The sequence below is a fragment of the Scatophagus argus genome, chromosome 2, assembly GCF_020382885.2.
Source record: "Scatophagus argus isolate fScaArg1 chromosome 2, fScaArg1.pri, whole genome shotgun sequence".
NCBI classification, from domain to species: domain Eukaryota; kingdom Metazoa; phylum Chordata; class Actinopteri; family Scatophagidae; genus Scatophagus; species Scatophagus argus.
The window spans coordinates 24,723,803-24,843,639 of record NC_058494.1 but is presented as its reverse complement, the minus strand read 5'-3'; the positions used below and the strand labels follow the sequence as shown (position 1 = coordinate 24,843,639).

At 42.9% G+C, this 119,837-nt stretch overlaps 3 protein-coding genes across 9 annotated transcripts; 2 read left to right on the top strand and 1 right to left on the bottom strand.

Annotated features, from left to right (window-relative positions):
• The first annotated feature begins 2,138 nt into the window (after nucleotides 1-2,138).
• Nucleotides 2,139-17,137, top strand: tab1 (TGF-beta activated kinase 1/MAP3K7 binding protein 1). Of its 2 annotated transcripts, none has more exons than XM_046373334.1 (11): nucleotides 2,139-2,295; nucleotides 3,471-3,601; nucleotides 5,051-5,204; nucleotides 6,318-6,413; nucleotides 7,181-7,319; nucleotides 9,844-9,960; nucleotides 12,069-12,180; nucleotides 13,317-13,461; nucleotides 13,821-14,034; nucleotides 14,882-15,035; nucleotides 16,324-17,137. In XM_046373334.1, the coding sequence occupies exons 1-11, from the start codon at nucleotides 2,242-2,244 to the stop codon at nucleotides 16,544-16,546; spliced, it is 1,539 nt and encodes a 512-aa protein (XP_046229290.1). In that variant the 5' UTR covers nucleotides 2,139-2,241; the 3' UTR covers nucleotides 16,547-17,137. The 2 variants fall into 2 exon arrangements, with proteins under 2 accessions (XP_046229290.1, XP_046229282.1); XM_046373326.1 differs by having other exon boundaries at nucleotides 16,321-17,137.
• A 4,130-nt stretch (nucleotides 17,138-21,267) lies between these two features.
• mgat3b (beta-1,4-mannosyl-glycoprotein 4-beta-N-acetylglucosaminyltransferase b) lies at nucleotides 21,268-79,986 on the top strand. 4 transcript variants are annotated; one of them, XM_046373299.1, is made up of 6 exons: nucleotides 21,268-22,122; nucleotides 68,418-68,578; nucleotides 72,125-72,581; nucleotides 74,627-75,285; nucleotides 76,621-76,903; nucleotides 77,044-79,986. In XM_046373299.1, exons 2-6 carry the CDS (start codon nucleotides 68,502-68,504, stop codon nucleotides 77,539-77,541), a joined length of 1,974 nt encoding a protein of 657 aa, XP_046229255.1. In that variant the 5' UTR covers nucleotides 21,268-22,122; nucleotides 68,418-68,501; the 3' UTR covers nucleotides 77,542-79,986. The 4 variants fall into 4 exon arrangements, with proteins under 4 accessions (XP_046229255.1, XP_046229263.1, XP_046229246.1 ...); XM_046373290.1 differs by lacking the exon at nucleotides 21,268-22,122 and adding an exon at nucleotides 27,671-28,567; XM_046373307.1 differs by lacking the exon at nucleotides 68,418-68,578.
• A 21,393-nt stretch (nucleotides 79,987-101,379) lies between these two features.
• On the bottom strand, nucleotides 101,380-114,016 carry c1qtnf6b (C1q and TNF related 6b). Of its 3 annotated transcripts, none has more exons than XM_046373262.1 (3): nucleotides 113,855-114,016; nucleotides 110,141-110,336; nucleotides 101,380-103,245 (listed from the first exon to the last, which is right to left on the bottom strand). In XM_046373262.1, the coding sequence occupies exons 2-3, from the start codon at nucleotides 110,322-110,324 to the stop codon at nucleotides 102,698-102,700; spliced, it is 732 nt and encodes a 243-aa protein (XP_046229218.1). In that variant the 5' UTR covers nucleotides 110,325-110,336; nucleotides 113,855-114,016; the 3' UTR covers nucleotides 101,380-102,697. The 3 variants fall into 3 exon arrangements, with proteins under 3 accessions (XP_046229218.1, XP_046229235.1, XP_046229227.1); XM_046373279.1 differs by lacking the exon at nucleotides 113,855-114,016 and adding an exon at nucleotides 113,590-113,813; XM_046373271.1 differs by lacking the exon at nucleotides 113,855-114,016 and adding an exon at nucleotides 110,487-110,621.
• Between the last annotated feature and the right edge of the window lie 5,821 nt (nucleotides 114,017-119,837).

Below are 119,837 nucleotides of genomic sequence, written 5' to 3'. Positions count from 1 at the left end.
AGAGTTTAAGGGCAAAAAAAACAGGAGGGTGGGAAGAATTTGGCGGTCAGGCTTTTGCAGAAACGGTCAGTCACCCTGTGGCAGAGCGATGCTCGTGACCACATTGCCTTCATCTTCTTCTGAGGTCTGCTGTCAGTCAGCAAAATGACTGCGATCAGTGTTATTTGAAACACACACGACAAACACACGCGAACACACTTTCACTGGGAATTGATTTGGGGCAGACCACACGGGTTTCTGCTGGCAAAACTCCTGAGAGGTGCATTACAGGATCTCATGGACAAACAAGCAACACGAGCACATCTGGCAACTAATCCCCTCAACTGTAACGCAGGAGTGTTTTCGTGTGTGTGTTCAAAGGTCTCTTTTGGGTTCTGATGATGTGTAGAAGTGGGACGGTGTGCGTTTTCTCCTTTCCCCGACGAACCCGCTTCTTCCTTTCCTCGATTGTTGCCTTAGTGCTGACTGCCAAGCAAAATCCGTCGAAACACGGGACAGCGTATACCTTACGAGCTCAGTATCGCAGGTCTCGTTCAGCCTCCTCAGAGCGAAAGCATAGCTAATCAAGTTTGTCTTCTTTTTTTGTCCTTAAGCACGTAACAACCGAGAACAAAACGAGCATTTGTCATCATTATAGAGCAGCCACAATGACACAGAAAGCATCACATCAGCAGGCCCACACGCAGCTTCACCACAACGAAGAACTTATTTATCTGTTGTGTTTTCCACTTTATCTTTACAAATGAGACAACGATGAACATCCTGAGTGTTTATGGACATGCATCGCTCCATTTTCTTAAAGAGTATCTGTCTCTCTATACATATATGTAAATCTATAATTCAATATATTAGAGTGTTTCAAAAATGAATATGCTTTATTTTAAGGCATTCTGTTAGTTATGTATGAAAAAAAAAGAAAAGACAAAAGAAAGAAGATCTATGTTCTGTTGAGTGTTGTTGTGATTAAGATATGTGGTGGGGTCATCCATGCCTCATCTTTTATGTTGCTTTCAGGGTTAAGGAGATGTTTTTATTTTGGGATAATAATACTAACTATAAAAATACAGCAACAAAAAAAAATGTGACCAAATTATCAAAGTATATATGCACATATATACTTTATACTGTACAACCATTTAGACATAGATATGTGTGCTGTTCCTTTGTGAAATCTGTTAAAAAGCAAAATGAGATTTAAGACAATGATTGTGTACAAATGTATGTTTTGGATGTGTTTGATTTTAACCAATAAAGATAAATAAAATACTGATGAAGATATGAATGTCTGGTTGGGGATTTTTGGATTTTTAGTTGAAATTTTCATTGTCATCCTCTGCTCTTCTAATTTTTAGGAACCTGCTAACATGAAGTGAAAGCGTTTTAAAATGTGCCATCTGTAAATCTGTTTAACTTTTCAGGCCTTATAGGCTCAGCCACTGTGGGGGATGCAATACATCTACCATGTCGTCTTCAATATTCAAACAACATAGAGGTGTCTGCGTTGTTTGTACAGGAAATGTGCATGAATGTCCTTCCAAATGTTTCTCACACTTGCAAAGTTACAAAATATTGCAAATATGAACTCATTTTAACTTTTCAGTCCAGCACGTGATGCTGAGCAGCTACACTGAGACACATGCATAAATTTTACCTATGGTTTGATTTTGCAACGACAGCTACTGATTATGGCCAAATGATAAAGCATTAGTCACTCCTTTAGCTCCTTTGACTCACCCCGCCGATGAAACAGCGGTTTGCATGATCCTGAAGCTGCATCATCAATATATAGGCCTCCACTAACTGCGAACTTAAATACATTTTAGTATTTATGGTTGGGGTAAGAAAAAGTTTTAAAAGTACTTAGTTGTCTTGTTTGTTTTGAATAAACTTAGAACGTCACGAAGAAAAATTTATTTCAACAATGACGCCCAAAATGGCCAAATATTAGAAACACACTTACAGTTTATTGTTGTAGTTCATAATAAACCCACACGGTGGCAATGTTTTCAAAGAAATCCGGCATAGCAACAAAACGGAAGTGGTGTTTGTTAGACTTTTACTTTGTTTTAAATAAAACGAACTAAATTTAAAATTATAATGTAAATGTTTGGGGACAGCAGCAAAAATGTGGTTTTAGAAGGTTTCCATTTCATTTTATTAATAACTATATCCCACTAAAGTCAACGGGAGATGGGTTTATCACCTCGACACTTGGTATTTTGATTTTACGCTGCACCCTGAATGCAACGCGCACCGTCCAACATGGCGGCCCAGCGCAGGAATTTGATGCAGAGCGTGAGTGAAAGCTAAGATATTTATCTCTCACACAAGCCTGTAATGTTACTGTTGCACTATTTTTGAAGACTGCTGTGATCTTAATTATGTCCCCCATTGGTTGTCTTTGTATGTTTGTTCCTATCGGTGCTGTTTCGTGTCGTTCACTGATGCCAGTGCTAGCTAGCTCCTATAGTTGAGCTTTTGAAGTGGTTTGCTAGCAGTTAGCTAGCTAACTTACCCCAGCTTTAATGTAAAAATAATGCGATTTATCTGTGTCTAATCAGCTTGGGTAATCGAGATGACTAAAGGTAGGAGGAGGAAACTATTCGACTGGCTGTAATTTAACGTCTTTCACACACTTCAGAACTGGTCAAGTAGCTGTTAGCTGTTTGTAGTGACGGTCGCTTGAAGAAATCCGTTGCTTTTTGCGTTTGTTATTGTTGTGTAAGTGTGAACAATACAAGTCGTGTAACGATATAAATTGAATGGATGGTCGTTACGTGCAATTTGCGCATGTATTTGTATACACAGCATGCTAGATTTAAATCTTAATGTTCGTTTAGGTACATGTATTAATACATGTTGTTACCCCATAACAGATGGTTGCAAATGAACGCTTTTGCTTCCGCTGCTGCTTCATTTGTAGCCGAGTACTTTCAACCTGTTACACACAATAACATAGAGCATGTTGGTCAATAACATAGAGCTCATGTATGGCTTTTAGATAGAACCATACATGTGCCAAACAGAAAAACACCACCACACAAAAAAACTGTAGGAAAACCAAGAAAATGTTCAGTTTTTTTCTTCGATGTGAAAACTGATTATGAATTAAATTTGTTGCCACTACTACTACTGTAGTTGTATTACTGTAATGTAGGAGGCGAGTTCATTGGTATTTGCATAGAAAAAAAATGAATGACTGCCTTGTTGTTTCAAACTGTTTATCAAAATATTTGTGAAGATATTTAAATACATTTAAGTGTATACTATCACTATCTCAGATTCCACGGTGAACTAATCAATAGAAATGTGATGGAGCTCCCACGTGGATTTAAGCAAACATTACTTACATATAGTAATTAACCTGCAATGTATAATCTTTATAGATTAATACTGATGCTCTAATGTATAGGGGCTGAACTTTTTTTTTTTTTTTTTCCTTATTTCTTTTTCTTTATTTAACTTGACAGCATCAGAGCTGGACAGATGACCTGCCGCTGTGCCAGATGTGTGGGGTTGGCACTTCACCCAACTGTATGTACGGCCCTGATGGTAAAGGGACTCAGACCCACACCAATGAGGATGGACACCTCAGATTTAGGTGAGACAATCCATAAACACAAAAGGAGTTGAAAAGAACACAGCATGAGAAAAACACTCGGCATTAAAAGGAATAATGTCGTGCCTGGAGTTAGTAAGTGCTTACTTTTGGTGTTCACCATTTGGTAAGTACCACTGTGATTGTCAAATGGTAAATAAATTCCTGTTAGATGCCACATTAGCCAACTGATAGCCTCATGATATTGGTGGTGCCCATTCTGAAAGAGGCCTCGGAAGGGCGTATGGTCTTGCTCACGGACAGTTCAACGGTCGAGACTTGTCAGCACAGGGTAAAGGTCTTCATGGCTTGACCCAAGACCTATAGCAGTTCAAATCCACATTTTACATGGTCAAGGGTTATGGGTTGTATCTTGTTCCGTTGTCACAGGTCCCTGGCTTGTTGAACATTATGTGTGATAACTTGGTGGATCTGAGAAGACCCAGCTGTGATCTTACAGACAAACCATGATGGAAGTATGTGTGTGTGTGTGTGTAGTGCATCTGTGGCCACAAGGTGGTACCAAACCTGCATGAGCCCCTGCTCAGGAGGTTAAGAGTCAGAGAGCAGAAGTCAGAATCGTCTCGGAGAGCACAGATGACAAGCAAATTAGCGCTAATGTCAGCAGCCGAAGCAACAAATGAGCACCAGTATTATAGATCGAAAGGGCAAGCGGTCGCAAAGTTTGTTTTGACAGCTTGTAAAATAACATTAGCTTGTTAATAGGAGTCGGTTGTAAAGTGGGTGTATATTGGGATTGTGTCTCTTGGCGAGGTTCAGGTCCATCGTCAGAGTCCCAGATTTTACTGAGGGCTTTCAAAACTCTAGTGTTTAGAAACTTGCTGTTTTAATATTGTATCAACTTTGGTATTTCTACACTTTATTATTGCTCAGTTATAGGGAACCATAAATGCAAACTATTTATCATATTTCAACATAATGTAATTTACAACATTACATCAACATCGAATCTTTTATTTCTATTTTATACTTATTTAATTTTTGTGGATGTGAAAGTTCATGACAAGCACGTTCAGAGAAATATGTTTCAACATGTTTCCTTGTGACTTCATGGCATCGCTTGCTTAGTCATGTGTGTCATGTTTATCCAGTCATGCATACAGTCCATCACACTGTTTGTTTGTTGACAAACTGAGCCGTGCCACCTGCACAAACCACACAAGGAAAAGTTTTATTGAGGCAGCTGCGCTTTACAGCAGTTACTTAACAGTCTGAAATGAGCTGCTTCAGTGCATCTATATGTGTTTCTGTGCTGTGTTCACATTTCGTTGTTTTTTTCAGTCATTACTTGCCTGTTTTTGGTAGCAGGGGCTAAGAGAATTTCACTGCACATTGTACTGTGTATGATTGTGTGTGTGATAAATAAAACTATCTCGAATCTTGAATTGTTTTTTTGTTTGTTTGTTTGTTTTTTTCCCCTCCACCAATTAGAGGCGAGGACGGCTGTTTCCTGTATGGAGTTTTTAACGGCTATGATGGCAGCCGAGTGGCCAGTTTTGCTTCCCAGTGTCTGACAGCTGAACTGCTGCTGGGACAGCTGAACTCCAGTCACACAGACAACGACATCCGCAGGATCCTCACACAGGTCTGCGAGTGTTTATATTACATGACTACATGACAGGACTGAAACAAGCATATAAAGTCTTTTCAGTTATGATCCAAGAAGAAACACTGAAAATGTTAATTTAACATTTCACATCCTTCAACCATGGGTGTGAGAGGTGTGTATGCTTAAGTTAATGTTAAAGAAAGAAGTTCAGACCTTGCTTATGCTCTCACCTGTTCAAACCCAGACTACAAGCTGCGTGAAGCTGGCACAAATGTTGGATTGTCTTTTTCAGAAGGTTACAGATGTTGTCAAACAATAAGCTCTACGTACTTAAACAAATCACAGAAAGCAGAAGGGGATTACTGTATATATTGTTTAAAGGGTTTTGAAAAACAAATTGAACATCCTGTTTGTGCCAAAGTCATTTAAAATTATCACACATCAAAAGGGATATGACATCTCACTGTATTGCAGCTTGCTACTTCCACGTCTGAGGCCTTGTAGCTCCCTCATTCTGCAGCCGCAGTCTGCCTCCAATATGACAGTCCTGTCAAGCCACACGGGAGAGACAAGCTGAACTGATAGACAGGCCAGCGAGACGACCTACTTTATTGTTTTGTTTTTGGTGGAAAGATTTCTTCTGAAAAATTCTTTTTTCTGTGTGCAGCTTCAGTAAATATGGCAGTATTGTCTGAGAAAGCATAAAAGCATTTTGAGGGTAAACAGAGGACGGAACATAAGCATCACTGTCTGAGGAGGACCTAAAGAAAGACTGAAACCTTCATGGTCGTTCTGAAACTCATCATACTGTGTACACAATCTACCTTTATGCTCAGCCAGATTCTGCGTAAAATCTTCTGCATTCGGCATGTGGCAGGATTTGATTTGTCATGCAGATTTCATTAATATTGTAGTGCAGAAATATGTTCTGAACCAGAGAGAGCTTTCAAAACCCTCATGGATCTGTCACAAATTAAATTAAAAAGGTCCCGACAAATTGGAAGCAGTTGGTTAGAAAATGTACATGGAATGCCCCTCAGAACAGTGACAGTGCAGTGACCTGGTAATATTCTCAGCATTATTTAGTGATGGACTTTGTAGTAGCCACACAACATTGTGTCATCCAGATGCATGTCCTTGTCGTCGCAGGCCTTCGATGTGGTGGAGAAGAGCTACTTTGAGACGATAGACGATGCTCTGGCAGAGAAAGCTCACCTGTCCAACTACGTCCTACCACACAATGAGGTACACACACACACACACTGCAAAGCATATTGACAGATTAAGCTGGAAATTGAGGAGAGGGGTTCTCTGTTGGTTTCCATAGCAACCCCAGATTTGGGCATTAGTGTGAGCTAATGCACAGCCATTGGAGACTGAGCTTGTTCTAATTGGGCTCATCAGCCTGTTTCATTAGATAAGCTGGTCTCAGATTTCCTTCTCTGGATCCAGCTCGCCCTACTCTTCTGCTCCCCCCTCACCCCAATCTTTTTCTCCTCCTGCCTTGTCTCCTCTTATTTTTGTAATCTCCTACATATGTGGGCGTTTTTGTAAGATGATGTTAGTTGCTTTCTGTTGCTTGAGGTGGTTCATTAAGAACGTGAAGTCATAATGTCCTTTCCTCCGTTCTCACACTTTGTCTTGTTTGCTTATCTGTCCCTTTCACGCTCACTATCTTCTGTGTTCTGACTCATCTCATATCCTTTTTCATCTCCCCTCCTGCCTTTTTGCATTTTTCCCTCCTCCACCATTCCTGCCTGTCCTCCCACCTCTCCTATCATGTCTCTTGCTCAATGCTCTTTTATTTCTCACCCCCTCTTTTATCATTTGTCTCATTTCCTCTTTTTCTTCTTTAACCCTACTCCTGCTGACCCTTTCTTCTTTTCTTTCTTCTCTTCTTCCTTTCCCTCCCTTCTTCTCCGACTACATTTTCTCAACCTTCCTTCCTCACTACTAACTACCCATTTCTCTTGTTCTTTCGCTGTCCTCCTCATCTCCTCCCGACTGGCCAGAATGTGTCGTTCAACCAGCTTTCCTCCCAGAGTCAGAAGGTGCAGGAGCGCCTGAAGGAGCTGGAGCAGGAGGTGTCAGGAGGAGCTACGGCTGTGGTGGCACTGATCCTCAACAACAAGCTATACATCGCCAATGTTGGTATGGACACACACACACACACGTTCACACAACATAACATTAGAAACCAAGTGTGAAACAAAGCAGGGAAGCCAGTGAGGAGGAGAACTCAAGCTTTATTTGCTACACTTTAATCAGAAACAAATAACCATCAAACACTCAGCAGATAGTGTGTCTGCCTCTCTGTTCCTTCTTTCTTGAATTCGTTACATCATTGGAATACAGCTCAATATCAAAGAGTCTGACAGCCGTAAACACAAACAAAACAGAATCAGAATCAGAATCATTCTGTGGTGGGATACTGTGTTCAGTCAGGATTTTTGCTGACGAGATTTGTTTGTCCCAATAGACTAAATTATTATTAAGAAGTAGCAACAGAAATGCACCCAGCTGTCTCCGAGGTGGTGGACACACACATAATGCCAGCTCAGCTGCTTCTGGACGAGATATTTGGCACTGAAAGTATCCTAACCCTTCAAATATTGGATTTTGTGTACCCATTTATTTTTCTGTCTCTCATGTTCTCCTTGCTTCTGTACCAAGAGGACGCAGGGACTATTTTTAGTAGCATGTAAGCTAATACAGGATGCACAGCATCAGCTGCAGGCAGAGCCTGGAACGGCTGGGTTTGGGTTGGGCAGGTTAGCCTCTTGCTTATTTCACATCCTGATGCATCAAGCGTCAGGTGTCCAGTTAAAGATTAATCTTACTTTATTTCATAACAATCTGAGGGTTTATATTGGAGGTGCTGTATAGTTGGTGGTCCTGTAAGTCGTCAGGAGCCGGTAATGGGCAGTGAGAGACCAAAGGCACAGTGTCTAAGCACCATGTGTTAGAAAATATTCACTGAAATTTTTTCATTGTCGTGTGCTCTCACTCATGCAAATTCCAACATATACATATAGATACAGATCCACACGAAGGGTTTCAAAAACAATAACCAGATTATTTTGATAGAAATTATCCAAAAAGTGCCATAACTTTAAAATACCTGAACGTAATGTAAACAAGATGAAATACCCTGGTAGTAAACGTGTGCTTCACACACTGTGCTGAAAGTTTATTTCTACAGAGAGCCAGCAGATTGTTCCCACGGGTTTTGTTTTCTGTGGCCTTCAGACAGATGTTGGAATCAGACTGACTATCCAAAACATATCTACAGTGTCAGTCGTTGTTTTTGAAGATGTGGTGCCAAATCAAGCTCCTGCAGACAACAGCTGCGGGGAAGTAGCATGATAGCTTGTGCTGTGTTGTGTGTGCAGACTCCCACATGATTCCTTAAGCTACAGAATAGAACAGAAGCATTTTTCATTCATATTTTATTGCACCCACCAATAGGCCATTTTAGATCCTTAATTGTAAGGAAATTCAAATTGTATTGTGGGAGACATTTACACACACAGCAACCCGAAGAAGCTATACACATTCTTTTCCTGTTCCATACAAGTCTTTTAGAGTTAATCACATGTACCCAACCCCAGCTGCTGTATATTCATGTATATTTCATGTAACTGCACTCTGTGGCTATTCTTACCTTGGTGTGATTAATCATGAATCTGGGTATGAATGTGACTATGTGTTTGGAGTGATAATAAAATCAGGTCATGAGGGTAAATCCCTCATAATACAAAATTTTAGATGTTCGTGTCTGTTTGCTTGCACCTCAGATCGTACAGCAGGCAAAGGAGAGGAGCCCCTCGGCCTCTCTGGGATTTCATTTCCTTTTGTCCTCAAGGACGTAGCACAGAGCAGAAAAGGGGGGGCTCGTAATTAGTTGCAAGTAGAAAGGAGGACTTTCTCCCCACATCGTCGTGTGAGGGTCAAGAGTTCAGAGTTGACAGAACATGAATCCCAGGGAGGTTTAAACATACCAGTCAGTGTGCTCTAAAAAGCACTTCCAGCTGTGTGTTGATGTGAAATATATTTGACAGTTAAGGTCATCTGACTAATTTGATATGCTGGGAGTGGGGGAGTGGGAATGGGTGGGGTACAGAGGGGAGGGTGCATTCAAGGGTAACATGCGTGTTACAACATACAACATACATGGTTGGCTATTCTTTTCTGATATTGCTCTTCTGCACATGAGGATTATCACCACCGTTCGTGACCAGCCGATGACACGAAATCAGCGTGTTCTGTCGTCACTGCGTGATTAACACACGGTGTTGCATTGTGGGACCCTGGGCTTCAGCCAGAGAGCACAGCTTAAACTTTGGGTGGGAGGTGGTGTTGCAGCATATTAAGGTCCTGCTCAGTGACCCAAAAATTTTATCATGAAAGCAAATTAATCATTGAACTTTCCCTGGTCAGCTTATGTGTCAGCAACCGTCTTCGTCATCCGGTGATTAATATTTAGCTTCGTAACGGTCCCGTGGTATCTTTACTTATTCACCCATGTAGGTTGGGGCCTGTGAGTCACCTCAGAGCAACATCGGTGCATTTTTGTCTCTGCATCATTAATGTGTGTGTGTGTGGGGGCACAAATGTCTCAATCCTCAAAAAGGACAAAGAAAATAGAATGTAATCCTTTTGTATGGGATTTCAGGTACCAACAGGGCCCTGCTGTGCAAGTCCAGCAGCGACGGCCAGAACCAGGTTCTCCAGATCGGCCGACCGCACAGCACTGACAATGAAGAAGAGCTGCAGAGACTGGCTGCACTGGGTGAGACACACAGACAGACAGACAGTTACATCCAACAGTGACAGGATACATGTGGAACATGTGTACAGAGAACATCTGGCCAGGGTCAGTTAGGTTAGTTTTTAAGTTTAGTTTTAATTCATTTTCTGTGCAGTTAACCAGGCATTTGGATTTATTCTTTCTGACTTATCGTAACTTCTTTTGTGTTAGACACAGATTTCGCTTAGAGCTCAGTTTGGGGAAACAAATTGATTGATGGAACTTTAAGTCATCCACGCCTCAGTGCCCACTGAGATGGATGTTTTACATAACCCAATAGACATCCTGTTTCACCAACATTATTAGCAGTTTTGCCTCCTTCCTCCCCGTTCTCTGCCGACTGCAGTGTTGTCTTTTTCTCGGAGTTAACCAGGCAAGAGTTAAAGGGCGACTCGATATGTGTTATTTTCTGGGTTCTTAAGAATCTAAACTCCCACTCAGCCGTTAGCGAAGAGCAGTAACACGGCTTACAGCTCTGATGCTCTCCCCTCCCTCTGCCCACACGCCATGAAGTTCAGCCGCGGTGTAAACGTGGAGGGTGACTCGAGGGTTACCGCGGAAGATTTGAGCTTGGAGCTAGAAGATGATTTTATCGCTATTAAATCTTCATTTCAGGATTTTCCTTGGCTCTTTGTTAAAACACTATTCAGCTCAACAAAGGAGATGGAGAGACAGCAGCAGTGGTAGTCTCGGGTCTTTATAGGAAAGCATCATCATCAGGTTAAATGTTTTAAAAAGTTTTGAGAAGGACTTGGAGGAGGATAGAATTTTAATGCACACTTGGACCAGTATTTGAGTGGTCGCGTTTGAATTCCTAAAGAGCAGCACTGGAAAGCTACACAACAATATTAAAACCCCCCAAATCCAAAAAATATCAGACCTGGCCTTTAATTACATTTTGTCAGTTTTGTCATGTTGTAATTTAGCGTCCGTTTGGTTTTAGCTGAGGAGAAAGCTTCTTTTTTAATTTCAGTTTTTGCCTATTTAAATAACTCTGGCTCTGGCAGATGAATAGGCAGCATCTTGGTCAGATTTGTGAAGAAAACCACATAATTAGCACAGCAGCATCTGTACATTCAGACATACATTACATTTGTTGCATGGCAGGATGTACAGGTGGGTTGGGATGCCCATTAGTGAGGACGGTCTGGCATAGAGAGACACGTGGAGCCATCTGTCCACAGCAGACAGCCGAGCTAATGGTCCTCTAATGAGAGTCGTGTGTGTTACAGTAAATACATACGTTGTGATTAGCTTTGCTGAAGACGCTTTATGTGAAGCCTGACACCTCTAATGAATATAAGGGCGAATTAGCGGCGTTGGTTCCCAGGCCCTTCACATCATTAGAAGAGGAGGCAAAGCTCTCTGTTTCTCTTTGTTCTCTCCAGTTGGGAGTCACATAATTACTCTGTTGTTCAGGCTTTTCTCTGAATGATTTCAATGGAATGGCAGTCTTTCCATTAACCCAGCTGAAGGTGACCTCTCCCCTCATATTTTCATCCACCCCTAAACACACAACCTCCTCCTCCTCCTCCTCCCACCCACATCTCCCACTGCTACTTATTGCTCATCTTATTGCTTTATCCTCTCCTTCCCCATACAAAATCTGCTGCTGTGCCCCCCCATACCCCCCCCCCCCACCCTCCCCCCCTGCATATCTTTGTGCAGCAGTCCTCAAACTGTCCTCACTTTCAGCCTCTCTTTAATGTTTTTCTGCTCTACTCCTTCCCTTTATACTTTCATTTACTACTTTCCTTCAAGTAAAGATCATTTTTGTTTTTGAGTAATCTGCCAATTATTATCACAATTAATGGGAAGAAAAACATGTGCTCAACATAATTTCCCAGAGTCCAAAGTAACGTCTTCACATGGCTTCTTTTTTGTCTAACAGTCCACAGACTGGTCATTTACTGTCACAAATGATAAAGTAAAGCAGCAAATTCTTACATTTACGACACTGGAACCAGTAAATGTTTGACATTTTTATTTGAAAGTGGCCGAAAGAATTTACCACTTGTCAAAATAGTTGTCGCTTAATTGTCTTTCGATGAACTAATTGATTAATGGTTGCGGCTGTCCTCCCGGCACAGGTGTGGATTCGGCTCGGGTCAGGCAGGCGGGGCAGATTGCCGGTCAGAGCAGCACGAGGAGGCTCGGAGACTACCGGGTCAAGTTCAACTACAATGAAATTGACTTGCTCAGGTGAATGTTCAGACACCGTGTACGCATGTTGTACACTTCCTTATTGTACACTTTTGAATCAGAAGGTGATGTGAACGGACACGGTTAACGTTCTGCAGCAACAAATGGGTTATTAAACAGACAAACTTTAAATGAAAAACATACAGAATATGTTTATTAATTATTGTAACTTTAATGGATCAGTTAAGTTTTGGGAAAACATGCTTTCTTTCTTGATGTTAGATGAGAAGATAAATACAACTCTCACATCTGTGTAATTAGTATGGAGCTGCAGCAAGAAGACAGTTAGCTTAGCTTAACAAAAAGACTGGAAGCAGGGGAAAGAAGATAGCCTGGTTTGTCCAAAGGCAACCAAATCTTTACACAAACAGAAATCTAAAACCAAGCTGTGGTTTCATTAGGAGTTTTTGGATTTCTTTCAATATACAGCTTAAAACAAACAAGATATATCGTGTTAGTTGGTAAAATTTGGAGTTATGTGCAGATTTGCACATAGCCTGGCTAGATGTTTTACTCCTGTTACAAGTCTTTAAGCTAAGCTAAGCTATTCGACTGCTAGCTTTGTATTTTGCATTCAGACAGGAGAAATCTTTTGTACCTCGCCGTTGTGTGTGTGTGCGAGTGCGCGTGTGTGCACTTTCTGGACAGTGGGAGACTCTGTGTCCATATTATTATCCTTATTATCAGATCTGACTCTGTTCCAGCTTCTCTTTTACCCCAGCTGAGCGTCTTGAAATTCCAGGATTCGGGGGGGCCCCCCACTCTCACCCTTCTCATTTCCTGTTCCTGTCTGCAGTCCAGGCCAAACAAATCAGGCTCAGATATCTACAAGTCATTCTAATTATGATCTCCAATAAAACGTACAATAGAATCTTTATAGTATTTCCTCCTTAGTGCCAGCAAAGAGAGTGCAGGAAATTTGATGTGGGCAAAGTCTAAGCGATTCTTTGGATTTGTGAGATTGACTTGGTTTATTGTGTTTAGGTCAGGTGCTCTTACGTCTCTCTCTGCTCTCAGTTCTCTCTCCTTCCAGTTCTTCTTCTCTCTCTGTCTCTCTTCCAGTTCCTGTCAATGCGGGATTGTCTCTTTCTCTCTCTTTATTATCTACTAACATATTTATCCTCTGCCACCATCAGTCCGGCCAAGACGAGGCCAGTCATCGCAGAGCCAGAGATCCACGGCAGCCACTCTTTGGACAATGTGACAGGCTTCCTGTTGCTGATGTCAGAAGGTCTCATCAACGCCCTCGAGTCCGCCCACGGCCCCGAACAGGCCAATCAGGTTAGCGGATTCATTCTGACATTTTCTCACTGTCACAATGAGTTTCCGTGTTAAAAGTGTGCTTTGATGTTACTCCTTCTTAAACCACACATTTCATATCTTTCCTCTTAAACTTTTCTGTCCTTCCTTATTTTCACTGATGTTTTCTGTTCACTTGTGAATTCTGTCACTATTGATTGTCCTGTTTTCTTGACCACTTTCGGCCTGAGTGACTCATTTGCTTCATTTCTTTATATTACTGGCCTCTTCTCCCATCTTCTCGCTGCCCAGTCTTTTTTTTCCATCCTCATCATGTTATGCATTTGTTCTATCAACAGTTTTTCTTTCTCTGACCCCATGACCTTCACTATCCATTTTAGGAAATCGTTGCCATGGTAGCAGCAGCGTTGGCCCAACAGACCAGTCTGGAGGCAGCAGCTCAGTCGGTGGTGGACCGCGTCAAGCGGCTGCATCATGATGTGTACGTGTCCGGCCAGCAGAGGGCGACCTACTGTTCCCGACATGAGGACATGACCCTGCTCATCCGCACGCTCAACTACCCGCTAGCTGACGGAGCTCTGACGCCCACACAGGGTTAGAAGAGGGCATTCTGGGTTTCTGGGACCTCCACACTAGTCACATCAATGTTCCTTTTTAAATGTTAAAAGTTTTAGAGGCATGTCGAAATTTTATGAGATGGATTTGTACAGAAGGTTCAGAAACAAAACACTTAATCAGTGGTCCTCAATACAACCCTTTAAAACAAGGTCAACTCACAGCCCCTATTTTTATGAGCTTTTAGCACTTAAAGCAATCATGCTTTTCAAGAAGTAGAATATTTTAAGATGCTTGAAGAGGTAAAACTATTCAGTATGTGGGACCATATTAGACTTTGGAATATAAAAATCATTAGAATTAGAAATGTCTTGATAGCTTTATAGTGTTCAACTTCATTGGGACATCCTTCATTTTAGGATGTCTTTCACTGTTTAAATTAAAAAATTAAAACGCCAAATACATTTAAATCATGGTGAATTTTTAGTCTTTTTTCCCAGGCAAGGATTAAAACTAGTCCCCCCAAGTGGAGAGTTACACTTCAAAAGAAATCTTGAAATAATACCAGGTTTATCCACGTCTGAGCCGCCAGCCCTTGCAAAAAGAAATCAAAGACGTTGTTAGGTGCAGCCAAGAAAACCACACGGAGCTGCAATAACAAAGTCCAGGCAGAAAAGAATTCAGTTTATTCCATTTTCACAATGAGTCCCTTTTATGTGCCCAAGTATGAGAAACAACACTGGTGCCCCACAGACGTTGTGATTTCAAGACAACTGAACGGCAGCCTTGTGGCTTGATGAACCCTCTAAGCGTCTCTGAGATGAACAGGACGCAGTAATTTAATGTGATCTTTAAGTGCATGTTGTCTGCCTGTTTTTTTTTTAAGGTGGACGTATCTACCCGGTGTCAGTGCCCTACTCCAACAGCCAGAGCACCAGTAAAACCAGTGTCACCCTCTCACTGGTCATGCCTTCCCAAAGTACCCTCACCAATGGAACCAACACCGCCTCCACCCTGGAGGAAGGCACCCCCACTCCTGGGTAAGCTTGGCTTGTCGCTTGTCCCTGCTTGTCTTGTGTCCCTCCTGCTCTTATGTTTGATTTTTATTCTATGGCATGTTTTCTTCTGCTGTGTGTGCTCTGAAGCTCTGAGCTTGGTGTTTTTTATTTTATTTTATTTGTCAAAGTGTTGTTGGGTTTTCGCTTCATCAGCTTGGTTTTCACTCTCGCGTCCCGCTGCTCTCGTGCTGACCCTGGATGAGCTTTATTGCTCCTCGGCTCTTCCCTCCACGCTGTCAAGTTTTCTCTGGGTTTGTTTTAGATTAGCAAAACGTTCAACTCCCTTGTCACTTGCTATATTTATTTTAGGTAAAGCGTCCCTCCGCTGCTTTATTTATTTAAGTGTAGGCATGGTTTTCACTTCTCCATTGTTCAGCCGCTGGGTGTTCTGCCCGTCATGAGATTGGGAGGGACATTTTTACTGTTTATACAGAAACAAATTACACAGGAACACTGCAATATCCAGGAAGTCCAGTTGAAATATCAGATTATTGTGATTAATGGCTTGACAGATGCTGAAACACTGCACAGTAATACTCACACAGGATTCAAGAGTGTAGACGGGTCTTAAAGAAAGCAGTTTACTTAACATATTAATTTAATTTAAATAGTTAATCTACCTTCATGTTTTACTTGAGTGTGTCAAATATTCCAAATTGTAGTTGACTGAATAACCTGTTTGAAATGACCTGCAGTGTGATATTGATGAGCGTGAACAGCGCTCACTTTAGATTTGCCACACGTGCGCACTTTCTTTGTCTGTTTCTGCCTTTTGCTCGCTCGTCCACAGGAATTGCTTTTCTGTCTGCCTCTCACTCACTGTCTGACTCACATCTGTGTTTCTCTTTCTTATTGGCCCTGGCTGGCCAATATCGATCCTGTGTCCTACGCTCTGTCCTTGCCTCTCCTTTTTCCGCTCCTTTAGCACGTTTCACCCTGCTACCTGTCAAACATCCGGCGACGTCCTGCAGCCCATAATTGAACTCCCTTTTTCCCCTCTTTACTCCCTCCCTCCTCTTCCTCCTCTCCCGTCCTCCACCTCCCTGTTATCTTTTTCCACGCTCAATCCTCCTCTTCCCCGTCCTCTCCCTCTCTCCACCTCTCTCCTTTGTCTCTCCACCCACAACACGGACCCTTTCCTCTCCCCTATTGCCCCCACCTCTTCCTCGTCTATTCCCACCCTCATACCTGTCTCCTTTTCTTCCTCCACCGTCCCCACCCACACACCTTTCTCCTCCTCCCTACTCGATTCCTCCACTCTCTTCAGCAGTCAGAGCCCCACAGCCACCCTCCAGTCCACCAACACCCAGACGCAGAGCTCCAGCTCCAGCTCGGGAGACGGAAGCCTGTTCCGCCAGAGAGGCAGCCAGGCGGCTCAGCCCGATGAGACGGGCAGGGTCCCGCCCTATGTGGACTTCAGTCAGTTTTACCGCCTGTGGGGAAGTGACCACAGCGATGGCCAGAGCACCCAGGGGGGACTGGGACCCCAGTGAGGAGGACAAGCAAGGGGTGCTGGGTGTCAGCTGGATGTTTTCTGGCAGCGAGGAGGCACATGGATTTAAAAGGGACAAAGGTTTTTAGAGGTGGTTTGGATCGACAGATAAAATGCAATTAATGTATCATAACTGAAAATAAGTGACCTAAAAATGCATGGAGGAAGGACTGAGGTTTTCAAGGTCTTAATATCCAACAGAAGGTGTAGCCAGTGGGCAAAGAATATCCCTGACACTGTTAGAGAGTGGTGTCACCACTCACCACAAAATAATGTTTGTTCTCATGTGATAGATGCTGGATACGAGTGATTGTGAATATATATACGTATATATATATATATATATATAACTAATCCAGATTGTAGCCATTGCTATCAGATGTAAAAACATGTATCTGAAACAGGAATCTCACAGACCTGAGGGTTTGTGGATTTTAGAATGAATGATTACATTACTGTAAGGCCTTAACATGGAATGAATGGATGCGTTTAAATGTACCTTTTTTATTTTTAATGAAAGTGTATCTCTAAATGAATCAATAGGCTCTCTGGGCTTCTCTTCAGATCAGCACTTAAAACGCTTTTGACCATCTCTTGCTTGAAACATTATAGTTTATTTGGCACGATTTTCACTGGAAGGTTGGCTGATTTGGTGAGCATGAGGACAGCTGCAGTGACGGGTGGTAACATATTTTTAATAATGCATATCCGAGAGTTTCATTCTAAACGACTGAGACATTTGACCCCATGGAGGGGCGGCAAAGCACCCTGCTAGTAATTCATGGGAATAGGAGGGACTCATTTGTGCAGTTTCATTTTGAAATAAACAGGAATGAGGATGATTAAGCTTCAGTCTTTCTCAGAGGACCAACCAGCCAACAAGTCGCCATCTCAACAAGGCTTACTCAACATCCAACAGGCATAATTTCCTGTGTGTGCATGGGTCATGTTCAATAGGACTAAATGGATACTAGTCAACTGCATTTAACAGGGAGTGCAATATAAATGGCAGCACCAAGTATGGTATTTTGAGTACAAATATTACATAACACATTTTTGCTATTTGGCACCCCTACAGTTTTGGATTACTGTTTGTTTATTTTCAGGAGTATCATAAATATGGGCAGCTGTACACTTTCGTTTGTTATGTTTGGCATCTGTCTTCCAGCTTTTCATTTTGCAACACTCGCCAACAACTCAGACAACCAGTCTGAGATTTTCTTTTGTCCCTTGTCTCGGTCAGTCTCCGTCTTTCTCATTTTAGCTTCCATCGTCAACATTCTCATAGGCCTCTTCACCTTTGTCATGATGTTCGTAGAGGCTTCTGAGCCCAGTTCAGTTTCCTGCTGGCCGGTTTCTGGTGCCCGGTGGCCCAAAGCACCTGTGCTAGCAGGGTAACCACCAAGAACACAGCGTTACTCTGAGTTCCAGCTCTGGTCTGGACAGAGTCGGGTAATAAAGGCTACAGGTAGCAGCAGTTAGCACTTACATTAGCAACAAGTAAGCCATCTTTCCATCAAGAGACGGTGAAAATCACAGAGTTAAAGCATGGGGGACATCAGAGGGAAAACCAGAAAACATTTTCTCTATAAAATATGGCCAACTTTTGGAGGTGTGTGACTTAGTGCCGTAAAGCTTTACACACTTTGAGATCATACTTTCAGCCAAGTCAGGCCTGTGGGTTGCAGTGTGGGAACGACAGTCTTCCTATCACAAGTTAGTGTAGGCTCAGTTGATGTCAGAGTCCTTGGGACATTGTGTAAGACGTGTATCATCCAAGAGCAATCATGTTCAATATATCCTTTTTAATACAATATAATTTCAAGGCCTCAACTTTAAATTTCTTTGTCAAGAAAAAAAACTTGAAGCTATACAAGCTACAGTCTGAGAGGAATGTGATGTGTGTCTTACTGGAAGCTGCTCTGAATCCGAGCGGAAGTGTACCATAGCTTCAGTGTTCGAGTCCTGAACTGTGAAGCCTGCTCTGCCCTTTCAACTTAATATGGAGGACTTTTCTGAAACCTCAGCGGGTTGACACTGATGGATGGGGTGTACCAGGAGATTCTGTCCACAACGCAATGAAGTAAAAATGTCATTGACCACCGATGGTTAAGAGTGGAGAGGTTTTATGAGAGGAGCTGAGTGATTGTTGGAACTAATGGAGCCATCTATCAGAGTCACTCTGGATTTTCTATCCTCTTTCTGAAATAATCAAAAGTTTTATGCCTACCAATTTAAATTTTCAACCCTCCCTCATTTATCTCCCACTATTGGATATCAGTTTTTCATATCTGTTGCACTTCAAAGGCTCCCCACACCTACAATTTCTGAAATGCACATTTGCTCATTTGTTTATTCGGGTGGGAACTGTCCCTTTAAGGCTTTCGCTTCCAAAACTACTTTCAGGCAGGAAGAAGAGGATTTTTCAGTTCAGAGAAATCAATTCACGTGCTCGCAATGGCAGGTGTACAAATAGACAAGCTGTGACTGGTGTGGTGAAGAAATCCGTATCCATCTTCTCTACCACGAAGTGCCGGCTGACATACCAGGAATGTCTCTGTTTTATGACGAGTCAAAGATTCAAAGAACAGCTTTCCAACTCTTAACAGCTGGATATCCGTCTCTTTATTTTTTATTTTATGTTCTTGCAATTGTAGGAAGCTGCACCACCAGCCAGCATCCAGTATTATTTCCACAACTGTTGAAAGTCAGGAATTAATCTCATTCCCTAAATTAACTTCACACTTTTATGAAACCATAATTGGCTTAATCGGGGAAGTGATTAAAAACACACACAAAAAAAGAAGTAAATGGGAGAAAAATGGTTTCCCATTAAACCCTCAAGTCACCAGGTTGGAGCTGTACTCTAACACAGTCAGTCAGTTGTTTAGTGTCCATGCAAACACAGGGCGTGTTACTGACAGCTCATGTTAGGGGTCGGTGGTGTTTTCCTCCTGCTCAGGTGGAAAACCTGATTATTGAAAAATGGGTTCAGTTCGCTTCCTTGATCCTTGTAGACATTGCAGGGAGGTTGAACAGAGTACTTTACTCGTCATCCCTTTACATAATGAAGTCTCCTGTATACACGCACTCGTAAAACGTGACTCCCTTTGGCTGTGATGAGTATTATGCCGTATGATATTAACCTGCTGCATGCTGGGAGATACATTTTACAGTAGTGCTTTGCTGAAGTATATTGTACTGGGGAAGCACAGTACATACATGCGTTATTGTGACTGAAGTCTCAGAGGGTGCTTGATGTAAGCACTGTAGACCTGGATCCCGTGCTCTGGTCCAGGCCTGAGACATTTCAGACCTCTTTTTTTTTTTTTTTTTTTTTTTTTTTTTTTTTTTACCTGAAGTGCAAAACCTCAATCTGCAGTTGCCAAAGATTATGTAAAGGAAAATCTCATGTCCATCATTTCACGAAGTACAGGCTTCAGGGCTCATACAGAACTACATAATTCAAACAGATTGAGTTGTTGTGATTTGAGTAGACTGATTTGTCGGGCCACCTGACAGAGCCTCAGTTCACATTTGGTTGATTAAGTGTCAAGATTCGCATTTGAATTTATTCATTTGGCACAAGCTAAGCTAAATACTACACTTTGACCTTTAAGTTTACTGAGTGAACAGTAAAGGACCATAAGCTTTCATGCAAATTTCCTCACCAAACAGGATTAAAGTTTGTTAAGGATTTTACAGTCTCAAGGAGTCTGTGTTTGTGTTCAGTAATTTTCTTTTAGAATGCACACACAGCAAAATGCAAACCAATGTGAGCTGATGATCTTGTGTGTGTAAAATACCCCAACCAAAGATCATTCTAAAGCTCTCTTTGTGATTAGAAAGAAGGAAATAGGACAGGGAAGAATAAATATCTTTCTCCGTGTTCTGGTTGTGCTGCAATAGAGCTGAGTCACTCAAAACATGTTCCTGCCAGTTAATATAGATATTCAGCGCTGGAGGAAATAGTTGCCTCTCCTGCTTCTCAAAGTAACCACACCTCAAAGTGTCTCCACTATGTACTTTATTTATTTTACTTAAGCAGGCAAATAGAAGCGTTAGCAGGCAAATTTACTTTAGAAGATAAAAGTAAAAGTAACCTTCTCATTAGGCGGCAGGCTGGCTCTTGTCTTACTGTAGCTGGGTAAATGTACTTTTAAGAAGTTTATGTACAGTACAGATGGGTAGTTTAATCTGTTACAATACATCATATTTTAAGCACCTGTTGCTGTCAAATGACAATGCAGTGAGAAGTACACTATATAGACAAAAGGACACATGACCATTACACCAGCTTTAATGACGTCTCATTCTAAACACACAGACAGCTTTGCAGCTCTAACAGCTTCCACTCTTCTGTGAAGGCTTTCCACAACATGTTGGAGTGTTTCTGTGGGAATTTGTGCCCATTCATGCAGCAGAGCATTTGTGAGGTCACACACTGATGTTGGACCAAAAGGCCTGGCTCACAATCTCCGTTCCAGTTCATCCCAAAGGTGTTGGATGGGGTTGAGGTCAGGACTCTGTGTGGGCCAGTCAAGTTCTTCCACACCAAACTCATCCATCATTTGTGCACTGGGGCACAGTCATGCTGGAATAGAAAAGGGCCTTCAACAAACTGTTGCCACAAAGTTGGAAGCATAGCATTGTCCAAAATGTCTTGGTGTGCTGAAGCATTAAGATTTCCCTTCACTGGAAGTCAGGGGCCGAGCCCAAACACTGAAAAACAGCCCCATACCACACCTGAATTCAGTAAGCAAAGTACTTGAGTAAATGTACTTACGGCTTCTATCATCGGTTGTCATGTGATCATGTTTTTGCGTAGTAACTCAAAAATCTTTTTTCTTTTTTATACACATTTTCCCCTCACATCAGACTAAAGAACTTAATGAAAACAGGACAAAATGAAGATGTGGTCTGCTTTTCATCTCTGCTTAATGCTGACAGAAAAACTGTCATGCTGAGCCCCCAGCTGCTTCCACTCCCACTTGTTTTGCTGTTTGTCTAAACCAGCCCATCAGGTGGCAATGTGGAGCCAGATATCCAGATCTGTCGCAGACCACGCTGACATCTTCAAATAGCAAACCTGTGCCTTCATGTTCAGATTTAGTTTGATCTGGGGCACCAGTGTGACTAATTTAACCACTCATACTGTAACCTTAAGGCTGCAGGCTTATTCACCATGACACCAAGCAATATGAAATACTGTGCAAGACGCCAAATGCATTCTTGATCCTATCCCTTCTGGTCTATTATTTAATCATTATTCAGTAGGTAGGAGTTAAACAGTTACCAGTAGAGATCGGACCTGCCCCTCTGTGGGTGTGTTGATGGTACAGACACAACCAATGGGCATGTTCTCTGTCGATTGGAGTGGGGATTGCTGTGTTTGTTCAGCCCACGCTCACCTGATTCTCACCTTTAATGGCAGAACCTGTTATTGTCATCTGGAGTGCAGGATACAGCAGGGCAGGGTGTGGTGAACCTTCGACCGGACTGTCAAGCACGGCTTCATTTTTATACACTGGACTGCAGAGGGAAAGAAATGATAGCAGGCAGAAGAATATGCCAGAGGTAAATAACACAAGGCTTTGTGGTTTATACTGTAATATCTGAGGGGTGAGGTGTGTGTGTGTGTTTGTGTGTAAACAGATGCAGGGGTGACAGCATGTCTGCCACTATTCGGGTAGTGAAGGAGAAATCCTGTGATCTTTATTCTGTCAAGTGTCGGTGTATTCTCACTGTGAGTGTCATGAAGTCTAACGCTTCGTCTCGGAGCGAAGACGCTACTGCTGAAGTTGAAGTTTTTTGACTTTAAATGCAGCTTGTGTGTTTTCTGCTTGCTTCAAAGTTAGTGATGGACATTAGCTTTTTTGTTTGCTTGTTTTTTATTTTTTTATTTTTATTTTTTCATTTTTTTTTTAGACAGAACCACAAGTTGCTCAAATGTTAGACAAGTAAACAAGATGATGTAAAGACAAATCAGTAACATCACTGACTGAATAAGCCAAAAAGTCTGCTGGTCATGGAAATTGTTTCATAAATCAGGTGATTCATTGTTTTTGTTAGAAGAGTAGTTGGACATTTTGGCAAATGTGTCGTTAGGCTTTAGATGAGAAGTTTGAACTTATGTTTTGAACGTGAAGCTGGAGTCGGCTTAGCTTAGCACGGAGTCTGGAAACAGGCCAGAAGTGGAAAAAAAGCCTCCTACCACTTCTGAAGATTACTAATAAGCACCTTTACATCTTTTTTAATCCATAAAAAAGCATAAAAGAAGCTGCTAAAATAACAAGTTGTGCTTTTACTGGTGTACAGAGCAGTGAATTTCAGCAGTCTTAACGTGTTGCAGTGGGTGTTTGGGCCGAAGTTTCCCTCTGTTTCCAGTCTTCATGCTAACTTAAGCCATCTGCCTCGTGGCTCTCGTCTTATATTTAGCGTATCTAACAGCCATCTTCTCATCTGACTCAGGGAAAATGTGTCATCAACTTTTAGCTTTATACACAATATATTACAGACATAGCACAGTATATGGACCTGTGTTGGCTCTCTTCACCTTTGGTCTCAGGGGAAAAAAACATAAATGATGTGCTGCTCCTCCTCCACACACCTTCAGGTCTCTCTAACCTCGTGTTGAGTTCAGTCAGATGGTCTGTCTGCAGCTCCAGATTTCAGTCTTGTCACTCTGGAATTTTATCTGAAGGAGGTTTGGTGGTCACAGGTGAAATCTGTTGCCAACAGTAATGTTCAGTTTGTCTGGACTCAGATGAAAGTCCTCCACAACCTTCATATCGTCAGTGTCATCTGAGAAGGCTGTTTTCAAGAATATTTTACATTCTGTATTTGAAGGTGTGTGTGTGTGTGTGTGTGCACACTCAGCTCCATGTTGAAAACCAGCAGAATTTTCCATTTTGCTTTTGAACAATTCACATTTCATGTGCTGGCACAGAGGCAGGCTGTTTCATGCCAGTCTTCAGTAACTGTTCTAAATTCAGCCTCCATGTTGTAAGCAATAAGGTTTCAGTTTCTCCCGTCAGTATACACTTACTGAGCTATGAGATGGTCAGATTCCCCGGTAGCATCGAGAAGACATTTTTATTTCCCGAACAAATTCTATACAACTACATCCTACTTTGTTTATTGAAGTCTTGGTAGTTATAGTTTGCAAATGTTTCTCTACTGCTCAGAAATCAAAGCATTAGCTGATTTTACAACAACATTTGCAAGAAATATTATGCAATTTAGCCCTGAATTTGCATACTTAGCACAGGAAGTTTATGAAAGCTGTAACTGAAATTTTTAGTATCATTCTTGAAATGGGCTTGTGTGACCTAAATGAGAAATTATTAGATTGCAAATGGACAGCTCACTGGGAATCAAAAGCATCAGCTGGACTTACTTCAACTTCATCAATGTTGCTGATGTAAATAAACATCATATGGCATAATAAACCTGCTGACTATGACTTGGCTGAGCAGGGACACAGCTGAAAGAATTCAGGTATATTTAGCATTTATACACTGAGCAGCTTAATACGTGTAGTTAAAAGGAGTCAGAAGAATGTTTTATTTTTTCCAGAGTGAGGTATCACAGCCATATCTAACATTTCTTTCTTACAGCCTGAAAGAAGCCAAATTTAAGCACCATGAGTAATAAAAAAATAATATGTTGTAATTGGCCTGTAAAATTCCCACTCTGCGTGTGTTTGTATGTGCACAATCTAAACATCTCCTGTATCGCTGAAATGCCTCCAATTGCCAGAAAAGATCCAGAGTGAAACCCGGAAGAGGTTCACTTCAGACCACGTTCCAGCTTTGATGGCTCCGCAGCCATTACTCACTAACTTCACGAGGTGGCTTTGCTCTGGACCTGCGTAGGCGGTGTCACTTATGCAAAACTTTAGTTTGGAACTCAGTAGACCTAAGTAAATAAGTAAACACAATTTATACTCATCAAAAAACTAAACAGTAACAATTCTAAGAAAGCAAAAATGCCCCCAACACCTGCTTTACACAGGGTGGGCTGACAGACTGATATCAAGATTTGATAGAAAGGAAGAATCAGCCTCACATGTGGGTCTCTAACTCTCTGGCTGGCGTCTGCTCAGTGGGACAACAAATGGAGGCAGTGAGGTTGAAGGTCTCAGGCTGACATGAGGGATGTCGCACCACTGGAGGCCGAACATCCAGCTGTATTTACTGGAGAACTAACAAGGCGAGGCGCTGACTTGCTGCACGAACGCAGACGCTCTTTAGAAAGCAAGTGGTCAAAGGCCATTGTAAGTCTGAACTGTATCACTGCTGCCAAATAATGAGCACCTGGACTTCCGTGTTCACAGGAGACAGCAGAGGAAAAGTGACCCAAGTGCAACCTGAGCCAGAAACGGTTAGTCACAAGAAAGATGAGAGCGATGTGTGTTAAAACTCTGACAAATCTGACCATCAGACAGCAGGGTTGTGTACCACGCGGTGTCAACGGGCAGCCCAGTCTCCAGAAGAAAATGTTGGCGTTGTAGGTTACTGCAAGTCACGGATACTTTAGATTTCTGCAGTTCGTATCCTTGTGCTCAGATTACGTGTGTTTGAGCTGACTTTCTTATCAGGAGGAGGGGACATCAGTGGTGTGAGACCCATCCTCGTATTTTTAATGAGTGTTTGTGCATTTGGACAGGTGACCAGGTGAGCCAAAATGTGATTTATTTTTATTCCTAACCCTTTACCAAGTGATTAATTCTGACCAAACCTTAACCATAGTAATGTCACAAAATAAAATTTTGCACTGCAACAGGCCAATCCCCTCATGAACATCAGTTATTATTCCACTGAAAGAAGATGAGCGTTGTTTTTTTGTTTTTTTTTCAAAAAGCGATTGCAGCTATGAACAATTTTTAATTTCTCCTCTCATGTATCTCTAATACTGCACCAAGAAGCCATAGTTCTGAAATGTTAACTGTTGTCCAAACACAAGCAATTGTCTGATCAGTAAATAATTAAGTTGAAAATGTGACCAGACAGTGAAGCTAGGTTTTGTTGCTTGACAGTTTTTGTTGAAGGACATATCTGTTGGGATTTAAAGGTATATAAAAATAAGTGAATGTAAATACCATGTCCCAGCGGTAACATACAAATAAAGTTCCACGTGTATCGAAGGGGAAAAAAGAAAAACAGGCAGTCAAAGCACATGTAAACATAAAGTTGCTGATGTGCAGATTCGAGGGTGTGCCCGTGCTTGTCCGTACAGCTCATTCAGAACATGTATTACAGTATTGGCTTTTATTCTGTATCACCTGCAGGTAAAAACTGTGTCGACAGTGTGAGCTCTGATACCTTATTTTAAAAAGAAGCCATTAGAAATTAAACTAACCATTGAGATAATCTAGAACATTTTGTCTTGTGAAAACAGGGCACTGAGTTGTAAGACAAGTTCAGCAGTAAAGTAGGTCTGCTTGTTTCAGACCAATACATCAACAGCGATTGCAACTGAATGGAGAAGTTCTTATCGTGTGTTTACTTTTATGACACGTATTACTGCCACAGCTTTTTGTAATGCGTGACTTTTATTAGATTAGATTAGATTAGATTAGATTCAACTTTATTGTCATTGCAAATGTACAAGTACAATGCAACGAAACGCAGTACAATGCAACGAAACGCAGTATTATTGTGGTAATCGTACTTACTTAATCAGTCTTGCATCAGTCTTACATTAGCTGAGAGTTAGGTCAAATGAAACATGTAAAATAATGTACTGTATGTTGATTCTCCACATGCAGCAAATCTCTCATTTTTGACAGCCCAGTTTGGTTTTGGGCCTGGACCCTGTGTTTTGGCTTCTTCCTCTCTCTATAATCATCTGCGTTGGAAGATGAGATCAACAAAACATTGTAGTATTATCCCCATTAACAGTGACAGACTTTCCTTTTCATTTCACATAGACTGCTATTACATTGTTTATTTTCTTTTTTTGTTGTTTGTTTTACTGACTCTGTAATTTAAGTTTAGGAAGGACCTGTACACGTGGCACAGTTGTCGCGGTGGCTTGGTTTTTGTAGTACAAGTACATGTAGCACGTTCAGGTTTTCTTAGAAGTGGGATATGTCTTTATCCAGGCACCAGAAACCAGTATAAATACAAGCAAAAACCATGTATCATATGTATAAATCAGCATACTCAAAAAACTGATCCAAACTGGACTCTGAACATGTAAATTCACTGTAGAGCTTCGAGCAAAGCCTTGGATTTCTCTCGTGACAGAGTGCAGCGTCAGAAGGTAAAGTGCAGCTATCTCAGAGCTCAGATTCGTAGCTGTAAATTTAACGACTTGAAATTACTGTGAGGTGTTGACAAGTTGGAAACTGGTTTATTGACCAAAAAAAAAAAAAAAAAAGACCATGAAACTGGAGCCAGCAGCCAGTTATCTTTACAGCTTAGCATAGCAACTGAAAACAGGTGGTAAAATCCGCCACCCATTAGCTCAACGTAAACATCTCAGGGCTAAATCTTGTTTAGGATTCTTACTTATGTGCAAAAGCATCATTTGTGGATTAGCCTTGGATACAAAATAAACAAGATGTTAGTATTAGACAAGCTAATTAGGCTAAGCTAATTAAGCTACGGTAACCAGCTGTTAGCTACAGCTTCACATTGACCAGGTGTATGAGAGGTTGATCTTCTCATCTAACTTTCAGTCAGGAAGCAAAGACTATATGCTCATTTCTCAAATATATTTTGACCTAAATATTCAATTTTAAGGCACATCATGGGCGTCCCTCTGGCGCCACCTTCAGGCCAAACTTCACACGCTTTAACCTAGTGATGGCAGTATGTGTCTCTTCCTATTTTGTCCATGCAACATTTCTTTTCTGGTTTGTAATGTGCATTGCGACCTCGCGGGGGCTCATGTTGAGGTCACAGACTTTTATCATGTTGTTCAGCACTGCACAGCTTGTATGGGGTCGGATGAAACTGAGATTATAGAAGACTCCTCGCACTATCACGAGGAGAAGCGGAAGCAATAATAATAACGGTGTTCTCGGCTTTAGGCTCTGCAGACGTTCACTCCCCTTTCACCCCTCCCTTCCATATTTCGTCCTTTATATCTCCCTCCTCCTGCATGATGGGCGCCCCCCTCGTCCTCCGCTGATGAGCAGCATAACGGGGAGGAGCTCCCTTGTCGCGGGGCTCCTCCTTCACTGCCAGCGTTTTCTTTCACTTGCCCCCACACTCACACGCTCGCGTCTCCACCTCCCGCTACTTCTTGCAGCCTGTCTGATCGAGGGGGAGAGAGGGAAGATGATGAAAAAGACGTAAAAGAGAGAAACGAGCGAGGGGGGAAAGGACAGGGGGGGGGCATCTCATATTCCTACGAGCGGAAAAGGCGTCACACCGGGCGCGCAGCGCAGCGCGGAGGACACGGAAGAGAGCGAGAGACGCATCACGAAGTGAGGGGTAGGAAAGACGGAGGGAGGAGGCGGCGGCAGCGGCTCGTAAACACGACAGAAAACGACGAATAGGACGGCAGACAGCGGCGATCACCCCCCGCCAGCCCCGCGTCCCTCCCCATCGCTTCATCTCCATCCCTTTTCTGTGCCGTTCGGCTCATCCCTTTGCGCACCAAAGCAGCTCGGTGCTTTCTATTTCCTCTCTTCGTTTTAATCTCCTCTGGACAAACCTCTGCTCGGTCGGTCGTATAATAAACAACCAGAGGCAAGCGAGGAGGCTTGTGCCATCACTGCGACCGACAGGATCCACTCTTAAGTCCTGCTCGGGACGATCGTTGGCGTAACCGATCGGCCAGATAAAACCGGAGCGGGGGGTAAACACTGCGAGATGACTGTAGAGTAGCCCGGCTACAGCAGAGAGAGAGACGTAGAGACCCCGGCCCCTGGTTATCACCGAGACTCCAGCATCACCTATGCAATGGCATAACGGCTTCTGCAGCAGAACTACAAGACTAGAATCAGATCAGCAGGGCTCGCATCCACCATGAACCTCTGAAAGACATCCGACACAGGCACAGATGGGTAAGAAGAGAAGCTCTGCCTTTTTTAAAAAACATGGGGAGTGGAGGGGAGCAGGAAGACCCCTGCTGCTGTGCATACGGTTATGACCTGTAATGTAGAGAGTTTCTGTGTGTGTGTGTGGCTGATGAAGTTGCTTCCAACGAGCAGATGGCCTTGCTACTGATCAGACTGGAGGTCAGGAGTACAGCTCACCTCTTAAGGTTCTGTTCTGTTTTGGGGTCCTGAATGTGTGAGATTTAGTTTTAATAGCACAAAGAGGAGCATATATCAGGGACCATGGATGGATTACTGAACAGGTCTGCTGGGCACAGGCACACAAGCCCGAGGGGTCAGAGGGCAAAGCGTCCCTGTAAGTGAGCCAGAATGGCAGCAAAGAGACCTAAAACTGCAAACTGCAAGGACACACAAAACTACGAATTGGCCACAAAGACGAGCACAAAGGGAGGAAAACAACCTCATAGAGACAACTTACACTTTCAATGTGGGTGTCTCGATCCAGTGTAGGAAGACTGAGGGCCCGTTATCTGACAATGCATCCATGACCTTACAGTACAGGACTTCAGGCTGAGCTCATTAACATTCAGAACAGTTTAGCCTTAAAGTTTGCGACCGTTGACATTCAGTGGCTCAGTTGGTTGACGTTGAAGCAGCGATTCAGGGTCTGAGTCCTGTCTTAGCTACTTTTAATCCAGCCATGTCCCACAGGCTGCCTCTTCATTTTCCCACTGTCACACATCACCCCAAAATACCCCTGAACACCTGAACCTGATGGTGATGTTCAGGCTTGTCTCTGCTTACAGCCCAGAGGAAATCCCTGCTACACGTCACCTCACCTCATCTGAATCACCCTGCCCTGGGCAGTTTTTCTCCCGCACGCAGCGACTGCAAGCCTCGCTGACAAAAAACATTTTCATCTCCCGTCTGGTCGAACCCGGCGGCATCACCTGCTGAATCCGTTTCTAATTTCCCACGAGAGCAGGACCAGCTCCCTGGTTGCTGTTTAGGGGTCATTTATTGATCCAGGGTCCCAGATGGTGCTGAGTATATGTGAGGGTTTGAGTAAACTGATCTCTGATAGGCAGTTGAGTGCAAATTTAGCAGAAATGAATGAGGGGGTGGTGGAAACCTGAAGGTTGGAGTGGAGAAGATGAAGATGGTGACTGTGGAGAAACTCTGGCTGCGAGTGTAAACATGAACCTTATTTCTTTTTCCCTTGACGTGTTTGCCTGTGAGCAAGGCAATTAATCAGCAGTAACTCCATTAGAGCGGCTCAGTGGTGCAACAGTAGCAGACTGCAGCCGTACCTGGCAGCTCACAGGTGTGAATGTGTGAAACAGTGCATCGCCGGTGAGCATGCTCAGTGCGTTCCCCCAAGGTGAACCCGAGGTTTTAAAAGATGCATGCTGGGTAGAAGTAATTGCGAGAGAATCGGCTCCGAGGCAGATCAGCCAGGAGACGAACTCTCTTCATTTGGTCCAACAGAACCAAGAAGCAGCTTTTAGCCCTGGTTTCTTTGAACATGTTTGGACAGCAGAAGTGATCCTGGATCTGAAATCTCCCAGGCGGTAAAGTAAGCAGAGCAGGAAAGAATTTGAGCCTGCAGAAAGCAGGAAGTATTGTGTGTGTGTGTGTGTGTTTGCACTAGCATGTGCAGAGGAAGAGACCTGCAACCTGCAACTGCCACTGCTGCTCTTCTTGTCTGTGTTTATCTCACCCGTGGCTTCAAATGGTTGACGGTGGCCCAGCCAACCTCTCAGATCTCCATGTTTCAAAACAACAACAACAACATCAGCAAAGACCAACATCTCGTGGGGATGCTGGTCTTTTCACTTCTCAGTGATGCTGATACTGAGGGACAGGGCAGTGGGGTGGTAGCAGGGGGATGTTTCGAAGCTTGTGGTTTTGGATGCCGCAGTTGGGGACTGAGCACCTGAACGTGTTTGTTGTGTGCATCAAAGTTGAGGTCAGAGTGGGGAGGTTAAAGGGGTGACGTCTAAAGCTTCAGAACGCGTGGATGTGTTGAAATAAAAATGGAACAGAGGGACTTGGTAAGCTGGAGGGAAGGATTGGAGTGTGGGGGGGCAATTCAATCGTGTGTGTGTGTGTGTGTGGACTCCAGAGATTCACCTGAGCCCCACAGCTGAAGCTCACTTGCCACATTTGATGAAGAACACACTCCTGTCATTCCTCACTCCCTCCCTCTCTTTTTTACACACATACACACACTCCATTTCACTTTGAATATGCTATTTTTGCGCGACATGTAAATACATGTGAGAAAGGGAAATGGAAAAAAAAAGAGAAAAATACTAGATCAAAGAAACAAGATAAAGATGAGAGTGTAAGTGTCACCACTATATTATATATGGCATTTAAAGGAATAAGCCAACATTGTAAACATGAAGCTGGAATCAGCAGCCGTTTAGCTTAGCAAAAAGACTGTAAACAAGGGGAGCACGGCCAAGCTGCCTGTGTGCAAAGGTAATGAATTCCACCTACCAGCACCTCCTGACCAACTGTGTTTTATTTGTTTAATCTGTACAAAACAAAAAAGAAGTCTAAAGATGTCAGTTGGTCGTTAAACGAGGTGTTACGTGCCGCACTGTTTTTCGTCCAGGAGCGGTAACTTCCTGGATTCTCAGCCAAGAGAAAGCCCAGTAACCTCCCCCTCGACAAACAGTTTCATGATGTGGTTTTTACACTCCGGTTTTTGTGTTTACTGTATCTGTGTGACAGCAGTATCAGTCTTCTCATCAAACTCTCAGCAAGTAAGAGAACTGCACTTTCCAAAATGTCGAAGTGCTCCTTTAAGGCAGTTAGACAGATGACAAATCGTCTGTCAGGCTGCATCTGCCTTACTGTGTGGCAGCAGGCAGCAGCTGCAGCTTCTGGCCCTGCAGTGTTTTTGTCTTCCCCGAAACCAAAAGAAAGGAAGCTTGGGTCATAATGTCCGCAATACTCGGCTCATGCATGTGTATTTTGGACGTGTGTGTGTGTGGGGGTGGGGGGTTGAGTTCTCGATAGCAGTGGTTCGTGTCTCGTTCTGTCACCTTTTCAAGCACGGCGAGTCGGCGGATTTCTTATGCACCAAGACTGTTGTCTAACGATGTGTAAAAATCAATGATGAGTGGTAAAATGGTGATTATGTTTCTCCGTGGCACACTTCTTGTCTCATTAAACGCTCATAGGCAGCTTACGTTCACGTTATCAACAACTCCTCTGTTCTTTCTTCCCTGCCTCCTCTCACAAGGCATTTCGCTTCCTCTTTTCTCTGACCGCTGCCGAAGTTGAGACAAAGCCTTGGCAGAGGTGATCTGTGTACTCTGCACTTCCACACCATCCTGTTTTGAAGACTTTATGTTTTAGTTTCAGCTTAGTTTTGGTTCCTAAGAAATCAAATGTTAGTTGTGAGGAGTCACAGTCAAAACTCTTGTAGTCATAGCCTCAAAGGCCTGCAATCAGATCAAGATGTTTATCATGTTTAAAAGTGTTACTCAGTAGACTGCAGAGTTTATTTTGGGGAGGTGAAAACAGTGCAGTTTCAAATCCAAATGGAGGCCCTTTTCCAAGCCAAACGTATTGTGTTTTGTAAGAAGTGAGAATATAAGTCTGCAGGAAATGACCACAAACCAGGCTTGTTGTTGTTGTTAGCAGATGGATGCAGACATCTGATATCCTGCAGTGTGTGAAGGACAGCGAAGAGCAGCGAAGACAGTTTTGCATAGCCAAAGCAAATTTCTTAAACCAAGGAAAGCACCTGTAAATAAATTATTTTTATGTACACACTTGAGTTTATTGGAAATGGGGCAGAGGAATGTAAATACGACAAATGCAAAAAAGTACATTTTACTTCACATGGATGGTTTAGCTTCAGTGTTCAGGTGTGTGTGTGTGTGCGTGTGTGCGCGCAGGGTTTGATGCCCTCAGCAGCTTAAGGAATGGAGTTTATCTGCACTTACTTATGTAAGATGTATGAGGGTGTTGCGACAGCGCAGTTAGTTTGGAAGACAGTCATGGTCCAGTGTGTAGCCAGTGTGATGTGGAAACTCCAAAACCTCCAGAGGACAGGCACTGGACTTCTCAAGGAAATATGAAACATCTGAGTCCAGCAGTTAAACTTTGGAAAGGACAAAAACTTTGACTCGACCTTGAGATTATTGCTCAGTTAATAGGAAAAAGTCTTGAATCTATGCCTGTGTGTCTAATCTAAGTATACTTGAACACACACCTGAGTAACCTCTTAAAAGTGTACTATTTTGATAGGCAGAAGAATCCAAAAACACACCAGAAGTATAATTTGTATTATATTTAAGCACATCTTCAATACAGCTTTCAACACTTTAAGTACAATTTCAGGAATTTAACATAGCTCGAGTGTACCCTCTCGATATTTAAGAGGTAATGTGATGTACGCTTTTTGTCTTGCTTGTTTAAAGAGAAAAACGTTAGTTAAAGGGCGTCAGGTTTGGCTGGTATTTAAATCGCACAAGCGTCTGATATTTTTCAGTGCAAAGATCGTATAGCAGTTGGCAGATGCGTGATGGGGACGATTATTGTTGAACTGACTCGAACTGGAACAGCAGCAGAAAAAGGTTGTAGCAAATGTGAAGTTTAGACGACTCCAGGCTATAATTATAATTTTTCATGGTGACCAACTCTCAGGAATTTTGTGAAAAGAGCACCTGACGTGCAGCGTTTCGCAGACGACTACCCCACTTTGTATCACACCTGGCAGGAGGAAAAAAAAATGTTGCTGAGTCAAGTTTGGAAACTTTCCTCCAAAAAAGCCTTCCAATCCAGGCTACGTCACCACCACCGCTTCGCTTTGACTTCAAAAGTGTGCGACTCAGTGAAATCTGTGTCCACCGCAGGTCGTTGATGCCAAAAGTAAAGTTGCTGTCCTCCAAAAAGATCCCACACACTGTAGTTCGTGCTGGTTTTATAAGCTTGTCTTGACCTTCTGTAAATCTTGAATATACAAAATGCATTAAAGTGGCATTGAAAAAAATTGAGAGAAGAAATAATTTCGTCCTTTTTTTGTTAGCATCATGTACAGCATTATCCAGAAGTATTCAGATTGGATTACTTTTATTTTTGTCATTTCAATGGATTATGTTACTAATTACAATAAAAAGCCATTTAATTTGTATTTAGTAACATCTCAGTTTTGTCTGGCTCAACCCTGGATGGCTCGCAGTTGCTGTAATTCCATATTAGCTGTGTCTCCACCTTAAAATGTGCTGGGTGGAGAAATGAGAGAAACGGCTGAGGGAAGCTGATTGATGCGGGAGGCCATATTTGTTCCCACAGCCAGTGTTACTTCCTGGCCTGGGGTGGTCTTTGGCATTAATATGCTCTTTATTGCACTGGAAGGCAGCAGGACAAAGGATTGTTTTCAGCACTGAGACACGGAGGCAAAAAACCCTGGTGAGCTCTAAAGTCATTACAAGACATGGCTCAGCGGACAGAGAAAGGAGAGGAAAAGGGAAAGATGCAACAACACGAGCCCTGACTGTTGTCTTTCTGTTGACCAGGATCATACAGAACCAGCCTGTGTGTGTGTGTGTGTGTGTGTGTGTGTGTGTGTGTGTGTGTGTGTGTGATCCGTGCGGTTCCGGTGGGGTCGTCCCAAACAACATCATGCTATCCCAACCAACAGGTTACGTACGAATGAGCACAGCCTGCTGCTGCTGCCGGGGGAATTAAGCTGTGTTTCACCTCTTATCTGGCATCTGTAGACACACACACACACACACACACACACACACACACACACCTACACACACTGCATGAGAAAGAGATGTCAAAAAAAAAAGAAAAGAGAAGTACTTCTGTGTGTCTTGATTCTCTCTCCAGGAATAGTCTGAGCACAGCCAGAAGTCTATACCACCGTGTGTGTGTGTGTGTGTGTGTGTGTGTGTGTGTGTGTGTGTGTGTGTGTGTGTGTGTGTGTGTGTGTGTGTATAAAATTGACTCTTGCAGTCAAGTTCATCATCTCTCTTTCTCTCTGCCTGCCTACTTTTTATTGATGTATACAGCATACATAAAGCTCAGTCTCCCCCGTTTTCCTGCATGCTGTAGATCCAGTGTTGTTTAAAGACAGAAAAGGAGGAAGGAGGGGGTGGACAGGAAAAGACACATTTCCTGTTCATGACACGTCCACTGCCTATCGCCTTTGGAGTCGGTGCTCAGAGCCCTCGTTAGTCAGCTGGAGAGAAAATTATACAAAGGACAACAATGATCCCGTCATTCTGTAGATGCTAATGTTATCTGGGAGTCCACAAAAGCCGCTTTAAGAGGATTAATTACTTCATATCTATCATTTAAAGAAACACAGAAAACTGATGCAAAGACAAGAACTTTAGGGAAATGGAAAGATCTACAGAGGCTAATTGGAGACAATTAACTGTATCCAGCGCTGAACTTAAATAAAAAAAAAAGAGAGCCACATCACACCAAAGCATTATGAATTTGGTAATAAACTGAGCAAATTAAAGAATGAGCAAGTGGGAAAGGTTATCAAAGCAATTTGTTGCAGAGACAATAACCCAACACCCAAAAGAGTTTAACCAGGCTTTTTATGAGTTTTACAATAAATTCTGTAAATCCCTGCATTACAACATTGAAAGCATCAAACACCGTTTTCTATATATTTCATATACAGTTAACTAAAACAGGTTAAAGCCCAGGACCAGACTGCTTTTTGGCAGTACAGTTGGGATATTTTGTTCTTTTGTTTTTGTAAGCTGTTTGTGTGTTTATATATTGTGACAAAACCTTTTGAAGCTTTTCCAAAGCTTTCACATCGCACACACATCACATTAATATTCTCACATTAATATAAGTCCAAGAATGAATCTTCTTGCTCAGAATTGTCTAGTTTTGTGCAGCCTTAATTCGCATGCGTTACAAAACTAAAACTCTCCGATCGTGTGGCTTCTGATTGCGTTCAATCTCATTGTCAGTCTGTCTTCGTATGTTTTGTAAAATTTCTTAGCCCTAAATCACAGGGTTGCACCAGCTAAAATGCTCTACAGTCCTTACATCCTAATTATTAATAATTGATAATTAGACTGTCATTAATAAGGTGTGACTTATTTGTTGGGTTTTCTTTGCTGAAGACGAGGTGGACGTCCGTCACCGTGTGTGTGCTTCACTCTGTTTAGCTGACTCTGCGTCTTAACTGTGACCTTGACTTTGTCATCTGCCTGCCTGTGCAGACTGGGTTCAGATGGCCGCAGAGCCCATCACGTCTGCTTTCCAACACTCAAATGATTGCTCAATGTGCTTGAGGAGAACAACAATATTGCAGTCGTACACAGTGAGGTAATTGGCCCTACTGTCGTATACATAAAACACAGGCTTACGGTGCAGTTAGTCCCGCTCAATAACCCCTCCGTAGTCTCTCGCACACATCCACAAACGCAGTCGGCCTCTCGGCCAGGGTGTTGGGAGGGCAGCGGCTATGATGATGAAGTATGGATTTCTGGTAAAACCCACTGTGGCTGGGCTTCATGTGGGGGTGGATGAAGTGAGCGCTCCTCACGTTGGCTGCCATTTGACCAGCATCGCAGGCGTTTCCTTCCCTTACCCGTTTCCCTCCCTCCCTTCTTGCTATTTGGAGGGTGCTCCCCCTTTGCTAAATAAGGCATTCTCTCCCTTCATGACCTGAGTACCTCTCCACACACACACACACACACACACACACACACACCGCGCCTCTGTGTCGCTCTCCTGTCAGACAGCCAAGTCGAGTTTACCACCGGGCCAAAATAGAAGTTGCCTGTCCTTGAGGATGACTCTCTCTCTCTCTCTCTCTCTCTCTCTCTCTCTCTCTCTCTCTCTCTCTCACACACACACACACACACACACACACACACACACACACTCTCTCTCTCTTTCTCCTTCGCCCTCGCCATCACCTCAGTGTCGCCTTACCGTCGCGTCCCGCCGTGGAGACCTCAGGAGACCCACCTAGCAGGGACAGAAATTGTTGGTGACCTGTGCTCGACCCGCCGTGTGTGTTTATCGAGCCTGCAGTGCTGGAGGGAACCGCTGCCAGTTGGAAACGAAGCACAAGTCACGCTCGGGTCAGAGATGAATATGCTGATACTTCGGTGTGTGTTAAGTCCGTGAGGGGCACCAAGTGGTTTGTGTTCGCAGTAAGATGCAGGGCAAAACTTTAAGAAGGGGAAAGTTGGAAGATCGAGTGTCTGTTAAGGTCAGTACAGCTCATATGCGGGTCGACAGACGATTGTACATCCAGCTTGTAAATGAGCTAAATTTGGCTTCACTTTACTGGCCACTTAACAGTGTTTCAGCAGCGTTTATGCAGGCGTCACAGACGTACCTCAGCTAGACTGTTTTCTGTACATTGATAACAGTTACTGTGACGTGTATGAAATGTGCGTTTAAGTTCAGGTATCGCCTCATATGGTAGCCTTTCCAAATTTTGGCTTAGTTGGTTTGAGCAAAATTTATTTTCAAATGCAGTTCAATCCAGATCTGATTATGCTTTTAAGAGAATTTATAGCCGAAACTATAAAAGAAGAGACAGTGACTGAGAATGTTATTTCCCTTTAATGTTTTTTATATATATTTTTTTAATGGGCACCGTTGTTGGCTTGAAGGTGGCCTCCACTCTGCACATTATTGCCTCCTGCAAACCTGCGGCGTATCCTTAAAATAACGATAGGCGACGCTTGTGCGGTTTCCACTGCACCGTTTTTTTGTTTTTTTTAACTTATCAAATCCAGCGAGTTGTTAAACGCAGTAAAACTTCTCTAGAAAGCACGAGCATTTATCAAATGCAAAACAAATATGAATCTGGAAAGATCGATGGAGACCGAGGTAGGAACTTCAGGTGGGAGACTGAAGGACAAGATGGAGGGGGGGGCTTATGATTCATTTTAAACAACAACTGAAGCAGACTGGCCTTTTCAAAAAATGACACACTCGTTGCGTTTCTTTTCTTTTCGTTGGGAGATACTAACGTCAGTGAGGAGTCTGTCACTTGTGGTGCGAGGGAGGTGAGACGTGAACACAAAGGAGAGGAAGAGTGAGGGCGGCCAGCCAACGGGTTTGTCTGTCTGCGGATGGTCGGCGGGACGGACAGATGGATGGAGAGAATGAGAGAGAGAGGAGAAGAGGAAAGACATTTTCATCAGGATTATCCTGCAGCAGAGAATCTCATCTGGGAAAGTGGCCCAGTGCTTACTGAACACACACACACACACACACACACAGCCTCAGGAGGTAGCAAAAACTAGAAGAGCTCTGCCTCACCTCAGTTTTCCCAGGAAAGCCCCTCGTTTAGGCTTCACACTACATGCTGTGGTCCCTGCAGAAAGACGCTGCTGTTGGATCTGAACATATAATTCTGTAAATTTGTGTATGTGTTTGTGTGTGTGTGTGTGTGTGTGTGTGGTCCATCCGTCCGTCCTCCTTGTTGAATCTCAGTGGAGTTCTTCCCACTTGATTACACTGTTTATTCGTTGTGCGTCCCCACACTCCTGCTCACCTGCCAGCAGGCTGCAGCCGTGAGAGAAGCCTCGGTACAGCAGCGAGGTACTTTGTATTCCAAGGGTGCACTTACGCATGGAGACGTCTGGCCAGATGCATAAAACTCTGAAGGTCCGAGGCTAACGCGGTGCACTTGGACAGAGTTGTGTGGGTGCCAGAACAATTAGTCCGTTTCTCAGATTGCTGATCAGACAACAAATGGGATGATTGATTCTTTGTCTGGCAAAAATGGTAAATGTTGACCAGCGGCAGCTTTGCAAATGTGAGCATTTGCTGCCTTTCTCTGTTTTGTATTAATGTAAATTGAATACTTTTGTGGTCTGGACTGTCAGTCTGATAAAACAAGCAATTTGAAGATGCCCTCTTGGGCTCTGGGCAATTGGCATTTTTCTCTTTTATCTGGCAATTGCGTAGTCTTTTTGGGGGTTATTTTTGTTTATATTGGACTCTGTAGAGTAGAGAACAGACAGAAAGACAGAGCTATCCCCAGTTGGTTAGGAACTGGGGATGTACTGTACACCATAGGCCATCATCAACTGTATGCATATGACTAAGCCCCTCAGTCCAGTTGTGTTCTCACATGTCCATCATGCACAGCTGATGCTCTGTTTAGAGCACCAGTAATGTCATTACTTAACCGCACATGCTGCCGTGAATTATTTCAATCATTATTAGACCTCAGAAAGGTAAGCGATCTCTCCTCTCAGCTGAGTGTGTGCGCACAGCCCATGATGAATGACTCACCTTTTTTTTTTATTTCAAATACTGAATCACAGCTTAGTTAAAGCAGGCCGGATACACTGAGTAACATTTTGTCCCGTCCCTAAGGAGGCTGAACGTTTTAATTGGATGCTGCTGACTGGGTGTTGTTTACCTCAGAGTCATCCTTCTGAATCCAGTATCCAACATCGCTGTTCGAGTGCATTTCAGTGTAAATAAAACAGCACGCAGCTTCAGTAACCGTGAGGCGTTAAGGGCCGGTTGGAAGTGGCATTAGAGGTTAACCCTATTACTTGAACTGTGTTAGTTGTAGACTAGAGATACAAACAGTGCAGAGATGGAGACTTGGTATTAACATCAAATCTCCAATCCCTGACTCGTATGTATCCGTTAATCTTTACAGCCGTGGTAATCAGAAGGTTTCAGCTGTGATTCTACCTTTTTTCTATTAGCAATACTACTCATGAGGATTTACCATCGGTAGCAGTGAGATGGAGCCATTGTGGAGGCGCAGTTAAGCTTAAACCCGCTGTTCTTGGGATTTCCCACACGTTAAAGCTCTTATTTCAAGTGACCTCTGACTGTGGGGTAGCTGGATGCTTAAATTCTTTAATCAGCAGACGTACGCGCAGATTTTTGGATGAGAGGCTAGCAAGCTAAGCTAGTGAAGCTAACTGCTGGTGTTATCGCTCACTCGAGGAGGACAGTATTAATGTTTGGGGGGGGTACATATATTGAGTTCAGAGTGGACTATCCCTTTAAAAACCCACTCAGGCTTTGGTTTTCATGCAACTGAGCATGAGTCGTCAAAGGCTACATGACGCTCTGCCTAAGATGAGTCAGTTGACATTGAACAAGTTTGAAAATATGTTTTGTGGTTTTTTTTTTTTGGTTTTTTTTTTGTAAAGGTTGGGTTTCAGTGCTGCATTCATCTGGAAGCTTTGTTAACACTTTAACACTTGGCATACTGGGAAGTGTTTGGCTGCACAAGATCAGGATCGAATGCGAGGACTGGAATTCAGACCTTATCCAAACCTCATCAATAGATTTATGATTTGTAAGAATGTTAATATGATTAAATGTCATATCTTAATCAGTGCAGGCTGGTTTCCGCTGCATAAATACGGTCAAGCTTGCTGAGAGAGAGTGAAACCCTGCAGTCCATGAAACATTATGATGCCTTTTTGCTGCTTGCTCCTATTAAAATGAAACATCTCTGAAAGGTTTAGAACTTCATTTAGTACTTGATCCATAAAGATTTTGCCCAAAACCGCGAATTGACTTTGTGATGTTTTACTGCCGTTTATTATTTCAAATGATCACCCAAGCTGTGAAAGTGTGAGATTGTAGTCCCCTCCTCCCACTTGCTGGAATCACCTGAGGCTTGGATTTGATTTAGTCTGTAAGCGCAGAGAAGCTGCTGTGTGTGTGTGAGAAAGAAAGGGAGAGAATGAATGATGTATTTTTAATGAAGATGGTGGGATGTGGGAATATTCATCATATCACACCTCGATGTCTCCTCATGGCATCATCTTGTTACCAGCATAGTTTCATATCATTAGTAGTTTGTTTGTTTGTGAATGTGCGTGAGTAACTTACACTGCTGTCAGGTGCCTTTGTTAACACACACACACACACACACACACACACACATACACATACACGTCCTGGTGTAGAGCAGCTGGGAGGCCTGGTGGTTTTAACACTCTGTCTCATAAGATCACAGGTTCACTGCCTCCTGCTGTTGATAAGATTAGACCTGCAGCAGGGAAGCAATTTGCAAAGGAGCGACTGACAGTCGGTGACCTTTGACCTCTTCTCGAACATGTGAATCTGCATCTCAGAGTGACACAAATTACTAATCTCACTTGGTAATTAAGATTGAAATTTTTCTCAGATTTGGGTCAGTGGTTGGTTTGTTCTTTGCATTTCACGCCAGCTTTTAAATTGCCAAATGTGAAATTGATTTGGTACGTGCTTATGTTTTGTTTTGGTTTTTTCTTTTGAAGTTTGAAAAGGTTTGGATCGATGTGATCCGATGCTTTGGGATCAAGACACGAATCCATTTATCCTCCAGTAAGTTACATTTTCCAACTCCTCATGGCTCATGTGGCGATCAGACCTACAGCTCAGTTTGCTGTCAGCTCCCTCACAAATACTTGAAAGCTTTCTATTTTTTCAACTTGTTTTCTTGAGAGAAAGTCAGATTCAGTAAAAACGTGCAGAACACCAGTTGGAGTCAATCTAAGAAGCACATGTTCAGCGCAAACACATTTCATAACCGCAGGCCTTTTTTTTTTATTACATCCCAAACATATAACCTGTAATTATCAGTGTGCGTATAAGTAAATCAATAACTAAAACCTACGTAAGTGTCACACCATCCTGCCTTTCCAGCCTCTCAGCCAAACACTAAACTCGACGTTTCGCTCCGCTGGCGTCGTATTGTGCTGTAAAGGTTGTGTAAGCGGACACCTCGCCCACCGGCGCTGTATCTCCGTCGCTGATACCCGGAAGACAGCCGAGAGCCTGAATGGGTGCGACTGAGCCGCGGCCATTATCAAGAAGCCGGACCGATTGTAAGGAAAGGCCATGTGAGCGATCAGGTGTGTGGGCTCTTTTGTGTGTTTCTGGAGCATCCAGGTCACACACACCAGCACAAGCCGGCTCACATTCACATTACAGCTGTGTGAGATAACAACAGTAACCCGAGGTGCTCTTTCAGGTCAGTGACTACTCAAACAATGTGCGCAGGTCATATGGTATATGCTTAAACAAGGACGCTGCTGCATGCGACTGTTGTCTGTCAAGTATTTAAGGCAGGTTATGTCGCACAGCACATGTAATGTGACAAATCTGTCACCTGGTCAGTGCTGAGACTTTCCTAAACACAACATTCATTGTGTTCAGGAAAACGAGTACACGAAAAATAGCAGCTTACGTGTACGAGAGCCCTTTCTGTTGTTATTGTTTTTGTCATTTCTTTGTATATTCGTTCTACGGTTCCTTCATGTTTTGATAATTTCCTAATATTTTCAAAAAAGTTTCCTGAATGAATGAAAAGCTTTGCTTAAACCCAAGTAGTTCATTAACAGCAAGATTCTTCACACTGGTTGAATTCTGTTTGCATGCCAGTATTTCATTTGAATTTCTCGGCTGGAAAAAATACAAACATTTCCTCCAGTTTTTTCAATTGGACACACTGGAATGAAAAATGAAATGAAAAATCGAAAAAGTTGAGGTCATGAACGTGTACAGAAAATTTCCTGTCATTCCATCCAGTAGTTTAGATTTTCCAGACCAACTTGGCATTAAAAGTAAAGTAAAAGCAAAAGTCTAAAGTAACATAAAATGATAAAGAGAAAAGAGATAAGATAAATACATCTGAAGTGTATTTACATATCATCCTCGAGTGAGTGAGCCTGGCGAGTGATACCCCCTCCTCCAAACCACCAGCACCACCACCACCACCACCATCATCACTGTATGACTGCACATAAACGCACCACAGCCTTCAGACTGCACTTTGATCTGCTTTTGCACACACAGTTTTTGAAAGGCAGAAATAAGCACAATAATAACAAGAAATCTAAGCGGGTGGGAGCAAATCTATTTGAGTGGGCTGCCAAAATAAAGTCAGTGTATGAGAAAACGCTGCCTGCGCTGACAAAGCGACTGCTGCTGTGGAAGACAAGCGCTTATTACTTCTTACAGCTTGATCTTGAAATAGATATGTTTTTGAAACTCCTCTCTCGTGCTTATCAGTCAAGTGTCGAGCGGCGTATCGACTTTTACCTTCTTCCTCATGCAAGATTTCTGCATGAAAAGCCTGACTCTGCCCTGACTCACAGTACCTCATAGTCATATTACACTTACAGAAAGTAATGTAGCCATAGATCATGTTGTCACAGGGGATCGTGGCTGTAACGCTGCAGCTGGATGCGTTATGTCTTTACTGTGTTTTTACTATATGAAAATGAGTGTGTATGTGTGCTTATCTATCACTGGCGAGCTTTAAGAGCCATTAGGTTGCCCTGTGTGAGTTTTAACATGCGACATGCACTGACATTACACGATATGAAGGTCGGCAGTTATTGCTGACACGCCATGCAGTCGTCACATTTGCTCATTGTGGTGTTACATCAACATAATGACAATTCAAAGATGGATTTATTGGGGATTATGCGAGTCTAAGCGTGTGTGTGTGTGTATGTGTGTTAGAATCTTACACATATACACACCCCCATTAGGAGCTGTGATACAGCACTATTCCAGACACAGGACTGGGCTACGGCGTTGAATAGACTTCATTGTATTCTAACAGCACTATCTTGGAGACGGAGTGGCGAGCCGGTGCGTGCACACACACACACACACACACAAAATATTCTGTGTCAAGGCCTATGCTTGACCCCACAATGCTCTCTCTCTCTCACACTCACATAATGAGAAGCACTGTACTGGAATCAACAGCCGTGTTGTTCTCTAATGAGCGTGCATATCCACACTGTTTGTCCATATGAGCTTCCACTCGTCTCTAAAACTCCACACAGATCCGACACAGTCTGGTGTTGTGTGGTTTGTAGCGGCCATATTGGAAGTTCTGGTGTACCAGATAAACGTTGTTCCCTTATTTGGTTCCCATAAGTTTTCAGAGACAATTCTCAGTTGTGCAAGAGGAGAAGTCATTTTAGTGATTTAGTGATTCACCAACGAGTGACCAGCTGTCAGAGCAGCACTGACGGGGTCACCAGGACTGCCTCGGCGTCAGCTTGCTGTGAGGATTTTTTTAGCCAGAACCCAAGGATTCTTACACTTAATTACGACATTATGTGGATGTAGACTGCAGCTTGACCGGCGCACGGGGTCAACAGTGAGACAGTAATTCTCGTTTCACATTAAAGGGGAAGTAATACTTTAAAAAGCTATGAATTTTCTGTGCTGTACACAAAGCTCACTTCAACGAACTGAAACTGATCTTAGTCCTCCACAGCTCAAACTTACGGGCGTGTTGAGGATTTTTTTTTTGTCAGAGCTGCACTGATGGCGATGGAGGAAGTTGAGATGTGATATAACACTCGCACGTGCACACACACACACACACACACTGTTGGCTGTGTCCTTTGTGCACATGCTGTTAGATCTGTCTTCTCTCACTCACTCCCTCACACACACACACACACATATGCTCTGACACTTCTATATCTGTGTCACACAAAAACACAAGCTCCCTCTTTGCTCTCCTTCTGCTCTCAAACTGTACGGCGCGATCAGTGGATAATATGACAGCCAGTAAAACGCAACCTGAATACGAATCAGCCAGCACGAGATAAAAGCCCGCAGACAAGTAGAAGCGATATGACTGCATCAACACATAATCATCCTGCACAACGCTGTGCTGCAGTTAGGATGTGGGGAAAACGCATGGAGGCAGGCGACACACATACGCACATGCAACACGCTTTTCTAAATGAAAATGTATGATGCTCAGTGGGCCACTTCCTGTAGGCCACATTCTCTCAAATCCTCCTCGCTGCAAGAACTAAAAGGGTCGATTTTAGTTTGCCTAAATTTAATTCATCTGTCAGGATATAGATGCTGCAGGGAAATCTTCTGACTAATCCAACATTCCTTTTGTGTCCTTTTCATCCAGAAGTCTGTTTTACAACTCTCAGTAGTGGGCTTGTATGTCTTGCAGGCAATAATTGGGAATTGTATTTCAAAAACATCACAGCAACGAGCCCTTGGCACCAAAGATGTCACGCTAAAAGGATATCACAGGATACAGCACAGCTCTTAAAACTTTCAAGGCCTCCCTCTCACTTTGGGGTTCAGCGAACACGCAAACGTCTGTCACGATGTTTTCATTTTTAAGCAAAAGCTTCCCAGGATGACCGCAGTCATCAGCTGGTGGACACTGAGCTGCGTCACTGGGGCTGTTGGGGTGTTAAGTGCGTTCGCTCGGGGGCAGTTTGACTCCACTTAGTGGGAGCGAAAACTGTTTTCCCCTCACGATGTTGTCAAGCGTGTGCTTATCATCTTATCATTGTGGTCACTTGTCTGCCCTGTAGTTTGTCTTTTGGAACACACACACACACACACACACTCTTATGTTCTCATTTCATGTCACCCCCCCTGCCTCTCGCTACATATTTTTGTCTCCTCCTCTTTCTCCCAGACTGACTCTGGTACTGTGTCACGCTGCCTCTCTGCAGGTCTCCTGCCATTACTGCCAATCTGCCATCGCAGTGTTTTTCATCACAGTGTCGGATTGTGATGGAAGGCTGTTGAAAGAAACTTCTATTATTATACCAGTGGATTTTTGAGGATAAGAAATGGGGCCCGTCAAGACTTTAGATGACTGTAGGTAATGATGACTCTGCTTTCATTGTGTTGAATAAGCCTCCAAAATCTGATGGGTTTTTTTGTTGTTTTTTTTATTTTAAATGGAACAAAAATTAATGACTATAATTAGATGGTTATATTTCAGAATCAAGAAGGATGAATATTAATGTTGTCCCTTTTTTCTCCTTATGGTTCCACAGCCAAACTAATAGAAGGAATCAGATATTTGTGACAGATTGCCTTTAAATGTACAGAATATATTCGCTCTGGTCAGGAGGGACTTCATTGGACCAGAGGACCAGTGCACCAGGATCCGGTCCTGTGATTGACAGTGTTTTTGTGTGGTTTAAAACCAACGCTGTTGTTTTGGTAGAAGGATTTAGAGAGATGTTTGCTGAGTTCTTGTTGGCTTTAGTGCTTTCGTTTTGGCTTAAAATGAACAGTTTTGCTGAGCTACATGTTGATACAGACTGTATGGCAAACTGCTCTGTCTGTTGAACAATGCTATTCCCATTTGTTTTCTTATGGCGAAGCAGGAAATGTGTGTTCATACTGATGTGTGCACATTTCAACCTCCATAATTTGCTTTTAAAGACTCACTGACGAGGCGTGAAGTTAGAGAAAAGCCCCCCGACTGTTCTGCGCCCCTCACTGTTTCGAGGACATAATGCAGCATTTTATCAGAAAATAGAGCGGCTGTTTGTGCGTCTAAACGATCCAATTTATTTGTTTGAGCATACAGCTGTGTTTCTGTTCAATTTGTACCACAGTTTAAGCAGAGGTCCTGCGTCGCCATTGTCGGCTTATTTCAGGAATTTGTTGATCTGTTTTGGCTCAGGACTTTCTTTGTCCTTAACAGGAAACCTAATTTACGGCAAATCAAAGAATACAATAGACACTCGCACAACAACGTACAGATGAATGGGACACGTTAAAATTATCAACACAGGCTGAGAGCTCGCCATGTTAACCTCACGTCACCCCACTGAAGCGCATCCTGTCTCCTACATCGTCATCCTCTGCTCTCGCTGATTGCTCTCATGAAAGAAATCTACCCTCTTCTTCTTCTTCTTCTTCTTCTCTCCTTACTTCCAAATCTACCCTCTTGTGTCTGCCACAATCCTTTTAAGGTCAGAGGAACTTTAGTTTTCTTTTCAGCCCCCACCTTCTTTTTTTTTTTAATAGTTGGTTGACTGAAACAGAAGTGATCCAGGAAATTAAGCGTGTTCTGCTGCCATAACAAAAAATATAAAAAGGTAATCAATGCAAAGAGCAGGAAATTGAATTTGCAGCGAAGTGCAGGGCTTTAGTGGTGAAACTTCTCCGCAGTTCACAGCCTGTCTTGGTCTCTTTGAACCGGTTTAGGTCGGTGAGCCCATAGCTGATCAATAAAAGAAGGATTCGCTGTCCTCAGATTGATCAACCCAAAGGAATTTAAAAGTCTGAAAAAGCAGAATCAATTATCTGACGTAGATCACAGCCCTTCAGATCATCTTTTGACTTGACAGGGTTCCCAGGTTAGGAATAGCCTCTGTTCAGGAGAAAAACCTCCAGGCATCAAAAGTAGCTTTGAAACAGATGGGATACAGATGGCAAAAGACTAAAAAAAAGTGGAGAAACAAATCTTAATATTAAAACGTCTGAGAACAGCTCTGGACTCCGAGGCAGGTGGTTGGCTCAGGGGGAAACGGTTCGCTTGAGCTGAGGGATGTTTTTTTAAAAGAAAAGAAAAAATCAAATCCTGGAGGGCACTTCACCTGAAACATTGGATTTTGGACCTTTTAATCCAAATTCCCCGTGCTGCTCGGTACATGTTAACTGTTAACGGTTTCTTTTCTCGTCGAGATGGATTCGCCTTTGAAGCAGCGTTCTTATAAAGGACCAATTAAAATCCACCAAAACCCAAGCTAACCGAACTACTCGCTTCAGGGTTAGCGGATTTTAATTGGCACCTTGACACTCTGAATGTGATCGACATGTAGTGGAAATAACAGATTTGTATTTCTTTTAACTCAATTATGCAATACAAAAACAGCTATCAGAACTTCTCAGTCCATTGCAGACAGTGTGAGTCCTCCAAGCTCCAGTCCCATGCAGCTGTAGCCCTGCAGCACCACCAAAACAGCACCACCCAGCAGGGAGGCTGACACATGAAACCTACAGCAGCCATTAGTCCTCTCATCCTGCCATCACGAGAAGGAAAGCTTAACATCACTAATAGGCCCTCTGTAATTGTGGTGTGTGTGTGTTAGTGTGTATGTGTGGCTGATTGAGTCAAGATGAGGAGGAGTTGACAGATGTTGCGTAAATTACCAGAAACTCAATTAGATCTTATCGCTTTACTGGAATCATACAGCGTTGTATACGTGTCCCCAAACATGTGGGCACATAAGGATGTGAGTTTTCTGGGGTCTAAAGAAAATACAGCAGTAAACTTTGTAGCATCTGTCTGTGTTTGTGTATATCTACGCGATACTTGCAAGTCGGGCCTTTCATCCAACACTAGAAAGCAAAGTCTTTAAGGCCCCTGTTGGTGTAAAGGCCAGGTGTCCCAATACTTTTGTCTATATGGGGTATGTTGCTTGTCTTCGTTTGCCCGTGTGTGTTTGTGCCTGCTCCTTTCTGTCATGCTGTAACATCTAATGGCAGGGCTGAGGTGCTAGCTGACTGTCACACTCGCCCACCGCTCACATCATTAACAGGTTGTCTTCCAGGGTTTAATGAGCTGCCATTCGTTTCTCCTTCCTCTAAAATTCTGCCTCTAGATTGAGCCAGAGCGGCCTGATTGGACAGGTGCTCATTTTCTAATTTTTCTGTTTTTGTGTTTGTGTGTGTGTGGGGGGGGGGTCTCTTATTTGTGTAGGTGCCAGTCAGGTTAATGTCCATGTGACTACTCACATGTATCAGGCGAGGCCTTTATTTACCTCAACCCAAAGGTGGCAGGTATTCATTAGAGACGGGTCATTATTCCCTCGAGCAGGCCTGCAGAGGCCCGTGTGGTTTAAATAGAATTTCTGACTCTTTATGTGACAACCTGGAGAGCACAAATGTTTAGACACACTTATTTTGTGTATGTAGATAACATGTACTGCTGCAACTGCTAACAATTCTTTATTACAGGGCAACTTGACTGAATGACACATAACCACTCATCTTTGTTTCTGTTCAAAGTCTGTTGAACAATGCAGGACGGTTGTTCAGTTCAAAAGTTCCCCGTTTTTGTTTTTTAACTTTGGTTGTTGCAGCTTTGAAGGTTACATTTCAGAAACCCCATACCAAAAAAATAAAAGTGTGAGAGCGCCATTTGTGTGTAACGACTTGCAGGTTTTGTTTCTACGACTGAGGCTGAGGCCTGTCTTCATGTTTCCCTGAGTCACTGCTATGTCACCACACGAGTGAAAGCACTGCAGGAGAGAAGAGTGCAGGGGTTCATTTCAAGCAGCCAAAGCACTTTGTCTCTAAGTGAGGTTGTGCACATTAGTGAATTGAACGGCTCTGTGATGCGTCTAATGACAACCTGCATATTTACGTGTTGCAGTGTCACAATGAAACTCTGTATTTTGCATGTGAACTATTAGAGAGAGAGAAGAGGATCGGCACGCTGTCACAAAAGAAAATAACCGTGAGTGTATCGATGTTTTCGTTCAGCCCTGGTCTCCCTCGGTAGCAGGATCCAGTTTGTAGATATCACTTTGTCTCTCCTCAAGTTACACTCAGAGAGAACGAGGTCTGAGAAGAGGAAGAGAGTCTGTGGTTTTTGTTCAAATATGCATCAGGTTTGATGCATCTTTGTGTCCCCCGCCCCTCCCCCAGTCACTCCATTGAAGCAGAAAAATGCACTGGAAATGATCATTATTTACATTTTTAGTTCTTCTTCTTCTTTTTTTAAACGATCCATTTGCCTCCAATCAGCCAAGCCTCAAGTGGCTCATCAAACTGCTGTGACCCATCTGCTCGGCTTTAATTTTGGAGAATCAACCAAAAAAAAAAAAATGCTGTCATTCTGGTGGTTGTGAAAGAAAGAGGCTCTGTAAAGAATTAAATGAGCAGAAAAGAAATCTGAAAAGACCTTGTGATAATGTGAGTGGTAACAGTTTCATTCATCTCTTCGTTTTTATTCTCTTGAGTTTCTGTCTGTGTTGTCAACTGCCGGTTTCGTCGACCTTTTGTTCACTTTGGGTTTTTTAAGCAGTTCCCCTGACCAGTCATCTCTCGTGGTCATGTGAATCAGGAGTGTCCTCTGTCAGTAATAATAGCAGAAACTGCTTCATGTTGATAGACAGCCACACACTCTTCAGGAAGGAGGTCAGGGTGGATTCTTGACCATAAAAAGCACGTCTCACATCGATTCTCCTGTCAGTGGTGGCTTCTGTCTTTAACCTTAACGACGTGGTTTCAGTGCCTAAACTTCACCATACTTTAACTAAGAATATGGATGATCAGAAACAGCTGTGAGTAGTTAGGAACAGTAATACGGCTGATTTTGGCAGATGCTGAGTTGATTTTTTGATCAGGCAATGTGATTGAAAGTCCCAGAAGAGCTACCAAATTTACATCTTGCTTTTCCAAGATGGAGAATAAACTTAAAAAAAACCTCAATGTTGAAGCTAAAATGGATGAAAAGGTGAACTCTGTGTTTTGACCGAGAGCCTGACTTGTGTTTAAAAGCAGTAGAATAGCTCTTAAACAGACTTATGTGTCAGATTGTTTTTCCCTTATAAACTTTTGCTGTTCAGGTGTGCAGGCACGTTGGTCCTCTGCACGCTGACCAACAGTTGGAGCTGATTTAGAAAAGCACCACAGAGTAACTTCAGTTTGTCTTTCTGTTTGGCACTTTTTACAGCCTGTTTGAACTCATACCATGAATAGCAGGGGCCTGGAGGCTGCGTGGCTGCATGTTCACACATGGGCTGAACTCAACAGTTGACGTGCAGCTTTACATTTGACAGAAATAAATTACCAGTGAAACCGCACTGCATTTATGCTTTCACACTTTGACTCTAGCAGAGTTTGTCTTCCTCTGATGCAGAGTCTGTGTTGTTTCTCCTTTACATTCAGGTACTTCCAGGTTCATTTAAAGGTCTTGTATAATTAGAGTAAAATTTATATATACAAAAAAAAGAAAGAAACAAATGGATCTCTGCAGGGACTGATTTATGACTGCAGCTTTGCTCATTTGACACAACAACACGATCTGTTGCATGGTGTCAAGTTCATTACTAAACTCTATGAATCAAATCTTCTTTCCTCCTTTAATCATTTTTCTGTGTTATCAGGGTCTGATACCAAACTGGGTAGGCCTACCAACTGAATTACTGAGAACTGACGGCTCTCCCAGCAAATATCTGTCATGCAAAATGCAAAGCAGTCCAGGGAGACCTGACGAACTGAAGGAATCACCTGGTCAAGCACAAAGTATATCTAAAAGCTGAAGAGTGTTTGGCCTGAAAGCCAAGTCCCCTGCAGCAGCTGCAGCACATTATCTGGTGCTGATGTTCCATCAGTTTGTTCATTTTAGTCCAAGCTGAGTACAGTACGCGGAGTGAGTCCTCTCGCTGCTGCCAGCTCCTCGTACAGCTTCGTCCTTCTTCCTGTTACTTCTCTGGTATAACTGAAATTCCATTTTTGTTATTACAGAGAGAATAAAGTACGTCTAATGAATAGTGCTTTGCGGTGATGTGCTGTGACGCTCTACAAGAAGCTCTCAGTATTTGACTACGCAGAAAGGCAGCACCTCATTACTGAGTACAATCAGCACCAGTGGGAGCAAACTTCCTCCCTTTCTCTGTAGGAAAAGAAAAAGCCCAGAGCAGAGAGGAAGATGGAGACAGACTGAAGGAGAGAAAGAGAATAAGAATGAGGTGTCCGTGAGGGGAAGAGCGGAAATGGTGTCAGTGGGTGCTGTTTGTGTGTGTGTGTCTGTGCGCACCTGGGTGTGCACGTGTAATGGGAAGATTAGCATGAGCCGCTAGCTGGAGAGGGAGCACAACAAACAGCCCAGGGATGTTTACCCAGCTCTCAGAGGGATCGAACATGCTAGCATGTCGCCTCTTCTCTCCAACACGCGTCCTGCTGACACGTAGCTCAGGGTGCCTGACATTTCCCTTCTCGTCCCTCCCTCCACTCCACTCTGTTTTCTTTTTCCTCCACGTTCCTCGACCTTTCCAGTTGCCGCCCCGAGTGCAGGTGAAGCTCGTGCTGTCGAAAGGGAACGGGGTTCGGCGGCACTTGAGATGCTGGTCAGTTAGCTGGGCTGCCAAACGGTCAAAGTGGACACCAAAAGGCAAAGAAACACGAGCTGAATGTGGAGCTACGGCCATTTGCTGTTGAAAAATCACCCAAACATGAGCACTGAATGAGTCACACATCTGTGCTGTACATTATGTGACTGCTGGGCTGTGAGATCTCACCACCTTCAGTGGTATCTTGCCATGCGGTTTGCTTCGGTTTTATTTGCACAGGTGTTTAGATGTTCAAATACAAGGAGGGTGGCAGCGAACTGTACTCATTTGTGGTGCTCACATAATAGCAACACAGGATGTGAAAACTGCTTTCAAACTCTTAGCAGTGAGGTTAGTGGATTATCCAGAGTTATCGGGATTTTGTTCTCTAAAAGATGTGCATGTGGCCTTTCAGTTTAATTATGGCTGCACCGATGGATACCAACAGAGGATCAAAAGACTGTGTGTAATGTGAAAGTGGTAACTCACAGTGACAAAACCAACAGAGTTATAATACGACTCCTCTAATGAGCATTTTAGCTTCTTTCTGGTTTTGTTTTTGGTTTTTTGGTCTCCAGTGTTAAAGTTTTGGTTCACTCTCACCCTGCTGTCATCCACCTTGTTTCCAGCAGTGTGATAAACCCCCTGCACAAATTTAGCCGTTAGTTGGTGAGCAAAGTGCAGCGTGAAGCGGCTAAGGGGGCAAATATTCCCCTCAAGAGTCTAAAGCAGTCGCCAAACAATCACTTAATGCAGCTTTAAATTTTCATTGAAATTTCCATTCACCTCTGGGTTGGCAGCAGACACCTTAAAGACAGATGCCTCAAAACATGGCCAAAAAATCACAATAGTACAAAATATTCATGGCTGGTTACCACTAAAAGCAGGAGGAAAAATGCTTTTCTTGGAACCAGCCCTTAGACATGAGAAATGGAGGAGGATCAGTAAGAGGTGAAGTCTCCCCGATAGTCTAATTGAAACACTTCCAGACTGCAGTCTCTGAGCTGGCAGCTGATACCCTTTAGAAGTTTCTTGGTCAGTCTGTCCCTTCCACTCTCCGTCAGTGGACTCACTGCTGTAATGTCACTATTTCAGACTGAAGGAGCTCTGACAGTGACTGGTGTTGACGCGGCACACTGCAGCCACTGCAGCCTCTCTGTCGGCCAAGAGAATAATAGACTTTCTCTGGTGTTGAGATGTGGAGCACTCTGCCTGCAGAGCACAGTGTATTATGTTTTTATTGACATGTCTTTGCCATACCACACTTTTTATATCTTTATATATTCTGTGTCATCTAGTCTTGTCTTACATACACTATATAGACAAAAGTACTGGGACAGTCCTCCTTATTATTGAATTCAGGTGTGGTATGGGGCTGTTTTTCTGGGTTGGGCTCAGGCCCTGACTTCCAGTGAAGGGAAATCTTAATGCTTCAGCACACCAAGACATTTTGGACAATGCTATGCTTCCAACTTTGTGGCAACAGTTTGTTGAAGGCCCTTTTCTATTCCAGCATGACTGTGCCCCAGTGCACAAAGCAAAGCTCCATAAAGACATGGTTGGATGAGTTTGGTGTGGAAGAACTTGACTGGCCCACACAGAGCCCTGACCTCAACCCCATCCAACACCTTTGGGATGAACTGGAACGGAGATTGTGAGCCAGGCCTTTTGGTCCAACATCAGTGTGTGACCTCACAAATGCTCTCCTGCATGAATGGGCACAAATTCCCACAGAAACACTCCAACATGTTGTGGAAAGCCTTCACAGAAGAGTGGAAGCTGTTAGAGCTGCAAAGCCGTCTGTGTGTTTAGAATGAGACGTCATTAAAGTCCCTGTTGGTATAAAGGTCGAGTGTTCCGATACTTTTGTATATATGGTGATTTTTGTCTTTAGCTCATTAATATTTTCAGCAGTAGAACGAGTATCACCAAACCAGAGACCAAACCAGACACCATTTTTTTAACACCAGTTTTATCTTCATACCTGAAGAGAAGACAACCCGTTTGATGCATGCACAATATATTCAGCTCATCAAGTAGTCTGAAACTGGGAACGTACAATTCAGTTACAGTAATTATCTGCCTTTCTCTGTCACACCCGTCCTCTCTCTGCAGCCTTTTGGGTTATTATATAACAGCACTGAGGTCAAGGACAGAAGCGTTCTCTTTTTCTTTTTTTTTTCCCAGCGCAATTTTGTAATTATAATTATGCAGTCACATCCAGCAGTTACTGTGAAACTGAGCGCAGCACGGCTCTTCACCAAGACCGTAAAAGACCGAAACCGAGTGAAAGCTGTGACGCTCAAATCTGCCCAAATAGAAAACTCGCGTACGTCACTGGCTGCTTCAAATGTGAGGCTTCTATGGCAACCCTGCGGGATTCTCATCTGAAGCGTCATCATAAGTGGCTCTTGAATTGCACCAGCACTGCCGTTGATGCTGCAAGATCCTTTTCAGTGTTTCACAAACTCTTTCTTCCTCCTGAAACTAGTTCACGAAGTGCCAAGGCGTATCTAAGCAGTCTGTTGTCAAACACAAACACTGCATTTCTGGGTGTTTTTAGATTTATTAGCATTTCCTCCACCTCCACATTTTGGTATCCTGAGAATCCATTTGCACGGGCTGATTAAAAACACTCAGGAAGTTTATTGGACTCAAAACAGGCCAGCGGTCAGTGCATGCACAGAAACCTGCCAAACCTTTTTAGACGCCTCATGGTGCGTCATGTTGCTGTTACAAGTAACAAAATAATTTATGTTCCCCTGCAGAGCCCTTAAAAATGACACTTCCTTTTTATTCTCACACGGGTCACTGAGAGGCTAAAAGAGGATTTGAAGCCACAGGGTTGTTATGGATCATGGAAAAGGGAGTGAAGCTCGGGTTTTATGCTTTTTCCTGGCATTTTTATTCTGGGACTGTACAACTTTATATGCAGGCTTGCTTTCCATTTGCTTCCCTTTTCTCTGCTTTTGCTAAAATTAACTTCCTAAATGTCAAGTCTGAGCATGAGAGAGGGTGTGGTGTGAAGGCTCAAGGTGTTATGGTGATAACAGTAACACACACACACACACACAGTTTGATTGAACAGACATGTGTTCACTCGAACATAAAGCCGTGTGCATTACTTTTTCTCTGTTCAAACACCAACACTTGCCACTTCACAAACGCACGCAGTCAGAGCCAGCAACTCTGAATTCCCAGCATGCACGGCGCCTCCTGAGCTGTGGCTGTGACCGATAAGCGAGCTGCGGAGTGCAGAGACGGGCCTTGTGATCGCACTTGGCAAGCGGACCCGCCACAAGCCCGGACAGCCGAACCCGATCGGACACCGCCTCTCTGACGCACGTGCGACAGCAACTGCTGATCAGTCTGTCGTGCTGCTTGAAAACGCTCAGACAGGAAAAAGAGCCGCGAGCAGCATGAGGGGCAGGAAACAGAGGACGTTTTTGTGAGGCTGTGAGTGTGTGTGAGTTACCGTGTGTCAGTAATGCAGGTCTGAGCATGTTTTTGGGGTTGGTGTGAGTTGAAGTACGTGTTTTGCGGTATGAGTCAACAAATGGGTCGTGGAGTCAGCTGGCACACTGCAGCCTGTACAGCATAAACGCAGCATTAAGAGCTGAATTTGCACTATTGTTCCAGTTCAAAGCAACTCATGTCTCATACTTCAGTCAAAAACTTAAAGGGAGCATCACAGGGAAATGGAACTTAACTTTAAAGTAATTAAATCACAGTTACAAAGGCAGTTTGTTAAGTTATTAAGCTTGTGTAGAAGAATGCTAATTGGCAGCATGTGTTAACTTTTTGAAGGGAGCTCTTTCATGAGTACTTTTATGTGAATTTTCAAAGCTGCATGAAATCACTACAAAGCTTTGAAGGAAATCAGCGCCTAAATTACAGGTGCCTGGAGGAGCCAAAAAGTTGAAAATCATGAGGAAAGTTTTGCTGAACGGTCCAGCATTTTAACTTAACCGCTCTGTGACATTGCAACACCTCTGTGGCAACAACAAACGCATGCTGAAGGCTTACAGATGCAGCATGCGCACACAGCTTGAACAAAATGGAAAAAATGTGATGATTTCATCCCTTTTCCTTCAGCTGCTTTAGCAAAGCCAAATACTTCTTAAACTGCTGCCACCTGTTTGACACATGATAGATGTGTCGTGGTTGGCTTGGCAATCTTATGACCAGCGCTGGCCACTAATTATTACTCTGCATGATCAGCAAGCAAGCAGCCTTTCACATGTTTGCAGACGCTGCTTCCCGTAGGCCAAGATAACGTTCTCATCAAACACGTGTTCCTGCGTCCGGGCCGTTAATTGGTTTGTTCTATCACTCAGCGTCAGGGAAGTTTTCAAGCACACAGTGAAGAGGTTTACTCTTCATCCCGCTCTGAACTGCAGCTAAGATTTGTTTGGCACAGATGAGTTTCGTTGCAGTTATTCGAGGATTGCTGAGGACGGGGATGGAGCTCATAAATAAAATGTACAGGCAGCGTGTGTACACGCAAGTGTGTACACACGCTGCCTGTACATTTTATGTACCATTCCTTCCTTTTATGTTGCGTTCCTTCCAGTCGACACACACAGCTCCATTTCTCACACACACTTCCTCTTCTGCAGAACTGATCAAACACACTTCGCAGTTTATCTGCCACTGAGACCCTGTCAACTGTAATTCACTAATTAAAAGAAATGAGCCTTAAAGAAGTCTTCAGAAGTAAAAATATGGAGAAACATTAACTGCACATGTTGGTCCACATGTTGTTGTTTTTTTTTTCTTTCCATAGGGGATGACCTTTGGTATTGTCAGGATTTCCAGTGAAGATGCTTCTGCATGAAGGATGTTGTGTTCATTAGACACCTGGCTTTATTTACATATACTTACAGGTGATGTGTTATGACATATTTCCCCAAATTTGGCCCTGAAGCTTAAAGCTAATTCTACAAATCTACATACAAATGTGACATTTTCATTAACATTTCTATCCTTTAGCGCTAAGCACTCAGTTTTGCTTTTTTTGGTCAATGAAGGTTGAGGTCTTAGTGCCCCTGCTGCTTCTGTTTACTCCAAACAAACCTCAGACGTAATCCCTAAGATTAAAGAACAGGTAAATCACTGCACTGTAAAAAGAAAGTAGCAAACAAGGTTTTTATTTACAGGAAAAAATTTCAGGTTTTCGTCCTCCGTGTCGCAGTATTTATCTCGCTCTTCTCGTACTCCAGATCTGGTGAAGCAAGCGGCTGGTGTGTTTGTGTGTGTGTGTGTCTGTGCCAAGTGCTTTCAGGCTTTTCGCTGGTCGCCTTGTCAGTAAGTGAGGAACAGATGACAGAGGAGCCAGGAAGAGCAGAGCTGATAGCAGCTTTTTCCTCCCAGCTCTGCTTTTTCCAGATCACACGGCTGATGGGAATCACCTGATTCTTTCATCTTCCCTCCGTTTTTTTTTTCTGCCGTCACTTTTCTAATGTGCCGCCCTGCCTCCGCCCTTCCTTCATCCTCCATCTTATTTTTCCTCTCTGTCCCTCTTTGTGTTTACATGAACTCTAATAATTTGATCAGAGCCAGTGGGCTAATATCACAACTGTCAGATAAACCCCTTTAGACTTATCTTACTCGCATTAAGGTTGTAATCGCAGAAGCAGAACTCGATTAACCCAGCTGGATTACTCAAATTCCTCTTGGCACCAGTTCAGCCTAGTGATTTCTCTCTATGAGGAAAAAACGTCATCACTGGCAGCCATGTCAAAGAAATAGCAGATTTTTTTTGGTGGGTGACAGCAAAACAGCTTTAATATTTGAGCCGAGTAAATTAGCTTGTGCTGATTTTTCATCCACAATAAAGAAAATATCCTCTCTGTTCCACTCCTCTCCTCTTGCACACATTGTGTATTAATGCATTATCAAACATGTTGCGTTACTAGGCTGATTTTACTTTAGAGACCTTGATATATTGGTATCTGTTTATAAGCCAGCCGGGACTCAAATAGCAACTGATTGGAGTTATATATTCGTTGGCAAAGATGAACTAGTAATTGGTGATGGGTGTGGCTGGAGCTAATGATTGTTTTCATTGTCTGTTTATCTGACAATCGCGATCTTGTCTGATCAAAAATTCCCATGACAAACTTCCTACAGTTTAAGTCGACGTCCTCAAATCTTTCGTGTGGCAAACTGGAAACTCCAAACTCCTAAATTTGATCTTAAAAGGCAGTGAATCCTCAAATTTGTTTGATATTTTGCTTAAAAACATGACTTTCACTCAACTAACTGTCTGATCGACTAATTGATTGACCCTCAAACTCTTCTTTTGTTATATGTGCCACAAAATACCTGAATTTTGTATATTTGACTCTTTTGTTTGTCGTCTTAACTTAACAACGCTTCAGTTTTAGCTGACAGGTTGCTCCAGTTATCCTCAATCTACGCATCCACGCAACTTGTTTGTGTTGTGCATGTAAACATCCCAAATACTTCATCTGTTTCTGTTGAACTTGCTGTTGTACATCTCCTCCCAATCCAGCGCTGTGATCTCGTCTACAGTCTTGATCTCGTGCACACACACACACTCACACACACACACACACACACACACACACACAGACAGACAGACATCTTCTAGCTCTTTCTTTATTCAGTGCTTCCACTGCATCCCTCCCCCACATCTCGCTCTCTGTCTGTTTCTGTTTCTTTCTCTCCCTCCCCTCGTCCTCCCCCTGCACCACTGCTCCTCTCATCTCACACTTCTGCTACCCCCCTTAAAGATTCCCCTTTCGCTCCCCTTTTCCTCCGTCAAGCTGTTTCTTTTTTGATTTTCGCCCGCTGTGTTCCTCTCTCTAATCACTGCCCCTTCACTCTCCTCTCTCTATCTCATCACGCTTTCTCCTCGAGCGCCTTCATCGACCTGTAATTAAAAACAGTTTCCGTGGCCAAACGAGCTGCGTGCTGGCGTAACCCCTGACTCCTGTCCGCCTCCCGTCGCCTCAGTGCAGAGTTTCTGCTGAACGTTTTTACATCACAAGCATCAAAACGCCTGCTTGCCTTGTCGCATGAGAGAAGGGAGAGTTAAACTGTGAGCAACAGCTCTGCAAGAATTGAATGTATGTATGACTGTGGGTTTGCCTGAAACCGATGTGGCCACTTCTCGGCATTGGGTATCCTGTTATGCATTACCCAGCAACAATACTGGACACAAAGGCGCCATTCTCTGGGTCCATCAGGCCTGAATCTGTACATTCAGCAATTATTGGTTGGACTGTAGTCTAATGCAAAGACCATGAGGCTTAACCAGAGCCAGAATGGAACCTTTCTAATGGCTTCCATCTTCCTGTTTCCATCATAACAATGGGAGCCACACAGACAATAGAAGCGTCAGTGGATACTTCAGCCAAATGTTTTTTGGGTGTTGACCTACTTAAGCTAATCCCAGGCCTATGTGTACGCCTGCATGGTGTTTAATCAGTCCCACTTTACACTATGACATAGGATGCACTGGTGTCTTGACCTTGCCACTAGACCACATTAACTACACTGCATCGTCCTGCCGTTCTACTTTCGGCTGGAGAAGACACGGCGAAGGAGGGGGGGTGTCGGCGGTCAGAGCAGATGAAAGGTTGCCGAGCAGGTGTGCTCCTCTCAAAACGCTGGCCGGTGCTGCGTTCACACGGGTAAGCAAAAACGTGCAGAGACGTGGCCGTAAAAACCGTCTTAGAACTGCTGCCTCTTCATTTTCTGTCACACAGATGGACAAAGTGAGTCTTGCTCAATGGGTAGAGCTCATACCTGCACGGATCCACCGGAGCGATCATCATCAGCCCACAAACACTCTCTTACACTCTTTGTCTCACACACACACACACACACAAGCAAAACTAATGACTTCGGTACTTCGGGCACAAATAGGAGCGGTAGTCCTTGCAGCAAACAATTCTCAGTTCAGCAGGCATCCGAGAGGAAGAGAGGAGGAAAGGAAGGTGGGAGAGGCACGGAAAGAGAGAGAGGCGGGGGAAAAAAGTGGTGTTTTCATCCTGTCTTGGAAATAATGACACACCTGGGGAAAGCATTGACACAAGGAGAGCGTGTTTGTTTGCTGTCGAGATGATCTGCAGAGCCCTGTCATTACCACCGATGTTATACAAACGTTAGCATGAGTCAGCTAAGCCTGCCATACAATCACAATGCAGAGTGGTAACGAGCTAGCCGAGGTGTAGCAGTTGGCCTTTTAGCTCCTAGTGGAGTCGAAGCGAGTGGGCAGGGCAAAAAAATATATATATATATGAGTACGGATGCTGCAAATGACTGGAGGAGTGAATCACTGCAGTGGAGATTGCTTTTTAAGAGAGCTGTGTTCATTAGCGGTGATGTACGATGGTGCAGTGGATTGTAGGAAACTGGGAAGATGAACGTTAAAGCCTTTGTAGTGGAGGGAAGTTTTCCCGTAGGCCACAGATGTATAATTGGCTTACCTTTTTAATTTGCCATTCAGTCAACAAGACTGCAGGCTGTGGCAGCTGAACTGAGATCAGGGGGCTGCAGGGAGTCTTATTAGCTTTCCAAGGCAATGACTATTCTGGAGATTGTGGTGTGGGAAACTGAACCCAGATCAGGGTTGGACGAGCTGAGAAGATGATGATGATGAGAGGATGGCAAATTGCATTTCACTGTATGGTGTAAGTCATTCTTTTTCAAGGCTTCATTTCTTTATTCCCTTTTGTGAAGCCTTTTGCTGACATCCATCATCCCTGGAAAATAATATCTCAGTATTTGGCTTTTCAATCACAGCCGGCTTCATCAAATATGTAACATTTCTTATGCAAGACAAGGCTGCACAAGTGAATTACTGTATGGGAAAGGCTGTATAATGTTACACTTCATTTCCAATTCATACCAGGAGCTGAGGCCGATTTGACTTCAAAATAAGATCGACAAGACTCGTTTTTAGATCTACTGTTTTTAAATTATTCAAGTTTTTAAGACTTTTGATCGTGAAACTTCCCTGTTGACTTTGGAGTTAGTAGCTTTACAAAATGAGTTTTTCTTCAAGGTTAAAGGTTGAGGCTAACTGAAGTTACAGCTGTGGAATGTTTGTGTAAATCTATGAGAAAATACGTTAAACTCATCTTTAAAAAATAAAATAAGACTTTTGTGGCTGGAATGAGATCCCGCACAGAAAGAAACGTTATGCACAGAGTGAAATCAACCAATTAGTCTCCACTCAAGGTCCTCTTACTTGCTGTTTGTCCGCCTTTCAACCTCATCACAGCCTCCTTCAGCAAAAAGTTTACTAATTTGTGACAGAACTGTAGATGTTCAGATTTCTAGGAATATTTTAGTTCCATATACAATTTTCTTCTAATATTATTACATAATTTCAATATAAAGGGTCACATTTAATGCAAAGATCACATTTAATCAGTCTTAAGTTAAGTATCTTAGACTGACTAAATGAAGTCAGTGCAAACCTACACATAAACCTAGTGTGTTTATGTGATTATTTTATGTAAAGTTCAGGGGAAGTGTTTCCAGTATTATTCATGAAGGGAATGCATTTCTCCTGTCATAAGTTACTCTCAAGTGATTTAATTAATGTGCACTGACTCAACTTGATTCTTCGAAAATTCTGCGTTAAATGTGACCCTTTACATTGGAGGTAATGAATAAAATTAGATGGAAATTCCATGTGTAATGAAATTATTAAAAGGTGTTACTGCTGCTAAAAATAACAGGCTCAATAGTCAAACAATTTGACAGCTTTTTGAGCAGACGGTCCAAGCATCGAAAGTGAAATCAGCAGGTGACATTTAAACTGAAGTGACTGAGGGAAAGGAGGAGGAGGAGGAGGAGGAGGAGGAGGCCACCTCTAAAATGAGACACTGCAGAGAGAGAGAGAGAGCAAAATAAAGAGAAATAAGGCAGATAACAGAGGAATGGTACCGTGCAGCTGAGGCAGGATAAGAATCTGAATACATCTTTGCTGCCTCTGTAAACCGCTGGTGTCAGACTATCAGAGAAATTTGAAAAAGAAGGAAGAAAGAGAAGAAAGAGAGCAGCTGAATAAGCCTTGATAGAAGAAAAGAGAGATTTATTGTCGCTCAGATGTGATGACTGCACAGCTTTTACAGTTCCAAGCAAAAATTATACAAGTACATCAAACCAAGACACAGACCACTGCTACTACTGCTGAAATACCATGTGTACTTCACTTGCTAATACTATTAATCGTGTAGTCATTCTGCTACGACTTGTGCTGTTACCACCAGGCACACAAAATGCATTTCTTGTACACAGTCACATACCAACACATAACAACCTTAGATTTTTTAATCATCTTATTTTAAACATGTGGTATCAATAAAGGTACTGAGGTATTGATTTTTTTGGTCAGCATTTGTGTGTACAAAAACTGCATTATAAAAGGGTGAATGAAAGCTCAGTCATTGTGGCAGAGCTTAATTATATAAGAGATTTTACACACAAATACGAGTACTTTCCGTAACGTGTCGAATGTTAAAATGAGACATACAGCTTCTTCTGAGATGATTAAAATACAAGTAAAAGTACAGACATGATGTAAAACTAAACAGCAGGTAGCTGACGATATAAACCGACGGAGGTTCGGTCTGAGACTGTGGAGAACATTTTTAAAGTGGTTCCAGGGTTGTGGTGAGCCTGATATCACCGTTTCTGAACACGTCCTGTGTGTTCAGAACATCTTCATTCAGTGAGATTCACTGGGCTGCTGCTCACAGCTGCTCCGGGCCCCTGGAGGGGTAGCGGTAGATGGGGATGGATAGATGGAGAGAGACGGTGAAATGTACCGTGGAACACTTGTCTCCACCTTCAGTGCAGAGAGTGAAGGTGGGGGTGGTGGGGTTCATGGACCGCTACGGTGCTGAATTATAGATGAGGTTGGAGCAATGGAGGTACTCCACTGGCTTTTCCCAGCCTCCCACCCCAATCCACACACACACACACCCCCACACTAAATCACACCCACCACACCCAAACAATATTCCTCACACGCACAAAGCCTCTCAGAGGCAGCACACATTCACACTGCAGCTCCAGCCCTCCACTTCCCCATATTCATGTCCACCTAAACTCTGCTTCTGTCTCAGCATACACGCAGTTTCACACTCTCCCAGACACACACACACACACATTTTCTGAGGCCCTCAGCGTGCCTGCATTATTGAAACCCACTTAGCACGCTGGCTTTCTCCTGACATCTGACTCACCAAACCAGTGACCCATAAGCCCAGAGAAGAAGAGCTGAATTCTTCAATTCTGCTGCAGAAGAGACAAGAGAGGAATACACACTCTGTTATTCTAGTGTTAGAGCAGGACAAGACAGGAAGGGTCGTCTCTGTTGCTGCATTTGTGTTTTGATTGTGTTCTTGGGTCATTAAAAGCAACAAAATGCCTAAATTCGTATTAAAATCAGAATGAAAATCAGTACAGAAAAGAAGAAGCTTTCAAACACTGAGTTCTCGTTGTGGGCAAAGTTAAAACCTCACAGACCAGAAAGAGTATCAGCATCAGCTCTAAACATCACACACACAAAGTGCATTTGAAAACAACTTGAACCAATACAAGAGTAGCTCAAAAGCCGCCAAGTAAGGATATGGCAGTTGGCTAAGTGGATCCAAAAGAAGACTCTAATGCGCCGGCATTATGAGTGTGAAAGCAGGATGTGATAGAAACATTTTTTTAAGCTTGGTTTTTAGATTCGCTTTCGTTGACATGCTCCAGCTTCTTTATTTGAATACCTTGTTCTGTTGAATGCACCCATGGGAGCTATAGCCGCACCTTCACAAAGTGTGCTCAGAAATGGTAAAGTCAAGTGTGGTTGTGATTGTTTGTGGGTGTTGGTATTGAACAAGTCAGCCATGGCGGGAAATAAGGATCTGACAAGCCTGTAGCTTGTGTGTAAGCCTTTGGTCATATGATGCACTCGGCTCTAAAACGCTCTGTGGCACTCGTCCAAAAGCAACAGCTCAAAGCATCGCATATATCCAGACACAGCTTAACACCATTACAAGCAATTGCTCCAATATGACTCAAAAAAGCCGCATTTCAAGCGTGGCAATTGGTCAAATCGATCCAGGAAGAGACTCCGGTGAACATGCATTAATGGCACAGAAGGCAAACAAAACCTTTTCAAGCACGCAGTACACAATGGGTGGACATCCATCACTGGCCATGTTTGGATGCCGTATCCAGTGGTAAACACATCTATGGGAGTTACAATAGTCTCAGTTTTGAAAAGGTGAAAAGTGTGTGTTTTAAGTCATCGATTTTGAAATTACCAGAAACTTTCCAGACCAGCAATTTGATTAACATCTGTCAGTGCACGGCTACGAATCATTTCCTGTTTGCAAAGCGAATTCATTTCTTGAGTAACTTCCATCATGGTGCAGTGGTTGTGAACTGTGGTCAGCATGCAAAGTTCAGCTAACTTTAGCTTTAACTTTGGTTAAAACTACCAGAGAGCGCCAGTGTCACATGAAGCCCATCAGAAGGGCCGGCGAGTGTTGCTGTACAGGCTGAAGAGTGTTTCTCGTTGATTTGATGAAATGTAACCTCATTGACAGACAGATCAAAACCAAAACTTCAGGCGAGTTTCATACGTAGCTCATCAAGCTGTGTGTGGGTCCACTCACGTGGCACATTTTGGGGAAGAAAGGGCAAAATGTAAATGAGGAAATGTAATTTTGCGAGGCTTCATTTTTTCACAGTCTTTCCAGTGGAACATGAGCTTGTTTGCTCATGGAGGGAACCAATTCAAAGAAAGTAAGCTGAGCAGGAAGAGAAGGAACAACACTGGTAACGTCAGTCAGCTGTCGATGGGGATATATTCACTCCTGTGCTCTGGCAGTGGAAGGATCAGGCCAGCAAAACTTTATGGCTGAAGCATTTTACTCTGAAACTCATCCATCTTGGGAGGGAGTTGCTGCCTGATGCTCAAGATTTTATAGAAAAAAAAAGTAAGGGTTTTTTTTTTTTTTCATATTCAGTTTGTTTCAATTTCATGCTGGTGCTTGTTTTTCGGATTAGGAATTGATACTTTTTAAATGGAGTTTGGAACAAAACCCTTGAAGAAAACAAAGTCTGTCTGAAAGTTTTAATGGGTTTTTTGGTTTTAGCGCATGTTAAATTAAACATATGGCTGCTTGATTATGGTTTGGATTACATCGTTATTTATTAATTAGTCATTCTTTGGATTAGTCATTTTGTCTTTTAAGGAGTCACAAATAATGCCAAATGTACTGTTTTGACTGACTAATAGTCACAAAATCTCAAAGATATTCACTTTGAAAATTGAGGACAGCATGTTAAGCTCTCGATGAGATCAAGAGTGATTAATCCTGTCTGACTGACATTAGATAAGCATACGGTGAGATGCCTTCACGATAGCCACCGCATTATGCATCGGTGCATTATCTGCTTCTGTAGTATTATTAATTTTGTGTGCTTTTATTTGACGTTACCTGTGCTTCGTCCTGAGATGGGGTTCAGAGTGTGTTACATTGTGACCGCATCTGCTGCAACCCAACACCTTTTATGTAACGTCAGTTTTCGATTACAGAGCAGGCTGTTCTGTTTCTGACCTCCACAGTGTAAAAAGATATGACATCATGAGCTATAGGTGTGAATGTATATGCCCCTTTTGTGTTTGTGTATCATCCCTCAAGCTCCCATCTGATGCTGATACTCTTCTTTTGTCCTTTTTGACAATAAAACCGGACAACAGGACTTTCTTCTGAAATATTCCCCCGGACTTCCCCTGCCTTTCTGGCAGCCTGGTGAAGTTTATGGCTCATTTTCGGTTGGAGTGGTCTTGTAGCACACACAGCACGACTACGAGTTTGTTTCTTTTGTTTCTTTGCCTGAACGAGGGATACTTTGATTGGGCCAAACCGGTGATTGTCTGGTCGGTCTGCTGAACCCAAGGTGCTTTGTTTTGTTTCGCCATCCCTCCCCTGGGTGCTTGTTAGGTGAGGTCAACAGACTGGTCCGAGACTGTGGGTGGTGCTGAATAAGCCGAGAGATGCTTTGTAGTTCAGACAAGACTTTACCAAAGCCTGGGAAGATGTTGTGAGTTTTTTTTTTCTGTTTTGTGTGTGTGTGTGTGTGTGTGTGTGTGTGTGAGCTCAAATTAAAGAAAAGGGATTTAGTCAAGTCAGATCGCTTCTCATAGAGCATCGCTACACACAAACACACACTGAGCACTGCTTTACTGCCTTGAGTTCTTATAAAACAAAGGCCTTCAGGCTCTTCGCAGAGGCTGCGCATCATTTGTCATTGCACCAGTGAAACCGTTTAGCTGACGTGGCAACATTTTAAAAGCCACCAACCACCAAGTGTGAGATTCTGTGTGTGTGTGTGTGTGTCTGCACATTTTGTGGTTGTGCACTTTCAGGTCATGTGGGTCCAGGGCTGAATATTGAATTCTGTTTGCCTACTGACACAGTTGTGTTTGTGGAACAGGATCTGGATTGTGTGTCCACCGGCCACACACCCAGTCATGCAGGTTTAGTGGCCCCAGCCTCAGCTAAATTTGCAGAGACATTCCCGAGGTGGCTCCACACAGATATAGCATTGTGACTTACTCAAATGTCACTTAACAAATAAACATTATACACTTCAGCAACCAAACTAACCAGCCTATGAGCAAGTCATTTGATTTTTAAAGTGTGCCGAGTCTGAGGCGGCTGTGGTGAGCCGACTGCATGACTGTTTGTGACCAAACAATAGATGGCAGCGCAGAAATAGACACAGGCCTCCCACCCGTCACTCCTCCACCCAACACGACACGGAGCCCAAAGGTTTTTTAACTGGCTGGTTTCAATTGTGTGTGGCTCGAGTCACATCTGTAACACTATATGTAGTACCGAAACCAGATGTTTACTCAAAATTCATTCATAGGGGTCAAGGTTTTGTAACTTTGAATTGGAACAAGCAGGTTTTTTTGACTCAGAGTCTTTTTCAGATCTAGAAATTTTACCATATTTTTTGGAGAAGAGACTGATCACAGCATTTTACAGTAAATGAGATCCTTATTTGACACTGACAGCTCAGAACATGTGGGGGGTGAGAAAAGGGATGCAGAGATGCAAATGAGATGCTAATTACGTATTGAATTTGTACTACACAGAGTGTTTTCCCACCAAGTCTTTTGCTCTAATTTTTAAGATTTTGACATTCTTTTGTTTCATTTAAATAATCATACAGTGATTATTAATAAACATCCACTCTGGATATTCTTTCTTTTTTTAGCTTTTCTTTATTAAAAGACAAAAGCCAGTGATGTGATTTGCTGCTCGTTAAGAAATGGCCCACTCGATCCCACTCTGTAGTCATGACAACAGCCAGCCAGACACACACACCCACCCCCTCACCCCCACCCCCTTGTCTCCCGGCCCCAGATTTAAGGACCAACCAAGTTCAAGTTCAATGGAAAATTGGTTCAACAGGTCAGCAGTACACACAGTGATGAAATTAGGAGCAGTTAACTGGGAGGACTCCTCCTCCCGGCACGTACTCCCCCTCTCTAAATCTCCTTCCCTCTCTCTCTGCGGTTGTTTATCACTCTGATTGGCCTCCGTGACTCCAAACCAAATGTTTGGGCAGCGTTCGTCAAAACCAGCTGTCTGGGTTTTTCTGAACTCTCCAGGGGCGTGTGCGCAATCCCAAAACTTTTTAAGAAAAATTCCCACAGAAGCAGAGATGGGAGGGTGAAGAAAGAAAGAAAGAAAGAAAGAAAGAAAGAGTGGAGTTTTTGTCTGGGAGGAGGAGAGGAGCGAAATGAAATCTGCAAGTTAGACCACACTAATATGATCAACAGAGTTGTAGCTGCTCTCCGCCTCCTCTGATATCACACCGTCCTCAAATAAAAGCTTTCAGATGTATAAACACAGGAACTCAGGCCGGCCTGAATCAAAACACACAAGAAGTATTTTTCAAAAAAAGTTTCCTCTTCCCTCAATACAATGCATTCCAGACCTGATGATACGCCCAGTTTTGACTGGCGCACTTATCGCCTTGGATACGGGTGTGAGGTGTTGCCCTGGTCATTTGGCAGGCCTCAACAGCTCTTGACACACCGGTTTGTCCTGAATCCGTTTTACAGCTGAGAGGAATGTAAGTTTAGATGTAGAAGATAGAATGGAAAGAGTTTGTAAGCTGTGAGGCCTGGGCGGGCATTTCTCTTTGTTTTCTTGTAGTATTTTTGTTCGCTCTTATCAGCACTGGCATTCAGCCGTGAGCTTATAATAGTGGAGTAACCTGCCAGAGTGCCATACTAATATAATTTAAAAAAAAACAATGCTAAGTCATTATTAATAATCATGAAAAGACAAGACAAAACATTGAGTTTAAAATATATGAAAATGAAACAAGAGAGTTAAGATGAAATGATCACGAGATTAAGGAAATCAATTAACAAGTGCTTTGTTAATCATTTAAGAAAATTGCTAAAATGTAACTGGTAACATTCAGTTAATTGAGTAAGTGATACGTTGTAATTATCCTTGAAATTAGGAAAGCAGAATGCAGATTTGATAGATCATATCTAACAGCCACAGCTTTAGAGAGGAAAAGCAAAGTGCATCAAAGTTTATCTGAAGAAGTAGAAAAAGTAAAAACAGAAATACAAATGTATGGTTGTTAGCACGACTTCCAGAGCTCTCAACAAACAAAGATTTTACCATATGTCTCTTTTGTCAATCTCCATTTTCACTTAAAAGATTTTGTTTGTTTTAGATGACTACATGTGATTTATAACTGCAGTCCTGTTCCTCGAAGCAGGTTTACTGACTCATTTGGAAAACTTTTCAGAGCAGAACAAGACATTTTATTTATTCCAGTAAAAATCTTCCAGTAAATAAATAAATACATTTCTTCTCATTTTTTTTTGCTTGAAAAGATGTTAACTGCTCACTTGACTTCACACAGAAAGTTCAGCTTTACTTGTCTACTCATTTTGTGAAGGCATCACGAAAGCAGACGTATTTTTTTAAAACTCCATCCTGTGCATTATCTGACAGGCAGCATCGCAGGGGAGACCAAGGTTGCAACAGTAGGCTCGCAACGACAAGTGACATGACCGCAGTGGAATAATTTCTACAATCATGTCTTGGCTTAGAGGTACCTGGGCGTCCTCGATTCTACAGAAAACACCCACACGATGCCTGCGGTTACTCTGTTTGTAAGTGCATTTGTATATGGATTGGTGTTGGGGACTGGGAATTGGTGATGGGTTAAAGAAGTTTGGTAGCATTAGGGCTCAGTTTTCCTGCTTTTGCCTTTTCTGCCATTCATCTCAAACTTCTAGACTTTAATCTGTTTGTGTGTGTTTAAAGGTAGCCTAACTGGTAGTTTGTCACTTCCTGACTGTTTTGTTTTTCTTCCTCTTCCAGTTGACTCCACGTGGCTCTTAAATACAGTAAAACCAGCAGCAACTAAATTTTCCAGTCATGTTTTAACTCTCAAAGCAGGAACACGTCTTTCAAATATTGACTCTGTTGGCTTATGTCCCAATTTAGCTGTCAACCATTCTGAATTCCCCAGTTGCTGTATATACTATAAATTCTCTTCTTTAGATCACAGTAAGTCATTTAATAGTCACATGTTCTGTATACAATCATGTATGTCAGTGGCCTGTGGCTTGGTGTTTTGGATACTCTAACTTTCTGCACTTCTACCTGCTGCTCTGCAGGTTCGCAGCTGCTAACTGCTTAGCATCTCGGGGCAATTTTGGGAGAAATCTCTCTGTGTTCAGCCTTTCATGTTGATGATGTTGTGTGACTAAGAGGCTGTCTGTGTCCAGCTAGCACAGGTTGGTTACAACATGTCTCACGAGCAGAGCAAAACTACCATATTTATGTATTAAAATAAATGGTTTAAAACCTTAATGAGGCTGAGGACATTTGAAGTTTGAATGTGGTGTATAGTTGACAGGAAATGTCTGCAGTTTCTCATCTTGATGGATAGCAGAATAATATCAGTTTGATATTTTGGTAAATAAATAGGTTTATTTATTTTTATTTTTTTAAGTCTTCTGAGAGGATCTGTACTAATCTCTCTAGAGCCAGGAGACAATTAGCTTAGTGTTAGCCAAAAGTGACCAGGAGGAAACATGTAGCCTTGTTCTGCCTGCTCACTACTTTAAAGCTCAGAAATCAAAATATCACATCTGTGCACTTTTACACAGTGTAAAACTGAGCTGTGTTTTACGAGAAGTTTTCTTTTTCTTCCGGTAAGCTAAACTCCTGGCTTTAGCTTCATGTTGATCATACAAGGTGGTATCGCTTTTCACATTGAACTCAAGTATCTCAAGCACATTTTTTCAACTTGCCAAACTATTCCTTTAATGTTGGCCTCCTGAGTTTCTCTTCTTGGGTATCAAAAAATCTGCTAGATGTACTAAACATGTTATTCTGCTATCAGGAAAGCAAAAGCCTTGATAGCATTGCTGGCACTGTCGGCACTGTTTATCATTCACACATGAAGCAGATTGAATCAATTTGAATTCCACTTGAGATTTTTTGGCCCCGGTGGGCTGTAATCCCTCCTGGAGTTGGAGATCCACCGTCCTAAATCTTTGCGCCACAACGTTTGTCTGTAGGAGATGTTAAAAGATTGCGGCTTTGTGCAGTTTGCTTTTTAGTTTGTGCTTTTATCTGTTACTCTTCATCAAGTAAACCCCCAAATCTGACATGCAGCATCTGGGGATTTTTGGTGAAGAAGAAAGTAAAACCCTTTTTGCTTCCCTCTATGTCACTGTTTCTTTCAATTTCACTGTGTATTGATGGAGAAAGAGAGATGAGTCCTTTATTCACCCCTCGTTTCCGCCTCTTTGTCTTTTATGGTGAGCCATGCGGGGAGACAGGGAAGGGTGGAGTGAAGGAGGGAGCGAATGTGAGGGGGAATTGAAGATGACAGATAATAGTGGGGGATTGAAAGAGTTGCAGAGAGGATGTGGCAGTAGAAGATGAGGTGGCGCAGTGCTTCGGTAACACACCAAACACCACCAGCTTCCGCCTCGTCTCTTCTTTACGTCCGACTTCTTCCTCTTTTCTCTGTTCTGCTCCCATCAACTCTTCTCTATCCTTTCCTCTCTTCTCTTTGGCTTCGTATCAGCTCAGGTATTATGCATGCTTCATTTACATTTTGAAAAGGCAGCACAGCATCCCGGAGAGGAGATGGAGAAGTTACACAACACAACACATCTCTGTCTGGAGATGGTTGCATATTTCTGCCAGAACTGCAGCATTAGGGCTTGCTGAGTGAAGAAACGGGGAGCGTGAGACAGATTTCCTTCCCACAACATGATCTGAAAACAGCATCAGCAGCTCATTTAAGAATGCTTATGTTTTTGTCCCTATAGTTTTTGGGAAAAACAAAATCTGGAGAAAAAGTGACGCTGAGGATAACTGATTTCCACTAAGCCAAAGATAACCTTGGCCCATGGTTGATCTGTTTATACCACCAGCTCCACTCTTTGTCCTCCCCCAGTCCTCAGCTGGACATCATTCCTCCCCTGCCCTTTTTCACACCCGTCTTCCCTCTTCTATTCTCATTTCATATCCAGCAGACAAGACCCTCAGGGGGGCCGTGCTGAACAAGCTACTTCAGATTCATGCGATGCATTGCTGGGAGGTCACTGACACAGTTGCCCCCCCCCCAACCTCTTTGTTTTGTATTTCAGTTCCCCTGCACATTGTATGCTTAATATGTTCACATGTCCAACATGTTTTGAAGATGGATTAGAGTGCAATAATAAATCTTGCTGTGTAAGCACTGAGTGTCCCTGTTCCTCGACCGTTATGCCTGGCTTAAAAGGAAATCCCAATCAAAAGCCCAGAAAGAGGTCTGTTAGTCTGTTTATTCATTGTTAACGCAGAGAAAGTGTAGGTGAAATGGATCAGACAGATGTGTACAAACAGGATTTGATAAGAGTTATTTAAAATTGGTCTGTGGAGTACGTTCTCATTCATCTCCTTATCTCTTATCTAATCCACATGTAGCAAGTCCTCCACGAGAAGCTAAAGATGGTACACTGTAAATAATGATGCAGTGACAATTTGATTTTTCTCCTCATTCACTTCAGACTTTTTTCTCTCCCCTTCATCTTTCTTAATAAAAAGCTACAGGATGGATATTAAATCAGATCATTTAATTAGCGTGATGAGCAGCATAAATTATGTGCACACACTGGACAGAGCCAGCACTGCCACAAGCAGGCCTTTGGTTCTTAATGTGGTCAGTTATGCTGGTAGGAATTTTAGATTAAAGAAACATTTCTAAATGAGCAGCATTGTTATATTATCACTCTTTGAGGTCAACATCTTGAATCAGTTTATTTCCATATCCAGGAGATACAGAGCAAAAATGACATTTATGTTGATTTGAGTCCAGTTTTCACTCTAGTTTTAGTTCTGATGGCTGAAACTCTGATAGGCACACTGATGAGAAACAAAATAGTGACGGTACAGGCTGTAAAAGCAGAATAATTAGATGAAAGAGGCTAGAAAATATATTTGTTATGTGGACTGTCGCTGTAATCAAAGTGATGGGTTGGTGACACATGTTTTTCCTGTCTTATTTAACAACCCTGGGGCCATTTTCTTTAAATTAATTGTGATTCTCTTGCAGACGTGCAGTTGGGAATAAAGAGATTATCCCAAAACGGAAATTGTTTTCTGATGTTATTAGTCAGACTTTCTTCATTTACTCGTTCCTGTCTTTCCAGGATGAAAATGCGGCGGCACAGGGTGTTCTTGCTGTGCACGGTGGGCCTGTGCGTCATCTCCTTCCTGCACTACTACAAGGCCCTCCACTACGTCTCCCTGCTGCGTGAGCTCTCTGCCCCGTACCCCAACATCAAGTCCTTCATTATGGTCACCGGCTTCTTCTGGAGGGAGAAAGGTGTGGCCACTACACCCCTCAGCCCTGCCTCCCCTGAAGAGGCTCCTCCCCTACCAGTTCTCCGTCAGGGGGACAGCAAAGCTATGATTGGTCCTGTGGGAGGTGGAGGAGAGGGAGGAGGAGGAGGAGGGATGGACAGTCTGGGAATTGGGGGGGTCATGGTTGGAGGTGCTGGAATTGTTGGCAGCGCAGGGCTTGAGATGAGGTTGAGGGAAGAGCCGGCGCCCCCTCATCCTTGGGAGAAACCAGAGGAGAACCAGCGGGGAGACACTCCGAATGAGGTAAGAATAATAAACTTCATTATGCATATTAAGTGACCAGTAAAAGTGCAATACAAAAGCCCTGCAAAAAAATACTTATTTTAGTTGTTAGTGAGTAAAACTGTGGCGTTGCTGTACTGGATTTTTAAACATCTCTTTTCCCACATTAAAATGTCTCTCCACACTTAACTTTCTCTTAAAAGCCAGTTTGGGCTCAAAACAATGTGATTTTTTTTCCCCACAGTGTAATAAAAAAGCAATTTTACATGCAGCCTTCACCAGTGTTGGGATTCCGCTTTGGGAGGCAGAATTGGCTTCAACACCTCAGTTCATTTTGCACACTCGTGTTGTATTTTTCACTGCTTAAACAGTGCAAAATATTATGCACATCGTACAGCATGCTGTTTTAATAAAGCTACTCTCGGGATGATAAACTTTAGATTGACAAAAGATTACCATTCAACACATCAAAGGATACAGTGTCAGTACCACCTCAGACTAATGTGTTTCACAAAGTTAATGAGTTAGTAAGACAGTTTCATTGTGTTGGGTTGCAGTTTATGCAGGGGATCTTTTACTCAGTCTATTCATTCTCCTGAAAGAGCTCGGACTTCTTGTACTAGAATGAAGTGGTTTCTGTCTCCAAGATCGAGTTTCAGTTGTACAGGGTGATATAAATTTTTTTTAGAAAACCAACACAAAAAACAGCTTATAACAAGAACAGATAAACAGCCTCTTTCAGGTATTGAATTAAAAAGAGCTACAAGGATAACCAAAAAATAGCAGATGTGATTTATATAAATTTGCATGGAAATCATTCTAATGGGTAGGGATTAGTATTGTGATAATATGATGCGATGATGTATAAACCTGCAAACAGGTGCTCGTGCTGGCTGCACACAGCTCGGTTGGATGGTGGCTTGAAGCTGCCCTGTGCTCATGTGACGATGACATGATTTAGTGGAGACAAAATGACAGATTCCAGAACCTGCAAAGTAGAAAACGTCAGAAATCATTCTGACCCCCGTGAAGAACATAAAACCTCATCGCTGTGCATATCAAAGATCATTTTCCTCCAGTCAGAAGAAACCCAACATCAAGAACACCTCTCAGAGTGTCTTTCTACTAATGGCCCCAAACGACCACGTCAAGCTTGCTGCCAGGAAGAAAATCATCTTTCAGAAATATGTCATAAACTTTGTCATGTGTCATTTCATCGAACGAATCCGTTAACTTCAGTGTGCATTTTAGAATGACAGGAGAAAACGTAAGCAAGAAATGGAGAGTAATAAATAACATTTGCTCATACGCAAAGATATGTTCATGTGCAACCCTCTTGAGGTAATTTTCGTGTTTATTATCTTACACATCATGGATCACATTTCCTCTCTCATCTTATCATGCTGTCATTAACCCATTTAATCACTCTGTGTTTGTTTTTAATTACTGCAGCGTAACTGAAAATCTTAACTGGTTCTCAAGTATCCATTGAGGTGCACTGACAAAAACTTTTAGACAGCTGGGAGCATGAAAAGCCAACCTCGAAAACTAACTCAGGCTATGAGGTCATGAATTCTTTGCATGCACAGTTACAAGGGAGAAGTAATCAGATAAAAAAGATCTTGGAAAACTTGGATGTCCTTCAGTCGTCAGTTGTCAGAATGTGCAAATTTGGTATAAACCAGATGAGATAAATGTGTACTGTATCCAACCTTTGTCTGTTGATCCACTGAGACTCTGAGCAGGAATTTTTTACTGGAAACACATCTCACAGTTTCATAGCAACTTGGAAAAAACAAAGCAGAGCTCATAAATCCATTGGAAGTTATTTCAGACATTTTATCATGTCATCTAATATGAAGGTGTTATTTGAAATAGTGGATAAAAGAATCAAGTGCTGCCTCATGTAAAAAGAAAGTGCACCTAGTATGAGTGTAAATTTCAGTGTCATTAGATCTCAAAATGTGTGCAGCTCTAATAAAACAATGTTAAACTGTTCCTGGCTGCACAGTTCGGTTTATCACTTACTATGAAATAAACTCTTGTTTTCCTTCCTTTCGTTCCAGGACGTAGCTGAAGACCATTTGAAGCCGCGGAACCCCGGCCACCCAGGCCAACCTGGCGGGCCTGACCTCCCAGAGGTCCCATTGGTGGGGAAAGAACACCGTGTGGTGTTACAAAAGGACAAATTGTCAGACCCCTTAGAACTTATGGGAGATCTGCACACCCACACTCACCATCTTCAAGATGATAAAACTCCTTACTTTGTCCGAACCAAAGCTGGAGCCCTTTGCTTCAGGCAGGGGACGGAAGTGGCTACTCCAAAGGAGTATTCTGGGAAATCAGGGGGGTCTGTGGCCAATGCAGCTGGGGAAGATGCTCGAGCTGGGCAACGGAAACCTCTGGAAGTCCAGCAGCAGCCCTCCATTGCTCCAAAAGCCAGGGCCAGGGCAAGAGGCAGCGGGAAGCGGCTGGTCAAGTGTGTGTGTCGGCCGGGATGGCACGGACCTTACTGTGGGGTTCCCACCATGGTGTACCACTCCAATCTGCCCACCAAGGAGCGGCTGACGCCCAGAGAGACCCCACGAAGAGTCATCAACGCCATCAACATTAACCACGAGTTTGACCTGCTGCACGTACGCTTTCATGAGCTCGCCCAAGCCGTCGATTTGTTCCTCGTTTGTGAATCAAACTTCACCGCCTATGGAGAGAAACGGCCACTGACGTAAGACACCATTTATTATGCTGGTGTGTGTGTGTGTGTGTGAAGAGTCTACAAGCCCTTAAGGTCAAGGTGTATTTAAACAGTATCTGTAATCCACAACTGAGCTACTGTGTGGTCATCAGTACACGACTCGTTGTGTGGGGCTGCATAGAGATGTAAAATAACACGCATGCTGAGCAGACATTGAACAGGATTAAAGACATTGAAGAGTCGGACAGCAGTGCAGTACAGTCATGAGGGTGGTGTGTATGAATATAAGACCCTAGTCTTATCATCAAGTTTTAGTTTACATAATTTTTGCCATACCGTGACACTGCTGGTGCGTTGACTAGTTACTGTTTACAGCTTCCAGTCTTTGTGTACAGACAACCTTCATGCTTCTCGAGTATCAGCTCGCTGAATAAAAATTACACTGAAGTTCCTTTGGCAACAACATGAAATGCCTCGGGAGCAATTTTACAGCAGATTATGACAAGAGCGACATGATTGACTCTGTGTGCAGCCTTGGAGGGAGAGATTGGTGTGTTCAATCATAGGATGTGACACTGCATGAAAGCGGTTACATTCAGCAAACAGTCTCTTCTGCTATGCATCTCAACAGGTTAATTGAGTTGTTCCTCCCTTCACTTTGGTCTATGGACAGTGAGTTTTCTTTATGAAAGGCATAATTTGTCAAAAAGCAACCTTTGTTGTCTGTTTTTCTTTATCTGTGCTGCAGCATTTTTGCCATTCATAATACATTTTTCACAGTATTATTTCTGCTGTTTCAGGCAGCATTGGTTTCCAGTATGAAAATCAATAAGTAGGTTTTTATAACTTGCTTGAGTTGTATAATCCATTAGTGTGAACTGTCAAGTTATTTTTTTGTCAAAGTCACTCTATGGCTGAATGGCTATGCAGTTGAAAGGTGAAATTTTCTTGTCAAAGAATATGGTTATGGTTACAGTGTTTTACAGCGTAAGGCATTGAATTGATTCTCACGCTTCAACAAATGTCTTCATTTTCATTTCCTTCTGAGTGAAATACCAAATGTGAATCATGTCGTTTTTGTGCTTGTACCACTACATATATATCCTTGTGGGGGTGATAGGAAAGCATGAGATCCAAACGAAATGGGGGATTCTCATCGTTGTATTGTAATAGTGGCGCTAGTGGTCAAAAACTGCACGAGGTTATTTTTACATGCAGCTTTATTTTAATATTCTGCATTGGCTTACTAAGAAATGGCAAACTAAACTTGACAGCAATGTGTCACAGTGTTCACTGTGTTGGACGACACTTCTTTGAATAAAAGAATCCACTAAATGGCATTTGCAACTCCTGTAATTTCCACAGTTTCCTGCGGCTCCTCCTCAATGGTACGTACGACTACATTCGTCACAAGATCATGTACGTGTTCCTTGACCACTTCCCAGAGGGCGGCCGGCAGGACGGCTGGATCGCTGATGACTACCTGCGCACCTTCCTGACACGCAATGGCATGTCCAGGGTGGTGGGCGTGAGATCGGACGACGTCTTTGTCATCAACGACGCAGATGAAATCCCAGCACATGAGGGCCTACTTTTCCTCAAGCTGTTTGATGGCTGGACGGAGCCTTTCGCCATCCACATGCGCAAGGTATCAGCGATATGTCAAAAATACATGCAGCTTTCTCTACTCTATTTCCTGAAAATGTTTTAGAGAGAGCAAAAGCAACAAATGAACCATATTTCATGCTATCTGTTTGTAATTCTGGTTTCTTCTCTCCCTACCTACAGTCACTGTATGGATTTTTCTGGAAGCAGTTTGGCTCTCTGGAGGTCGTGTCCGGCTGCACGGTTGGAATGCTTCGCAGCGTCTACGATGGCGACGGTATCAAGCTGCGCCGCCGTGAATACTACACCATGCCGGGTTTCCGTAAGTATGAGAACGACACAGGCCACATCCTGGTGCAGTGGTCAGTGGGCAGCCCCTTCCATTTCGCCGGGTGGCACTGCTCCTGGTGCTTCACGCCCGAGGGGATCTATTTCAAGCTGGTGTCGGCTCAGAACGGAGACTTCCCGCGGTGGGGCGACTATGAGGACAAACGTGACCTGAACTACATCCGTGATCTGATCAGGACAGGGGGCTGGTTCGACGGCTCCCTGCAGGAATATCCCCCTGTGGACCCCAAAGAGCACATGTACGCCCCCAAGTACATGCTGGAGAACTATGACAGGTACCGCTACCTCCTGGAGAACCCTTACAGCAAAATGTCCAGACTGAGTGAGGGCTAGGAGTGCAGCTAGAAAAGCATAAGTGAAATAACAAGCAGGCCTGAGTGAGGCCTCAGCACTGAGTTTTGGGGGGCAGAACGGTACTGATGAACTACATCTCTCATTGGAGCGATACTACACGTATCAAGCAGCACTGATGTTGCAGGGATTTAAAATCTCTTAAAAAATCATTAATTTGGGGACAAAAAAGGGAACATTAAATCACATCCACCATGGATTTATGGAGAGATTATTGAAAGGACGCAACCACTGGATAAACAGAATCATAGATTTCCTCATTCGTCCCTTTTCCGGGGAGCCAAGCTGTCTCTCTTTTTGTCACCCCGCCCCCGTCCTCCTTTTCTTCACCCGAGCCAATACGCCTGCTGAGAGCAAGGGGCCGCTTCGAAGTTCAGAGAGGGATATTCTGCAGCCGTGTGAAACCTGTGGAGACAGGAAACTTGGAAGCGGAGGATCTTTTTTTTTTTGTGGTTTCTGTCTGTGTTTACTAAAGTTTGTGGACTGATGCTCCCACTTCACTCTCCACCTTCAGATGTCTTCCTGTCAGATTTGGTGACCTCCTTCCAGAAACAGATGCATATTCAGATGTTATTCTTGGGTCTCAGTAGAATATTAAAAATCCTATTTAAACCCCGTCGGAGTACCCACTGCCAAATGAAAAAGGAATGACTTGATGGAAAGTCATTCATGTACTCATCCACATGCACCTTAGACCTGTATGTGTGCTTGTTAAAAACGAAGCATGTGTGGTCTGTCTCTGTGTCATATTGTGATTTTCTGGGCCGTGAAGGGAGGAAAAGATCAGCGAGAGGAAACAAAGTGAGAAAGAATCATCATGGGGGGGCAGGGAAGAAAGACAGCGAGATGGGGAAAACAGCACAAGGGGGATAGAAAGCAGGAAAGAACAGAATAATGAGGGAGGAAGAGAGCGGCGATGAAAAGGAAGCTCTTCCGACGTTCCCTTTTCCCACAGCGTCTGCCGATGCACGAGCGTTTCGGGGATGAGTGTGCAGAATATGTGTGCTTCCCTCAGTGCTTACAGACGGCTCTGAATAAATCATGCCCTGTCGATGGCATCCAAGACGGATGAAACTCGCTTTCATTGTTTGTCCGACGAGAACAATCGAGACCAGTTGGGGAAAGATCACCCCTCGGTTTTGTCTGTCTGTCTGTTCAGCAGCTGAGATGACTTTGTTTCCTTGGAAACTAAAGTATGTGAAACAGGAGACGGGATGGGTGTTGCTAAGATGAGTGGGTGGGTTCACATCAGGCGAGGTCAGCTCCGACTGTAGGTCCTCTCGGTTAAATATTCCTCTTTCTCCGAAGCTGTCCGTCACCCGCTCTCTGAAAGTGATTCCTGTATTTCTTTCTCTTTGTATGGGCTTTCTATGTTTTTTCATTCTTTTATGTTACTTTCTTCTCAGTCCTCATTAACATTGCATGTTTTTTTTTTTTTTACTCCCTTCAGTTATGCTCCTTCTCTACATGCTCCCTTCTCTGTCAAAAAAGTTAAAATCTCCTCCTCTTCCTCCAACTTTCCTTCGCCCACACACATGATGGGTGTGTACGTACTTCCTGTTAATCCTCAGAAGAATGCCACGTTTCAGTAATAGGGGTCTATTTAATCTTTTCTCTGCTCCTGTCTCAACAAGACGTTACAGGGCCCACAGGCCACTGACATCTGAACATTTAGGCATGAGCGCTCATGCTTCTTGCCTTCTCCCCGCTGTTGTTGAGGCTACATGCCTAAACCTCCATCCCTCATTGCTTGGCAGACGTTGGTGACGTTCTGGACGTTTTGGCGAGCCCGCTTTTCGCTGTGGGTGCGGGTCCCGTGGGCTGGGTTACATTTTCATCAAGAGCAAAGGGATGATCGCAGCAGCGTTAACAATGCTCAGGAGCAGTTGAGGAAAGAGGGAAGCTAAACAGGCAGCAGGCTAGGCTAACACAGAAAAGTCATTGATTTTTCTTTTAATTGTAGATTGAGTGAATTCACCATCTGCTACTTCAACACCTGTCTGGGCTTAACAGATAATGTTTATCTCAGCTTAAGGCTAGACGCTCTTTCAATATGAACAGCTCCTTTCGAAAAAAAAAAAAGTTTTGGGGGAGTAAACTTGAAAAGTTGCTGTGGGGTAAGGATAAGACTGATGATATCTTAAAAACCTAAAGGCAAGAGTTTGATGTTATAGCTTTATTTTCACACCAGCACTGTCGCGATAGAGAAAGTCTTGAATGCTCTTCTTTGGTTTCAATTTAATTAAAGTGTCCTTGAGTAAGATGTTGAACTTTAACCCCCTGACTTATCATTTAGACCCTTTGCCCAACACTGTCATGGAAACCCCTAAAATGTACGACGACAGCCTCAAGTTAACGACAGAATCTGTAAGAAGAGATTTTGCAGAACTAGTCTGAGTCCTCTTTGTGGCTGTGAGCTCACAGTGGGAAAAGAAGATCTGGCCGACAGGCAGCTGACAGTTGCGTTGGGTCGATGTCGCAGCCTCGATGGCAGTGCGGTCTGTGGTGGCAGCTGTCAGGGGTTTGGTGTTGTTGCTCAGAGCCAAACCCCCATCCAACCCCAGTGGCCCTGCAGAGGAACGAGCTTCGAATGCACTTTAGACAGACAGAAAAGGTAACAGAAATACTGGATGTGACTCTTTTTGTTCACAAATTAGATCTTCTGCCTTTTGAACAGATAGTGATTAATAATCGATGATCCGAAAGGAAACAGTTGATGAATTTTAAAGGTAGGCCAACACTCCAACAGAGTGGATCTTGTATGTCTGAATTCAGTGACAATAATGACTGTTTCCTGCTCTCAGCAGTTAAATTCAAGCTGACCTAAATATCTGATTTGATTGTACAAGAAAAACAGAACTTGTTTCGTTCTCTTCAAAGCCTCAACCCACAACCATATGCAGACTCGCTCTGTCTGTTCTGCCTCTCATTTACACGCGGCTTCACGCGAAAAGAAAAAATAGAAAGCTTTGTGCTTCATAGTTAAATGTCACCTCAGAAATGTGACCATGGGGGTGTCTGTTCAGTCCCATCCACGGTTGGGGGTGTGTGTTAAAGCTCTGCCAAGAGGCATTTAACCAAACTCAACTCGCAGCCCTCAGCCTGCTGCAATCAGGCTGCACATCTGGTGAGCAGTGTGTGTGTGTGTGTGTGTGTGTGTGTGTGTGTGTGTGAGAGAGAGAGAGACAGACAGACAGACAGACCGTCTTGTGCCACATAAGGGTGTCTGGCCTGCCGACAGACAAGACAGGGGTTACTTGACTCGGCCTGTTGCCCTGTTATCGCCATGGCAACCATCCTCTTGATGAATCGCTGAGATCCCTAACAGCCTGCGGTCATCAGCAAAGAAAGTAGTCCAATAAGATAAGAGGTGAGGGAGAGAAATCACAGAACTGTTTACTTCGAGGATGTCGTAGCGTCTGCTGGAACAACCTGACCTGAGTGAAAGAACGCAGCACTGCAGAGTTTAACCGGCACACACGGTTACAGTTTGGTGTTGCCTTTCATTGACTCGCATGACTCATCAATTAATTTGCCAGAGGTGCAGGAAAGGTTGACAGACAAAATGCTGTTTTTTTAAAAAAATCATAAGCCAGAAATAAAACAGATCCTTTTTGCACGGAGCAAAGCGGGGAAAACAAGGAAAAACAAGCGAGTCCTGTTTCAAACAAAGCCAAGGACTGATGAATGGAGACACAAATCCAAAAAGAGACGTTTCAGAAATAATCCCTCCCCCCTCCGCCGTTCCCAGTGACATTCTCATTGGATGAAGCGTAGCGATGACACACACACACACACACACACACAGAGGAGGGAGGTAATAAGCTTGACCGAACGGCTTTGATTTTTCACTTTGATGACGGAAGAGTCATGGCTGCGATGAAATGAAAACCGTCCGAATGAGGGGAGCGGCTCATCGTGCCCGTTAAAGGAAATCTATAAGCCATTGACAGTTAAACGTGAAAATGAGGTTGTGATGTTGAGCCATTGAAGCGTGTGTGTGTGTGTGTGTGCGTGTGTGTGCTGCCTCACTGTGCTCATAACAGATTTAAAGTGTTAGATATCCAAAAAGAGGGTGTTGTGTTTTGCTCAAGGACACTTTGGCACATGTTAACAGCACTTAAACAAATTGTGACATTTAGTGGACAGTCTGACTAATCGCAGTGTTGGCCTGCTGCCTGCTGTCAAGCAGTAACATATGGGAAAAGAAACAGCTGCAGCCTATAACAACAGCAACACACCTTGAGGATGATGTAGCTTATTTACAGCATTTCAGACAACATTTCTGCAGTGTCAAACATTTTACCAAAGATACAAGCTTTGGCTTTTAATTTGATCAGGCTTTCTCGGGCTCTCCGCCAAAATATAATCTGCAATAAACATGGCTGCTTGCTTCAGGTGATTGCAACAGAGGGAGCAAATTAACTGTAAAAATGAAAAACCTGCGAACGAGATGGAGCGATTCTGCCGCAGACATGTTTGGAGATGGGTTGCTAAGAAACAGCTCGGCGCCCTCTTTGTTTTCTTTCAGTTATCGATATTAGCAACAGGAAACAAACTTAGACCCATTTGGAACGTTAATGTTTGTCTTGTGGTCTAAAGAGAGAATCTAAGTGATGTCAGAGAGTGTTTGTCTTAAGAATTATTTACATTAACCTATATGTGTCCTGTGTTGTCTGCTACAGTCAGTATATTAAGCACCATCAGTATGTAGTTAACTGCTGCATATCAGTCAGGCGTTCCGAGCAACAGATGCAAAGACGTGTTCATCCGAGCGGCACAAAAGATCAGTACAGTCAGCACAGTTTCAAGGTCAACACCAAAGACTAGTGTCACCAGTTCAGTATCTGACCAAGTGTGAAACATGGTCACAATCTGCCCTTCTCTTCCTGAGTCACGGTGTTGAATGATGGATGGAAAAGTGCTCATGAAGTTGACCTTTGACCTTTTGAATAGAAAATATCATTACTTCATCTTTTTATCCTGTCAGGCATTTGAGTGAAATTTTCCTGTCCAGTCCTGAGTTATGGCTGAAAACATGTTCAGTGAGGTGACAGTGAAGTTTGACTTTTGAAAACCAAAATCTAATCAAATATCCAAGTGGATATTTGCACTAAATTTGAAGAAATTCCCTCAAGGTGTACCTGGGATTGCGTGTTCACAAGATTGAGATTAACATACAGTCAGACAACTCGAAAACATAATATCGCCGGTCTTGGCTGTCGCGGGCTCAGAGGCAGCTGTAGCCATTGGTTCTCCTCAGGGTTATTCTCAGAGCCACAGCAAACATGACCTTTAAAAAGACAGAATATGGTCACAAAAATCACTAATGTCGTTCTGACATGATCGCTAACAGCCTTCATGAACCCCCATTGTCGGCCCAACCCTCTCTGCACATACGCTAACCATCAACACATGTTTTGCAGAGTTCAACATGTGTGTTTATCCTGTACAGATGTGTGTCTCCAGGACTGTGTTGCCCCACCACCACCACCACAATCAACTCCCATCTGTTGTTGTGCTTGCAGAGCGCCTGGCTGCCTGTCTGTAGGGCTTATAAGCCCTCACGGCTCTGGCCCCCCGCCAGCTCTGTGGCTTCCACCGATTGATCTTTTCCAAGAAATATTAGTGGCAGGCAGGCCGGAAATCGTGGAGGAGGGTGTGTGGGGGGTGTGGAGAAAAGAGGGTCCCTTTTTGACTTGTTGAAATCATTTATTTCTTTCTGTGGCTCCTATCAGGCTCTGGAATGTGCCGACATATTGAGAAAAGTACAGAAAAAGCGCCAAGTATACTGGGATTTTGAAGTAGGAGCCGGCACATGTCTCCCATCAGGCCACAGGGCGTAGAAAAAGCTGCTGCTATTGCAATCTTGGCTGTAAACATGTTGTTATTCTCTCCGTGTAAGCAACGGAAAGCATTCGCATTCCACAAACTGAGCAATCACATTAAACTCCGACAGCTGCAACGATGTGTCACCACTGATTGGAAAGTACTTGGTGTTGCTAACCACAAGCACTCACTGGTTAGTGCGTGACAAGTGCAAGCCTTTAACTTACTTTGTTGTGCTTAGTTGGATTTCAGGGCTGGATTTGTATTGGACTGAAACCTCGGGTTGCTGGGGAGATTTCGCCCAAATTGCAAAGCACTTCCCTCTTGTGCTACAGTTTGAGAATTCGCCCTAAACAAAGGAGGTCAGTGGAATTTAATTTATGGTACTTACAGCATTGAAAAATGACACTTAGTGTCTTTACAGTTATCCTTGGAACTACTTTCTACCTCAGAAATAGTCGCCAGCACAGACGCCGTTTCCAGAGTTGCCAAAGTTGCGAAATCCACAGAGAACATTCTTTTAACTTCCATTGTGCTGGAGTGGATTCACATATCTCAGAAGTGAGCCAGATCACACCAAAACTCTCTGCATGGCTAGAAACCACTAGGAAGTGTGAACATTTGGGTGAACTAATCCGTCATAGAATTAAAAGAAAAAAAAAGTGTTGGTGAAAAACAGTAAACCTCACAATGTTGGATTCTCCCATTTAGAACCGAAACCTTCTTTTTGCTTATTGGTCTTTTTAATAAGCAAATCAATTGGGCGCCGTCCAGTTTTGTTCAGTAAAGCAGCCAATATGCGTGGAAAATAATTTTCCCTATCACACATTGAAGTGGGCTCCAGTTCAGCAAAGGAACAGATCAAATTAAGCAACAGTTCAGAGGTATTAATTTGAAACAGTGAAAGCGCTTTCAATGACAACTGGGAAACTCCCCTGCTGTCGACGTTTTATCACGAGATTGTGTCCAGTGTTTATAAAAACAAAATAGGAGAGGTGTTTGCTTGTGAGTCAGGACGACTCATAAAACATCTGAGTGCGTTCCAGGACAGATTGTTGGCTTCGGGCTGTGTGCAGGACAAGACCGGTCCAGGAGTCCATATGTTGTGACGCGGCAGATGAAAGAGATGAAAGTCGGCGTGGCGCTGCAGAGACAGATGGACACAGTGACACGTAGGTGCACGAAAAGTTGGGGCGTGCAGGCAGGCAGGCCGACACCTGGCTGCTGATCAAATGCCATCTGACACTGGAGGGAAGGGACGAGTGTTGATCTGTGTGTGAGAGAGACACAGAGAGATATGGCACAATGTGGCCAAAAGTATGTGGACACCACTGGTTAATATAGTTGGGCCCATTGAGTCCAAAAGCTTCAGATCTTAAGCATACCTCCGTAAAGAAATATTTGTGACTAAATAAGCATCAACCATGGTTTAAAATGTGCTGTTTGTTTTTTATTTAATTTAAAGGATGAATTCAACATTTGAGAAATACCAAGGCTGTTAACATCTTGACAGAAAAAGTGTGTGTAAGAAGCTGATCTTGCCATGAACCAACTTTGTGGCCACAGTTTGTGAAAGGCCCTTTCCTCTCTCAGCATGACCAGGCCCCTGTGCCCAAACACGTTGAGCAGGAAATGGTTCTCCTAGTTGGGTGTGGAAGAGCCTGATTGGCCTGCACAGAGCCCTGACCTCATCCCTATCAAACACCTCTGGGATGAATTTATTTATGCTCTTGATCTTGTGGAACGACTTACTAGAAGATTGGAGACTGTTGTAGACGCAGATTAGTACTGGGATGGGATATGCAGCGATCACATGTGGGTGTGATTTTCAGGTGTCCACATACAGTCACATACAGCGTGAGTGTGTGTGTGTGTCCCTGCATGCATGTGTGTAATCTACCTTGTAACCTGAGCCTACCTGCCCTACCCAGAAACCTGCTGTCCCTTAGCGACCCGGACTGAACTGAGACAGAGGCAGAGAGGGATGAAGGTGAGGAGGTCAGAAAGGAAAGGGCGAATGAAGGGAAGGGAAGTGCGAGGGGAAAGCCTCCACAGGGATTTGAATTCCCCACAATCAGAAAGAGAGGCAGAGATGGAAAGAGGGAGTGATTGATCGTTACAATCACAGACTTTCCACATTTATAGTCTCGACTCTTTTTTTTTCCTTTGGTTTTCTTTTGCACTTAAGCTTTTGTGTGAAGTCAATCGATGTGTCTTTTCTTCTGCTTAAAAGGTTTAATCGTTGGCGGAAATCTGAGGAACAGATGATTTTTCTTTTTTTCTTTTCTTTTTTTCAGTCCCTCTGTTTTTCTATTTAACTTTGTTTTTGTACTTTTTTTGTAACTTCATCCCCTTGGCAGCTTGATATTTAATGTCTTTTTAAGGCAGTGTGTGAGTGTGGGAGTGTGTGTGTGTGTGAGAGCTCACTGTCTGCTAGAACAGCCTTCCACTCCACCTGTCAGGTCTTTTACGTCCTTTGATACTGTAAAGCGCACTTCATGCTGTGGCGGCCATCTTGTTTTCTCTCTGAAACTGTTTTGTTGTTTCGATGACATCGTCTTTTCCCCGTGACCTTAACAGCATCGCATAACCACTTGAGCTGCTTTTTGTTTGTTTGTTTGCTTGTTTTTGGTTTGTTTTCCCTTGTGAGGGATTTGTTCATAACCCATTTCCCTACATTCACACATGGTGCCACATGCACACATTACGCTCCCAGCACACACACACACACACACACACACACACACAGTACATCCTCTGTGTTTTACTGTGGTCTGATTGTGGCTGTGTGTCCTCTGCTGGTCGAACAGTCAGACTACTGTAGCTGCTCTGTTTGTGCCCTCGCTGTTATGCGATCGCTATGAAGGCTCGCCATTGTGTGACCATAAACCATTTTTCTCGTCGCTCAGCCACTCAGAACCGGTTTGGGCCAGTGACCCGACCTGAAAGGAACCCAACACACAAGGGAGAAAAAACAAGAAAAGAAAAAAAAGCCATTTTTGCCCTCATCTTTTGTCTAATGTTGTGTGTCTGTCTGACAGCAAAGTGGTGCTGGTTTGATGCTTATTTTGTCTTCTGGCTTTTTTCCCCTCTTCTATCACTGAAGTATTCTTTTTGTTTTTTTTCCCTCCAAATAGACAAAGATGTCAAAAAAAAAAAAGAAAGATCAATATCTTTCATAAAAAAGCTTTTTATTTGAGTTGCATGCTGAAATGCAAATAGAATTTCTGCCTGTAAAGCTACGAATTGCACCTTATTGGAGGGGTTTGATTTAGTTTTTGTTTTGCTTTTTTTTTTTTTAATGAGTGCATAAAAATATATACATGGGGGATGCATTTGTTTGTCTATTTTCAAAGTTTATTAAAGGGGTAACAGTTCACTATTGGGCAATGTGATGTATCTTAAACAGGGTTATGAATTTGCTTGTTCATGCCAGGTTTCATCATAACTGATTCAATTAGTTGTGTGTGCTGTGAGACAGCTTCATCAAGCAGCACAAGCAAAGAAGCCAAAAACTCAAAGTTCAGCAGATTTCCTGTAATGGATTGTGACACTGAGGGGGAAAAAGCAAACTTTTTGAATCTTTACTTTGAGCAAACTCCTCAAACTTAAGTGGACTACCTAAAAACCTAACACAGTGTCAATCCGGGAAGTTTGATGGGCCACAAAACCACGAAAACTAATAAACAAAGACTCAAGAATTCTCTAATTAAGACAGTTATGACAGTGTGGGCAAACTGCTGCTGCTGCTTGGTGAAGCCTTGTCCCCACACACACACACACACACACACACACACGCACTGACTGGCCTGTCCTTGCACAGTGACCACTAGGGGGCATCCTATCTGTCTTCTCACATATCACACAAACACTTCCTCTGCCTTCCGTCCATCTAGTCCTATAAAAAGGACACATGACCGACAAAAGACACCATGTTGCTTATGCACATGCTCATTTCATACACACACACGGCACCATCCACGAAGCGGCCTTGGCAGATTACTGGCACTATGCATGGTGCTGCCACCCGGTCTCATATCCCCAGGGCAGAGTGCTGTCTGCTGCCAATTAACCAACAGGGCCGGTTGCCAGGTCCATATCTATCTAATCTTCTCCACCCTCCTGCCACGTTGCCAGATTTGGCCCTCCACTCCTAACACAGCCTTTGTTGTGTTAAAAAAACAAAAATAATTAAGGTTTACAAGAGAGAGATTGTAAAAATAGGTTAGCTGACTCAGTTTGGGTGTGGATAAAATGCTGGCGAAAGGGAGCGGGACTGTGCTTTGCAAAATCAGATTGTGGAGATTAGCAGAAAGTGGTCATGCTGGCTATTCTGGTCCATATATGTCCACCAGTGCAAACAGTTAGCACACAAACAAAAACGTCCTACCCGAGCGGCGTACAGAAACGTTCTCGCAGCCTGTAAAAACACAAATCAATCACTCCATTTTCAGGCATTTGTAACACGTCTGCAGAAGCTGTCAGGAGAGGACAAAGCAAGGAAATGTGTTTACGCCTTTTATTTTTACAGCTAGCCATGAACGTTCCCCTATTACATATTGTGACATTGTACAATAAGAGCACCTGAATCCCCTGCCTCCCTCTGTCCCCATGCACTGATGATGATTGTATATGGTCGCATAGTTTTATTTTTTATATCATTGGTGGGGCTTCAATTTGTTTCTGGGGTCATGTAATGTTTTGTGCTGTTATTTTGAAATGGTTTGATGGTCTCTGTAAATGGTGTGCGGGAGTGTGTGTGTGTGTGTGTGCGTGCGTGTGTGCATGCGTGCATACTGAAGCTTACTGAATGTGTGTGAGGGAGAGAAGATTGGGTGTGTAGTTTTGTGGCTCGGTGTTCGGCTCCCAGTGCACATCAGCTCTTTGGCTGTGTTCATCATTGTGCCAGTGTGTTCAGGTGTTCCCTTCCCTCTGCATCTGTTCATCCAAATGAAAGAGAGAGAATGGGAGATGAAGAGGAGGAGGAAGATGAAGAGGCGGCAGCAGAGGGCCTTTTCCCTCAGGGGGAAAAACAACTCAAATAAGGAAAGATACTTTTGAAAAAAAAGGATATTTTTCTCCTCTGCGGGGTCACACAGAAGAGTGTAAATTTCTAAGTTAATTGAAAATGATGAATAAAAACTCATTTGTTCTCTATATGAATGGCTGTATGTTAACCATGAACAAAAAGTAATGAGTTCTATGACAAAAGACATATAATAAATTAATTTTAAAATTTTAGCAGTCCGACCTGTTTGTTTATGACTTCGAGGCTTCTGTTGAGGTGTGTGTGTGTGTGTGTGTGTGTGTGTGTGTGTGTGTGTGTGTGTGTGTGTGTGTGTGTGTGTGTATGTGTGCGTGCAGTGTTGCTAGATTGCGGTGATTTGCATCATCCATCCCTCACCTCACTAGAGGGCAGCACTGCAGCACACATCATTACAGCTCATTAGGATGCATCACTGTGCAAAATCTTTATTGCTTTTGATTCATTTTAACAGAAGACTTTTAATAGCTAAAGCTCCTAATGGAAAGGGAACTATTTTATTGTACTGAAAGCTGTGCAAACAAACACGACTTTAATTAGAAATTCAAATTAAACATCTACAGGTCGCTGAACATTGCAGAATTAAGCACGTGTTGTCACTTTTCGCAGTTTTCAACAGATTCGCAGCACTCAAACACAACTCGTAATCACAATCCCTTTTGTGTTTGTCAGCTACTTTTAGACAATTTGATTAATTATTAAATTAAAACTTGATTTAAACATAGTGTCTCTCTGCAGTATAAGACAAGATAAAAAAAAATGAAACAGAACTGTTTTTGCTTCATAAAGATATTGTTTGACATTTTGTGCTGTACTTTGGTTTGCTGAGAGTTAGGTGAGAAGATGGATACCAGCCTTACATCTGTTCATGACGTGTCCGAAGCCACAGTCAGGAAATGATTCGCTTAGTCGGGCACAAAGACTGATTTGGCAAGTCTGCACTTGCTGTTTTCCTGTTTCCAAATTGTAAAATGTTGACGTTTACGTGGGTGATGTGCTGGACTGGTCTCTACAAAGTCACTGCGCCTGGCCAAGGAATTATTACTTCCCATATTACTTCCCATAATTCCCTTTTGTTCCATTTCTGCACTAACAAGAGACTCAAGTGTTCACTTCTGAGCTGTAGATGTCTTTGGAGGGAGACTTTTGAACTTCAGGCAGAGTCATGCCAGCTGTTTCCTTATGCTGCCAGTCCTTATGCTAAGCTAAGCTAACCAGTTGCTGCCAATGTCTTCATATTAAGCGTCCAGATGTAAAACTGGAACAAATCTCCTCATTTAACAGATGATTAGTCAGGTTGATGACATGCACAGAACCTGGGCTCCATGTGGACCCTGAGGTGTCCTCGCTGGTAATCCTCTCACACTTCTAATCACTAATATTAAGTTGTAAAAAGTGAGCCAAGGTGACTGTAGAATTGTGACGTCTTCCAGAGACGCATCTTCACCAAGACTGTAACTGCAACCATATGGTGAATTACTAACCTTTAACAGTCGGGAAGTGAACTGTTTCTGTGGAAATTACCATTAACCAAAATACAGCAATGCAATGTAGAAACAATGCAAAAAAAAAAAAAAATTCAAATGAAATGACACACATATTGCCTTAGCCAGTAAACTGTTCTGCAGTAGTCCAGCTTACGGCCTTTGGGAAACAAACCCGACAAAAAAATTTCTCTTGAGGCCATGACAACACTGTGACACATTCATCAGAGAGGAGGAGGAGGCAACTTTGTGTCCAAATATCCAGTTAATGTCCAGTTAAAGCGCCAGATCAGCCACAGTGGACCAGGGTGTAACGGCTCCCAGCCCAGCCACACAGACCAAAGAATGTACTGCTGTTGTTTTCCTCCGTCTGGGGGGACGATGAGGCACGAACAAAAGATCTCTGAATAGCTGAAGACACTCACATACTGACTAAATGCAAACAGCTGCCTGCACTGTGTACTCATAAAATATATATAGATGCAGGCAGGCAGTGAGATGTGATCAGCTACCTGGCTGAGAAGGTAGAAAAGAGATGTGATTTTTAGTGTTGCATGGTGAATCACAGAGGATGACGTTAATGTGTCAGCACCATCTCATCATAAAATCTGTTGTGACACATTTCTGATAGTCAGAGGTTAAGTATTCTGGTGACCCTCAAGACTGAAGCCAAGATTTCCCCTTGAATGACTCTGTGCTTTAAGGGAAATGTCCAGATTTTCATAAGTGCTAGATGGAATTCTGCTGTTTCACTACTTTATCCTTCCCTCTAGTGCCACCATCAGGCCAAACGTTGTAAATGTTTTGTGTCACAACATGTACAAGTACATTCAACCTCCCTCAAGGATGATCATGTGAGACCTGTGAGGCATACAGTGACACCTGTTGTCCTGCTTTCGACATTTAAACCAACCCCACTTTTAACTTCCCCCAAGCCACGAAATGAAAAAACAGAATTTGAATGTCGGTTCAAAAATATGGGCCAGCATGTCACTATAGTAACCACCAACTCTCTATACTCCTTGCTGTAGCTGCCTGTGGCTGTAACTATAGCTACAGTTAGCTCGCTTAGCCCCACAGCTGACTGGACCGTGACTGGAACGTGACCTCGGATCACTCCGGGACACCAGCGTTGGACGGGAGGCCAGTTTGACGACGGGGGCCAAGCCAGAGGGGATTGCGGGAAGACAAACAAAAGACGACGTTGGTGAGTTGAATGAAATGTGTTTTACAATAAGTTGACAAGGTATTTTTCAGTTCACTGAGGAACAGAGGTGCAAGAGTATTTCTTGTAATTTTGCGAGTTTTTGTTTATTTATTAGACTAAATGCTAAGAGTGTTTGGGCTCCAGTGTTTAGGTGGGTGGTGTGTGTCAAAGAACATCCACTTGACTGCCAGAAGCCAAGATTTCCCTGCAGAACATTGCATTGAAATCAGATGATTTATGTTATTCATTTCACCTGTTAGTGTTTTTCATGACATTAAAATATAATAATTATGATTCCTGATCCGGGCGGCACAGTGGTGCAGTGGTTAGCCCTGTTGCCTCACAGCAAGAGGGTTCCAGGTGTGGAGTTTGCATGAGTTTGCATGTTCTCCCTGTGCCTGCGTGGGTTTTCTCTGGGTTCTCCGGCTTCCTCTCACAATCCCAAAAACATGCACATTAGGTTAATTGGCTACTCTAAATTGCCCCTTGGTGTGAGTGTGAGTGTGTGTGGTTGTCTTTGTGTGTTGGCCCTGCGATTGACTGGCGACCAGTTCAGGGTGAACCCCACCTCTCGCCTGTAGTCAGCCAGCTCCCCCAGGACCCTGACAGATAAGTGGTATAGAAAATGGATGGATGATTCCTGATCATTGCTGAATAGGACTCTGAATCGTCTCTGATTTAAGGTTTGGTGTATGATTAGAGGTCTGTAGTTTGGTGCTTCATTACTTTTGCATGTTTGCTTAGCTTTGAAGGAAAACCCCGCTGCTGAGTTCTGTCACATTTTCAAACAGTTTGCTGCAGCACGCATGAGGCGTACCGTATAAATTCATCACATTGCTTCTTTTAAGTCGTAGGTTCCTGCTTAGTTCCAAAAGCTCCATCAGAGCTCCATCAAACGCAGCGCTGACAGACATCGGCCCAGAGCTATTATCCACCACGCAGTATTCACCAGGGTTGCTTTGCGTGCTCAGACATGTCACTCCTTTTCACTTTGATAGCTGAGAGCAACTTCCTTTGCAGGTATCATCTGAATAATGGCGGTGCGTTATTAAAATTGATATTTTGCAGAAATTGTTGCGGCGGCCCAGGGGACAGCGCTGACTGTGTCGACACTCAAACAGTCGAGGACATTTTTCAGTTATGTTCTGTTCGTACTGTCAAACCACCTTGCGCATCTTGATTCCTTTTGCGATGGATCATGAATTTGTAAATCTGAATTTGTCATTCAGGAAGACTATACATCAACATAACTGACACACTCTTTTTGGGCATGTCCCAATACATTTAACATCACTTTTTGTCCTCCTTTGTCTTTATTCAGCGGTTTCCAGTCAGCAGCAATCAATAAAGTTAATTCCATCACCTCCTAATAGCCTCTTTGTATTTTTCCTAATTGCTTATGACTTACACTGCCATCACAGCAGCTAATGGTCATTCAATTAAAAATCTTCACTCCAAATTACAGTAACCATGCCATATATTCGGAACAGAGATGGAAAATTAAATGTACTGTAGTGCAAAATTCAATTAAGGAGGAAATGGCTCCAAAGTGCCAAAGAATAGGAAACAAGAGCAGATCTCCATTGTTCATCTGTTTGCTGTAACACAACAGCGAAGGAAAAGTGGAAAGTGTGCTGACTCCAAGTTATTTATATGTTTCACAATAGAATAAAAAATGGATTGAAATGCGAACAAAATCCTTCATAAAACACATTTCATACTAATTACTCCAACTTATTAGCATGAGAGGCTCAAAGGCACAGTTGTTCAATAACGAGTGCACTTCACATTTATTATAACTAAGGCCAAAAAGAAAAATAGAAGCATTTTAAGTATACAAGATGAGAAATGACACGTTTTGTGAAAAGGCAGTTTCACTAGTTGCCGCTAAAGATGTGCCACCTGAGGTACTTAATTTGATGCAACGATGAGCTACAGCTGGATGAGTCACAGTGAGGGGATGACAAAGCAGGCAACAACAGCATGAAGCTCATGAAAACAACTTTAATATCCTTACATTTTGTTGTGATTCAAGGCTTTAACATACTCTAAATATGTCATTTGTATGTTTCATGAACAGTGCTGGCCATTCACACATCACTGAGACACTGATTTCTTTTAGTTTGAGTTATGTAATGGATTACATTCCCCCCGCATATCCCCGAAACCTACGCCTCAGCCAGGTAGCGTTTAATATTTGTATTCCTGACATTGGAGGCAAAGATCATGCAAATAGAAAACATACTTAAGTGCAATACTAACGGAGCTGGAAAGAAGAACATTTGGTTGTTCACTGCTGCATTTTTCTTTGCCTAATTTTTTTAAAGTTCAGCTCATAACCCCTCTCATTCCTCACCCTGCTGCTGACATCGCCAGCTATCCCACAATGCTTTGAGAAGGGATTCACTCTCCTCTCATCCCTTAGAAAATAGCAGCTAAAACATGCCACATGGCTTCCAGTGGATGCTTACTGTGATGTAGCTGACTCTTACAGAGCCTTTTTCCCTTTTTCCTGTACATCTCCACAGTTTGAAACTGAGAAGAAGCGACACAAAAAGGAAAGAAATCAGGCTGGTGAGTAAGAGCCAGAGGCCCTGTGTGTCAGAGCTGATGATAGTAACTCATATAAACCTCCTGCTGATGGAAAACTCTGGATGCTGCAGAGCTGGATGGCAGAGATTACAGAAGGCCTCAGGCTGAATGGGTGGGTATTGCTCCTGTATTGCATGGTGCTGTGTGTGTGTGTGTTTTGGTAAAGCTGCTTCTCAGAAAAGCACGGGGCGGGGTCAGGCTAACTAGGGCAAACTACTCTGTAATTTGCAACCAAAAAATGGAGCCAGAGAGCCAGTCAATTTGTGTGCATGTGTGTATAAGTGTGTGAGTACCCGCAGGCTTGTGTGAAGCCTGTGTGTGTGTGATTGTTGTGGGTGGGTTCAGCTTTGTAACAGCATCAGCAGGACATTGGGGCGGTGAGTCTGTTGTTGGCTGTGCAGCTCAGACAGAGCAGACTGAGCGATACTCCAAGCCCAAAGAGGCAGAGCAGGAAGTCCGACAGGCTGACTAATGGCTGCTGAGGCAAAGTTGATCTGGATAAGCTCAAAGGGCTCCTTGTTGAATCAGCGCTTCAGCAAGGAGTAACTGAAATGTCTTTAAGACCAAATTTTGCTGGCATCTCTGTAGGGGTGTCAGTCTGATGGTCAGTGGCTCCACCACTTCAGTCCAGATAGAAATATTTTGATAACTGTTACGTGAATTGCCATAATATTTGGATGCCCTCTGGGGACTATGATTGCAAGGTCCTTGGTTCCTTTAGCGCCACCATGAGGCTGAGATTCAGCTGAATGGTTTGATGTAATGCCATGAAATTTGTTTCATATATTCAATTGCCCAGATGTTGAATTCTAATGACTTTTCTGACTTTTGGTGGCTTGTCCTGTAGCCCAGGGGGAGGGGACTCACCTGTTCTTGGTGCTTTGTTTTGCTCAATTCCTGTCATCATCTCAATGCCTATGGGATCACGATTAGCTGTTTCCACAGGCACTCAACAACTGAGCCAAGAATGTGGAAGAAATGAGTACCAAAACTATTAATTCGCATGGGTTTGAGTTTGGTCACACAACTGACATCAGAGTTGCTTTACTTTTACATCAGATTCGCCGTCTGCTTCTTCAGTCTCTGCTGCTTTTCAGATACAAATTGCCTCCAGGCTAGTTGCCATTTCCAAAGAGCCTGCTGATCAATATGAGTGACAGGCGTGTGATTGAGGAAGAAGTGGAGTCGGGTGGGAATAACCCTGCACCTCCTGTCAAATTAGTGCTTTTGTGATGATTAGCTGGTGAAGTCAAACAGAAGTCTGGCACACATTGTGCTTGACGAGAAGGAGACGTTTACGGCCCTGTGAGAGGTTAGTGCTTTGCCTTCATTATTTTAAACTGCATACTTTTTATCCTGCAGTGCGTCCTCGTATTCATCACTATCTTTCACCGCTAAAGCAGGAGTGCAGAATGACAGCTTTCTAGATGTCTGCCATGGTCATAAAGTTCCCAGCCATGACAGACATGTAGCAAATTTTATCACTCTGAGAGCTGAAAAGCTGCTCGCTTTATGTGACGGCTTGTTTGTGGATTTTTACATACATTATGTGGATGAATGCATCAATCTCTTTGTGTAAGACTGGTAGACAGAGACTATGTATAGATACTGTAAATCTGAAAGGGTTATGATCTACAGAGTTCATAATCTCCACCTCATGGAGAATAATGTTTAAGAGCACTGAAGTCATTCTTGCATTATCTGATTGACTTCAGCCGTTTCATTCTTGCTTTACAGTCAGCGGCTGTTTTGCTATCGGCTGCCTGACTACATCAGATCATATTTATACAAGTGCACAACACGGCCATTATAATCTAACACCTCTCACTTTGCTGACACACTCAAAGCCAACACCATTTGCTGCCACATCTCCCTCCACCGCTCAAACCTCCTCTATATGTGCCACGTCTTTGAATTAAATAAGATTTAATGTTCATTTACGGGTTGATCAAAAGGGATTAGTTCTTCCCAGCAGAATCACTGACTCTGCCAGGGTTCTATGAGAGCTGCCAAAAAAGAGCGGAGCCTCCTCTGCCAAGTCTGTTTGTTCCCAAATAACCACTGTCAACAATGCATGTAGATATACACATATTCATCTTCACATTTTATAAATACACAAATGTATACAAGGAATAATTAATCATACAAGTTAGTCATAAGAACAAACAAAACTAGGAGAAATTATATAAAAATAAGAAAAGAACAGGTGAAAACTGATCACCAAAGGACAGAAACAAAAATAAAGAAATTCAACAATGACAAATGGTTAATGCTGCTAATTAACAACGGATTAACATAGGAATCATATACTGTGGACATACACATAACGTGTTTTTCAAAAGTCACAGTCTGTGTTTGACCTCGACAGCTTTAAGAACCATCAATATGATCAAGAAATATTTGCCATGTTTATGTATGAGTTATGTTTATGTGTCAGCCTGAAGGTGAACCTCTTGTTTGAGGCAACTCAGCTTCTAAGTGTGGTCTGAATCACAAACAAACTCTCCGTGACGTGGCTCTGACTGAACCACCTCTTGTAATATGCATCACAAAAGTTTGTTTCACTCAGACTTACTAATTTATTGATTTTAAGTAGCAGGTGAGGAGCATCTGGAGGGAACATCTGCTTCTTTGCATTGAAAAGAGCTTTTGGTAGCATTTCAGACATTTGATCAGAATGCCTCCTGCATGCCTCCCTGTGGAGGTATTCAGGGCACGACCACCAGGAGGACACCTGGGGCAAAGCCAGAACGTCTTAGAGGAATTATTTATCCCGTCTGACCTGGAAGCCCCAGGAAGAAGACCTCAGAGCTATATAGCTTAGCCTGCTGCTAGCATGATACAGACCTTCACGTATGGACTGACTTCATGTTCCTTCTCTGAATGTGTTTTCATGCCAAGTACCTGGATGAGCATTGTGTATTTCCAGCACAGCGTCTGGAAGAAAAGAAATCGTTGCATCTCTGATCTCAGGTAGGCCCTTTTCACTGGGACTTTCATTTTACAGATTACAGACATGGCAGGTTCAGACAGGACTAAAAAGATGAGAGGACACCGGGTAAGATCATCCTGTTCAAAATAATGTTTCTCAAGCATAAATACCGTCACATGACCGACATGTACTGCAGCACTTTGGAAGCACACACAGGCTGTACATCCCCTCTCGCCGGCTTTGACACAAAACATGTCTTCGAGAATCGGCCAGAGAATCGGCTTACTCTTTTCCCAGCACGACACCACACACTGTGCAGGGAGCAGATAAGAGTGCTGACCTGCGGCGTGCGTTTAGGAGTCTGACTTTTGTTCTTTAGCCCAGAGAGAGCATCGGGGCAGATCAGGGCCTGGATCAGAGGAGAAACCTTATCTGTCTCCTCAAGGATTGCCTTGTCAGCTGGCTTAGAAAACCAAACTACTAAATTAACCTCTGATCGAGAGATAAATCAGAGGTGTACATGTGCCTGAGGAGAAATGTATGTCCTCCAGAAAACCTTGGCCTTGTTTTTAACTGCAGTTTAAAATGGGATTTCACAAAAATGCTGAAGTGCAGTGCTGTGTTGTGAAGCAGTTAATCACCAGAACCAGCAACACTGGGATCTGGGATGTCTTTCCAAATAGTCATTATGCCAGATTAAGTGTGTCACTGTGACCTTGACCGATATAAGCTTGCAGACTTTGACAACCTGCATGACATGCAAAAATAAGGAGTGAGGAGCCAAAAACAACCTCAGAATGTCAACAAACATGGAGTTGTATGGCTTTGGTATGTGTTGTCAGGCTTCTGGCGCATCAGTCTTTTTCTCATCTTCCACATACGACACTCACAGGTGAATTGTTGTGTTGTTTTTGTTCTTAAGCCTTGAGTCTGCTTCTCTGTCCCAGGTTGCAAGTCATATAAACGTGCAAATCTGACACATCGTCATTTCAAGACTGCCTGATTGATCAGCAACTGAAAAACAACGAGCAGTGACAATCCTGAGGGACACTGGGCCATAACGCAAGGTAAACCTACATGTTTGACTGTCATCAAACAACAGCTAACGTTAGCGTTCATCCACTTCCTGGCTAACATTACAGGTTTGAGCGTGCTACACAACACGCCAGGAAAGCCGTAAATTAATTCTTAAATATAATCACACGAACAGATTTATGTAAGCCTGGAAGTAAAACTGTATGTGATGAAGCCCAGATGAGGTTTTGTCTTTTATAACTTGTGCAAATGTTTAAAGTCAAACCTGCTTAGATTTGTTGAGGGATCCAAATGTTATTCAATATTGGATCCTTAGGTATAACTGTTTACTGTACTTTTCATCTCCGCAATTGCTTGACGTGACCCTGTTACACCAAGGAATGCCGTTATTGTGTTCCTCAGAAATATAATTCCTCCCACTTTACAGGAGCGGAATTGAGTATGAGTACTCTCCAGACTTTGTCCTTAAAACTTTAAATCATGTTCAGAGCGAACCTCCTTGCCTCTGTCCTCCATTGACCTGCCCGGTCTGCTGGCTCAAGACGAGATTTTACCTCGTTTGCACAGACCTGAATCTGCTCGTCTTTGCTCAACTCATGACCTTCACAGCAAGATAAAATAAAGCCATGAGCCAGAGCATGGAGGAGTGTCTGGCAGTGCCGTGTACCTCCTCCCCACCCTCGTATTTGACTCACCCAGCAGCAGTCTGGCAGTGCTCTCCTAAGAGCCATTACCCAATTATTAGGCTGTGAAGCTTTTACAAGGGAAACAGAGAGAAGTGAGCGACTGGCAGAGACACACACTGTAATGAAAAACGTGAAAAGGACACAGTGAGACAGCAGTTGGATCACATTCATTACTGTCGCTTTTAAAGGATTAAGACACTTTGATTAAATTTCATTGTTAGCCTTGAACCCGAAAGTTCAGTGTGACTTTCATGATAATTTAAAATCACAGACATATTATGTATTTAGCATTGCATATCTATAATATATTACAGATCCTGGTGGCCTAAGGGTTAGAGACCCCCATACTGTCACCCCCCCATCGTCAAAGTGGAGTCCATTAGGTCTCAGAGGCTGTTTTCCGTCTCAGTCAGGTGTCTTGCTGTGTTCAGGCTGAGGAGCCTGGACACACATAATGTAGATGGTGTATACATACCATCTAAAAGGGTTATAAGCCTGCAGCTCCCAGAAATGATGTTGCTTACTTTGGCATGTATATGAAAGGTTAGTCGGTTGTCTCTCAGCGTGCCTTCCTGTCTGCTCTATTTATACAACAGTGGTGGATTGTGGATGTAGAAACTGTCCATTTTTGAGATTTATATCACGGGGTTTCTGTTTGAGTTGTAGTTTTGCTATTTCAAGAAAATATCAGGAACTGGCTTCTGTCTCTTGACCACACATTTTCACTCTGCTTCTACATTTCTACCTGTTTCCCATTCCCCTATACCGCGCCTTCCTCCGTCTACCCCTCAGTGCTGTCGCTGACGGATGAGTCTGGTCAGAGGTCAGGTGGTTGTAATTAGGAGAGCGCTGCCTCGGCACTCTGCCCTGCTTCCTGTTTCTGAGCTACAAGAAAATGGGCTTCACTTCAGCCAGCTCTGAAAACAGCTGTTAGCCACGAGGCTTAGCTTCAAACTCCCAAACCTAAATAAAACTGTCTTTAAGCTGTCTTCACAGTCAACATTTATCATACCCCACCCCCCTCGCCAGCTACACCCTCCAATTTCCCTTCTGCTTGATCAGTTACATAACTTCAGAACTACAGAGACGCTGGAATGCAAAAGGCCCCACAGTGCTGGCATAACTTTGATACTTTGACTGCCGATGCTGACAGTATCTACTGAGCTGTAAATCTTGTCATCCCATTTTTCTTCCTTTTACAGATGAATATTATTGGCCTGTTAGTTTTGGAACATTAGTAAAGATCAGAGGTCCTTTTTACTACTCCCAACATCTCCTGGTATGTTTTCAAGTTTCTTGGCTTTGCTTTACAGGTGGCTCTCATTATTCAGACTTTGTCTTTCCTGGGCATTCAGCCTTTTTTTTTCCATTGGGTTTGTCAGTACAAAAAAGCACTGCACTTTAGTCCTGTGTTAACATTGTGAGAGCCACCGTCAAGAAGTTTTTGAAAGCCTGGACTACATGAAACAAGAAAATGTTGGTTCAAGGTTATTGGCAGACACTAGAAAAGCTGGTCATGTTTTAATCTTTTCCATATTTGTTAGACAATGTGATTTCTGACTGGAAAATAAACATAACACACAAAGTTGATCAGAGCCTGCAAAGTAATTGATCCACGGTTTGTAGATGGGAACTGCCTTGCCAAAGTTGTCAGTGGATCTAAGGTTGACAGATTTCTTGTTGATGTTACTGGCAGTAGAAAGCAACTCATACTCATATGCACATACTGTAATTTCCATAGCATGTGCCAATTTGGTTGTAAAAGTTAGTGATATAAATGCAGGTAGAACGTGTGCATCCTCAGGCTGAGAGCTGAAATACTTGAGAGACTCTGCTGGATATCTTCCACTCAGCAGGGATAATTGAAAGAGAATTTACGGCCCTTGATTGTTTATTTATTGAATAGTATTAGATGTAACAGCCTCAACTGGCCAGTTGTTTACACCAGCCTTGTAAAAGTTGAGTTAATTGAGCTGATCGCTGCAACTGTGAAGGTATTTACTTAAAGTGCAGCATGTTGTTATTTTTAATGGACAACAAAATAAGCACAAATATGTTTATAGGATCTGGGCCTGCACTTGAAGTTTTACTTTTCTTTGTCATTTATTTTGTTTAAGTGACCTTAGCTAAGATAGCTGAGAAGTCACAGCAGCTTGTCCAAGCCAGGTTCAGCAGAGTGTCCTGTGGAAACACCATGAATGTTGTTTTCTGTATTTGTCTTGTCACTTGTCTGTAATGTGTGGTGTTGTGGTAATCACATCTCATTTCCAAAATGCTGTGCGTATATGGTCAAATTGATGTTTTCTTAAGTTGCACGTTTTCTTAAGTTGTAGTGTGTTGAGCTCTCTCAGCCACCGTACTTGATGCATTTCCGTTTTCTCGTCTTTCTGGACTCCACTGTCTCAATTGCTTTTGATGTGTACTCTTTTCTTGTCTCCTTCTTTTCATGCTGTCAGTTTATCTAAATGTTCGCACTTGACGTCTTTATTATCCAAGTATATAAAAATTGTAGGTTAGACAAAACTAAATTAGGCCATATTGCACACCTTGAGTGACCTAAATCAAAGCAATACTCACTTTACTGTCCACAGAATGTCTTGCTGTGCATGTTGGAACAGCCTCCACTATTCTGGGCTGGTGATCCAGGAAACTGTTCAGATGTCCTGCTTTGTTTCCCAATGGAGCTTTTCAGATCTGCACTCAAGGCTTAAAGTATTTACAACGCTGCAGTCTGCTTTTCCTGTAGCAAGCCTCCCTGAGGACGGCATTACAGCTAATAGGAGAGATATGGCCAAACAGATGGAGCTGGCATGTTGCAGAGCCATCCACTGTCTCTGAGAGTTTGACATGGGGTTTTTGCTTGCTAGTTTGTTTATTTTAGAGAGCTGGACAGTTTTTTGGACTTAAATCTCAAGCATAATTTCTGTCATATTATTAAACGCCTTAACTTAGGATATAAAAAAAAGAAAAAGTGACATTTTGATATCTTAATTGAATGTAGAGGCTCTGGATTTCATTCATGAAAATCTGAAAACCTTTAATTTTTCATAATCAAGTGTCTTTTTGCTGATCAGGAATACAGAACAAAGAGAGACTTGGTTAGTAAAGGAGGAAATATTGTTCACAATATAAACACACACATACACAGCATGAGCCCCAAGTGGTAGCACAGATTTAGGCTATAAAGACAGCTATAATACAGCTATTTACAAGAACTGCTCTGCAGTTTGAAGTCTCTGACAAAACATGATATTTCATCATCAGCATCCTAATGCACTCCTGCATTTAGTGATGAAGCATCTCTGTTTTATCATTTTGATATGTTGGGAAATACTTGTGTTTAATGGGTCAGTTCACCAAAATTGCAAAAAAAACCAAAAAAAACCCAAAAACCCAACAACAACAAAAACAAACGCTTCCTTGGTAGATAATTCTGGTCATTTTTTCAGCTATTTAGTGTCTGAATTAAATTTTAAAAAAAAAATGTAATTGTTTTACATAGACTGCCAATTTACAAGAAATATTTTCCTCCACTATGATTACGATGATTACGATGAACCACACGATCAGGGCTGAGTACGCTCGCATCCATCCAGATCCATCCAGTTATATAACATATGGACACACAGACCAGAAACCAGTTTAATTTGGACCGGGTTGAGTCCAAGCTCCTCAGAGCCTGACCTGTGCCAACCTCTAGCAAGCTCTAAAGCTACCTAAATGTGACACTATTGCATCACAATGGCAAAAGAAGTTTTCAGAAATAGATATCTCAAAGCTTAATCTATTTTGGGTGTGTTTTTGCAATTTGGGTGAACCAGTTGTGTTCTTCTGAAAGGCACAACAGAAACATTTTTAAAGGTATGACAGCAGTCTGAACACATTTTAATCAGACAGAAATTCTATTCCTGTTAAGGAGCACCATGGCACAAATACAGAACTGATTGCACTGATTTATGACTCCTTGATAAGTGATACAACTTGTGTTTACACACAAAGTCCCTGAAAGGAGTGATCCAAGAGGTAAACTAGCACAGCACAGAAGTAGGAAAAAATGATTTTCTTTGTACAAAAGTGTATTTATAGTGCAAAGGAAGTAACTCAACATTCCTTCCTAATTGTGTGCTCTGCTGCCTTTTTTTAATCATTCTTTTATGGTTCTAACATCTTTTGGGCAGGCCTCATTTAACAAAGCACAGTATGTTCCTGAAAGGAATATATAATAAGCACCAAAGTTGTAATGTCCTCGGCATAAAGCAGTATCTGTGGATAAAAGATAACAATCCGACCCAGAGATTCTGCCTCTCCTCAGCTTATTCACTCTGTTTTTCACTGGATGCCAGGTGCCACCAGGTATCCGTTGAAGGTGATGTAAACATCCACGTCGTCGCTGTAAACTGCATTCTCCCTCTCCCTCTTGTAGAGTCTGACCCAGACCTCGTCATTCAGGGCCAGGTCCAGCATGACGCTCTGGCTCTGCATGATGGACCTCTCGCTGGGCTGAGCGTACAGGATCACCTGCTCCTTGTCGTTGTGCATCAGGTGGAGGTAGGTCTCTTTAAAGTTCCAGGTGTGGATGTTTATGTTGAAGAAGTAGATCCCTGGCACGTAGCAGTAGAACTTGCCCTTGAACATGTTGAAGTGCTCGTGGACGTTGACGAACACCGTGTCGAACACCAGCGCCTGGTAGTAGTCAATACTGTGTAGGGACTTGCGACGTCCCACCGAGAAGGAAGAATGAGGGATCTTACAGGCGTCTCCTGGGGCACCTGCCTGGCCTTTGCTGCCTTTAGGGCCCATGGGTCCACGGAGGCCGGGTGGTCCCTCGAGGCCAGGCTTGCCAGGTGTGCCCTTGTCGCCTTTGTCTCCTTTCTCACCTGTGTGGACAGGAAGAAACAATCTGGATCTTAATCTGGACATCTTGTCTTTCACGGTAGAATGTAACTTAGTAAAATTGCTGAAGTAATATCCTCAAGTACAGTTTTGAAGTACTTTTCACTTCATGCTACATCTACTGCACTGCACTTCAGATACTTCACTTTCTTTACATTTTGGATTAAGATTTTACCCTAAAAACATATAATGAGATTATGAAATAGAACAAATCGTTAAAGATTACCCCAGTGGTTCCTACACGTTTTGGCTTGTGAACCCTGGTGTTTCAGATGTCTGAGTCCATTAAACTCAACTCTGTGGGACTGACTGAAATAGCTGTTTTGGGCCCAGAGAGATAAAATAATCTAATTCTTAACAAATTAAAACAAATATCAGAGAAAAATCACGCACACTCACAAATTAACAAAAATTTGTTTGGACTAAAATACCTCAATGCCTAAAGTAGTTTAAAACTGGCTCAAAAAGCTGCGTTGAAAAACTAACTTGCACAATAAAGCATCAGTAGCAGTTAATTATATAATGCATAATAATACAGAAGTTAGAGGAGCCAAATTCATGCAGAAAAAGTGTGTTTAATTTTAATTATTTCACATACATTTTTCTGAAAATACTTTGTTTTTCTTGAGTAGAATGCAGGGCTTTTACTTTTAATAAATATTCTCATGTTAATGTTTTGTTACTATTACTTTAATAAGGGAACTGAGTACCTATTATTTATTCTACCGCCATTTAACATGGCTATGTACAAGAAAATTAAATATTTTAGCTTTTAATGTTTTTTCATAGAGGCTCAATTAGATGTTGCTCATTGAGATAACCCTGCTGCCTCCTTTCTGTCAGCTGAGATGGAAATTAATTTTCATTGTACCCACTAACAGTCAAAGCTGGCCCAGACTGCATGGGTTTATCTCCAGTTGGCTAAACCAGACAGGTTTTTGAGAACATGACGAATATTCCTGATTTACTGAGTAAAAAAGAGGTCCAAGACTTGATCAAAGCTCTCACTGCAAAACAAGCCATTCATGTTGACATGCACACAAAGCCATTAATCTTTTCCTGTCTTTCATGACGGTTACAAATGCAGAAATGGAGACAAATTACAGCAGGGCTTTCACATCTGACATTCTGAATCCCACTTATAAATCTGAAGCAATTTTGTTAAACTGAAGCTTATCTTCATTTTATGCTCCTCATGGACTGCGAGACAAAATGTCGTGATAGAAACATGAAAGGAATTTCTGTCCGAAGACTGTGAACTGTGTTCAGGTGCCAGGAGCTCTAAATGCCGAGTCAGTACTGACTTTTGTGTAATCCATGACCTTTATTGACCTCTGCTGAGGACCAGTAGGAACTGCAATGACATTGATTTAATGTATTAGAGAAGGTCTCGTAATACCAAAGGAAGTCTCTCATCTTTTGTGTCAACATGTCAGTCAAGTGTTCTCCTTAATAAATTGCTCTTGACTAAATATGTGTTGTCAACAGACAGTCATGTACAAGATGTTGGTGTTCAGCGACTGACTGATCAGAACAAAGTTTTTTGGGCTGCCGCAAGCCACCAAAACAGCCTCAGTGATACCTCCAAGTTTCCTAAACCATGACTGTAAGGATGGAACTGCATTCTTAGTTCTTGTTAATCTTATGATGGTGGCGAGAAGCAGAGTCTAATACCTGGATTCAAAATCTCCCAGGCTTTCAACTGTGCTGAGATCTGGTGAATTTCCAGAACATAAACCATCTGAAGCTTCTGAATTTATGTTTCTGCTCTTCATTTAAGGGTTTACTTTAATTTGTTCCCCTTGTTTCTACATGCAAACCCCAAAACGTTTCATTTATATACTCTACAATAAACAGACAAAAGGATTGGGACACCCGACTATCACACCAACAGGGACTTTAATTACAGTGCATTCCAAACACTCCGACAGCTTTGCAGCTCTAACAGCTTCCACTCTTCTGTGAAGGCTTTTCACAACACGTTGGAGTGTTTCTGTGGGAATTTGTGCCCATTCATGCAGTAGAGCATTTGTGAGGTCACACACTGATGTTGGACCAAAAGGCCTGGCTCACAATCTCCGTTCCAGTTCATCCCAAAGGTGTTGGATGGGGTTGAGGTCAGGGCTCTGTGTGGGCCAGTCAAGTTCTTCCACACCAAACTCATCCAACCATGTCTTTATATAGCTTTGCTTTGTGCACTGGGGCACAGTCATGCTGGAATAGAAAAGGGCCTTCAACAAACTGTTGCCACAAAGTTGGAAGCATAGCATTGTCCAAAATGTCTTGGTATGCTGAAGCATTAAGATTTCCCTTCACTGGAAGTCAATGGCCGAGCCCAAACCCTGAAAAACAGCCCCATCCCAATACTTTTGACTATATAGTGTACTTCACATGTGCAACATATTAAAGTAGCTAGTTGGATGTGTTAGCACTCAGTAGCTCTGTTCTTGTTTATATCCTGCTTCCTTGTCGTATCCCATTTGGTTCTGCAACCTCTGAAAATGATGAATGAGCTCATGTGCGTCCTCCTGTCGCCACTCCTGACTCAATTGTTGCTGGTTGAGTGAGCATTTTAAGTACTGCTATTGTTCCACGTACACATAAAATCAAAAGACGCTGCTCATAGGACATCTTTTATCACTCTGAAACAGCTGTAATGAAAAAAGCCTGTGAGCAAAGCAAAAAACACAGTAAAATTCAAGGCTTTATGGCTGTCAAACTTCAAAATACATATGAATATGTTTAGGTCCATGAGGCTGTAACGAAATCTCTCTCTCTGTGCTGTATTTAGGATGTTGTTTTAGATTAGAAAAGAATACATGAATGTTACAGCAGTTCATTATAATTTTCATTACTATAATTTTCTTATAACTTGTGAAATGTTAAAATCATATTGAGGTGGTAGCAAAAAGTGAAACTAAACAGTTGAGATTTTGTTTTGCTTATCTTTTTAGTAATGTCATTTCTCATGTTGCAAATTGCTTTCCTGCCTGTACAACATCCATTGCACGTCTGCCCGTCCTGGGTGAGGGATCCCTCCTCTGTTGCTCACCCTGAGGTTTCTTCCATTTTTTCCTGTTAAAGGTTTTTCTGGGAGTTTTTCCTTAGTCGATGTGAGGGTCGAAGGGCAGAGGATGTTGCTGATGTTATGTTAAGCCCTTTGAGACAAACTGCTTGTAAAAATGGGCTGTACAAATAAAGTTGACTTGACAAATAAAGTTGACTAGATTTCTTTACGTAGGTCTGAACACGGTCACGAGTTAAACCAGATGCTTGGAGATCTGCCCCTGATCTGTTCAGTTGTGACCAGCGTCCACACAAAGACTGCTGCAGAGTTACAGCAGTTTCCACAAACAGCAGCTCAGCAGCTCAGCAGCACCTCAGCGCTGCACGTGGCCATATATGGGACTGAACCTTTGTGCTGCAGTCAAGCAACAACCTCACGCCCACGTGAGATTCTGGTCTTTCTTTTTCTTTAAATGTCGCACAATCATCTAATTTACCAACTTCACAATTTCAATTCAATTCAATTCAATTTCTTTATATAGCACCTTATACAATCAAAATTGTCTCTAGATGCTTTACAGAGACCCAGAGCCTGAACCCCTGAGCATGCAGACAGTGGCAAGGAAAAACTCCCTTTTAACAGGAAGAAACCTTGAGCAGGACCCGGCTCACAAGGGAGAACCATCCTGCTGATAGTCGGCTGGGTGAACAGGATAATTCACTGTTACCAGCATATGGGACGTCCATAGAAAGATACTGAAGAAGAAGTAAAGCGACAATCTGTCAATTAATTGAAGGTTACAGCTAATTCAGGTTACTGTTTATAAGATGAGATGAACTTTATTGATCCTGCAGTGGGGAAATTTACTTGTTGTGGCAGCTAACAAGAACAGAAAAAGAGCAGCATAACAAAGCGTTTTGAAAGGTGAGGCGCACATGATCGACAGCTAATTGTTTTAGTCCCACGTTTTAGCAGTGCTGCTGGTCAGGATGCGGGAAACGGGTGATTCAAACTAAAATCTTAACTAAAAGTTAAAGGTTTCTCCCACTCAGAATGGATATGCTGTCCAAAAGTGGAGCGTGACCCATCAGTTAGGAACCACTGACTTAGAAGATACACTGATATTTTTCCAATGATGTTCAGTGTTTAAACCCAGCAAGACCCACTGAACTGACATCTGAAGAATCTCGATAATCCAGACATCCAGAGGCCCCTGCTGATTAACAGCAGGGGCCTCTGGATGTGTTGTCATTTTTGGCTTAAAACTGCAAAAGTAAAACCTCAAACAACATTTAAGAGTTTGCGTTTCACATTTCTGCTGTATTTCAGCCAAGCAGGACCTTCTGAAGATCTTAAGGGAGTGTAGAATATAATTTAATCCTGTAGCTGTAGATGTGATGGCAGAAATGTGTGGGGGCGAAGAATCGCGTTAGTGCATGACTGATGCTTCTGCTTTCTTTTGAGAAACTTTGGCTGCCTGCTCTCTAAAACTGAGATTTGACTGAGTAACTGATCGCAGGTCACGCTGTTTAAATCCAGTCACCACAGCTTTGTGGGAGCAAACGCAACAGAACACACATGTGCATGAACATACACAACCTGAAAGCACACAAAACACACACACACACACACACACACACACACACGTTGAGGTTTTACTGTTTTCCAGTGAGTGTTCATTGAAGCAGTGCAGCACAGAGACAAAGGAGTGTGTGTTTGTGTGTGATAATGGTGTACATGTGTATATGTGTAAGAGCATAACTTGATTTGTCCACAGCTTAGTGTGTGTGTTTGTGCATGTGTCTGATGGCACATACGTTTCTGTGTATTTCTGTATGCTTTCAGCCACTTGACAAAGTTCAGTATACAGCATACAGAAATATGTGAATAGTGAAAGATGAGACCTTCCTCGCTGCACAGCTGCAGTTCAGTAACACTGTGTACTGTTTCTCTGCCTTGTTTGTACATTTTGACCCATAAATGCCATAAAGTCCTCAGCCACGGGGGTCTGAAACTGATCCGTTATGTCACTCTTTTGTTAACTTTTTTTACTTTTGTTAAAAAATAAGATAAAAGGCTTTTTTCTCCTTCATTTTCCATTCAAATTATCTCAGACCTTGAACAGAAAAACAGTAGAGCGAGAGCTCCAAGGGCATCTTTTCAATCTTCTTGCAACAAAAACTTGATCTCTCACTGACCTGACTTGACAAAGCCGTGAATACACTTTTGCTGTGCAGTCACTACTTCAGCCTTGGTGTATCTATGGATTTTACACGTACACTTTGAGTCAGTTGGTAATTTTTCATACATGTAGTATGTGGCCCAATGAAAAACTATTGTGACACACATTGTGAAACAAACTGTGTCCGTCAGCAGCTTATAGCAGTATAGCAGGGCATAACCATGTGAGTCCATACGTTGTGTGTGTGTGTGTGTGTGTGTGAGCGAAAACAGAGGGGAAGAAGGATTTTTCTCTTCATGGTTCAGCAGTTGGACGGGTTTCGGGGGTTGACCGTGGGTCAGAACAGACTTGGCATGTTCAGTTATCAAAGGACCAGCAGATAAAACAGCAGAGAGATGACACATCGTTTGGACTGCTCTGGTTCTGCTGGCTGCTGAGGCTCTGATATCAGACCCACATGTTCTCACAAATCCCTCTCCAGATATTTTGTAGATATTAGAAAATCCTTGTATATTTAATCTCTTCTCTTTTTCCCTTGGGCGTAAACATACGCTTGCACATACAAACGTACAAATGAGGCCACACAAAATCTTTGTGTCTTTGTGGCTCCACGCGGTTTTTGGTGTCCCTGACCCGAAGTCTTGATTTGAGGAGGGTAAAAATGATTTTCACTTTCAGCAGCTTTTTAGTTTTGTGTGTCAGTAGGCCCTATATTTGTTTTTGAGGTGCAACTAAAGTTTAAAATTGCCGCTTTTCTCAATCCTGGCTTCTGGTCCTGGAAAACTGAGGTAAGGGTCACCTTAAGGACCAAAAAGATAAAATGATCTGGTTGTGTTTTTATGTGGTTTGTAGGAAGATTTTAGAATAAGCGAATGTTTCAAAGACTTTGAAATGTTGCCTCTTTCAATCTAAGAAGACTTTTCCAAAGTTATCATCCAGCCTGCATACGAGCCGCACGATATGATGTTCTGCATCGAGTGATGAAAGGGAAACTTCTGTTGTGCTTCAAATCACTCTGACGCACAGATGCTGCAAAGAAATTTGCACGCGGGCAACACAAGCAAATATCAAAAATGAGTAAGTACCTTTTATTTTTTCAGTTCAATAACCAAAGATGTAATATGAAATGGACCTTTCCATGTGGTCATTTTATATGAACTATTTATTCAGTGACTTTACAGAAAATGTGCTATATCATGATATACATCATTATCCGAATATGAAATGACCCGTATCAGGTTATGAGATTTTGTTCAACCAAGGTTGCGGTTCCAGGCTGTCACTATTAGTTGAGCTAATTTCCTTTTTTAAGGACAGTATAATTTTTGTGGCATCTGTTCTTCTTAATCATCAATCCCTGACTAAAGCAACACTGTTCCATTATAACAAACAGGATTACTCTTCTGATTGAAGAGTAGTAATGCCAGATAAACTGCCATCTGGAAAAGCCGAAGCTATGATGAGCTATGACTGAGGACGTGCCTCAAGCAGGAGAAGGAAACATGGATATTCTGGATGGATGGTTTTCAGTGAATGAAGATGCAACGGCAAACTAAAAGCAGTGCACCTCAAAAAACAAAGGCTGCTACTTCCTGTGAGAATCACAAGACAAACTGGAAACAGAAAACTGAGGAAATGTCAAACAGACAGGAAGCAGAAGACAGCGGTGCTCAGAGGCTAATCCTGGTACCTTTGAGGATGGTCATGTTGATGACAGTGCGGACCTCGGGCATCTGATACTGGGCCGTGGCGGCTGGTGTGTCCGGGTGGTCGCAGCACCGCCTGCAGAGTCTGGACGGAGGTCTGGAGGAGGAGGAGGGGATGCAGCAAATTAGGGGGAGGAGCAAAAGCAGCCTCAAACACACGGCCAACATGGCTGTCACCACCTGTGAGATGAAAGAAAAAGAAGGACAGAGGAAAGATTATAGGTAGGTGGCATTTGATGTTTGTTTAAATATCCATGAAGTCATAGTGAAGGATGAGTTCTGACACTTTGATACTTAATATTTTATTTACATAATGAGACTCTTGCTTACTCCATCTTACAACAAACTAAACTTGTGAAACCATCAACTCAGCAGCAGTTCTGGGGTCAGTTTTGGTTGTGTGGTGCTGTTTTGTTTTCACATTGCTGTGGCCAAGTGTCGAGATATTTCCATGACACGAACGGTAGAGTCTGAGGATTATCTTCTTTGGAGTTGACTTTGCTGGCAGTCTGTAAGAATCAACACGCCACAACTGTCTTTTTTGGACTCGTAATTTAGCACTAATGTACAACAATAAAACAAGGAGAAATCCTTTGCAAAATTAATAATGTATGGAGAGGCAACTTCCTCCGATCCAAGGCATGTTGTGCAGCCAAGGTCATGGAAGGCACAGTATGCGTCCCAGTGTTCGCAACCTTCCTCGCTATCAACATAAGTGCTGCACACCTAATCTAAGATACTGAAATGTTTCTTGGAAATACAGGAAACTACTAATTAGAAAAGTCAGTGTGAGTGCACTCGAAGGCCAAAAAGTAAATTGATACAAATGAGTGTTTGGTAACTCCTGGCACGCGTTAACATCACAGATGGATGACGCGTCACGATATGCACATCTGACGGGGGATTTTCCACCTTTAACTTTTTAATCAAAAACTGTGGTGTGAGGGTTAAAACCATAAACATCAGATTGTCTCGTGACCCCAGAGTTCTCATGTGGGATCCAGTGGACTTGGATTAAAAGATATAAAGCATATATAAAAATGGAAGCAGGGATTTATGTGGTCTTCCATATGTCCATACGTGTACACTCGCACTCACATGGGCGTGAAAACAATCAGGAGCAGTTTGAAGGACAACACGTGGTGCTGAACTCGCCTCTCTTTAACTCACAATGTAGAAGCAGGGGAACAAAAAGACAAAAAGACAACAAATAGATTTGCTTATTTGAGTGTCATGAAAGCTTTCAGCTGTTTTTAGCCATAAGACGACAAATAAAAAGAGGAGTCCAGTATTACTTGACCTCTTTTTTTGTTTTTCACCAACACCTGAGAAAACTATTTAAATCTTCACACGCTTGATGCTCCAATGTGTTCAGCAGCCGGTGTCGCGTTTTGTCTGTCTGCTGCTTGGCGCTCAGTCGGTTTATCGGTTCTTATTTGCTGGAAACGACTGCTGGGTGGCAAACAAACTTGATGAGAGTGGAATGTGAGGAACCATTGAGCCAAAACAACTTGGACAAAACAATCACAGGATAAACCCTCGCTGTGTCCTTCTGTGCTGTGTGTTCCATATTTTCTTTCAACCATAGCCTTCTTTCTTATTCTTGCAGTATCGTCCGCTTTCTATCTCCCTTCCTTCCACTTTTCTATCTTTTTGCTATCCATCCATTTAGTGTTTAGCCTCTAAAATCCACACGAGTGCAACACAAATCCTCTGAAAAGCAAGACGGAGACGAGAGAACAAAAAACAAGAGCCGGATGAGAGGAAAAAAAAACTAAGGAAAACATCAACAGAGCGATAACAGAGAGATTCCCAGGGGTTTTCACAGTGACGGATGAATGTTAACTGGATTTGAGATGATAGGTGGAGCGTGACTGTGAGAAAATGAAATGACTGAAGCTCTGCCTTGATATTTTGGTCCAACTCCTGATGGTAAAATATAACAGTAACAGCTATTATCTGAATCTTTCACCATCGCAGGCAGCCAGATGTCAGGGAATACAGTTCATCATTTTAATTTTGATTTTTTTTTCTTGCTTTACATACCCCTGATTAATGGCTGACAACTTTGTATTGATGTTACATATGACAGTGAATGCTACTGAGCAGCACAGCATGTGGTGAGTGTAGAAGAACTGATACATTTTATGCATTTTATGTGCATCTTAAATGTGCAAAGAAAGCTGGTATACTTTAACTGAGGGAGCCTTGCTGCCATTTTTGCTGTTTTGCTAAACTGTGGGCACAGCACTCTCAGTACCTGCTGTCTCTACTGACTAAATGTAGGTCCATGGGTCCAGGTGAATTAGAGTAACATTATGTTAGTATTTTACCTGAAAATAACTTGTAATAACTTGCAATAGTGAGAACGGTACCTCCATCATTCCCTGTTCTGCAACTTGGGTGAGCGGGTACGATTTCCCGCTTGAAGAGTATAACACAGCGAAACATCTGGTTCACATTTTGTGGAGAAACTGTTTTTGTTTTTCCTCTGATGTCCCCTGGCTTCTCTGCCTCAATTCCAGATTATTATTATACTTTCTGATGGACAGATGGACAGATAGCTTTACCTGTTGCTAAAGCAACTGCTAACTGCTGCTGACTGTAGCTGCTAGTTAGCTCAGTTAGCCGCGCAGCTAGCTGATCCCGCCCAGACCAGAACGGGAGCCCAAAGCACCGGAGCAGAGTTTCGTTTACTCCACTACCACAAAAGCTATGGACCAGCAGGAGGAGGGCGTTTTCAGGCCTGGGACGCCGGGGTCCAGGTGCTCCGGAACCGGGACAAGGAGGCAGCGGAACAGCGTACAATGACATCATGGCAAAGGTGAGGAAACCAAAGACAACATTAACAGATGAGGTTTCGATGAAAAAAGAGAAACTGCCCGAGCAAGAGGCTGGATTAAAAAAGTGAATCTTTTTGTTTTTGGCGATAGCCTTGTGAAGTCAGCGGCTGCAAAACAGATGCTAGTGCGTAGCCTAATATCAGCCGACACCTTGGCTGTGTTGGCAAAGTTGTCTACTCAGTAGTTTTTGACATTAAGTAACATAATCATCATGTAACCATCGCAGTTAAGAGATTTCCAAACTGTAGGGGTGCCAGACGGCCAAACTTACTAAATATTGCATAACACTTCTTTAAGCTACAGTTTGAAAAAGCTTCCAACAACACACAACTGACTACAATCCAATGTAACAGCAAACTTTGACAGCTTCACCACCCTCAGCTAACAGCTCCTGTCCTGCTCACCTGTGCTGAATTTAAAGCACTTTTTGAAGTGTGTGTAGGTGTTTGGTAACAAAGCACAACCCCAACACACATGCAACAGTCATAATGAGTCCATCTAAGAAGCCACGTCTACAACGCCAGAGCATCAGTTTGGCATCCAGCTACAAACCCACACACACACACACACACACACACACACACACTAACCCCACGCGCTTCGAATAACGTGTCAGTGAGACAACGTGCACGGCGATGTCAAGGGTAACTTCTCAAAGAGCAGCTGCTGAGTTGGCGACTTGTGAATAACTTCTTCAATCCTGCACGTCTCTGCACGCACGCCGACACGCCGCCGGGTGTTTCTTCTTCTTCTTCGTTTTATTGAGTTTGAACGCTCCGGAGGATTGTTATGCGGAGTCGGACTGTCACAAAGACGTTGTCGAGTCGTGTCAGAGTGTCCGGTCGCTTTTCTTACCTGATGGAGCTTCACCAAAGCGGAGGAGGAAAAACACAGACTGCTGGTGTCAAAGTGAGAGGAGGAACTAAACTGCTGAGGAGCAGCGTCTCTCTCTCTCTCTCTCTCCCTCTCCCTCTCTCTCCCCTATGACACTCTCTTCCTCCCTCTTTCTCCCCCTACACACACACACACACACACCTTTACGCCCTCCCCTCCCTCATCGAAGTACATCACAAGTCACTCGTTCTCCTCCGTTATGACCTCCATGTCCTCCTGTGATCATCTCCTGTACTCTCCCCCATCCTCCCTCCTCCCTCCTCCCATCCCTCCAAAGCTTCCACATCCATCACTCTTACTTAAGAGAGTCAGGACTGCTGTGCTTCTATCCAGGAGTTTTGTAACAGAGAGCTAAATGCAGAAATTCAGGTCAACTTTCCACTTTCCCTCCCCCTCTCCCCCTCTCTCCCTCTCTCCCCTCTTTCCTCATCTTACTTTACTGTGCCCATGACTCAGATCTTGGCCATTATCAACCGCTTTTCCCTCATTTTGTCCTATGCTTTCCAGCTCGGCACGCCAAAAATAACTGCATAATATCACCTCTCACAAACTCCCACTGCTGTTCTTAAATCAAGCTTCTTTCATATTGCTGTCATTTACAAAAACATGCCATCTGATTCACAGTCTCAAGATAATTTGACTAAGAAGATTTAAAAAAAAAAGGAAAAAGTGCTGGTAGAGTAACACAGATGAGTTAAACAGATGCAGATCTGTCTTTGTTCCTCTAACCCAACTCACTGTGCTTAACATCCCACCTGTGGGTGCAGCTAAGTTCAAAGAACAATCCACTGAAAATAGAAATAAAAAAAAAATTAAAAAAATGAGATCCAGATGTACAATGAAAACAGCAGCTGGACTGAACATCTGGGAGGCCCAGTGAGCCCGTGTATACATGTGCAGAGAAAAAATAATAACGACATCTAAAATAAAAAGGCAGAATAGAGTAACCTCTGCATCTGCACATTTCTGTTCTCAGCATATACGACACTGTTCACAATGCAGTGTTCTGCAGCGAAACCTTGGGTTCTGGCAATCATGTGGATGTTCTTTGACACACACCATCCACCTAAACTTTGCAGACCACATCCCATCAAACCCCTCCCATCAGCAGCAGCCTCCCCCCAGCTGGATAACGTACCCCGTCACATTTCAACAGCTCAGGAATGTCTCAGGGACCACAACAACTGCCTGCAGACTCCTCAGATCACAACCTGATCGAGAATCTGCGGGATGCACCGCAGATTCACCAGGTGGGGCCTGTCGGGTGAAGGGAAACAGGACCTCTGATCATCGGCACGTGAATCTTTGATCCTCTGGGTCCTGTGCATTGAGGGTGGAGCCTCCAGGTGGGAGGCTGAGTGGCTTTGACTGAGTGATGCATCCCGCAGATTCTCAGTCAGGTTGGTTTGCAAAGTTCAGGTGGGTGGTGTGTGTCATCACACATGACTGCCAGAGCACAAGGTTTCCCTGCAGAACATTGCATCGTGAACAGATGATTAATGTTATCCACTTCACCCGTCAGTGGCTCTGATGTTGTGGCTCACTGGTGTGAAATGAAGGCCAACTTTTTTGCTCATCATCACAAGACAGGAGACATTTTTCTGAACATCAAATGCTCCTTAAAGTGACAGAATTTAATCTATTAGGTCCAATAAAATTGGGGGTTCATTTGATTTGTGTGACTTGTGTGAAGTCAAACTGGAACAAAGTCACTCTCTCCTTTTTAGTGGTCTCAGCCCGGGGCCCACTTGTACTTAGCTGATTGGTTGAAACCCATATGAAGGATGGCTGTGATGGTAAAAACATCTAATTATACAGCAAGCGCACCCCACACTGCCTCATAAAGAGCATTTGTGACCAGCTGCATTTCACCTACAGGCTGCTTCAGTGAGTTCCTGAGGCGTTCCTGCTTCAGTGCAGGTTCAGTAACCTGGAAACGCTGACTCCAAGTCCATCCACATGACAGACTTATGCATGACGTCACTGGTTGCTGGGGGGAGTTTGTTGGTTTTCCGTTGGTTTGGTCACTTGAGCACTTAGCAAAAAAAACATCTTCTCTCCTTCGATTCAGGTCTAGAAATGGCAGCTTTTTTTAAATTACACTTTATGTGAGTATATTTGTGGTTAATTATCTTTTGGTTTATTCCCCTGTCTATGATCACCCGATCATAATGTCTTATGATCGCACAACTTTCACAGCTCTCTGACTCCTCTGCTCCATCACCCAGACTTGCTATCTAATGGCAGAGGATGTTGCTATGATGTTATGTAAAGCCCTTTGAGACATGGGCTATACAAATAAATCAATATCAAGACAAAAATCAAGACAATATCTTGTCGTTTACATACTTAAATGTAGATTTAAAAGAAAACCACTCCAAGGCTGTTACAATTTTGTTGTATTCATTGTACGATGATAATCAAGGCTTCTGATTCTGATTCTGATTCTGATTCTGATTCTGATTCTGATTCCCCTTTTCACTTGCAGTTTGGCAGCGTTCTTCTTCCTCTGTTTCCTGTCGGCCTGCACAGCTTGGTGAGCAGTCCGCCAACCAGACGCCACAGAGGTGAGAAGACAAACACATGAAGAGGAAGAGAGGAATCTCTATGTGTGGTAGGAGGCTGTGTTTCTATGGTGTAAGGATGCAGGTAAACACATATAATCTTTGCTATTGTTAACCTGTTTAGCCTACATTTACGCAATATTTTTACAGTGAAATGTTGCATTAGAGTTTTGGGTAATATGCGTTATTGCGGTACATGCCTAAAACATGTAACAGGGTGCAAGGAAGAGCTTTGATCCTCTGACCAAATGGGTTGTCAGCTCATTTTCATCTTATCACTCTTGGGGCTCTAGTCAGTCAGGTTGTTCTAAGGTAGGGGTTCTGGAGGGGCCAATAGTGTGTTAATCAGTCCAAGAGTTAGAGTGGGGTCAAAGGTAAAGATTAGAATCTGGATTAGGTTTAGATTTATATTAAATTCAAGATAAGGCATGTGCTGGTCAGAGTCAATCTAAATCTAAATCTGCCAATTCAACAGCAAAGCAACGGCTGGTTTAAGTTAGATAGACGCACAATAATGAAAGAACACATACAAGTGTGTGTTACAGACACACACAGTTTAAAGTATTGATTGACAAAGATGTGTTTTTCTTTCTACGAGGACAGACCTTGGAGGAGACCTTGTAAACAAAAGTCAGCCCTAAACTGAGCTTAATAACACAACGTGACTGACTCGTGCGATGATTATGTCGGCTGTGTGGGACTGTGTGGGTTTTGTTCTGTGACCCTGAGTGGGCAAATACAAGTGTAAGTTACATTCCCTCCCCCACCCAAAGTAAAAACAAATCTGTTCTGTAATTTTTTTTTATTTAGACATTTATTTTGGCTACTTCGCTAAACACGCAAGTTCAAAAGTTCAGCGCTTGAGTTGTGCCAATGGCATAAAACCTCACACGTATCCACAAAAGAAAGAAAACTTTGGAGAAATGATCAATATAAAGTGCGGATAACAACCCAGAAAAGCGATGTGACGAGATGAACAGCCTGTACTTCAGAGGTTTGCAGCACTTGTAAACATGATTTTAACGCTATATTGTTTTAGTTTGTGGTCACTCAAACCTGTGATGTGAAGGGAGTGGCTCACGCTTTCCCCACAAGATGTGAGCGGGCAGACACTCTGGGCCCTGGCAGTGTGTTATTCACATACACACACTCTTTTTCTGCTCTGATTCATCTTCACGGTTGCCCACATTCACACTTTACAGCCACAGTCTTCAGCTGCAGGCCACTGAGCAGCTGTACTGGTTCTGCTGGGGACTTTTACACAATTTATATCATCAGGGTTTGACAGAAAGAAAGACCTCCACTGCAGTAAGTTACAGACAGTAACAATTTGGTACCTGTGGTGAACTGGCAAACAAAAGATGGCTAAAAGTTTTAGTTTCTGCTGTTAATGGTGCTCCAAAATGCCTTGACATGGTAAAAGGGAACTCTGATAAACGGTTTAGGGGGGGAAATTTGAATTTCAAAATAAAGGTGAATTTTAAAGATGAGATGACAATATGGACTGATTTTTTTATTTTGCATGGACCCTATTGGATTGATCATTGAATCGATATCATTATCACTCTCAGACTGCTTGGTCATTACACAACTAGCACTTAGCTACGTTTGTCACCACAGACACAGCTGGAAACTTTCCATTCAAAATATACGTTTTTGGTGCCACGACAGTCGCTAAAACAACCCAGTTTGTTGATTGAGATGCTCTCGAGCAGTCCTCGTTAGCTCGGCAGCCATCTCGCCCGTGCTGGTGCCACGCCACCACCGACCTCTCTGCCTCTCAGAACGAACATATTTGTAATTTGCAGAAACATACAGTCATTTCTTTAATTTCCTTAAAACAAAGAATGATTTGCGTTTAATACTTGCGTATACGTACCGTAGCATTCACTTCAGCTCAACAGCACCAGCAAGCCACTTGAGAATGATTCAAAATGACAAGAGATACAAAACTGCTCCAAACTCTGTGCTGACTTGTTTGCTTAATAAACATACCACCACTCATTGGTGAGAAAGAGTAGCCTGGTATCACTCATTCACTCCTGCAGCCCTGACTTAGCCAGCATGTCTGCAGTCTGAGTGTGCAATCATTGTTCTTTAGTGCTTTTGCCCTCCATATGTTTCAGATTAGTCCACACTTCTTCCAAGGTCTCTTTTTACTCCATCCATCCATCCATCCAGTGTACGTATGCTTATGTATCATTAACAGCAGGCCAGGCAGGATCAGGATGTTGCGTGACTTGCTTGCAGATGTGACTTTCCATGTCTTTGTTCATTTGATGTGGAGTTTGTTGGGCTGACCAGCTCATGGGCAGAGAGAGGGAGGCGGGTAAATCAGTGAAAGGACTTTCTCGTACTAAACCACAAGCAGATAGTTGCCATCGAACTCTGCAGTTTGCCCTCACTTCCACAGCTTTTCAGCATCTTTGGGCTCATTGTTTTGGTTTTCCAGCTTGCAACTTTACTGTTGTGCTTCACTGCTGCTGTTCTCGTCTGAGATGTTTCCAGCTGCAGTGGCAGTGAAAAAGCTCCAAAATCCACTGTACCCTATCTGCCCGGCACCGAGCAGACAAAGCGAGCCATTAGCTGGTACGCACAGTCCAGCATTTAGCGGCTCAACTTATTTCCCTCAGGACTCCATAATGGGTTTAACAAAGCTTAAAGGAGAGTGAATATTGAACCTACATTCACTAGGTGACAAAAAACAAGACTCCAAATGAAGGCTAATATTGCTTTGTGCCTGCTGGATGAGTTGATAAGCAACAGTTTTCTGCAGTGTTCTATTTACTCAAGCAAAAATAGCAATAAAAAGAAATCAGTTTCACTTTCGTTAAGCTTGAGTGAAAACGCTAAAATCTCATTGAAAGTTAAGGAGTAAATGATCTTGAAGAGAGAAGTGTGTAGATTTGTGTGTAGACTCCCAAAGCCTCCTCCACCCACACCCCTAATACAGCTATTATTGAATATACAACCATCCCCTGTGCTACACTGAGAAGGTTAGATTTTAGCTTTTAGGTCCAACAAAATGATCCAATAAACCGGCATAAATTATAATTTAACACACATTTAGCATTATCTTGACCTGGGGAAACCCGTCTGTAAGAGTTGAAAAAACAGGTGTTGTTTTCCTTTAACGACTTGCTCTGCACAGCTGTGAGTAGCTGCGTTGCTATATTCACTGTAGGTTATAGTAATACATCTCAGAGTGATGTTAGCGAGGCTGAATACGTGTTCCTCCAAGCAGCTCCGCTTGTCAACGTATTCGCAGTCCCAGCTGGTACCTCGTTGTATGAATATAAAACTTTCACAGTGCTGCCTTTTGTTCTCCGTGTGTCTCGGTCTCTCCGCTCCTTTTTGTCTCTTAACAACTTTACCAGCTT

Bases quoted from the DNA above. Each gene is read 5' to 3' on its own strand.
- tab1 (XM_046373326.1), top strand. From the start codon at position 2,242: ATGCAACGCGCACCGTCCAACATGGCGGCCCAGCGCAGGAATTTGATG. The intron at 14,035-14,881 runs GTTAGAAGAGGG...TTTTTTTTTAAG, and splicing joins AGCTCTGACGCCCACACAGG to GTGGACGTATCTACCCGGTG. The intron at 15,036-16,320 runs GTAAGCTTGGCT...CACTCTCTTCAG, and splicing joins GAAGGCACCCCCACTCCTGG to CAGTCAGAGCCCCACAGCCA.
- mgat3b (XM_046373299.1), top strand. From the start codon at position 68,502: ATGTCTTGGCTTAGAGGTACCTGGGCGTCCTCGATTCTACAGAAAACA. The intron at 68,579-72,124 runs GTAAGTGCATTT...CTGTCTTTCCAG, and splicing joins TGCCTGCGGTTACTCTGTTT to GATGAAAATGCGGCGGCACA. The intron at 72,582-74,626 runs GTAAGAATAATA...CTTTCGTTCCAG, and splicing joins GGGGAGACACTCCGAATGAG to GACGTAGCTGAAGACCATTT.
- c1qtnf6b (XM_046373262.1), bottom strand. From the start codon at position 110,324: ATGTTGGCCGTGTGTTTGAGGCTGCTTTTGCTCCTCCCCCTAATTTGC. The intron at 103,246-110,140 runs GTACCAGGATTA...CTGTCCACACAG, and splicing joins CAACATGACCATCCTCAAAG to GTGAGAAAGGAGACAAAGGC.